A 144179-nucleotide genomic window follows, 5' to 3' on the forward strand; every position below is an offset into this window, starting at 1 on the left:
ACCAATCGATCTGCTTTCTGCCAGCTCAGATCCGTTGGCCCCAATAAACACACCTACGCACAACTTACGCTAGGAGCATCTACAATATGATGCCAAGTGCTCCATGTGCAATAATCTTTCTTGTCGTATTTGTGATGCAAGCTCCTCCATACATGCATTCATGCAGTGTCTACTTTTGTCTGCAAAGTGCACATGCTTTGTAGAAGGCTTCTCATCATGTAAAGGTTTGGTTCTGTGTAAAGCTCTCGCCAGGTCTTCGAAGCGTTCATCGAACATGCTAACAAACCTAGTAAGTAGTTGCTTAATCATTGTGACAATCTCGCCAGGTCTTGAGGATAAAAGAAGAGAGATTGGGAAGCTAATTGACTTCCTTATCGGTCAAAAAGTTTACTTTTTGAGGAGATTGAAGGGCTTCACTCGCAACTTGAGGGGTATGATTTGATGAAGGTTAGAGTTGTTGACTTGGAAAAAATCATGTCCGCTTCGCAAAAACAACCGTGGAACAATTGCAAAAGCTTTGAAGGAGTGCAAGTTGAAAGATGAGCATTTGACTTCCTTCACCACTTTTAAAATTTCAATTGAAGGAGAGAGAGCTGCTTCTTGCAGGAAGAAAATGCGAAGTGTTTTCATGAACTTTGGAGCACACTTAACTGATGTTGAAATCAACAGTAGCATTGTTAGGAATTTTTCAATTGGCTGGAGAGCTCTTTTGTTGACTTCTGTAATGTTTGGAATTTGTGTAGTCATTTTTCTGTACTTATTAGAGTAAGGAGCTCCGCACATAGCTTCTAAAGCCAGGGCTGTTGTGACTTCAGATCAGATAAAGTCTGTTTTGGCAGGCAGGTTTTGTGTACCTAAATAACATGAGGCTTGACGGGGTAGGGAGGAGAACTGCAAAGATTGCCAATGGTTCTGTTCAGAACTTTTTCTGCCTTCCAATAGGCCACAGACTTACTCTGAAAGAGGCAAAGTGCAGTTGAGAAGATGTTTCTATTAGCTTTGATCCCCGTTATAATGTGTCTAAGGGCGCTTTAATTACCTTTACTTGAATTTCTAGGAGTGCAGTCCTGTTGAGCGAGATCATGAGAAATCTAGCGTTAGGGATCTCTCAGTAGGTTGGTGATTTATTTATGTTTAGATACAGGTTCATTTGTCTGACCTCTTTTTTGTTTGTTTCGGTGCAGGTGTCAGCAGGTGATGCTTTCATCCAGAGAGCATCTCACATTACGACTAGCTGGGGTCCCGATGAAAATTTTAGTCTTGCCACACAGCATTATTATAAACGACTAGCTAAGTCCATATGAAAATTAGTAGTCTTGCCGGCCTAGCTCTAACATTTAAATTACTAAGAAGCTTATCTATTTGTAAAATCATCTAGACGGCGATACTTGGTGGATGACTGATTAGAGGCTGATCTATTAGAGCATAATATAATTACTTGACTGGACAACCAAATTCTTAAACAACGCTATCACGAATGTCACAGTCCAAGCCTGATTTCTACGTGTAGTATAATGCTGTCAGCACTGACATAATCAAAACTGTTGCATGGTCATAGCTATACTCTGCTACATAGAGATTAACTGCGCAATGTATTATGATCTGGATTTCATATATTAGGAGTAAAATGAATATACTGCAAAGTTGTGAGTTAGGGGCCGGCAACATGGATATTTTACGTGTCTTCCTGCTCAGAATTCTGAGGGGTCTTTTGCTTGTAGCAGCAAAGTTGGGTGTGCCACGGTCAGCAATAATCTTTCTTGTCGTATTTGTGATGCTAGCTCCTCCATACATGCATTCAGTGGCTACTTTGTGTGCAAAGTGAACATGATTTGTGGAAGGCTTCTCATCATGGAAAGGTTTGTTTCGGTGTGAAGCTCTCGCCAGGTCTTCGAAGCGCTCGTCAAACATGCTAACTAACTAGCCTAGTCAGCAGTTGCTTAATCATTGTGTGGATCTCGCAAGGTCTTGAGGATAAAAGAAGGGAGATTGGGAAGCTTGACATTATTATCGGTGAGAAAGTTTACTTTTTGAGGAGGTTGAAGGTCTTACACTCGCAACTTGAGGGGTATGATTTTGGTGAATGCTCAAGTTGGTTGACTTGGAAAAAATCCTGTGTACTTCACAAAAACATCCGTGGAACAATTGCAAAAGCTTTTAAGGATAGGAGTGCAAGTTGAAAGATGAGCATTTGCCTTCCTTCACGGCTTTTAAAATTTCAATTGAAGGAGAGAGAGCTGCTTCTTGCAGGAAGAAAATGCGAAGTGTTTTCATGAATTTTGTCCGTGGAACAATTGCAAAAGCTTTTAAGGATATGAGTGCAAGTTGAAAGATGAGCATTTGACTTCCTTCACGGCTTTTAAAATTTCAATTGAAGGAGAGAGAGCTGCTTCTTGCAGGAAGAAAATGCGAAGTGTTTTCATGAATTTTGGGGCAGACTTAGCTGATGTTGAAATCAACAGTAGCATTGTTAGGATTTTTTCAATTGGCTGGAGAGCTCTTTTGTTGACTTCTGTAATGTTTGGAATATGTGTAGTCATTTTTCTGTACTTATTAGAGTAAGGAGCTCCGCACATAGGTTTGAAAGCCAGGGTTGTTGTGACTTCTGATCAGATAAAGTCTGTTTTGGCATTCAGGTTTTGTGTACCTGAATAACATGAGGCTTGACGGGGTAGGGAAGAGAACTGCAAAGATTGCCAATAGTTCTGTTCAGAACTTTTTCTACCTTCCAATAGGCCACAGACTTACTCTGAAAGAGGCAAAGTGCAGTTGAGAAGATGTTTCTATTAGCTTTGATCCCTGTTATAATGTGTCTAAGGGCGGGCTTTAATTACCTTTACTTGAATTTGCAGGAGTGCAAAGCGAGACAAATGAGGTTGGTGATTGATTTATAGTTAGATATTGATTGGTGATTCATTATTCTAGGGTTCATTTTTCTCTGACCTGTTTTTTGTTTGTTGCAGTGCAGGTCTTAGCAGGTGATGTTGTTGACACCATTTTTTAACACGGTGTCTGGCCGATGCTATAAAGAAAGGCATGGTCGATGAAGCATAAAGCAAAAGATAGCCAGTAGAAGCGTCGCGGCCAATGGAGTGGAATTGAAAGCTGGCATCTTACGTCAGCAAGGTCGATTAGGAGAGTCTGACTCGTGCTCGAGTCATTTTATGTTTAGAATTATTTTCCTTTTTTAGGTAGGTTTGAATAAGGTCGAAATTGACTAGGAGTCTGTAGTCTAGAATATAAATATTAGCCCTAGGGCTTGTAATGAAAATCACACAACAATCAAACACAAGTACTTAACAATTTCGGCGACTTCGCCACAAGTTTTCTTTTATTTTCCTTTTTTGGGCATTCTTCCGATCTCGACGGGCTACATCGCTTGACCTCCGGCTAGTTCGTAAACTCTTGTCTCCCCTCGAATAATGTTGGCAGGCTCGAGGTTGATGGCGCATCGCTTCTTCCTCTATCTATTTTGTTCACGAGTTATCGAGCATATTAGATCTAGATTTACGGCGCATCGCCTCTATCTTGATCTAATTTTATTCACTAGTTATCAGCTGAGATTAGATCTGGCTAGGCTGTCGCTGTAAGCTTTCTAGCTTTGCTTCTTGTCTCATCCACCAGTTATCGATATAGGTTATGCTTTGCAAGTTTATTTATTTAGTCTTGTTGAATTTAGTCTTTATCGTAATTTACCCAGACTGAGGCATCTGATTGGCTTAGCACGATTCCCCCCCGCTTCGCATCTGTACGGCTGATCAAACTTAGCCTAGGCGCTGCTCTCCCATCGGCTGACGCGGCTGATACCCATCTTGGCCCCACCCGCCATCAGCTCAAGCAGCCGATAGCCAATCAGGATCCGGTCTCTGACCGATCTGCTCCTGAGAGAACGATTCGGAATCCTCAGCCGATTCGTTCGGTATTCAATACGCCTGTCCCTTATCTATTGCAGATCAAATTGACTAGCACATCCGCGCACGCTCATGACGCGAGCTGATTGACAGGACGTGCGCTGAGTGAGGCAGATCTCCCAGGACCTTCCGCGTGTGCACGGCGCTGGGACCACCCTCATGACGGTTTTTTGCGCCAACGGATGCTTTCATGGAGAGATCAGCATCTCACATCCAACTGAAGACGTAAATTTTGGACACAAGTATACAAGACCCTTCTGTGTAGTGAACAATTTTCCTAAAGAAATTTTAGCCGTCAAAGGCCGTAAATTAACGAATCATTTAGCGGATGATGTATCGAAGCAGAGACAGATAGAATTGGTTGGCTAGACAACGACCCAAACCGAAAATTACTATTATTATATCCAATTATTAGAGAACCTAATCTGTACCTTAACAAAGTACTAAAGACGCAAAAATCATGCTTGAGCGTTTTTACGTTGAATTAATCTGCTATCAGCCAGCTCAGACCGTGACGCTGAACACCCAACCGTAGAATTATTGAAGTATGCAAGCTGAGTAGTTGACATTGAAACTTTTCTCTAATGTAAGGAATATTCCATAAATATAATGGTCGAGTAAGGATCATTTAGGTGGAAGGAAAGGCCCTTCGCCTCCATATAAAAAGGGATTCATCCCCATTGTACAAAGATCACATTTTGGTGAATACATATGTTTTTTTTCACTCCGGTGACATCTGTTCTCTATTAATTCTCAGTGTTTGGTGGAGATTAGGCAGGGTCAAAGGTCAGCCTGCTGCAAGTTTGAGCAGGAATCTTCCCTAAAATCAAGTGTGAGGCATTTCCTTCTGAGTCTTCATGCTGGAACCGTTATTGCTCAAAACAAATTTTCGATTTTGTGTTGAACGTTTTCCTGCTTGATACTACATCATTCATTCGGTCATACTTAATTGAAATCAACTCTCTGCATACAGGCCTCCTTGTTGGGCCATGTGTAATGCATCAGTAAATTATAAATAACATATCGCATAAGAGTACCAAGCCACATGCACATACACAATCAGGACTATTTTTGTTACTAGAAAAGCATACAAACAGGCCCGGTTCTGGACCTACACGCACGGGAGGGGGCGACTGCCTGGGGGTCCATGTCAAAGGGGGCCCAACATCCTTATATATCCAAGTGCACACATGTTACATCGGCGCCAACAATCACTACTACACAATCAATCTTAACCGCCGCCTATATCACTGCCGGTTTTGTATGAATCGGCGGTGATGAATTATCACTGCCGGTTGTTTAAATGAGCCGGCGGGGAAAAGTGTAGCAGGCGGTGAGAATATATCATCACCGCCGACTCAAATTATAAGCCGGCAGTGATAACCATCACCACTGGCTCAAAATAGGAGCCGTCACTGAAACCTAGGTCATGGACCTGAAATTTTGGAGTTCACTCGATTTAATTCTCCATGAGTCTAGCCTCCCACCCCCACCCCCACCCCACCCGCAGCCTTATCTGCTCGCTCCCTCCCGCAGCGCCCACCTCTCCTCCCTCGCTCCCTCCCCTCTCCCCACCGTCAGCCCCTTGCCTTTCTCTCCCCGGGCCCTCTCCTCCCCCGTCCCTTCTCTTCCATTCCAGGCAACCCTCCCCTCCCCTCACGGCTGCCCCTCCCCTTTTCGCTCCACGCGCCCCTCATTGCGCCGCTGGTGAGGAGCGGCAGCGGGGCGAGGTGAGGTGACGGCATGATAGTGGGGGAGCGTAGAGGCGGAGTGACGGTTGACGGCGTGGATCTGTAGGCCAGCATGGTGGGAGAGCATGGAGGCATGGTGGGGCAGCCGGATCTGCACGTGGTGGCATAGCCACAGCTGGTTGTGGTGGCGCGGCTTCCACTCCTTGCCAGGTACGCCCCCCTCTCTCTCCCTCCCTCCCTCCCTCCCTCCCTCCGAGCAACTTCAGGGGGCTCCTGCACTGTGGCCAGCCGGATCTAGTGCTGTGGCGGGGTGCAGGGCTCCGCCGAGGAAGTGGCGCGGTGGCCATGGTGGCGGTGGTGGCGGTGTAGTGGCGGCAGGGCAGAGGGGTGGCGGCAGGGCAGCGTGGGCCCATTTTTTTAGAAAAAAAGTTTCACCCCTCGTTCCAGAACCGGCAGTGATGGGGAACCCACCACTGCCGCCTTTCGTCGACGAATTCGAAACAGGTGATGATGGGGGTTTGGAGGCCAACGGTGATATGCATATCTTTAGTAGTGAATGTGTGCCAAAAGTGATGTTTATAGCCTACGTAGCTTTGCTATGAACCGCCCATACCATTGCCCAAGCAGTCCTTACGAAAAATTTCTTAGGTGTGTTAGACTATTTGCAATGGTACCCTCTATATATCACCGTCAAAAGGAATATTCCAACACTTCTCTAGAAGATTTCATCCTCTAAATAATATTATACTGCAACAGTTACCTGTATTTTCATCCTCTATATGCTCCCCGCTCTCTCCTGCAACCCCGGACTCGACGCCGCGCTCCCCGTCCCCGCGCTCGACGCCTCTGCACAGACTGCCCGCGGTCTCCGTCCCCGCGCCAATTTGGAACGGAGGGAGTACCTCCTAAACGAGCTAAGGAAACACAACAAAGCTAGCTAACGCCAAGCGGCCCATGACAGCCTGGCAGTTGGAGCTAAGCCAGCCCAACAAGCCAGCTCGCGCGAGTCCACCCGACCATCACTCTCGTTCGACCAAAGCCTTATCTGCTCACCGTACCCTGTCGCTGCTCCGTATTCGCTCCCTCTCATAGGTCGAGGCGAAGCTTTTAATTTGGGCAGTCGATCCTGCCGATGGCGCGGGGGAGCAGTGTACGTACAAGATACTACACGAGGAGGTGCATCAGCTCTTCGTGCCTTATCGTCACGCAGTGCGGCCTCACAGACGTCAACAGCTTCTAACTCCAATAGTTCAATCGATGTTTCTCTGTTCCAATATGCTTTCCGGAAGATAAGAGGGCTCCTATATGCTTTCCGGAAGATAAGCAAGTCATCTATTAAGCTAATCAACTGTTCAGCCCTGCAATGCCGTGGCCGAAATCGGTTGTAGCAGTAACAATTACATCATCAACTGTCTCTAAGTGGACGAGAGATGTGAAAGATTGTTGCTGAGCGTGGACAATACAAGATTGAAGCTTAGTCTTTGTTTTCTCGCTTAGTCTTTACCTTTCTTTCTTGTTGTTTCAGTTTCTCTATGTTGAGGGTTGGAATCTAAGTACTCATTGTATTTTGTATGGCTGCATGTATCCATCCATGGATATAGAGGCTAGGTTACCATTATCTAAAAGAATCTATTAAGCTCATGTACGACATTTGTTGACATTCATGCATCAATAATTTTTTAATAAAAATGTAGGGCTTAATTGTTACAAATATTTCTTAACGTTAGCCAACATTTTTTTTATATGTACCAATATTTTTCTTTAATTTTTTTTACATTCATCAACATTATTGCTCAACAATTTTTTACATGCACCAATATTCTTTATTAGCATTTACTAACATTTTTTTGACATGCACCATTTTTTTATAAAAAATGTTAAGATAGTTCATCTAAAATGTACATATGAAAATAAGTTCACATGCATAAGTTGATCTAAAAAGTGGACAATGCCGTATCTACGATGAGGCTGCACCATTGATCGTGATGTTTGCATGACCTCATCGTCGCCCTGCTCTGTGGAGAGCGCCGTGTCTATGAGACCAGGGCCGGACCGCGATGCCTCAACAGCCCCATCGTCCCTGTCCTGTCGACCACATCGCCAAATCGACCCAAGCTTCATTGCAATCAGGCTGCCGTTGCTCAACTAAACTAACCCATAGTGTGTTTTGCCGATCGGTTTACCATTGCCCCGCTGTCAACCGCTCGCCACAGCTCCGGGGCCGGAGATGCGCTGCCACAAGGGACGAAATTGTTCGGGCTCGAAATGGGCAGCAAGCCAATCACGCTGGACCAGCCGATCGATCCTTCCGGGCGGTCTGAACCAGTCTGGGGCCTATAGTCAGTCTGACGAGGCCAACCGATTTAACCTGTTTGACCGGTCAATTCTCAATCGGGTTAAAACTGAAGAGTCATAGTATATTAAGTTATGTAAATAGAATTTTCTTGCAGGGCAAGATCTCCCCACCTATTTATAGGGGCTGCCGCCAGTTGAGGCTATCACCCAATTGAACAAAACATTTACCTTACTTTTATCTCCAAACTTTAATCTTTTCCAACCCCTTGCTTTCCTCATTCGTCTCTACAGTGGCTGAGGACGTTCTAAGTGACCTACCGATTTCAGAGCAACCTTAGACACCCCATCCCTTATGGGTCTCACCCGGGGTGGTGATCTTAGGATTTCGTAGCGCTCTATTTGTGACCGGTTTGACCGGCTGCTCCAACCACTCTTACCAACCACTCTTACCAGCTTGGAGGCAGGAGCTCCGGTGAGAAGATTTCGACGACCGCGCGATCTATCGCACTCTTGTGTTGACCTTCCTCCGTCAACAGGTCTGTTAGTAGTTCTATGTCAAAGTAATGGCTTAGCCTAACTAGGCTACTGTTTGTTGTTCTAAGTATGTCGAGGTTTCAATTTTTTAGTTAGTCTAACTCTCCTCTCTATATTATGTTTTTTAACAACCTAGCCTAGGAGTTTAGCCTAGGAGTTTGACACTCTACACGTTGAATGGGTTGCTCTGAGAAAGCGGCCTAGGAATCTTCGCGCAAAGAAGGTTATCGCAGATTACCAGCCTTCCTCAGGCTTATTATTTAAGCTGGCTCAACTCCATCGCCGCTTGTTTGGGACTATCCCGCAGGTGCTACAGTGTCTTTCGCGGTGCTACAGTACCCGCCAGCTACAGTTTTGTCCATTGGGCTGTCACAGTTTTGTCCAGGTGCTGCAGCCCATTGGGCTTTGGGCTGTCACACTTTTGTCCAGATGCCTGAAAGTTTCAGTGAAAAAGAAAGTTCATACTTATTGTTGGATGGAGTACAGTGCATGCCTAGTTTGATTCAGTCTATCAAGGTTTCAACTGCCTCACTAATTTTCATATGTGTAATGATCTGATGGTTAGAGGAACTGAAACCTGTACTGCTAAAAATAATAAACATTGCATATTTTTTGAATAATTTAAACAATGCTACTAAATTGGAGGATCCTGCTTCTTATTACTGGAAGGAACATTCAAAAGGCGGATCCTTAAATATGATACAGCAAGAGAAATACCAAAGCCATGTTCAATAATCAGCGCCATTTCTGCTTCTCAGATCCCGATAGATGAGCTAATCGTTATTAGCAGCAAAGCACATAATGGATGCTGAAATCTATCAACTGGACCAGACGAAGGTACGAAAGATTCGTCTCCTGGTGATACAAGTATATTTTGGGATAAAACTCAAAGGACATGTTTTCCTGTTGGGTACTGAACTACGGATGCAGCTAGACCTATTTGATTGGCACGACTAAACAGAGTAGTTGAGAGAAAGGAAATGAACATCATCAGCTGCGCCCGCACAATTACCACTCTTATTCCAAATACGTACGCCTGGGATGGTGGAGGCTTGCTTGGGCTCAGCACCCATCAGGAAGATCGAGGTTCCACCTTCAAAAATGGCTTCATTTCCCTTGGATGCGCAGCAAGTTGGCTCCGCAACTGTTGCTTCATTGCCTCATCGTAGGATCCGCTAAGCGAGATTTCCTTGAGCTTGCGCAGTTTCTCTAGGCCATAAAACCGCAAGGACGATGGCACGTTATGGCAGGGGAGATTCATGACCTCAAGTTCGTGCATTGCCCCGGCGTGGAAGGTAACGGCCTGTGACCTGGAATTGCACGCAACCTGGAGGAGCTGGAGTGCAGGGAAACCTGTGCAGAAGTCAAGCTTACCACATTGAAATTCCTTGAAATGAAGGCATAGAGTTCTTAGCTTTGGCAGATTCCCAAGCGCCTCAACCTCATCTTGCGGTATCGTGGTCATCTGTAAATTCAGTTTGCCAAGATTCGTCAGCAGATTGATCCATGTTGGCAAATTGGAATCTACAAGCCCGTACAGCTTCAGGCTCTGTAATTTCACAGGATGTTGGGAGATGGTATCCAAACAGCCAGCTCGATTCACGCCCTTGTCAAACCACACTGAAAAGGATTCCAAATTGGCGTGACAAGAGATTGCAGAACACAGCTCCTGACAGTTCTCGCTGTTCACGCCAGACACTCCAAGCTTGCGCAATTGGGTAAGGTTCTTGAGCTCTTTCAGAGTCGCCCGCCCGCTTGCAACGCTGACGTCGATCACACCCAGAGTATGTAAGGCCGTCATTTGCCCAATCCTTCCAGGCACCACAACTCCACCATTACGAGAGTCAGGAAGCTGCTGGTAACGGAGGATCCACGATTTCGGCACATGGAATAGGGACTTCAGGGTAAGAGCACATGGCCCGCTCGTGGATAATGATGGATCAGCTGTTGCTGATGTTGCTTCTGGTGACGGATTGCTGGTGTGATCACCCAGTGGTACAGACGTGGTACCGGCACCAAGATACTGCAGTTTCTCGAGCTTGGTGATGCTTACTGGAAGCGTGGCAACCAAGGTCTGCCTGATATCCAGAGTCTGGAGCTGCCTCAGGCCACCCAAGGAATCTGGCACACGAGTGATGTTTTTGCATCCTCTTAGGGAGAGAAACTTGAGGCGAAGTAGCACCTTCCCAATTTTCTCAACATCATCATTAGTTACGCCGTCGCCTGCATCTTCCAGATCCAGCACCCGAAGCACTTTCATCTTGTCGGACACGAGGAATGCTTCCCACCAGCCAAACACCGTCAAGGACCGTAGCCGCGACAAGTCCAGGTTGTCGAACACAACTCTATTCCCCACCCACGAGCTCCAAATTGATAGGTGTTGTCCTACGCCTTGGGTAGTTAGTCTGCGATACCCCTCCTGCAGTACTGAGACTTCCAATGGGAAGAGGATTTTCTCTTCCACTGGACGCGAGATCATGTACTCATGGAAGAAACCATTGACCTCGTACCTTGTCCCCATATTTGTAGGTGTTACCTGCTGCATCACACTCTGGGAGGTAAGCTTGTCGAATAATTCACCCGCGAACTCGTCCAAGCTATCGCTTTCAGTGCCCTTGGCGTAGCCCTCCGCGATCCATCGCCTCACCAAGCGCCCCCGCCGAAAGGTTTGCTCTCGAGGAAAAACTAAAAGATACAACATGCATCGCATGAGTGATGGAGAAGACCTAAAGTAGAAATGGATCCAGGCGAGTAGGCTCCGTAGGCAGTAGAAATCTGGATTGGTCTGTAACTCTTGCATAAAGTTGCCTATCAGATGCTGACACTGCCATTCCCTTGTCGCTGCATTAGAAAGATTTTGCTTCGCCAAGTATCTGCCTAAAGCAACTATTACTTGGGGAAATCCTCCACTCCTGGACAAGATGGCTTTTACATTTGGGTCATCCGGAGACAGACTGACACACCTGTTTTTATTATTCTCAGATTGATCAACTTCCTGTAACAAGTTCCTGTTATTTTCAAATGGTAGTTCATCAGATATGTCTTCGCTATTCTGAAATGTCTCTTCTTCAACTAAGTTTTCACTATTCTTAAATGCCTGCCCTTCAAACAAGTTTTCACTATTCTGAAATGCCTGTTCTTCAGACGTGGTTCCTTTATTCTCAAATGCATGTTCTTCTTGTTTTTTGGTTTCGAACAAAGACCAAAATGCATGTTCAAGTGATAAGTTTCCATTATTCCACAATGTCTGTTCTTCGAACAAGTCTCTATCATTATGAAATGCCTGATCTCTGACCGAGTTTCCATTATTCTGAAATGGCTGTTCTTTGACCGTGTTTCCAGTAGTGCATGAGCTGCTTCCATTATTACTCTGTAATTCCTGTTCTTCAAAGGTATTTCCATTCTGAAATGCCTGTTTTCCAGACGAGTTTCCATTATTCTGAAACGCCTGTTCTTCAATTGTGTTTTCTTGATTCTGAAACGCCTGTTCTTCCAATGCGTTTCCATTATTCTGAAATGTATGATCTTCATTATTCTGAAATGTGTGTTCATCCTCTCTGTCCGGTCCAAAAAAATAATTGAATGATGCTTCATCCTCTCTGTCCAGTTCAAACAAATAATTGTATGCGAATTCTTCAAATGAGTTTCTTTTACTCGGAAATGGTTGTTCAGACGAGTTTCCATCATTTTGAGATGCTTGTGTCCTAAATTCCTGTTCTCCAATATATTGAAACAGAGAATGTGTAATTAGGTGCAGAATAGATTCCATGGAACTACTGCAGTAGTGTAGAGAAATGTGGAGACACAACACACCTGTTGAAGGAGATCGAAGGCTGCCATAGGTTGGAGACATCTGATGCTGCACACTAGACCGGCTGCACCTGCGCAGTGTATGGCGATGCTTTCTTCTGTAGTGATGACAACGATGCAGCTTTTACTTTTCGAAGATATCAAGTTCTCAGCATCTATCAAGTCCCAAAATTCCTTGGACTGCATCTCGTCAATAACAACAAGGCACCGATACTTATGCAGAAGCTCCCGGCATCGTTCAATCAGATCGTCGACTTCCAATGATTCTGAAAAACCTGATAGTAAACACCGGCAAAAGCCCATGAGATTGTACTTGTAGGGCTGTGACATAATGATCATCCTGTACCAGTAAAAGCCCGGCTCAGCATAGCAGCGATAGCAGGCATTGGTAACGACTGCTGTTCTCCCAGAACCAGGAATTCCCCACACGGAGACCACATGAGGTTTGTCGGTGTAGGGTCTATCCTTTATCATTATCAAACTGGAAAGTTTATCGACTTCCGAATCGCGCCCAACGAGGCGATTGTCGCTCAACCAAAGCTCGGCAGTTAGCGGTTCTTGGACAATTGTCACCCCGGCGCCTCCTTCAGCATCTTTAAAGCCCTGTAAATAAATAAAAGGAGATCAGAGAACATATCAGCACAATTAACTAAGCAACAACGGTATGATTGATGTGTAAATGGAAGCATATTAACGACGTGCACCCGAGCGAGGCATCGCCCTGCGCTACATGAGCCAAGAAGTCAGGTGCAATAAGCTGGATGTAGAAATTTATATCTGAGTCATCGATACTACACCTCTCAGGCGCCGCTAGCTGGACATTTGAAGTGAAATGGCGAGCGGTGTGGAATTATGCTACAAGAAGGTGGGTGCAGTGCCAGGGTTCAAACCCTGACCACCCAAACTCCCATCGGAGGGTTTTTCACAAACTCCGCTAGCTAGCTAGTTTGTGTTGGTGCTAACATTTGTAGCCTTATAGGATAGTTTCCTCATGCATCACTGTAATGTAATATCAAATGAACAATCATGTAATCCCTCCGTTCCAAATTATAATTCGTTTGACTTTTTTGACCCCAAGTTTGACCGCTCATCTTATTCAAAAAATTTGTACAAATATAGTCAAATTTAAGTCATTCTTGAAGAACTTTTATTAATAAAGCAAGCCGCAACAAAGGATGTGATATTTTGCATAATTTTTTGAATAAGACGAGCGGTCAAACTTGGGATCAAAAAGTCAAACAAATTATTATCTGGAACGGAAGGAGTATATTTATGGTACCATGAACATAAATTTATGAGTTAAAAAGGATTATGTTTAACGCATTTCCAAATCACCTTAGAATTTTAAATTTTAATTTCAAAATCCTGTTACAGTTGCTAATTTAGTCTATATATAATAACCAAAAATATAAGAACATATCAACTCGATTATAGGATCTAGCTCTGAGCTTGGCATTATATCCTGCTATTACTAATTGGATTAACGGGATTTTGAAACTTGAAATCACATAGGATCCTAGATGAATACTTTAGAAAAAGAGAGATATCTCTCAAAAACAAAATATCGGGCCATCAATTCATAAACTCAAATCATCGTACCCATTGGATCAATTATGTTTTCTTAAAAATTACCCACATTTGCCAATATGAAAATAGCCTAAAATAACCCCCTAATTCTATACCTAAATTACCCACCTTTTCCATCATATAAAATAAATTAAAGTAACCACTTCATAGCTTAAAACATATTGTTATAAAACATAACTTAAAATACCATTCTAGATTTGTCTCTAAGTTACCACATATATCATCATTAAAAATAATTTAAAGTAAACACCTACACCTTAATCTAATTATCCTTATGTTCATCATATTGAAATGTCCAAAAGTAAACTAATATATGATTCTAAATTACCTATTTATATTATTGTTAATATAAAAATACTAATTTAAGGCATATACACATGATGGGTGTTACCATGTAGACCATTTTTTCATGTATGTGAGGAGGCGATAAAATTTTTTAATTTTGTGGATATAGTAATTACTAATAAAATAAAAATCCATCACAACTGGACAAAGATAAGTACATATTTATATGAGTATTGTGTTAGAGTATTAAATAAATAAGATAGTAGTATGACAAATAATTGTTATTATTAGTTAGAAGTCTACACTACGGGAACCAGAAGCTTTGCCGAGTGCCACAGGCACTCGGCGAAAGCCCAAAAACACTCGGCAAAGAGCACACGGCAAATTTCCTGTCGGCAAAGCCTAGTTTGCCGAGTGTCAAAACGCGAGCACTCGGCAAACATTTTGCCGACGGCAAAAACACTCGGCGAAAAGATGTACTCGGCAAAATACGCGATGACGACGTCGGGTTTAACGGCAGGTTTGCCGAGTGCCAGACGGGAGGCACTCGGCAAACACCCTAGCTTTGCCGAGTGCCAACACTCGCCAAAGTGCCCATCTTTGCCGAGTGCCAGCACACGGCAAAGTGCCCATGTTTGCCGAGTGCCGTGTCCCTGACACTCGACAAACGTGGCCCCTTTGCCGAGTGCCGTGTCCATGACACTCGGCAAACAAGCCGCGGCTCGACGGCGGCTCTGCACGGGGAGGTTTTCCAAAACCTGCAACATAATAACCGGCACGATAGCCGACAACCACAATCTCACCAACGAGTTGGCACAATGGCCAACAACCACAACCACAACCAACCACACCTCTATTCTTTTCAACATTTTCTAATTTCCACTCTTCCTTCTTCTCTAATTTTCTAAATCCATGCCTCTAATTTCTAAAATAAATTCTACCACATCCTACCACCTCTCTAGTCTTTTCAACATTTTCTAATTTCTAATTTCATGCCTACTCTAATTTATGATGTGTAGCGGCATAGAAACTTACCGGAGGGGTGACGGAGGGGCGACGGCCACGAACAGAGGAGCGGGGGCGGCCGGGGGCCGGTGCGGCGGCCGGACGGGGGCGGCCGCGGCCAACCGGAGCGGACGCGGGGGGCCGGCGCGGGCGGCCGGCCGGCCGGGGGCGGCCGGGGCAGGCCGGAGTGGGCGCGGCCGCCCGCAGCGCGGGGCGGCCGGCGGCGGCGCGGGGGAGGCCGGGGGGCCGGCGGCCGGCGCCCGGGTCCCGGCGCAGGGCGCGGGCGGGCGACGACGGCACGGGCCGGGCGGCGGAGCGGGCGCGGGGTGGCGGAGCGGGCGTGGGGGGCCGGGCGGGCGCGGGCGTGTGCGTGGTGTGACTGCTGTGCCTGTCCGCGTGAGGCTTGTGAGGCGCTAAGTCAGGTAGGGGCGCCCGCTTTGCCGAGTGCACCTGATCTAGCACTGAGCAAACAATTTTTTTTTGTTTGAATTTTTTTTTCGTATTTCAAGTTGCGACTGACAGGTGGACCGCGGCAACGTTTGCCGAGTGCTAGATCAGGAGCACTCGGCAAACAATTTTTTTTTGTTTGGAATTTTTTTTTCGGATTTCAAAGTGCGGTTGACAGGTGGACCGCGGCGATGTTTGCTGAGTGTCCCAGGGTTGACACTTAGCAAACAGGCTCTTTGCCGAGTGCCATCCCGTGACACTCGGCAAATATGTACTATTATTTCATGTCCAATTAATGAATAAAAAATTACCAAACAGATCCGAAAAATTCCCAAAAATTGACATGAACCAATCTATGTTCTCTATGGTCTATAAAAATAAATTTGAACTCAATCACAAATTTAAGTATCGATTCGACTCAAAATCTTACCGGATCCTTCCAACTTCTACGAATCCTCTCCGGAGATGCTTCGAATTCTAAGCATCATATGTCAAAACTTTTGCGAAACCTTGTCAATTTTTTACCACAGCCTCTGCATATGAAACCATAGCATCTTGCAAAATCTCGTGATTTTCAAACTTCGTTTGTATTTTTGAGAATTAAACAATCATTTGGCCACACATTCGTAGTCGTGTTTCCTTAACAAAATGTTCGAAATTTCTTTTCATTTTCTGGGTAAGACCTCAATTTGGACTCACTAACATGAATATGATTTTTCCACTCATATTATTCTATTATTCCAAACACCTGCAGTTCAAATTTGACTTAAATCAACAAATTACTCTAAATGAAATTAATTGATTAAATATAGCAAACAGGTCAATAAGAAGTCCACCTTGTACCATGCAGTGCCAAATCTCATACATGTGGAGTATAAAAAGTTTGGAGGGCGGAGGAGGTTTTTTTTTCTTTTTTGCCGAGTGTGCCAAAAAACACTCGGCAACACCCCCAGGTTTGCCGAGTGCCACAAGGGACACTCGGCAAACTAGCATCTTTGCCGAGTGCCCCATCGAGACACTCGGCAAACATGGAGTTTGCCGAGTGCCCCCCGTCGACACTCGGCAAAGCCTAACGTCCGTCACGGCGACAGCACCGCGCGGCACGTGGAAGTTACGTGCTCAAGACTTTGCCGAGTGCCCCATCTTTGCCGAGTGCCCCGTGGGTGTTTGCCGAGTGTTTTTTTGGTAGCACTCGGCAAATCGTGTTTTCGCCGAGTGTATTGTTTTTGCCGAGTGTTTCTACTATTGCACTCGGCAAACGGGGCCTTCGCCGAGTGCCCGCAATAATACACTCGGCGAAGCAATTACACTCGGTGACTTTGAGGTTTCCCGCAGTGCTAGTTTCTAAATAGTTTTCATACACAATGGTTTTTAAAAAAGATTAGCACGTGTCGGAGAACAGGTTGATAGACTAGTTTGATCTACTTTTCAAGAATGGTTGGGAGTCAAAATGCATTAGTGACATCAATTAAAAGTTTTGGAGAAGTAATTGGTGATGTCTTGTATTACCGCGTTGAAGAAGACGCGGATAGCCTGATTCGCTGAGAACCGCTGGAGCTCTGAAAGCAGGTATGGCTTCCCCGTGCATAGGCTTGCGATTTCATGATGACGCGTTGACACGACGATACAGCTGCCGTTCTTCCTGTCACGCAGGTAGGGCCTGATGGCGTCCCACTGCACCACGGTGGATAGGTCTTCCAGTATGATGAGGTACCGATTTGTGTTGACCTGCCTCACAAACTCTTCGACAAGGTCTCCAGCGGACGTTTCCGTCCATGACAGGGCATCCCTCTTTTTCTTTAGGTTTAGACGACAAAGCCAAGGCTGGGAATCTATGCTCACAGTCGATCCTTGTTCTTCGCAAGAGTTTGCGTAGAACTGAACCACCAAGCTCCTGATGAGCTCAGGGGGATTGACAGGATGGATCACCTTCACCCAGGCACGGCATCTGAAGTTGCGATATATTGTTGGATCATCATACATGTTCCTGATGATGGACATTGTCCCAAGATCATCTCCTGTTCCCCACAACGAGATCACTCGAAGATCATTGCTTCCCTCGGTGACCAACTTGGTGAGGTCAACTGCTCCTCTACAACTTGCTGCGGTGTCCTTTGCTTCAATATGTATGTCGTCAAATCCTGGTGCGCCAATGGCGGAGGCGGAAACGAACTGTTGCTGCGTGAGGGAATCGGAGCAAGAGTCACCGAACCTGTAGCGCAGGTTCCTCTGGCTCACGTCCTGTACGCGGATCTTGAGCTGTTCTATTTGGGTAACTGCTAAATCAAGGGGCAGCTCTGATCCCTCCGTGCTGCTGCAGGAGCAGGATGGCAGCAATCGGAGCCACCACGACCGCTTTGTGTCCAGGTGGAGGACGAACTCAATACAGTCCTCCACATCGTTGGACAGGTCGCGGACTTGCCGCACCCAGGTCCTCACCACATGGTTCTTGACACGATCGCCATCCGCGGAGTTGAGGAAGGATTGCATCATCTCGAATTCGCCCGTGATAAACACCAGATTTTGCTGCAAGATCTGCCACTGCTTTGCCTCTTCCTTGATGGCAGACTTTACCTTGTCGGCCAGCAACTGAACCGCCGTCTTGGAGATCCCAATAGCAAGTTCCGCCATTTCCCACTTTCAGTTTCTTCGCTGTGTTTGCTTGTGTAGGTGGAAGCTACGAAGTTGTACTGCTGCCGCTGAGATATTCCTTCAAGATTGGATCATAAAGGGGAGACCATGAATAATGAAACATCTAGCAGAGAAATCATGAAACAAGACTCGGATATGATTGCCACTTACCAGTTACCACTACCAGCAGTGAGATGGCTTCGAGATGCTGTTTGAAGCACGGCGGTGCCAACTTGCTTTGGAGACTATTCGCAGACTTTGGGCGCCGGACCAAGGAAGAGGATTTTTTTTAGATAATGGATAACCAAAGGAAGAGGATTTATACTTATATAATGCTGTTGCCCAGCTGTTTCACCATTGACAATGTGGGTGGGTTCTGGAGCGGCCAATGGGGACTGGGGAGCAGAGGTAGCTAGAGGGAGCACATCACCACTATGAGCGGACAGGGACCAATGAGACGACGGGCGTTTGGCAGTGTGGCGGATCTATGTCCTCGCGGACAGCTTCAAGTCATTACCGGAATTCAATGCATCGATGTCTACGTGTGCGGTGGGTGAGGCAGGAGCAGAAGACCACCAGAACGGGGGCTCAAGTCAAGGACTCAAGGTCGTCGCCGCCGGGTGCATCCGTGTGCTCGGTGCACTGGCACAATGTGATCCATGGAACCGATGGAAGTGCCTTCCTGCGGCGCAACACATGTAGGCCTCTACAGCTGGTACGTACGGGAGTATTATGACTGCAGTTGCTTTAACACACCTGTGCCGCCAATAATTGGATGCCAACCAGCAGGCACCCAGCGTGACTAATAGCTCCACATGAACAAACGGCAATTTTTTTTAAAAAAATCACACAATAAAGATGCAGACACTCACATACACGTACGCACATTCATCCCTACAAACTCACGCACACAACCCTACCCCTATGAGCACCTTCGAAGACTGTGCTAGCAAATCCTCGAGTTTGATAAAATCACCACTGGCGTCTCGCTGTCGACGGGGTCGCCTACCACTGAAACAGTCCGACTGCTCGCTCACTACTAGAAACAGTAACTTTGCCGAGTGCCCCAGGCACTCGGCGAAGGTCCAAATACACTCGGCAAAGGGTTTGCCGAGTGTAACACTCGACGAACCCTACTCGGCAAACTTTCCCTTGACAAACAGTGTGTTTGCCGAGTGTCGACCGTCGGGCACTCGGCAAAGGCTTTGCCGAGTGCCAGAAAACACTCGGCAAAATATAACACTCGGCACAAAGGCGATAACGGTCTGTGACGGTAACGGCTTCTTTGCCGAGTGCCAGACGGTCGATACTATAAGAATTGTATATATATACTAAGAATTGTACATGTAGTAATTAATTGTATATATACTAAGAACTGTACATATACTAATTGTGTAAATACTAGTTTGATTCGTTTAAATACTAGTTTGATTTCATTATAAAAAAACTCTCAACTACTAAAGGTTAACTAAAGTGGTACGTGGTGCATGAAATTACAGGCGCCATGTAGGCGCCTGCACGGTGCGCGCCTAAAATTTCAAGCAGGACTTTAGTCCTGTTTAGAAAAACCAACCGGGACTAAAGGGTGCTCCTTTGGTCCCGGTTTGTAACACCAACAGGACTAAAGGGGCCTTTCCCGTGCCTGGCGTGGCAGCCCTTAGTTTAGGGTTAACCGGGACTAGAAGGGGGTCTAAATCCCGGTTGAGAGATCCGGGACAAAAGACCCCCCTTTTATCTTGAGTTATTAATTCTGGATTTTTTTTAGAAGATTTGCACCCTACCAATCGGGACTAATACCGAGTTTTCTACCGGTGAATACGAATATGGATATCCATATTAATGTTTTTAGCGGATACGAATCTTACTATTACTAATTGGAGGCTCCTTTTAAAGCTTTCAGGTGAAGCCACATAGGATTCCTAGGTGGACACTTTAGAAAAAGAGAGAAATCCTAGAAATTCTCACAAAAAAGCAAAACATCCGACCATCAATGGATAGATTCAAATCATCATAGCCATTGGATCTCTTATGTTTTCTAAAAAATTACCCACCTATGCCATTATGAAAATAGCCTAAAGTAACCTCTAAATCTATATATAAATTACCCACCTCTACCATTATGTAAAATAAACTAAAGTAATCCCCTAATCTTCATCAAAATTACCCACTTATACCATTATAAACAATATTTAAAATAACCCCCTAATTTGCAATCGAATTGTCCACCACTATTACTTAAAAACTTAAAGTAACCCGTTAAATTTGCATCTATATTACCCACACATGCCATTATTAAAAATAACATGATAACCCTATGTTTGAATCAAATAATCTTAATTAAAAATATACAGCAATATATGATTCTAAATCGTCTATATCTTACACTATTGGTATACGATATAATAATTAAGGTCTATACGCATGATGTGTGATGTGTGTCACCATTTATAAGGATATAAAGTTATGGGAATATACATTTGTACGCTAAAATTATATTTAGCATTATGGATAGTTCTATTAAATTTATGAGCACTCAAACTTAGGGTTCATTAAACAAATTCAAGCCCATACATGCGGTCCAAAGTGGAAAGTTAAAGATTATAAATGTGAATGAAAATATTATATAGTAATTACTAACTGAAATCTATCACAATTGGATGAAGATATTAAGTATAATATCTACATAAGTATTGTGTTCGAATATTTAACAAACGAGAGGTAGCTTATGGTAATAGTTTTGTAGCAATGTAATCTCATGTTTTTTTCCATTGGACACAAAAATTAAAAACATCAAACACCAATCCTGTAAACTCTAATAATCATAGCCATTGATTTATTATATTTTCTAAAAAGTTATCCACCACTATCATTGTGGAAATATTCAAAAATGAGCTCTAAACCTATATCTAAATTACCGAGCTCAGCTATTATAAAACATAATCTAAAGTAACCCTGTAATCTTCATCCAATTTACTAATGCACATCATTATAAAGCATAACTTAAAATGTCATTCTAAAATTTTATCTATGTTACCCACGTATGTCGTTATTAAAAGTAACCTAAAGTAAATACCTAAATCTTAATCTAATTATCTTCATGTGCATCATATAGAAATGTCAAAAAGTAAACTAATATATGATTCTAAATTACATATTTATGTCATTGTTAATATAAAAATACTACATTAAAGTATATACACATGATGAGTGCCACCATTAGACCATGTATACATGTATGTCCGGAATCGATGAAAAATATTGATTTGTATGCTAAACATAATGTATAGAGGATTGGAGGTGCGATACAAAATGGAAAAAGTATGAATATGAATGAAAAAGTGCATAGAATAATTATTAATTAAAAATCAATCACAACTGGACAAAGATAGATACATATCTATATAAGTATTATGTTGAAGTATTGGAAAAATAATAGTAGTAGGTAAACAATTTTGATTATTAGCTAAGAGTTTAATTTCTAAATAATTTTCAAATCCAATAGCTTATAAAAACATTAGCCCGTGCGGGAGCACGGGTTGATGGACTAGTTATTGATAATTATTACTTTGTTTTCTGCTATAGACTAGATCTTGAACAAGTGCAAATTGTGCTTTCTGTCTCATTAACTCGAGTCTAAGTACATAAAAAAGTTGACGAGTACCACTTCATAGCTAGCTGATATGTTTTCATTATACACCTTAAGAAAGTTGTGTCTTTACAACTAATGCTCAATATCCAAGACCAGGAAACAACATTCAATTTTTATATCCTCTCTATTGGACACAATCATGAAACATATAGAATAGTTATCTTAGAGATCTAATAGAGCTTTGTTATAATGATTGTTAAGTACTAATGGGTACTTCTAAGTCCTTTTTTCCTTTAGTACTGATCCCACTAATTTTTGTACTTGGTCCCACCTATTTAACTCTTTTTGTTACTTTTCTCTAGGTACTTCTAGGTAGTTCCTATCTTTCCACCGCATGATTTCTCTAAATGGAAGACTCTTATTTTTTGCAAACTTCTTGGAATGCTGCAGCAGCTGCTTTACTGCTACAATCATGATAGTTGGAGTGGTAGCTAAGGAACATCAATGCGACGTACTGCTAGCCTAAAACTTCCACCTTAGGGGAACTAAAGATTGTCTTTAGTCCCGGGTTAGGCCCGGGAGGTTCTTTTATCTCGAAAGATTAGTTCCGGTTGGTCTTTAGAGACTTATGCGTCTCTCCAACCAGGACTAATGCTAAGTTTTCTACCAGTATCACTCTCCTCCATCAGCTATCAGAACCTTATCCACAGCAGTTGACTTTGGTCAAAACTGGTGTCAACACTAATAAGGGTGGAAAGTATTGATTGCCATATATTGGTACGAAACAAAGTGAGTATCTAAATTTCTTACCCTAATTTTGGAATGCCTTAGATTTTGGCATGCCATGGTTTTGGCTGGGCAATAATTGGCACTAAACCAAGCATGTCCTTGTTAATTTACCAATAATCAACCGCCTTTTTTTAGTAGCATATAGGTGATATTGATACTAACAACCTTTCGAGATAGGTACGAACCGAGGCCACCACGTTAGGAGGTGGAAGACCAACTGGTGGAAGCATTCATCATAGCTTATGGACAATCTTCAGTAAAATGCTCTCATAACTCATTTTGGGAAGTACAAATAATGCTCCATTTATTGTGTTGGAAAAATAGACTTGACAAGCTTTCCATTCATGTGTATCATGGACCCGTCTCTTCTCAGGTTTGTACAGACTTGCACCAGAAGTTAAAACATATGTCACGTAACCCGAGTCTTAATTATGCTAGCAGGAGCCTTGGGTTCTCCAAATCTTCTGTGTCTTCCATGTAACCAATCGGAGTCGCTTCATGTGCAATCTTTAAAAAGAATAGAGTATACGACTTAGCTATATAATTCTCGCCAATATTACAATGTGACCAAGAGAGGAAAGCATGCACTTTTAGTTGAGGTTTCATAAAATGCTCTTAAACGATTCTTCAAAAGTTTGTGTGCATTATATCCGATTCTTGGTTATAGATAGTGTAGGATTTAATGGATCTATGCGGTCTACTCTATATTCATCTCCCTTATCCGTGGTGCCGCTTGAGGCTTCTAGGTGTTACAAATATTCTACCCGTGTTCCGAAAAATCCATGGGATTCCTGCACCATGTCACCAACCAGGACTAGATAGACCAGTTTGGTGAGTCCAAAATATATATTAGTCTCTAGCACCCATGTGTGAGTCATGTGCTATGATCAATTGTGTACATAAGACTAATTCCAATTGATTATGTGGGTTAACATCCTGCAAAGCCAATCCTACAAAACATAGCCAACTCTTCCATCACATTGTACCCGGGTCAAATATATACGTATATAAAGGTTATTCCAGTAGAGTCGGTCTTAATAAATTCCTCTACTATTCCATCACAAACATCCTCGGCACCTCGAGTACCACTTTCTCGAGTTTAACTCTGCATCAATAATTCCCTATCACATGTATCCAAATAATTCCACATTAAGTTGAACAATAACCATGGTATATAAATAATGTTGAAAGCCACATAAAAACTCAACATATAGGCAGTCGATCTTGAACATTTCCTTTAGGTGTAACCATAGTTGAACTTGATATAACCGATGGTGCAACAGATGCGTAACCAATACATCCGGTTAACATATGGAGAGGATGTAATTGTGACAAGTACATAGCACACCGCTCCCTCTGGCTATGAGTGCATTATTGGTAACGCCAAGGGCCAAGCAGCTGGCTATGAGCACACCTCATTCCGTCGTCGTTCACGTGCGTGCGTCACGCCAAGGGCCATGGGTCCAACCACGTCGAGCATCTGGAGCAGTCTAGTAACAGGTGCTGCAGCTCCAGTGCGCAGCCGTAGCAAGGTGGCACTATCGGATGACATGCCGTATCTGTGCGTCCCGAACACAAAGATCGAACGGCTGAGGAGATGGGAGCCGGGAACATGAGTTCTTTAGAGCGTCTCCAACAAACTCTCCATTTTTTACTATCTATTTGACATTACAGCGCATCTGTTGATGTAGAGACAATTTTTTAACCTTCTAGAGGAACTATTTGTTGTCTCTAGATAGTTTTTGAAGCATTTTTCAAAATATCACATTCCCGCCACTACAGCTTGTGTCGCTATGACTGTAATGTCACTTGGTAAGATGCCTTTAGAAACTACACAGTCGTTCTGTAGAGGCACGGCATTGTGTATCAACAAGCATTGTGACATTTTAGGAGGACATAAAGAATGTGCCTTTACGTGTATACCGACCTTTTTTAGTGACATCATAACTTGTCTCAAGTAATGTACGGGCACCTTTTAGAGGCATACCATTGTGTATCAACAAGTATTGAGGCATTCCATAAGTACACAAATAATATGTATGTATGAGTTTATTGGCATTTTATAGTGACACCATACCGTGTCTCCATATCTGTACCAGCTAGCACAGACGTAGAATTGTGTACACACAAGCATTGAGACATTATGAAAGGACACAAAGAATGTGTCTATGTGTATGCGGACATTTTATAGTGGCAGCATTTGTTGTCTCAAGAAATGTATTGACACTTTGTAGATGCATTTATTTTGTGTCTAAAATAATAGAGGCACTTCACTGGAACATTTTGTCGCCTCTCCGGGACATGAACACATTATTTGTGGCATCCAAGAATGTCTTTACAGATATAGAGGCATTATTAGAAGTCAATGTTGCTTCCAGTAGATCATTATGGGGTGCCTATATTCAATTATATTGGCATTCTGGTAAGCTTTTTTTAGATACAGAGGCATCCTTTGAATGGTAACAAAAGCACATAAGATATGTTTGCACTAAAATGATTGACTAGAGAACACACAATAAGGGCCAACATTCTTTCATAATAAGAAATATATTACAGAGTTCACGGACCACTGATTACTGATGCAGACCAGAAATTAAAAATAACATACTCTAAGACACCTTCTAATATGCCCCTACAAATGTCTCAACCTCTTAACACGTTTGGGGCTAAAGAGGCATATAGAGGAATGACTCTAGCGACGTGTCTCTATTGGAAGGTTTTGTTGTAGTGTGACTCTGTATTTGCCTCCCTATAAAGATTCCTCTTCATACTGAGTTGCTCACTCCAACAGACTCCCCCACTCTGCAAATCCCAACAGCTACCTTCAACTCTCCCTTTTCACACACACTGACGCATAGATCCCACGCATCATCCCCTTCCTTCCCCTTCTTATCCTTCAAGCCCCTCCTCCGCCTGGCCTCACCGTCTCCTCTCCTCTCCGCCCCCTCCTTCCCCAGCGGTGCCTGCCCCTGCCCCCGGCACCTCCCCCGCTGCCGCAGCTCCTCTCCCGACTGGCGCCTTCACCCCTCCTCCTCCATCCCCGGAGGCGAGCTCCTCCCCACCCTCTGCCACAGCCAGCTGCTCCCCACCACAGCCAGCTCCTCCCCGCCGGTGGCTTTGCCCCACCTCCTCCATCCCCGTCAGGGAGCTCCTCCAACTCGGCGCGAGGGAGGGGGTGGCGGCATGGGCGCAGAGGAGGAGGCGGAGGAGGAGGTTGTGGAGCCGGGTGGGGGGCAACGCTTTGGTGATCCCCGCTGCCTCGCTAGGTTTGGCCCGCGGGAGGGGACGGATGGAGAGCGAGATAGGATAGCGAGTGATATAGCAAGTCTGTTGGAGTGCAATTTTTGGGATGGCTTGCTAAAATTTGGCTTGGCAAGCTAGATAGCAAGTCTCTTGGAGATGGTCTTAGTTGATTGGCAAGCTACATAATGAGTTTGTTAGGGTAAATCTTGGCTGGTTCTCCTGATGTTTATCCATTGTATCTCCTTCCTATGTAAAGGCCACGTGAGGGGCTCTTTCTCACCAATTAACATGCAGCCATTGCGACCACCAGAAGGGCCGACGTTCTCTCCAGCACCTCTAACATTTTACATGGTAATCAGAGCCTAGATTGGAAGAAGCCTCAGTCATGTCGAGTTCCTCATCAGTGGTGATGGCGATGAACCCGCTGATCGCACATCCTGTTGCTGAGAAGCTCTCCAAGATGAACCACGCAATGTGGAAGGCTCAAGTTCGTGCAGCCATACGTGGTGCACGGCTGACGGGCCATCTCACCGGTGCTGCCTAGGCACCAGACGCTGAGATCACTGTCAAGGTGGCAGAGAAGGAGGAGAAACGCCCAAACCCAGAGTTTGTGGGAGGCATCGGACCAACAGGTTCTCAGTTATCTTCTGTCATCTATTTCCAAAGATATACTTGCCCAAGTCTCCAACTATGAAACAACAGCCAAGGTATGGAAGGCTATCGAGTCGATGTTTGCGTCGCAGTCTCGAGCGAAGGTTGTGAACTTGCGCATCGCTCTCTCCACCACCAAGAAGGGCAACTCATTTGTTGCTGAATACTTCGCCAAGATGAAGAATCTAGGCGATAAGATGGTGGCAGCAGGAAGACCGCTGGATGATGAAGAGCTCATTGAGTACATCCTCACCGGGCTAGATGAAGATTTTACTCCTCTAGTTTCTGCTATTGTTGCCAGGGTAGGACCCATCTTAGTTGGGGAGCTGTATTCTCAGCTTCTGAACTTTGAGACCCGGATTGATCTCGTCTATGGTGGCAAGCAAGGTGTGACGGCCAACTATTCCAACCGTGGCCGTGGGGGATCTCGTGGCTGCTCCTTTTGAGGATCTGGTCGTGGAAGCGGTCGGGGTTTTAACCCTGGTCGTGGACGCGGCAACCACAACAACAATGGTGGAAAGCACGGCGGGCAAGGAGGCTACAACAACAACTACTCCAACCCACGTGCCGGCACCACCAGCACTGATGAAAGATTATTCTACCAGGTCCCTTACAAGAAGGGACACACCATAGAGGTGTGTTGGCATCGCTTTGAGGAGGATTTTGTACCTGACAAGAGACTGGTGGCAGCTGCAAATTGGTCATACTCCGTAGATACCAATTTCGTAGACATCGATGCATTGAATTCCGGTAATGACTTGAAGCTGTCCGCGAGGACATAGATCTGCCACACTGCCAAACGCCCGTCGTCTCATTGGTCCCTGTCCGCTCATAGTGGTGATGTGCTCCCTCTAGCTACCTCTGCTCCCCAGTCCCCATTGGCCGCTCCAGAACCCACCGACACGTGATTCAGGAAGCAATACCACGGGGTGGCCCAACCAGTACGGCGAGCAGTCGGACCGTTATTTATTTCTCGTCTGTTTGCACTAGGAATGGATTGGATATCTGGAAATCCAAATTATCCATACTAGTCCATCAACCCGTGCTCCCGCACGGACTAATATTTTTAGAGCTATTATATTTAAAAATTATTTATAAATTAAACTCCTAGCTAATAATCAAAATTGATTACCTACTACTCTCTTATTTTTTTTCAATATGTCAACATAATACTTATATAGATATGTACCTATCTTTGTTCAGTTGTGATTGATTTTTAATTAATAATTACTCTATGCACTTTTTCATCCATATTCATACTTTTTCCATTTTGTATCGTACCTCCAATCCTCCATACATTATGTTTAGCATACAAATCAATATTTTTCATCGCATACATGTATAAATGGTCTAAATGGTGACACTCATCATGTGTATATACTTTAACTTAGTATTTTTTTATTAATAATAATATAAATAGGTAATTTAGAATCATATATTATTTTACTTTTTGACATTTCTGTATGATACGCATGAAGATAATTATATTAAGATTTAGATGTTTAATTTAGGTTATTTTAATAACAACTTACATGGGTAATATAGATAAAATTTTAGAATAACATTTTAAATTATGCTTTATAATGATATGTATTAGTAAATTGGATGAAGATTATGGGGTTACTTTAGATTATTTTTATAATAGCTGAGCTCAGTAATTTAGATATAGGTTTAGAGCTCATTTTTGAATATTTTCACAATGATAGTGGTGGGTAAATTTTTAGAAAATATAATAGATCAATGGCTATGATTATTAGAGTTTACAGGATTGGTATTTGATATTTTTATTTTTATGAGAATTTGCGGAGCCTCCAATGGAAAAAAAATAGGACTACATTGCTAAAAAAATATTACCATAAGCTACCTCTCGTTTGTTAAATATTCAAACACAATACTTATATAGATATATACATATTATCTTCATCCAATTGTGATAGATTTTAGTTAGTAATTACTCTATAATATTTTCATCCACATTTATAATCTCTAACTTTTCACTTTGCATCGCAGGTATGCGCTTCAATTTGTTTAATGAACCCTAAGTTTGTGATACAATTTTAATATAGAAATCTATATTCTCATCACTTCTTCTATATCTTTATAAATGGTGACACATCATGTGTATAGACCTTAATTATTATATCATATGTCAATAGTGCAAGATATAGACGATTTAGAATCATATATTGCTGTATATTTTTAATTAAGATTATTTGATTCAAACATAGGGTTATCATGTTATTTTTAATAATGGCATGTGTGGGTAATATAGATGCAAATTTAACGGGTTACTTTAAGTTTTTAAGTAATAGTGGTGGACAATTCGATTGCAAATTAGGGGGTTATTTTAAATATTGTTTATAATGGTATAAGTGGGTAATTTTGATGAAGATTAGGGGATTACTTTAGTTTATTTTACATAATGGTAGAGGTGGGTAATTTATATATAGATTTAGAGGTTACTTTAGGCTATTTTCATAATGGCATAGGTGGGTAATTTTTTAGAAAACATAATAGATCCAATGGCTATGATGATTTGAATCTATCAATTGATGGTCGGATGTTTTGCTTTTTTGTGAGAATTTCTAGGATTTCTCTCTTTTTCTAAAGTGTCCACCTAGGAATCCTATGTGGCTTTACCTGGAAGCTTTAAAAGGAGCCTCCAATTAGTAATAGTAAGATTCGTATCCGCTAAAAACATTAATATGGATATCCATATTCGTATTCACCGGTAGAAAACTCGGTATTAGTCCCGATTGGTAGGGTGCAAATCTTCTAAAAAAAATCCAGAATTAATAACTCAAGATAAAAGGGGGGTCTTTTGTCCCGGATCTCTCAACCGGGATTTAGACCCCCTTCTAGTCCCGGTTAACCCTAAACTAAGGGCTGCCACGCCAGGCACGGGAAAGGCCCCTTTAGTCCTGTTGGTGTTACAAACCGGGACCAAAGGAGCACCCTTTAGTCCCGGTTGGTTTTTCTAAACAGGACTAAAGTCCTGCTTGAAATTTTAGGCGCGCACCGTGCAGGCGCCTACATGGCGCCTGTAATTTCATGCACCACGTACCACTTTAGTTAACCTTTAGTAGTTGAGAGTTTTTTTATAATGAAATCAAACTAGTATTTAAACGAATCAAACTAGTATTTACACAATTAGTATATGTACAGTTCTTAGTATATATACAATTAATTACTACATGTACAATTCTTAGTATATATATACAATTCTTATAGTATCGACCGTCTGGCACTCGGCAAAGAAGCCGTTACCGTCACAGACCGTTATCGCCTTTGTGCCGAGTGTTATATTTTGCCGAGTGTTTTCTGGCACTCGGCAAAGCCTTTGCCGAGTGCCCGACGGTCGACACTCGGCAAACACACTGTTTGTCAAGGGAAAGTTTGCCGAGTAGGGTTCGTCGAGTGTTACACTCGGCAAACCCTTTGCCGAGTGTATTTGGACCTTCGCCGAGTGCCTGGGGCACTCGGTAAAGTTACTGTTTCTAGTAGTGAGCGAGCAGTCGGACTGTTTCAGTGGTAGGCGACCCCGTCAACAGCGAGACGCCAGTGGTGATTTTATCAAACTCGAGGATTTGCTAGCACAGTCTTCGAAGGTGCTCATAGGGGTAGGGTTGTGTGCGTGAGTTTGTAGGGATGAATGTGCGTACGTGTATGTGAGTGTCTGCATCTTTATTGTGTGATTTTTTAAAAAAAAATTGCCGTTTGTTCATGTGGAGCTATTAGTCACGCTGGGTGCCTGCTGGTTGGCATCCAATTATTGGCGGCACAGGTGTGTTAAAGCAACTGCAGTCATAATACTCCCGTACGTACCAGCTGTAGAGGCCTACATGTGTTGCGCCGCAGGAAGGCACTTCCATCGGTTCCATGGATCACATTGTGCCAGTGCACCGAGCACACGGATGCACCCGGCGGCGACGACCTTGAGTCCTTGACTTGAGCCCCCGTTCTGGTGGTCTTCTGCTCCTGCCTCACCCACCGCACACGTAGACATCGATGCATTGAATTCCGGTAATGACTTGAAGCTGTCCGCGAGGACATAGATCCGCCACACTGCCAAACGCCCGTCGTCTCATTGGTCCCTGTCCGCTCATAGTGGTGATGTGCTCCCTCTAGCTACCTCTGCTCCCCAGTCCCCATTGGCCGCTCCAGAACCCACCGACACGTGATTCAGGAAGCAATACCACGGGGTGGCCCAACATGTACGGCGAGCAGTCGGACTGTTATTTATTTCTCGTCTGTTTGCACTAGGGATTGATATTGATATCTGGAAATCCAATTATCCATATTCGTATCCGCTAAAAACATTAATATGGATATCCATATTCGTATTCACTAGTAGAAAACTCGGTATTAGTCCCGATTGGTAGGGTGCAAATCTTCAAAACAAACATCTAGAATTAATCAATCGAGACAAAGGGGGGGTCTTTTGTCCCGGATCTTTCAACTGGGATTTAAGACCCCTTCTAATCCCGATTAACCCTAAAACCAACCGGGACTAAGGGCTGCCACACCAGGCACGGGACAGGCCCTTTAGTCCCGTTGGTAAAGGAGCACCCTTTAGTCCCGGTTGGTTTTTCTAACCGGGACTAAAGTCCTGCTTGAAATTTCAGGTGCGCGCCGTGCAAGCGCCTACTGGTGCCTGTAATTTCATGCACCACGTACCACTTTAGTTAATCTTTAGTAGTTGAGAGTTTTTTTTATAATGAAATCAAACTAGTATTTATACAATTAGTATATGTACAGTTCTTAGTATATATACAATTAATTAATATATGTACAATTCTTAGTATATATATACAATTCTTATAGTATATATACAATTCCTAGCTAGGATCTTCCCATTGAGGTGTTGCTTGGTGCTTCTTAATTTCATCCTTCGTAATGAAATTCTCCTTGTGGATTTATCACCTCACTCATCAGGAATCATATGAGACTTTCACATATTGTGTCTATTCTTTTCTTCTTTAAGATCTTGTCTTGAATATTATGCATATGTAATTTGAAAATATGTGAATAATGTTATACGAACAATTAAATATAAGGAGCTAGAAAACAATTAACTATTAATAGTTTTATTTTACGTACTTCATGTTTTTCCTGCGGCGTCAACCTGGCCTTGTGAGATAGAAAACTGTGCATGTTCTCACAGACGTAGTACCCACAAACTTCATACGTACTGGGAAGTTTGTGTCCCATGTAAATTTTTCTTTGAATGCACCTTGGTGTCGTTTCTTGAGGAATTATCTCCATACCCTACGGATTAAAATAATAAATGATACAGTGTTGGGCAAAAATTTAGGAAATAAACTTTTGCATTGAGATAAAGGTCTAGAATTATTACAAGTGTAGCATGTCTTGAATCTCTTGGTATTCTGCCAGTGGTTTCCTCAAGGAATCGAGGATAGTAACTCGGCTTCTATCAGGCTCAATTATTATTAGGATCCAGTGGTAATTGCGTATGTAAATGTTCATTAATCAGGTAAGGAAAAGGAAATTGAAATAGACAGTATATATACAAACACTTACTTGAAGTTCTATAGAAGTAGTATGTAATTCTTGTTAGCTTGAAGGTCCAGCATATTGAATACTTCCACCAACATTTTATCTATAAAATCTTGTACTTGTTTTTGTTAACTACGGATGGATCCATGAAGCTAACATGGAAGTATCCTTCTAGTTGGCACTTCTGAAATGGGTAGGGAGAGGGAGCAGCTTGCGGTGGAAGGAGAAATAACAGAGCAACTGCTCTAGTTGCTTCAGGTGGATGAAAGAAAGGAGAAACCTGGAGGGTGCGGCGGCGGCAGGAAGGAAGAGAGAGGGAAGAGAGAGAATGGGGGTTACTTGTGGAAGAAGGTTAGGGTTAGGGTTAGGTTAGTCAATGGGCTCTTAGATGGGCTTTAAGGTTTGGGCCAAAATAATTTAGACTAATTTTCCGGGAACGAATTAAATAGCGAAGAGCTAATTCGGGAAGCCGGAAAATATTGTCATAATTCAAATTGAGCTTTGGGAATTTAAGCCAAATGAATTAGTCTATTTTCCAAAATCAAATTAATTAGCAAGGAATTAATTTAATTAATTTGAAGAGTCGGAAAATAATATCATAATCCATTTAAGATACTTCCGTAGCACTTTGGAAAGAACGGCTAAGATGGTTAGCTGGTTGACTGAGTTAGCATGTTAAAAAGGCGTTAGGTGGTTTAGAGGGGTCCAAAGGTTAGATAGGTAGTTAGTTCGATTAGCTTTTGATTTATATTTGAATTTAGAATTCAAATATAAACCACACTCAAAAGAAGCAATAAACCAGTTAGGAACCAAATCACACTAATATGGAGTTTGTCCTTAGCAATTAAGGCAATTTAATTAATTTAATTACTAGGAGTTTATAGAGAGCACAAGAAGACATCTTATGATTCTGAGCAAACACATCCAGCACCAAATTTTTTTGAAATTCCACATTTTTGCAAATATTAACATTCTGTAAAAATTTTACACGGGATGTTACACACACCTTGCTCTCCCTTTCTCTAGGCCTATCCTAGCACTAATCACTCTTCTAAGCATATGCACTCCAATGGATGAATCACTTTTGCACTTTTATGGCTTGGATGTGTTCTTGATGTGTCATGCACTCAAATCGATCCCTGGATACTCCAGCAACTCCAAATGGGCAAGTAGAGGGGGCATAAATATCCCAAAGGGTCAATATAGCTGTTGCTCTAATGGCTGGAAAATTTCGGTACTGTTGGATGTTACGAGATCTATTTTTGCCTCCATCGAAACATCTGGTGCCCCTGCTCACATCATATGACTGTTGGATCCCGCTGATGCATTTGCTTCGACGCTTCATCCGATGTAGCCATCGGATCATTCGATGCTGATACGTTTTTGTGAAAACCTCTTTGGAACCTCTCTGAAGAAAATATGCTTTGCCCGCTTGTGTGACAGCCCTAGAAATTACGCAACTAAATTAGGAAATCATCAAAGTGATTAAGAAACTAAATCAAAGAATCAACAAAGGAATAAGGAATAAGTGAGAACTAACTCTAAGTTGCTGAGAGTTAAGGTCCAAAAATACCTCAGATTTTGAACCAAGTGTTAAAACTCCCTCTTGTTGAGAATCACTAGTGAGGCCAATAAAAACAAAATTTTATATAAGAACTTAATTCTTGACAATATACTAGTGGTAGAACTTTTCAAGTTAAACACCTTCCACTCACAGTGCTTCTTCTGATTTTGAGCAGAGGATGTTCCAAAATCGAGTAGACGATCGGTCAAATTTCAAATCCGATTCCAAAATAGCTTTGACCAACATTCCACGAAAGGTCCTACCATCCTATCTCCAACTTCATCGAGCTTCTCCTTGTTGATCTTTATAAAAGTCATAGCACATACCTTGTTCCTGAACTTTCACTTTTGGAAGTTAAACAGCATAGTTCGAACTTGCTGTGAGAATACGCGTTAAACCTGACACCTTCGCGACGACACGCATCACGAGCATCATCATGCATATTTAAGCATCTTGAACATCTTTGTGTGCATCGTTGGCCTTTATAAGCATCATTTGTGCATACATGAGTGTTTTGGCCATGCATTGTTAAGTGCTCCGAATTTTATTATTTATCGGTGAAAAATCAAATTTGTGAAGGAAACCAAATTTCTTCCATATAAATGTGCCCCCAAATATTTTATTCAAATATTAGACATCATTTAGTGATTTTAAAATATTTTTACCAAATTTTTCAGAAATGTTTTATGGTGATAAAAATTTATTTAAAATTCAATTTTAGCTGTTTTGTTCTATCAATTGTGCGCAAACCATAACAGATTCGGAGTTTATTCTTATGGCATTGTGTTCTTGGTGATTTTATCTTTCCAACGAGTATTTTAGGAGAATTTTTTGACACCGATAGCTAGGTCGTTTAAGGGGTCAAAGTTGGCGCATTTTATTCCTTCGCGGGCCCACTCGTCATCTCCTTACTCCAGCACCTCACGCCACCTGCACGCCTCCCCTTGGCCAGCACAGACACCGAGGATAGCCATTGGCCAGTTCTGGCCGCGCCAGCAAGGCCCCCATCGCCCGGTTGGTTGCCTGGGCATCTCCCACGTGCTCCCCCTCCCTCCCACACCACTCCTCGGCGCCTGGTTGGGTAGAGCTCCGCCCGCACGGCATGGGCGCCACACGGACATAAGTGCCGCCACCAGGCCGCCATGCATAGCAGCTCGCCATCGCCGCCAATGGGCAAGCAACAACGCCGTGGCAACCTTATCACCTCGCCCGTGCTTATCCTCTCCGCTCCCCTCCTATATAAAGCCCTCAACCGTCCCCTTCCACCATTGCCAGTAACCAAGCTCCTTTGTTCCCCAATCTTGTCCAGCCAAATTCATCGCCATGGTGCACTCTCGGCCCGATTCCTCGCAGCCACGGCGCCTACTCATCATCCCGCATCCATTTTGCTACTTCCTGAGCTCCCTCCCTCACCAGACGACGCCCTCCACGGGAGCTCCTCCGCCGCCCCCTTCCTGTGTCGTTCCTCCCTGTGTGCCGCCCATCTCCACGTCCCTGACTCCCTTCCGGTGAGCCTTCTGGCCCCGTACACCGCCCCTCTCCCTCCCCAAGCCGCCCCTTCTCTTTCCCCCACCTTCGGCTCCAAGTCCATGGCCGGCCGTGCCTGTTCCCGTGCGTGCGTGCCTGTGTTGTGTACTGTTGGTGCGTGGGGGGCTTCATTGGAGAAGAAGAAGGAAGTGTAGGGGGTTAAGGGGAAGTTTCAGGGACATTTGCGCATTTAACCCGTAGACCCAGGGGTAGATCGTAAGATCGTCTCGGTTTTGTTTGTTTTCTGGATCTAAAAAGGCTGAAACTTTAAAAATTTATAGTAAATTGTAGAAAAAACGTAAAATATCAAATGAGGACTTTTTGGAATCCTTGAGAGAATAATTACACAGTAGAGTTATAATATGATATATTTTAGTAGAAAGTTTCCGATGTTTTTATTTATTCTTTCAAAGTACTTTTAGAAATCCTTTTAAGTTGTTAGATGCACATCTTGAGTTATAGAAGTCCAAAACTTGTGATTCCAGTTGTGTTGGTCTTGTGATGACACCCTCTAGCTAAGAAAAATATTAAACATGCTAGTTGTGTACTATTTTTAACATGTTTTGATTTAATCTTGATAAATAGGCAAATTCTAACTTGCCGTGCTTATAATTTTCATATCTAAAGTTGTGGTGCTCCAATTGCTGTGAAATTTTTATGGTAGGCTATAAATGATGCTCTTGAGCTGTGGTTAAAATGTCATATTGATTGGTGCATGTATGACTGAGTTATTGTTTTAACTTGTTTATTGCTTCATAAATAGTTTTAAATAGGTTATAACTTTCATGTAGGTGTAAAAATGGGAAATGTGGTTCCAATACCTTTGTATGATGTTCTTCTACCATAATAACATTTTATATGGCTATGTGTTTATAGAAATGATGATCTTTAGATTTATCTTGCTTTTACATGCGTTCTTGCAAGAGCAATTTATCTTTTTCATAGCAACTAAATTATACCACTTGAGCATGTGAGATTTATACAGTAGCCATGTTTTGATAACATCTATCATCCATAAAAATCTCAGCTCCCAATGAGATGTTTGCCACATCACCTATAATTAATATATATGCTTACTATATAATTGGATGATGAAAGTTTGCTAGTAGATGCATATACTTAGGTCATGTGAAGCTTTTAATCATTGTTTTTGAGGGGTACATATGATGCTAAGTTATGATAAGTAGTGGTTAAGCTTTGAATATGACTCATATGCATGCTCTGATGTTAAGATAACAACTACTTATATAAGTTCTTCACCTTTGCTTTGATTCTTGCTTAAGGTATTTAGGGTGTTCCATGTTACCTAAAGCTAATGCTAATTAACTATGTTCATAGTATTTGTGAGTTATGTGTTTAACTTATGCATATGTTACCTTGTTAAAGAACTAAATGAAGAACCTTGTTGCATATGTACTGAAATGGCTGCTAGAGCAGTTCTGTTGTGGAAATATTTTCATGATGCAAATGATGTTTTCTGTAAATATGGTGAACACAAAAGTTGTAGGTAACTTCATAATATAGCTTGTGTTAAATTTTTATGACCATAAGCCTGATGGTTTAGGAGCTATAGATTTTACAAGTTCATTGTCACGTTTTGCATGCTCTATGTATAGGTCTGAATGATTGCATTGTTTGGCTTAACTAAGCTTTGAACCATATCTTGGAGATAATATAAGAAGTGTACTGGTTTTCATGAGCTTTCTAAATTGTTATAGATCACCACTTTTGGTGGTCTAAATCTCCGGTTATGAGCTTGTGAAGTGGAATGACAGAATCTGTCCTAATCTGGACAGAGATGTCTTCTTTGTGACGTTTGACCTAGTTAACTTTAGTTTTAGCTTGTGGTGTTTACAAAAAAGTTGTGCATGGTTTGTTAAGATTTCTAAAAAGTCTAGAAACACCTTGTTGTGAAAACTAGAACTCAACTGATGGCTGTCTAAAGTTTAATGTCACCATCTGTCCAAGTTTGGACAGGTTTGCTTCTTTGTGTTGTGTAATCTTGTTAACTGTTGAGTCACTAAAAGATGATCAGATGAACGTTATAGATAACTTAATAAGCTTTCTATAAAGTTAAGGATCATGGTTGTTGGAGGTCTAGAACTCCATTTATGCATCTCTGAAGTTCATGTCGGTTTTCTGTCCTTGTTTGTACAGATCTGCTCTTTGGTGTGTTTTCACCTTGTTAGTTGTTGAATCAGTTTTTGGTGTGAATAATAAAGTTTTAGATAATTTCATTAATTACAGAAAGTCTAGGATTACCCTTTTTGGATGCTTATATCTCTAGTTGTAGCTAAAACAAGTGACTACTGTGCTGCTGTCCAGATTCGGTGTATGTGCTTAAGTTATTAGCTTTAACTTGGCATTGCCTTGTATGTTTGTTAGTTAGCTCATATGACTATTAGAGTTAAATTGATCTACCTGAGAATATTATAAATGTGTTATATAATGTTGGTCAAGCACTTAACTAATAAATGGTCATGTATACATGTTGCTACGAAATAACCTTGCTGCATAGCTTGCTAGAACCTTAGTGATGTTGGTGTGTGACTTGCTTATGTATGAGTGGTTTAAAAACAAATGTAATATACTTTGATCACCTTCAACTTGCTGGTTGTGTGATGCACTTATATATGCCATGTTGATAAGCACCATTACCCTAGTTCTTGTATGATGCTAGGCTTAATTAGCTCTTGATTGTTAAATGCTTGCAATAGCTTGACTTGAGTTAACTAGTGTGCCGTGCTTGTTAGGCTTGCTATCTATATGAAGACTTGAGTGATAGTTAGTTAAAGAACTTGCTCTCTAAGTGCTTATATCTTGTGGTATAACCTTGTGCGTGTCCTGAATACTTTTGTGTGATGCATCTCTTTTTACCGTTCTTCGTATTCATGCTGTTGCATCTTGCATCTCATCTAGATATGCTAGATAAACCACGTGAAGGACGTGATGATGGAACCGAACCCGAAGATGGTGTATGGTGGAGCTATCCCGAAGATGGAAGGACTAAGCATGTGCCGAGATGGGAGATGCTCACCAAGCGAGTGTCGTCTAACAAATACTAACCTAGTGTGGATTCCAGGCAAGCCCCAATGCATGAATTCCCTATTTTAAATTTATGTCAATTGTTGATGCTTATGATTGTGCATTTACGTGTGTAGGATTTGATTGAGACCGTAGATGCATGAACTTAGTACCTTGATCTGAATACTAGTTGCTAAGGTCGAGTAGTTGCAATGCTTAATAGGTCTCGGTAAAAGTCGAGTGATTTTCTGTCACTCGCGAGTTATAGGAGTTGAATGTTTTATTTATGTTGCAACTATAAGGACGACGGATGGGGTCGGGCTTATGTTCGATACTTGGTGGATTGCCCCGTCTGTCTAAAAAAAATTGGACTATGGTCGAAACGTGTCGGCGCTCGTGATCAAGTGTTTGAAAGTACTAATCTCATACCTAGTATGGGATGGGGAAGCCTAGTACCTGATTGAACTAGGGCGTGTCATAATCCCCCGGCTGTCCTTGGAACATCGTTCCCATGGTGCATCATGTGGGTGCAAGTACGGTCATAGTACGGCAGAGGCTGGGATTATGGAGCATTGCATGCCAAAAGCAGTTGGTCCTGACACGTGCCTAAGGGCTCAATGGGGACGGCTAACAAATGAAGCGACCCTTTGTGGTGCACGGATGTCGTGAGATTAGGTTCGCCATGCATGGTTAATAAATTCGAATCGATTCATCTACCTCTGACAGTATAGGACTACTTGATTACTATTCTGTACTGAGTAAAGATGAAACATGATGATGATATTAAACTTGATGCTTGTTCTTTAATTGCTTGGAAACTATGCTTGCTTAGTATAAGTTGCTAATCTAGACTAGTTAACAAACTTAGAACTTGAGCTAAAATATTGAAAGTAAGGAACAACTTTAGTCATTTTTGGCAAAAACAAACCCACCGCCAAAAAGCCTTGCATGTCTAGGAGTCGGTGGAGTAGTTACCACCTGACGGGTAAGCCTTGTTGAGTATTAGTATACTCAGCCTTGCTCGTGGCTTCTTTTTCAGGTGTGGTTGCTGGTGTTGTCTTGTTCGGGACCCATCCTCAGTCGGTGAGGACAGGGGTCATTGATGTCATGATCAGGCTTCGTCATGATATCGTGTATCGACGTTTAACTTCCGCTTGTTTTACTTCTTCGTTGTTTGAAACCTTGCAAATTCTGTTTGAATTTCGAAAACTCTGATGTAATAAAATGTTGAACTATGTTTTTGTGATGGGAATGTTGTAATCTTTGTGCCCACTCACTTTCGTGTGAGCAATGCTACTCGATCCTGAGTAAGTGGTTTATCGAATGAAATCCGACGAACGACCAAGTTGACCTGCTTAAAGTGCATGATCGCTTGTCAGGCGACTTAAGTGCATTTTAGTCAGGTTAATTTGGGCGGCTCCGCTATAGCTTTTCACCTCCATAGGATATCAGAACATCCGGTGCTATAATGTTTCCTCTGCCTCCTCTGAGAATTGCTCTGACGCTTGTAGAAATGTGACCATCGAAACATCCGATGGTTGACTTTCACTTGACTTCAACGCACCATACTAATTGCTCCGGTGGATACTCCAACGCTCATCTTGGGTACCATCGGAACATCCGATTTGCACACCGAAGATACCGTCATTTGGATGCTCTAGAATTTTCTCTATCATTTAGATGCTTCAATACCATAAAATAATTCTAGATACCATAACTTGGTCACTTGAATATCATAACTTGGATATCAAGAATACCATGATTTGGACCTTGCCATGGTTTGGTTTGCATACTTGGGACCTAAAAAAATCTACAAGGCACATGCTTAACAAACCATTAGTCTCAATAACTATGTTGTCACTCAATCATCAAATTCACAAACTGTAGCCTAATAGGTCACGTTCGCTACACCTTTCCACCATACTGACAGCGGAAGCTTAGGTATAGCGATTCTCATTGCATGTTGTTGTTTTTGGCTGCTCCTCGTACATAGGATGTATTGTCCACGAAGAGCGTAAATCTTCTGTACGGACTAGGTAGAGTAGAATGATTGATGCTAAATTGCGGAATGTACCTTGATCATCAAGGAGGCACTACTGTTACCTTGTGTTGGCGTGTAGTTGAACTTTCTAAATTTGTGTTTTGCGTTTTTTTCGTGAGCTTGTATATCTCGACATGGTTCATAATTTTGTTATTCAATCCGTGCTGAATTAATCCTGTCATAATTTTTTCAACTACCTATCGTCAAGGGTGGATCTGGGGCCCGGGGTGGGGGCAGCAGCCCAGGTCTGCTCCCTAGCAACACTCAATACCCCGTGTAGTTGCCAATAGCCCATGGAAGATGGCTCAGCCTTTGCTGAACACAACACGAGCAACGCACAGCCGCACACACCTTACACCCAACACAAGCAACGCACAGCTGCACACAAGCAGCGCATAAGAGCATCTCCAAGAGACACGGTACTTGGCTCGGTAAGTCTAAATTTGGCACAGCAGCTAAAATTTCGTGGTCCAACAGACTCGGTACTGGTCTGGCTATCCCATCTGGCTCGCTATCGAATTTTCACCGCTGTCCAAACCTGGCGATGGTCTTTGGCTCGGCAAAGCGTGGGCCCCATGTGAACACTCCATCTATCCCCCAATCCACTCGCGCACCGGCTCCCCGTCATCGTCGCAATGGCATTGCCGCGCCGCCATCGATCTCATGCCGCCACGTAGCAAGCCCCGTCCCTCCGGTGACGGAGGCGGCCTAGCCCCGGCCCCCTCCAGCGCCACCGCTGGCCCGGTCTCCCTCCACTGATTGTGTTCCTCTTGCTTCAACTACATGTTCTTGGTGCTTTACATGTTCTGAACTCTGGTAGTCTAGTGGTAGTCCTTTCCGAACTCGTTAGGTAGCATGGTAATTTGCTAATTTTCCAACTGATTAGTATGACTGCTGTACTGATTTCTATTTGGTTTAGAGAGGGAACATTGACAATTCCTGTGATTGGTCTGTGCATGGATGATGGACAACACCTGAATTGAGAGCCAAAAATAGAGAGGTTGTTGGAGATGCTCTAAGATGGCTAGACTAGGAAGATATGTATGATCTTTTGGTTATCCAATTTTGTTTATTTCGTATTTTTCTACCCACAAAGCTGATGTTAATGCTGCTTGAGCATTTTAATTGTGGAATACTCGTTACATCAATTAGACCGTTTAGATTGATATCTTAGTAAGATTTGTAGCCTTTTATAATCCCCCCCCCCCCCCGGCGCGCTCCATTTCAAAATTCCAACTGGTGTGATAGAAGCTGAAAAAATCTATGCCTGGGCATGCTGCGTATAGTATCGACTCATTAAAATGACTTTTTTACAAGAATTGATTTACCTCTCTTTGTAATAATAGTATTTCAGTATCTCCTTATGGCAGCCTCTGTGCATGCACGTGGAAATTCTCACGCTGTCAACGCATCTTGTTCCCCGACCCCTAGGTATTTCTAGACAGGGATGATTCCTGTTTCCAAATTCCGGCTTCCAAACCGTTAGCTTTTAAATGCCGATTCAACATCCAATCCATATTGAATAAAGTCCACCCCCCCTACTCTTATTTTTGAGTTTGAAAACCCACCTAAACTTGAACACTAGAAATCAGGTGTACCCTAACTTTTAAAACTGTTCAAATTACCCCCTCTATTATTTCAAAGTGGTTATCAAGGTGGTTTACTGATTTTTGTTGATATGACACACGTGTGGCATGAGGGTCCCAAACATCGGAGTCGACACCACTATTTAGCTCCGTCACCTACACTGGACCCACTGGAAGTCTAATCTCTCCTCCTCCACGTAGCGTGGGCCCACCACCCCTCCTCCTCCTTTCTTGCTTCCCCTCTCTCTTTCCTCTCTTCCCGTCCTCCGAGGCAGCGACAGACGCAGCGATGTCGGCAGCAGGGGATGCCACCACCTGATGAGCCGCTTCAGGGCCTCTCTGCATTGTCCTTCGTTGGGTAATCCGCGGAATCAATCAATCGAGAAGCAATAGCGAACGGAATCAATCAATTGAGAAAGAACAAGGGACGTATTCAATCAACTGAGAAACACCAAGCAACGAGATTCAGCAATTGTCCAGCCTCAAATGAACTGTGATGATGCCTCTAAAGAATCAAGGAAGCAGGTTGACTTGCTCTAGGATATGCACCACACGGAATCCATGGCCGCCTACCATATAGCCGCGGCTGCCGCCGCATGAGTTGTGGGTGCTCCTCCTCGAGGGGCACCACCTCTGCCAGCCGTGAGGATCGGGCAGTGCGCGGCGTCAATTTGGCACCTTGGGTTCGACGAACCGCCATCTTCCTGCAGGAGGGATGGGACGACCGGAGGGGAGGCTGGGTGTGACATCGATTTGGCGGAGAGGGAGCGACAGGTCCATGAGGGAATCGAGGTCCTCCGTGGCGGGCACTGCAGCTATGGCGCAGGATCTATGCCAATTGCAGACTGGATAATGGAAGCACCATCGAACTTTTGGTTTGAATGACACTGCACGGAACTAATGTGGAGTAGTGAGTCAATAGAAGACACGGATGCGTCGGTGTGAAAAATAAGGGGAGAAGCGATCTGCTATAGGCTTTACAGTCAGATCCTAGATGTACCGACCATGTCGTTAAAACTTGCAGTAAATACAATGGACTGAAGTCTACCCTTCCCTGAAAAAAAAGTAAAGTACACGCCGCACACTTCCATATTCAGAGATATATAATACTGTCCTGAATAAACTTCATCACAGTGATCCTTGTTTAGTGTTCTTGACAGCGCAAACAAAGCAAGGGCTGACCCACTAACCAAAAGATGCCGCTTGTCGGCCCACGTTCTCAGAGCAGCTGCAGCAGCAGTGGACACTTTGCCCATCGGCCACACAGGCATCACCACCAGAGCGTCAGCGTGGTGCCGTCAGCGATGTGACGCTACGCCTGACAGGTAATGTGATTTTTTTTTAATAATGCGCGATGGCATCGCACTCGATGGCGTGGGTCGGCAATGCGCGATCGCATGGCACTTTCTGGTTTTATACGCTAGCTAGCAGCTGCCTATTACGCTGCAAACTTTCAGCTCTCTTTACTATCTCTGGCACGTACAACGAACGAATCCTCTCAAATTTGAACGAAAGATATTATCCAATTCGTCTTTCAATTTTTGTGAAACAAAGCTAATAGTTCGGGTTTACAGCTCATGAATTCGTCTTTTAATTTGTCTCCATCTAGCTTGTTAGCCCTAATTTGTTTAGTGGTGCTCAGTGATGCTACCGCAAGAGAGTTGCACAAACGCAAATATATTTGGTTGCGTTTTCTTTTTTGCTCTCAAGAAAGCTCTCGTTATTTACAAGCAATATGTGAGAGCAATTAGACTTGGTGATCAGATCACGCGGGCGGCAAGACTTGCAAATTGCAATTGTTAACAGATACAGTATGCGATTGGCGAGAGGCGCAGGGATAAGGCCACGGCATAACCACTTGCCAGGTCAACTTTCCCGAAATCAACGCCCTGATTGTTTTTCAGATCATCATCAGATGGCGACACAACACCCAATCAAAAAATCCCTATGCACGTTAGCCGAACATGTGATGCAAGCTTATGACTGACAAGGAAACCATGTTTGTACTACACAAGATCTTCATCATAACACTTGTACAGAAATTCTGCAGGAAATAGCAATATGGTAGGATTACCATGTGAGCCAAGTGACTAATCAATGCTCATATATATGCCTCACTGGTTCCCTCATATAACGGGATCGTTTTTATCTAGGTCTGAAAACGTTCATAGATGGCTCACTGGTTCCTCACCTCCACTTAAATTACATGATTTTGCTTGGAGAGTGTTGAGTAGCATTATTTGTACAGCGAATTAAAGAGCTAGCTAAACTATGGCTCCAATCAGACCTTCACCTATTTTCACTAGTCTTGTTTCTTCCTTTTAGTTGAAACAACTAAGTAATTTATTTGTACACTATATGGAGGTTATTATTTTTGGATGTTAGCCATCTCATATAAAAACATCAAAATGATCAAATACATACTAGGGTTTAAAATAAAGGGACTTGATAAAAAGAGCGTGGATGGATTTGCATCATGTCATTATAGATTCTTCCCTTTCCTGGTACTTGCGATATGGCACAAAAGATGCCGTACTAATTCTGTATGCAATACATCATGTTCACATGTTTCTTGGTTTATATTGACACCACAGCGAAGCATTCGGTCTACATGTATAAACCCACAAAAGGATTCCCAGATTCCTTCATGATCTCTTTAGTATTCAAAGTATTGCAGGATTTATAACTGAATATAAAATATAGGGAAAAGTAGATAAATTAGAGAAATAAAAAAATAACATGTAGATGTATTTGGACAAGGCAAGTTTGTAAACAATAGTTCCTTGTGCATCTCTTTAACAAACCGTAAATTCAATTGTGAACCTTTCATATCTTTTTACCTAATAATGGCACCTAATTGGTTATAGTTTTTTAGGTACTCCATTTGAACGCCTGTGGAAGTATATCCTCTGGAGACAATATTATGACTTTTGGGACATAAAAGGAAGAGGCCGATAGGTATATGCTTAAACGCATGCCCTATTTTGTAGGGTCACCCCTACTGGCATGACAAATGATCTTGAACTGCCGAGTCCTTGCCCCATATGGAGGTGGAATATGAACCGCCTCTCCTACGACTACGAGAGCAAACAAGCAGTGAATGTTGTCAATCAATCCACTGGCGCGACTAGCCCTGATTTTTGAGCTGTGCATACCTAAGGTAGGCAAAATAAGTGACGAACTGGTCTAGAAACAACAAAAGAGTGTCGAATTACATTTGAACTGTGGTATAAAATAATAGTGTTAGTAGTCATACTTCATGCTGTCGTCATACAAGATCTCGAGAATCTACAGATATTTTTGGACAAAAAGCTAGGCTATACCGAATAGTACATCAATTAGTTCATACACAACAAATTATCTGCGACATCAACTTTTAATAAATATTCATAGCTTTGCTTGGACTTCATTGGTAGAATCAGGCATACTGGACGCCATCTTATTCCATCTTTCACTTCAAAATAGGCCCCTCTTTAGTTTAAGAAGCCTTATGTCAGACAACGCAACAGATTTTTGCAACCACCACGGGTTCTATTTACTGAAGTAGACTGTCGATGTCAATGGATTCGCCAATATAAAATAAGTTTTCGCAATGGCCAACCTCCCACTCTAGGCACCCGCCTGCTAGAGGCTGCCACCATGGCGAGCTCATACCCAGCTCTTCCAGCACCGGGGTTGACTGCTCGAGAAGCTCAGCAGCCTCATGGTCCATGGCTGCTTGCAGCTCCTCTGGTGAATTACACAAATCCGGTTTCTCACACACCACCAGGCCGTCATCGTCGCAAGTCGACGAGGGTGAACCATTTAGTTCCCCATCCATGATGCCTGCAGAACCAAAGTTGATGACGAACTTCTCTACCTTTTCGTCATGGTCCATGGCTCCTTGCAGCTCCTCTGGTGAATTACACAAATCCGGTTTCTCACACACCACCAGGCCGTCATCGTCGCAAGTCGACGAGGGTGAACCATTTAGTTCCCCATCCATGATGCCTGCAGAACCAAAGTTGATGACGAACTTCTCTACCTTTTCGTCGTTGCCCACGAGTGAGGTGCCCATGCAGCAGCTGTGTTCATCAAAGTAGGTTATGATATAGACGGAAGGGTCGGCCTCCGACTGCTGCACCTGCCGCCTGGCCCTGCAGCCGTTGTCATCGTTGTAGCTGCAGCGGAAGTAGAGCCTGCCCGACAACATGTTGACACGATCAAACTTGGATGCTTGGTTAATTACTTGAACAATTGCTTCCAAGGGGATGCGATTTATCTGATGAATCTTGTGATTGAACAACAGATCCCCACCTCGGGTGCTTGCTGCCGTGGATGTTCTTTTGCCCGTACTTCCTCCAGGCGAAGCCGTCCTCCATTGTCCATTTCTTCTCCACTCGTATTCCTCTCTCGCCACCGCTGACCCTGCACATTAGTATTTAGTACTCAACTGTTTTTGTATTGAATTCGAAGATGCAGTGATGACCAACCACGAGATTGATTGTTAAGTACCTCAGCCTTTTGGACCTCGTTGTAGAAGGCAGATCAGCTGGGCCACCGCGCTCTGGCTTGCGCTTCTTGCCCATGCTCCCACTCAGCGCGGCGAGGGCTCGGTCGCAGCAATGTAGGATCTGCTCGACAAGGTCCTGAAGCTCATGGGGCATCGTGCTGATCTCCGGCAGCTGCTGCTGGTCTAGCATAGCGTGCAGACGGGCAGCTGACTCCCTTCCCTTGGCAAGAATCTCTGACACTGCAAAACCAGGAGCGCTCACCCTTTCCATATGTTTCCCCTCCCCTTACTCTCTGGAAGGACTATATGATTGGATCTGAGTGATCTCTTTGTGCCTTTGCCAATTTCGGATGCGGTGTCCTGGGAAAAGGAGCCAGCTGCTAGACTAGCATATATAGAGAGAAGCAGAGCTGGCCTGGCAGCGATTAATCTGGTAACGCGCAGTTTCTAATTGTTTTGCTTAGTAGCTCAGATCTAGTCTCCATGTCGTATAGCTTAATAGATCGATTACTCCTCCCCTTCCCTTGACAAAAATATTAGTTGTTTGAGACACGACACAAGCATAAAAAATAGATCAAATGGCAATGTTGCCCTTCATTGATTTTGTATTTGTAAGGAAAAGTAATGACAATGTTTATTGATTTGTCGTATAGCAAATACGGGTCAAATAAAAATGTTGACATTTTTTTATTAGAGTGCGTTATAAAATGGGATTTACTTTAAATTTAACCAAGATCTTGCTTATATTTTATGTATTTTAAATTTTCTTCATTATACTCTTTACACTAGGGTGTGATATTTTCCATTAATTAATATCCACAATAACGAATACACAATGGAATGTGATCCCAGCGGTAAATTGAACACAAATCCAATAAGAAAATTATTTAAGCTTCAGCACAAAAATATTACAACTGCACATGCCATTCTGGCCAGCAAACTTTGACTTAGATGAAAGTCATAGGCAAAATCTAAGTTGCCTTACATGGTAAAGGTTTCAATGAACATTTTGATCTGTAAGCTTTTCCTCCAAATCAAACTGCTCAAAATTGGAACCAAGATCAACTTAATTGACATAGGTCTTCCGTATGCATGTGAAATCATTTGTTGTGGTGCTTGCATGTCCTTGACATTTGAGACGAAATTTTTTCACTGTAACATGAAAAGGATTTTCAAGACTAATCAGCACATATAATTTCGCTATATATTCAAAGCCAAATACTCCAAAAACATTATATTGACAGTCAAAGTTTCAGAAGCTTTGCTGGATCGAGTTGGCGCAAAGCATCACATTTTCATGACCAATCGTTTGACATAGCGATAAACAATCATGGAGATGGGTAGAGTAGACGACAAATTACGCACATAGCAGGCTTGTGTCCTTTTCGCCTGTTCTTGTGCCACGGGTTGCGGTGTTTTCTTTTTTTCGCTCCCAAGAAACCTGGCATTGTTTACAAGCAAGAGGGGCTAAGTGTGGGTTAGAGAAACTAGCCTCGGTGATCACGCGGCGGACAAGGCTTGCAATGATTAACAAATACATTATGATATGGGTGACAGATGCAGGGATAAGACCTTGAGATTGAGACGCAGGTGCTCATACTGTACTGCCACTTGCAGGTCAACTTTCCAAAAATCAAGACCCTGCAGCTTGTGTTCTATCATCAGCAGATGGTGACGCTCAAAGCCTCAAACAATACCTCTATATAACATACACGCAGACTTACCCGGAATTTTTAAAGCCGTTACACACCAGCTTGCAGGTATGAACGATCAGTCGATGCCAACAAATGGTGTGTGGAAAGGGGAAACGTGCCATCACCTTTGCAACGTAAGCCATGCTGCTTAGCCAAGGTCGCCCTGATGTCAGCTCCATTTTTATTTATATATGAACGTCGTTTGAAGAAATCGCTAATGCAAGCTTATTGCTGGAAGTCTGTTTTGTGGATGAGTAATAGCCTATAGTCTGCTGCCCTCTTTTTCTCTTTTGGCTTCAAGCCTGTGTAATCCCATTGTACATATTCCCTATATTTATATATATAAAAATAGGTAGGAGCCTCCCCTACTGATTCCCTCAAAAAAAAAATGAGTGGACTACATGAATTTCTTAGCTCTTTTACAAAATTATGCAGGAAATAGTTCAGTCAAAAGTATGGTAGAAACCAAGGTGGTGGCAGATAATTACCACAATATAGTAGGATTATAATTAAATATAAATAAGAGATAAATAATTTGAAGCAAAATAAATAAATTACAGAAAATTGAAATAACACGGGGATGTATTTTGGATGAAGGAAACTATTTAAATGATAGGGGGGGAGGAAATGACATAATAGGGTAGCGACTGTTTTGCACAACCAGCCACTTTTCCAAATAAGTATATTAACAAAACAAAAAACATCGGTACAAATTCAAAGTACGGTACTTGGGAGACACATCCTTGTACCCCTCTTGCGGGGATCCCAGCCGCAGCATTTTAGAGAGGCACTTGCTTGTACCATCAGTCCATCACCGTGAACTTTCAAGCTACTAAGTGTGATATCGTGCAATATGAGAGCTGAAAAGAAACATTTATTGACTTTATGGGGTCCTATCTATATATATAAGATATAGGAGTACAGATTTGTGCGTTCTTAACTTCAATCTTATGTGCCACCATGTGTCATCTGCTTACTAATAACAGTTATTCTCGAGCTCATTAATACGGCTTGTCAAAAAACTTATTGTGAAAAGAAACGATGGTAAAAATATGAAGAGAAACCGGTTTAAGAAACAACAGAGAAAAACATATAGAATGGCAGCTGCAACGCTATTTGGGCAACAGAAATGTGTAATATTCACCTGTTGGAAGGTGCTAAGGGATGCCAGGATAGACCCTCCGATCCATACGCTATATTTCCGGTCACCCGGTGCCACCACATTGATCTTGCTGCTTGGTGCAAGGGCAGTGATCTCCTTTATCAAGCGATCAGCAAGGCCACGAACCTGGTTGAGCCCCCACTGAGCACAATGGTACCATAGAGGTGCTTTCTAATATCTATGTCACAATTCATGATACAATTGTAGGTTGCCTTGTGGATTCCAGGATCTTCGATGGCAAACAAATTAGGCTGGAAGAGGACTTCAGGGCAGCTGAACCTCTCTACCCCGATTGATCACCTGTTCATCAGGCAGCCCATAGCACTCCTCCATGGAAGATCTAGCTGATCTTGGAAGTCTCCAGGTCATGCTTGTAGTCTAGTGCCACATATGCGCACTTCTCCTTAATGTCCCGCACAGTTTCCCCATCAGCATTTGTGGTAAAGGAGTAACCTCTTTCATTGAGAACACCCTGCAATATTTCAGTGAGTTTGCGTCCAGCAAGTTTGCTATGAGAAAATACATTTGGAACAGGATACCCCTCTAAGATTGGCACAATCTGGGTCAAACCGTAACCGGAGTCTACCGCAATACCTACAGCAAACAACAAATTTCTCATAGACTGTCATGTCACCAGAGACCACAATTGTTACCTGTTGTGCGACCACTGGAATAGAGGGAAAGCGGGGTGAAGGACCAAAAGGGCGACCAGAGGGGGGGTGAATGGGAGCCTATAAAAATTCTTAACGAGAATAAGGCCTATGTCCCAAATGCAACCCCAAAGCACACTGCACGTTGTATCATCAAGATGACGCAAGTCAACTCGTGACAGGCTCACCCTAGGAACGATTTGACACGCTCAAGACATAACGGAAGCAAGACATAAAATTACTCTAACAAGTTTGCTCAAAACACGATTAACCAAGATCACTACTAGCTAATCCCTCAACTAAGCATGCAAGAGAAAAAGATTAATCTAAAGTGCTAGGCGTGATTAGCAAATGAGAGAGTAAAATAATTAACAGCTAGACTTGATTAGCAAAAGAGACAACTAATTAAAAGCTTAAGCAAATGACGCAAGATGACTCACTAATTTCAAGAATTAAAAACAGAGAAAACTTGAGCTCACAGTGGTGTCACTAATGAGGCAGGACCTGTTCACGTGAATCAGCCTGGGAGCTTGTTCCGCCTGTGCACCTCGCGTGGGTCACCTTGTGTGCTGCTACTTCACATGGGCTTGGCCTGCTAGTGCTGCCTTGAAGCTTGGGCCAGCGTATGTGCAAGCTGGGCTGCTGCTCTACCTTGCTGCCTGGGCCACGAGCACCTGCTTGGGCCGTGCGTGAACTGCTAGGCCGCAAGCTCCTGCGCTAGCTGCACTTGCTCCGGCCCGTGCTGGACTGGACCGCTAGGAGTAGCGTGCTGGGCTGGTCCGCCTAGCAGCTGACGGCCCGCTCGCTGCTGCAGCTTGCACGTGCGCCCCGCGTGCCTGTGCGATCGATTGCTGCTGCGCTTCTTCCTGCGCACGAACAGACTGAGAGAAACAAGAACACCACTTAAACTTCAAACTAAAAATACTCTCTCAAATCTCCATGAATCGAGACGAACCTTGAGACAAGGATGCAATACCCCAAGGGCAAATAGATCCATGAAAAAGATCTCAAAACGCTCAAGTATTCATCGCGGATTTGGAGAAAAACCGAAACCCTACGCAAAGAACACGATTTGGGAAAAACTCAAAATCCGGCCGAATCCATGTAGGATTTGGAGGGAGATCATATCAAAGATGCTCCCTAAGGTCGTAGCAACATTTCTCTTCAACCAAAACCACGAGATTCGGGCGTAAATATGATGAACGAAAATTCCCCAAAAATAGCTCCGAAAATAGGGAAAAAGAAAAACGCTCGGGAAATAAAGATTTAGCACGATTTGAGACAACAAACAAAGCTAAATCACGAGAATATCTTCTATACAAGATGAGGACTAGCCTCCTCCCTTCATCCACCCACTAAAGATGAAGAAAATCAAGAGAAAAGAGTAATCACTCTCTAATCTCCCTCTCTCCTCTCACTTTAAGCACATGACTAGCCTCTAAGCAAATAGATAATGAGTTGCTAAGCAAAGAGGTACAGAAATAACCAGCCCCCCATCCCTATTTATAGTCCAGGACGAAAGACTATACTACCCCTACAGCTACAACTAAGATAACTACCCACGCAGGGGTATTTTGGTCCAAGTTTTTATCCACGCATCGGACGGACACGCCGCCTTCACGACTTTGTTTCGCCTTGACGCAAGCTTCGCGATGACGCCACGTGCCCTCCTTCTCGAAGCTCCGGCCGCACCGGGCTCGCCCCCGGTTTGTATGAGTCCAGTCTTGATCAAGTGATTAAACATGCAAAGACTTTTTCTTGCTAAACTTGTGGTGTGCCTATCATCTGGCACTTTCATACAACCGTTACTTTGCGGCACCGGCAACTCTGTGTCATGTTGAGATAGGCATTCTAGATAAGTTAACAACAGTACAAGTGCTGTGACACCCGCATGTGCAACAGAAGATGACATGAAACCACGTTTGCAGTCAAGGGCTACACATTGACATGCTAATTCAATTGAGAAGATTAAAGAGCAATAGTGTATGGGTAGCAAATAATGTTTTGCATGATAACTCAAATCTTACTTGGACTATATCTCTAGAGAGGTGTGCTATAAGAACTTCTAATTCTTCTACAATTTGAGCCTTGGATCCTATTAGGAACATGACTCCTACTCCCTCCATCCAATCACATTTGGATATAATTGCTCCTTTTTAATATAAGGTATTCAAGCATTCAAAATCTATCCTCAAATATAAGGCATCGTAGGCACCACGAGAAAGGATGCATTTATTACACCACAAGTGTCCTTGACACTTTCCCTGTGTCATGTGTTGTTTGTATGAGTCCAATCTTCACCAAGTGACTGAACATACAAGACTTTTTCTTTCTAAACTTGTGGTGTGCCTATCATCTTGACTTTCGTGCAACCGTTACTTTGCAGCACTGGCAACTATGTGTCATGTCGAGATAAGTATCTTAGATAAGTTAACAACAGTACAAGTGCTGTGACACTCGCATGTGCAAAAGAAGTTGACATAATACCACGTTTGCAATCAAGGTCTGTAAATTGACATGCTATTTGGAGTGAAAAAATTAAAGAGCAATAGTTTATGCGTATCAAATAATGTTGTGTATGGTAACTCAAATATTACTTGGTCTGACTCTATAGAGGTGTTAACGGTCTTTTTGTTAATTGCTTAGATTGTTTCTTAATTATTCCTTTTTGTTCATGGATTAGTTCAAGAAGATCATCAATGGAAGGAGAGTCGAATTCATCATCACTTAGATAGCTTTCCATACCTTGTGCCATAAGGCAAATATGTGATAATGATGAGGGAGCTTCCATGAAGCCAGTGGTGAAGTACTTGCTTGACTCATCACTTGATGTGACACCCAGCCCAATTTGGTTGGCCCAGCGTGGCCCATAACGTAGGTGCGCATGTTTAGTACCACCTTGCTAGTTGAGAAAGGGTGGAACCAACTTATAAGCTAAGCTTTTGTCAACCAACCATAGCACCTTCGGTTTAACCCTTTTACACAAAGCGAGGATGAAAGTATAAGCAGGGTGCTATGTGTACGCTGCTCGCCCCTCGGAAGGGCTGGGCGGTGCGGCTTTGGAGGACGGGGTGTTACAAATGGTATCCGAGCCGACCATCGCGGTTGTGCGTACGGGTCAGTGTGCGGGTATCACTGGACTTACGGCCGTGCGCTAAGAGAGAACGTTCCTGGACAGTTTCCCATATGTGGGTGAGTTGGACTGACTGCGAGTGTGCAGGCATATGGCATATGGCTTGTCAGGTTCTTTAGGGGGTGAATGTGACACCCAACCCAATTTGGTTGGCCCAGTGTGGCTCATGAGCGCAGGCACGCATGTTTAGTACCACCTTGCTAGTTGAGTAAGGGTGGATCCAACTTATAAGCCTTTGTCAACCAGCCATAGCACCTTCGTGTTAACCCTTTTACACAAAGAGAGGACGAAAGTGTAAGCAGGATGCTATGTGTACATGTGCCCACCTCTCAAAAGGGCTGGGCGGTGCGGCTTTGGAGGATGGGGTGTTACACTTGAGCTACAAGAGCTTGATTCTCCACCATTTATCCATTCACCAACAACGGCGAACGCTTCTTGCTTGGGCTTCCTCTCCTTCTTCTTCTTGTATTAGATCTTTATAATCTTCACTTGTTGATGATGACGTCCTTCTCTCAAGTGGACATTGTAGCCATGTGCATTGATCTTCTTGATGTACTTGAAGACCTTCTCGGCATACATGTCCACCAAGGACTTGGTTTCTTCATCACTTGAGGATCATTTATCATCACCATCATCTTCTTCACTTGACCTTCCATGAATTGCCATCTTCCTCAACCTCTTCTCTTGTTGACTTGACAGAGCAAGGCTTGGAGTTGGAGAAGAAGGGTCTTTGGGCTTGTTGTCAAGTTCCAACTTGGGCATGTCCATTAGTCGGAGCTCAAATGCCATGATCTTTTTGAGAATTTTATTTGGAGTCCATTCATCGAGCTTCTTCTAAAATAGAATGGCCTTTACCAAATCATAACCAGCTTCCAGAGGCTATGGAGGATCTTGCGATTGAGTTTCACATCCTCGATGTCCTTCACACCTAACACATTGATGTCATTCATAAGAATATTTAGGCGTGAGTACATGGCTTCTACGTTCTCATTATCATGTTGCTTAAAGCTATTGAGCTTATCAATGAGAACATCGTGTCCCTCATTGGATACATCCTTTGAGCCCTCGTTGTTATCTTTGATAGTCATCCATAGATTGTTAGCATTTTCACATGTAAAAACCCTATTGAAAACACTTTCTCTTTAATAGACACCAGTAAGCTGATCTCACTCGTAAGAATAAGTAAATCAAACGCATCTCATAGGAGAGCATCACACGCAGAAGGGAAATCATGCAGGAGTGACAAGTCTTGAGAGGAAGATGAACGGACCCATCCAAGGAGCCGCTAGGCAAGCGATCTTACCGGACCAAAGAAGCTTTCAACCTTGCTATGGGAGGAGGAAGACGAACGGGAGGAGGCGACGGTGAGATGAGAGGGGATGAGCGCAGGACCCTAGCGGGAGGAACGAGAGGAGGCGACGGCACAAATGGGAGGGCCTGCGCTAACCCTAGCGGGGTTGGCAGGGAGGTTAGGCCACCCGCAACACAACTCGGGCCAGCGACCTGCTCAGCTCAAGCCTGGCCGGCTGGAAACGGTCGAATTGGCCATATTAGCTAGGCCTGGCTATCCCCCCTCCGGTGGCTTGGGCTGGCAAAGTCCCCTAGCCAGGCAACCAAACTAGTGTATCTTATATTGGGCTGGCTTGGTTGGGGGATAGCCACCCAACCAAACACACCCTACATGACGTATATATATACGATAGCAACCAAGTGACGTATACGCTGGCTCCTCAATTTAAAGTTGTTTGAAGAAATACGAACAGAAAGTGCGTGCATGAATGGATTTCCATCTTGTTATTTGTAGGCTCTTCCTCCTCATGGTAATGGCATCAGAAAAATGAAAGGTATCATACCCAATCAGAGCACCAGCTGAGAGGAAGAAAGGGATCAGAGAGAAGAAATAGTTTAGAAGTAGCTTGGCAGAGAAGCAGAATGCTCGACTTGAAAGCTGTAGAGATGAAGACTGTAGGAGACAAGTGAGACATTGGGAGAGAAATAAGGAAAAAGAGGAGATTTCGGCAGGGCACAAAAGGCCCGCCAAGGCTAATAGGGCTGAAAAGGCCTAAGGTTTATATGTCATAATTTTTGCAATATGCTTCTTAGACAAGTAGTAATCTAGTAACAATACATGCAAGCGTCGTATTGGAGAGGCTTGATCCAGTATCTTGTCCAGAAATTGATTCCTCCGCTAATAAATGTTTTATTATGTTGTAATGCACGACTCTAGGTTTTGACTTAAATTATCGTGGATAGGATTTTATGTTAGATCTCCAACACGACTGGAATCATGGCTGCCTTAGGGCCTGTTTGGGAGCACTCCACTCCAGAATAATCAGCACCACTCCACCAGCTCCACACTTTCCTAACTCCACTCCACCAACTCCAAAAAAACATGGAGCTGCTGCACGTGTTTGGCTAATGGCAGTGCTCCAGCTCCAAAAACATTAGCACTTGTTGTGAATGGTCTATTATACCCATGTGAATGGGTCCCACTTGTCAGTCTCCTTTTCTTCTCCTTTCTTCTCCTTTCTTCTCCCGAGGCGCAGGGGCGGCGGGCGGGCGGCGCGACGTGTGGCGAGCCGGGGCGGCGCGGCGAGCGGTGGGCGTAGGGGCGGCGCGGCGAGCCGAGGCGGCGGGCGGCAGGCAGGCAGGGGCAGCACGGCGAGCCGGGGCGAGGGGCAGCGACGGGGCATTTTCTTTTCCTTGAATCAAACCGGTATGTGTGTAACGAGTGGTAATGGTGGGTAAATACCTACCAACTCCACGAGGAGGTCTGTAAAGGGGGTTTTTGGAGCACCCCTTGAGGTACTCCACAAAAAACGTGGATCTACCCCCCGCTCCACCTTTTTCCTGGAGCCGGAGGTGCTGAAGCTAGACGCGTTTGGCTGCGAAATTTTCGGAGTTGGTGGAGTGGAGCAATTTTTCGTGGAGTGGAGTGCTCCCAAACACCCTCTTAGATTACTTGGGCAAGGTTTTTCGAAGGGTCCCAAAGGTTACGCAACATGTGCACAAGCTATGTGATTCAAAGATTTGAGATGCCGAGCACTACAACAACTTGACCATTGTGTTCTTTTGTGGAATGAACCAGTGTATGGATTTGTGAAAGAATATGGTCAACTAGCCATTCAACTAGCCATGCCACAAGTTAAGTGTTGTGAAGTTGTGTGACAACATACGTGTAGCCACATGCAGCACTTCTGGCTATGAGTACCCGTAGGTAAAGTGAGGAAAAAAGTCAAATTTACTATATCCTCACCAATACATTTTGTCATCTTAACTCCCTAAGAAAAATTTAAGCTCAATTTGCTGCTCTCAAAAATTTCGATTGGTCCAATTGACCAATTAATGATATGTTTTTCTTTTTTGTTTCTTCATTTACAAATTGAGTTCTAGGTTCAAGTTTTATGAGTGGATAGAGGAAATGATGCCTTATATAAAAAAGGTACATTAAGATTTTTTCATGGTTGTTTTCATACGTTAGGAACATTTAATACAAAATCTTAGAGATACAAACAGCATGAAAAGTAATCATGAAAAATTCATAGTGTATTTGTATGGGGATAAACAATAAAGAGAAATCTCATTAGTTAGTAGATTGGATCAACTGAAATAGTTTCTAGCAGTAAACTGAGCCGAAATTTTGTTCGCGGGGATTAACGGATAAAGTAGATCGGTGAAGACAGTAAAATAGACTTTTTCCATAGAGTAACGTACCCCTGCCAAGTACAATTTAAATATCCACTCTCCTCACTTCAGGTTAGAAACTATGACCATGGCAAGAAAGACATTGAGCCTATAGGAGGCTCTAGCATGTAATGTTTTCTTTACCGTAGGTTTTTATAAAGTAAACTAGACCTTGCTTAGAATTACGATAAACATTCTTGCATTATGGAGACATGTCATGTCTTTCTATTGGGACTTCCATTGCTGAGTATACTTGTGCGCTCTTCTGCTATTCCCTCGACCCCCACGCTTAGACTATGCGTTGGTGGAAATACGAGGAGAATACAGAAAGGAGCTCATTACTAGTGACAAGTAACTATGCCAGGTTAGAGAATGACAATGCTGCCACGGTGAAGTATAGTGAATGAAATATGTTGTTTTTGGGTAGTAGGAATCCCCAGTCTATCTTGGGAAGTTATGGTGAAATATTGGGCTGAACAAAAAAACTGCAGAAATAGATATGTGTTTGGCGACTACTTGAGCACTCCCATCCCCAATAGTTGCACATAGTATTATGGATTGAGGGACTGCTAGAGATACTCTTGGTGCCGTTCCCTGTCAGTAATGCATCAGTACGTGCGATGATGTTCACAACATCACTACCACTGATGAGATTGATACGGTGATTTGGAGATATAAAATTTGTAAGGTGATGTGGAAACTGCAATGGCAGATATGTAATTAACTGCAGACGTACTAGCCAGATATGTAATTAACTGAATCTCACGATCTCATTGCCATGGCGCTTTCAAAATGATGTGACAAGAGAAGGTGCTGCGAAAACAGTAAGAAAATGCACAAAGCAACTCCAGCACTTTGTCGACGCGCCATTGGCTCCTGGGACGACTATGTGTCCTCACTCCCGTGCCAAGACTCTAGAGAGTGGAAGGAGGAGTCATGCGGGGTCCTCCCAAAAACAACGGTGGTCATCAATCACCACCAGGCCGGTAGCGTTAAATTAAGGAGACTCGAACAGTACGTAGTCAAGGTGGTTGTCCCGTCGATCTCCGCGCCATCCCTACAAAAGCTGCCCACATACACGGCATCAATGCCTCTTCCACAGCGAGATGGAGAGGAACCAGAAGGAGAAGAGCGAGGAGCCTTGGGTCGGCCGCCGCATCCTCGGGGTGGCCTTCGCGGGCGTCGTGGCCGTCGCCGCCGGCGCCTTCGTCATGCTGTCGAGAAACGGGGACGGTGCAGAGCAGGAGCAGACGGCCGGGAGGACGATGAAAGGGCCGGACACTAGCGGCGAGAGGATCTCCCGCGACAAGTTCGAGGAGGACCCCAAGACATACTTCAAGACCTGTCGCCAGAAGGGGCCCAAGGCCGCCGTTGACGATTTCAAGTAACTGGCTGACGTCGACGGCTGCTAACAAAGTACAGCTCATTCCCGCGTAATATAGTAGTTTCCATTCCCTGCATGATGGCACGTATGGTAGTACGGGACTATGGGTGTTGTAGCACGGTTGATCAAGGCGAGTGACTATGACTACCGTCTACGTACCGGACTTTACAAGGCTAGTGTGTAATAATCTGTATTGTAATATTGGGTCAATTGTTCTGCCCATGGCTGTTGCCAGAGCCTGCCAGGCTCCAACTGAATGGTGGGACTCTTGGATTGTTTTGCTTCGTTGGCCAAACAAAACAGCCTCAATTGTTTTCCTTTGTTGGCTTTGCACGTGCTCGATTTCAACACACTTAATCTTGATCAATTCTCAACAATTTAGACCAAAGATTAAAATTAGAGATAAGATCGTATTCTATGATAGATCCTAAATAGTATTTAATATTTACCCATAGCAATGCACGGATCTACTTGCTAGTAAACAAATATGGCCCACATGAGAAAAATAACAAAATTGATGCAAAGCTCTTCTTCTAATTAAGGTATTTTTTTATGTGTTATTTGTGGGAGCTGTTGGGGGCTCTTTTTTTCCTTTTTGTCCCCAATTAAGGTTTTAGGGCTAATAAAAGGGAACTTTGGAGTTGCTCTTAGTAGTCTAATCCCTCATGTTTAATCTGAATTATTTATAATCACCAAGCACAATGCACATGCAGCTCCTCGCCCCGGTAAATCTGGGGTACGGGGGCAATGGAGGTTCGATTTAGGTTGTCATATTTTGTGACGTGTTTGGGAGAGCCGTTGGGCTCCTTTTTTTGCCCTTTCTATCCCTAACTATTTCTATCCCTAACTAAGGGAGCTTTGGAGTTGTCCTTAGAGCAATTCCAACAGATCCCATTTCCCCTTTCCCTCTTTTACGGGATTTAGTGAAAAAAAATCTCCTCCAACAGATCCCCTTTCAATTTCTCTTTTTCCTTTATTTTTTCTCAATTCCCTTTATCTTCCTCCTCCCTTTACAAATGGGATTTGCCTCACCCCTCTCCCTTTCCTCCCCTTCTTCTCCAACCAAAGGATCTGCTCGCCATATCCACTTTGGATCATTCGATGCATCCTCCATCCGCGCCACCGTTGGCCGCTTGCCATCCGCGCCGCCCCTCTGCCATGGCCAGACCGCTGTGTGGCCTATGGCCCGGCCGCACCAGGCGCCACCCGCAAGCAAGCTCGCAGGCCGCCGCCCGTAGGCTTGCTCGGCCGTGGCCAAGCCGTTGCCCGCTCGCTAGCTTCGCACGAGGCCGCGTGCGTGCTAGCTCGCTCATGGCCCTACTCCGATCACCGTTGCTGCCGTCCTCCGACGAGCCCAGCCCTGGCTACCATTGTTGCCATCCACCGGCACGCCGGCGAGCCCGGCCCTAGCCGCTGCCGCCCGCAAGCCCTGCCTCGGCCAACGCTACCGCTGCTTGTGCTACGGGAGGAGAGGAGAGAGGGGAAGAGAAGGGAGAAGGAAGAAGATTGATTTTCTCACTGACAAGTGGGCCCTACATGTCGGGTGGACAGAAAGGGGAAAGAGGATCTGCTGCAGCACCTCTCCCTAATATGCTGAAATTGGGAAAGGGGATTCCCCTGTAAGGGACAAAGGGGAAAAGGAAAGTTGAATCCGTTGGAATTGCTCTTAGCAGTGTAATCCCTCATATTTAATCTGAATTATTATTTTTAATAATGGAACAAGAGTATTCGTGCCTCGAACAGTCTCGTAGCTCTTAGGCTACTACCGGTGAACCAAACTAACAGACTCGAGAACAAACACAAGAACAACTGCAAACATAACAGAAAGAAAGGATTCCCAAGACAGCAACGTCAAGCTTCTATCCTTAATCTGTTTCTCCATCCAAACTTGCTGAAAAGCTCCAGCACTGAGGTTTCTAACAACCGCTTCTTTTTTCTTCAGCGCGTCACCCTCTTCCTTTTTAGATAGTTGCGCCCAGTGCTTGATCCAATAAATTCCTCTGAAAATCACCTGAAAAAATGAGTGAGGTGCATTTTGTTTGAAAACAACATCATTTCTACTCAACCACATAGCCCAACGTACACTATGGGACACAAGAAAATTGCCGAGTGCCAGGGGCACTCGGCGAAGGGCAAAATACACTCGGCATCCAGAAAACTGTCGGCATCCAATTTTTGAAAAAAATAAAAAAAAACCTGTTCCGCCGCTGCCGCCACCACCGGCCAGCCACCACTGCCAGCACCACCATCGGCCGCCACCACCGCCAGCACCACGAGCCACCACCGGCCACCACCGCCAGCACCACCAGCCACCACCGGCCACCACCGCCAGCCACCACCGCCAGCACCACCACCGGCCGCAACCACTACCAGCACCACTAGCCACCACCGGCCACCACCGCCAGCACCCCCAGCCACCACCGGCCACCACCGCCAGCCACCACCGCCAGCACCACCACCGGCCGCAACCACTGCCAGCACCACTAGCCACCACCGGCCACCACCGCCAGCACCCCCAGCCACCACCGGCCACCACCGCCAGCCACCACTGCCAGCACTACCACCGGCCGCCACCACCGGCCGCCACCACCGCCAGCTCCACCACCACCGGCCGCCACCACCGCCAGCTCCGCCAGCACCACCTCCCATGCCGCCATCACCACCGACCACCACCAGCACACCCCCACGCCGCCGCTTTGCCAAGAGGGCCCCGGCGCTGCCGGATCCGACGAGGGAAGGGCCGGCGCCACCGGATCCGCCGGAGAGGGTGGGAGAGGGGCAGGGGTGCGCCGCCGCCAGGCCCCCTCCCCTCGATCCGCGGCCGCCGCCCGGATCTGACCGGTGGCGGAGGGAGGAGGCCGCCCCGGCCGCCAGATCTCACTGGTGGGGAGCGGGGCCGGGAGGGGAAGGGCCGGAGGAGGGGCGCCGCCTGTCGGAGGAGAGGGAGGGAAGGGGCGCCGCCCGCGCCGGAGAGCCGCCAGCTGGGAGAGGGAGGGGCGGTGCATGGGTGAGTGCGGGTGGGTGGGAGTGGGGGGGCGCACGTGGGTGAAGGGGGCCGGGGGGGCACGCGCGTGGGTGGTCTTAATGTGGAGCTGGCGAGTTTGCCGAGTGTCCCAGATTTGGGACACTCGGCAAACTCCTTCTTTGCCAAGTGTCCCACTCGGCAAAGATTTTTTTTCCATTTTCCACCTTTTCCACAACAGTTTCTACTGATATTATTTGATTATATTATGGGATGATAGTTAAAATTCACTCAACAATATATATTTGATTATTCTACTCATATTATTCCATTATTTTATGCAGTTATAATTCAAATTAAATTTATATCAATTAAATTTCTATAATTGCACTTAATACATTAAAATTATCTAACGGTTTCAAAAAATTATAAAAATTTCACATGAAACAATATATGTTCTCTATTGCCTATACAAAAAGTTTTGTAGTCAAAACAAAACTAGACTGTCACTCTAACTCTAATTCTTATCGAATCCTTCTCAACGCTACTATTCTTCTTCTGAGATGTTTCAGTTTGTAAACATCGTATGTGATGACATGTGCGAAATCTTCTCAAGTTTTTACCGCAGCCTCCACATATGATATCATCACATCATGACAAATCTCATGATTTTTAGACTTCGCATGCTTTTTTTACAATTAAAAAATCATTTGGCCACACATTCATGGTTGTGTTTCCTGAACAAAATGTTCAAAATTTCTTTTCATTTCATGGGTAAGGCCTCAAACTTGGCTAAATAACATGAATATAATTTTTCTACTCATTTTATTCTATAGTTTGAATCACTTGCAGTTCAAATTTGGCATATACAAAAAATTCCTTGAAATGCAATTAATTAATTAATTATAGAAAACAAATCAAAAAATGTACCAAATTTTAACATGGAGTACCAAATGTTGTATGTGGGGAGTAGAAAAATTTTCAAGGTGAAAAGAGAAAAAAAACTTATTATTTTGCCGAGTGTCAAAAAAAACACTAGGCAAACCCCCTTCTTTGCCGAGTGTTTTTTTTGACACTCGGCAAAGAGGCGGGTTTCCCGAGTGTTTTTTTTGACACTCGGCAAAGACCCGATTTGCCGAGTGTTTTTTCTTTGCCGAGTGTTTTTAGCTTGGCACTCAGCAAAGAGCTTGTTTGCCGAGTGTTCGAAAAAAAATACTCGGCAAAGAAAAAACACTCGGCAATTTTTAGCTTTCCCGCAGTGGTAGTGCCGCTACACCAATCATAATCTGATTTTTAAGCTTTCGAGACAAACTTTCAAGCCAAGAACCAAATAAGTTGTCTATACTAGAGGGTGGTTGAATGCCGAAAACGATGAACACCGTGTTCCAAATGGACCGTGCCAAAAGACAGTCTAGAAACATGTGTTGAATAGTTTCATCTGAATTATTTATAATCACCAAGCGCACGCACATGCGGCTCCAAAGTACACGAGGCAGCTCCTTCCAAGTCTTCATCCCAAAATCACTCTTCCTCAAAACAAATTTTCAACTTTGCCGCAAGAGAAATACATATACAATCAGGGCCATTTTTGTTTCACTAATGCCCAATACATGAGCTGATTGTTATTAGGAAAGAATACAATAGGATATCCAAACTGGACCGGATGCAGGTATAAAAGCGAATTTGGCTCCAGGCAATAGGGATTCATACACATACTGGGTGTACTTTGAAATGGAACTCAAAAAAAATGTTTTCCTTGGCTCGAGGCAATAGGGATTCATACACATACAGAGCAGCGCTGCTTGAGGTGGCATCGCCGACGACGCCGGCGAGCGGGTGGCCGGAGAGGTCGAGCGAGTAGGCGGAGGCGTCGCGGCGGCTGCAGAAGCCGGTGAGGAAGGAGATGAGTACAGCGTTCCAGGCGCCTCGCCGCTCCACAACACGGCGTCACTCGTCGGCGCTCACCGTCAAGAACCGCCGGCGACCCCGCCGGTCGCCGCCGCGCACGCGCAGCGCCCATGATCCCTGCCACGACGAAGAGGCTTGCAGAAACGCAAACACGAGAAAGAGTGCCGGAGGCAAGGGTGTCGACGGGTCGTGCCTCGTGCGCGGAACAGAGGAGCACGCCACGCCGGCGCCGGCCGCCGGGCCGTCGTCCCCGACCGACCCAGGGGGCGGACGGTATCTCGTTCACCGTCCAGGGCGGACGGTATTTTTGAACCGTAGGATGGCGTCTTTGCGGCTGGGATCGGACCTTGCGGGCTGGAGTGGGAGCGTTCGTTTGGGCCGCGCCAAGGGAAGGCCCAGTTCCCTGAGACCGTAACCTCGCTTAGGCCCGTACGTAGTAGCCCGGCCCCCTGGCGTGCCGGGTTGCCTCAGCAGCCGCCCTGGCTGGTTGCTCCGGCGCTCGGCGCCGGCGTCCGGCGGCACCGCGGCAGGGATGGCTAGTCACGGCGGAGACCGAGATCGAGCGTGACCAGCGCCAGCAAGGCCGGCGCACAACTGCTGCTCGATCGTCCTTCGTGTTCCACACAGTGACGGATCGGATGACGGCGGCGATCGATCGAGCTCGCTGCAAGGAAAGCGGCAGCCGGCGAGGAGGCCGGGACGACTAGCTCAGGCGTGTAAACGCTATTCTCATCTCCCAGATTCTCCAACGCTAGACACTAGCACGTCCTCTACTCCTTCAGCTTGAGGGTCATCCTTCACTTTCAGTCCAGTCCTATGAACTTTGGCAGGAATGATAGCCATTCATCACTTAATCAATGAACATTCATCTGTATCGAAACGACTTTGCTGATATTCAGATTGAAACTAGCTGAAAATTCAGATTTGAGTGTGAAAATTTTGTATGTGCAACACTGACAATAACAGTGCTGCCTGCCATCACTGACGCGCTTGTATACAAACGGAACTGATGGACGTCATTTCCCTGTTGGGTTATCCATTTTCCTTGTCGGTTTCCCACCCTGGGAAAATGTTCTCCATCATGTTTGAAATTATTTCCTCATCACAAAAATCCGACAGGGAATAACCTTTCTACCCAAAAAAAACATTTCCCTTTCAACTTGCAACTTACAGAATAATTCCTATTTATCTGTCGATTATATCTACCGACAAGGAACAATTATGATCAGCAAAAAAATCAATTAATTAAAAAAAGCCACAATTAAATTAGGCACTGTAGCTGACGTGTATTTAGGCAACACATTTTGGCAAGGTAGATACAAGATCTCATTTTCCTAAGCTACGAGGTCATAGTGCATCACATCGCTCCTACAAAACTCACCTTTAATCCTGGTTGGTATAGGACAAATCTTCCAAAAATCCATCCAGGATAAAGTAATCGAGACGGGGGTCGTTACGAGCCGGGACTAAAGGGGTCACCACGCTAGGCACAGCCCCCCACCCCACGTGGGATTCGAACCCACGACCTCAAGCCTCACGCGTAATTTTCTTACCATCCCACCTACACAACACATTTGACTATATAGGGGATGCAATCCTTTTGTATTAACTCGTGGGGAACCTTTTAGTCCTGATTGGTAATACAAACTGAGACTAAAGGTCCGAGGGCTTTAGCCCCTTTTCAGCTACTCGTGGGGGACCCGGACCCTTTAGTCCCGGGTGGTAGGACCAATCAGGACCAAAGGGTCCTCCATGGGTGGTTGATTTTTTCACCCGGGACTAAAGGGTCTCCCACGGGTGGCTGATTTTTAATTGGGACTAAAGAGGGGCCTTTAGTCCTGATTGGTATTTGACCCGGGGTTAAAGCCCCTTTAGTCACGAGCCAACTTTAAACCGGGACAAAACAGGACGCATGAAAGGTGAGTTCTCTACCAGTATCAGTACACAATCCACTATCAGTTAAACACTAGGAATCATATTGTGTAAAAAAAATAGGGGAAATAATTAGTATATGAGCTAACTAATAGCATGGCACAAAGTAATACAATGTTTTACCAATGTGTAAACCGGAATGAAGAAAAATGCATACCCACGTGTCTGAGAAGCATGTGCTGCTCTTGCCATTTGGCCTCCTGGCAGCTCAGCTCACTCCCAGCCTTAAATCTTAGTTATTTTGAGTTCCAGCTTTCTAGAAGCTTCCCCAGAAGTTTACCGTTTATTTGAACTTTTGACTTTTCATGTCATGAAGCTACCCAAAGAAAACAGATCCATACACAGTTAACACAAATAGCGAATGGTACAGCACCAACATCTGGAGTTAGTACATGCAGAAAAATACATACAAAAGGCACAAGAAAGTAAAAGCATGACAGTGAAGAATGAAAATGCAGACTTAGTTGGTGAATAGGAATTTTTGTTACGAGTGTGCTGGAACGACAATATATGATTTGAAATGTTTCCATGCAAACCTATTCTTCATCTCATCAAACGTTTCAAAACTATTGCATTTGCTGTCAAGGTTTTCATCGTTGGTACTAGTGTACTACTTCTAGATGACGAGGAACACCTCCTCTGCTCCGTTCCTTCGTTGCGTTGTTATCTAGTTCCAGCATGGCTAGGGCCGGCTCTATAATTTTAAAGGTCTTTGGGTAAGAAAAAGATAAGGGCCATTGAACTAATTTTTAATAATAAGGGTTCCTGATCTTGACTGACTTCAGCATTATTTAAAACTGAAAAAACTTATGTAGAGCACCTCTCTACGATTCTATGAACTAATTCTTATTTTCTTTTTTCTTTTCTGAGCATCAACAAATGCTTCTTAGGTGACATCTATCATATTCAAATAAATATATTGAATTAGAAATTTTAACCCTAGCATAATCGTTATAAACATAGCATATGCAAAAAAAAATAAGAAAAAATTCAAATACTAATCGGTGTGTTGCTTACTGTGACGAGTGAATCAGATCGGTGTCCTTGCCATTGCCGGTCGCTGCCTCGCCATGTGAGGAGCCAATCAGATCAGCACGGGTGTCTCTTCTCCTCAGCCAGAGCACGTCGATGGGCAGGCAGGGTCGTGACGGCAGTAAACGATCAAACGAAACGTCGTCTGCGGCCTTCCCTCCGCCCAATTGATCAGGTTACGTAGAATAGGACTGGAAGGGAGAGTTACCTACAGCATAGGCTGCTTTGTGATGGGCCTTCAAATGGTTACTGTACCAAATAGAAAATTATATGTACTAATTACCTATGTGGTTTGGGCCCCTAGCTCCATAAGCCCCCGGCGGTCGTACTGCCTGCCCCTCGCCTAGAGCCAGGCCTGGGCATGGCACGAAGCATCATGAGGGTGCCCAGGTACGCCGCCACCACTTGTTCCACTGACCCCACTCGCACCGCGCCGCAGATCGCCGTCGAACATCCTGACATGGTGGACGCGGGCGAAAAGCCCTGCTGCGACGCGCTGGTCCTGGTACATGCAGCACACCGCCGTCAGCATCGCACCGTCGTGGATCCTGTTGCGGCCGTGCAGCCGCCTAGCCAGCTCTTCGTAGAGGTCGACATAGAAGGCGACCAGAAAAACTTTGGGCTGGCGGCTATGTGAGGATTGTGATGGCGGGTACCGCACCCGTCAGCAAACTTGAGCTAGCAGAAATGGCTATTTGCGCTGGCGGGCGCCTGCCCGCCAACGCAGACAGTTTTGTGCTGGCGGGCCTCTTAAGCGGGGATAATTAACTATTTGCCATCCTTACGGATGACACCTCTCCATTTGCCATCCTTACAGATGCGCTTACATATTTACCATCCCTCTACAAACGAACAAACATATTTGCATTTTCACTGACGTGGCGCGCCAACTCGCTCGTGCCAGCGTGGATCATGATGGAAAAAGACCAAAACGCCCCTGCTAGTGTGTTGCCTGAAAATTTTGAATGGAAACATGTTTTCCCCAAACTTTGACTGCCCCGATCTACTTTTCCGTGCATCAAATCAAAATAGTTGGTACACAAGAAGTGTAATCCTATGAATCATCTACAAGCTGTAGTTCAAAAGTTTTTGAAGTTACTTTTGAAATCGCGAGAAAAGTTTGTTCAAACATCCTTACCAGAGCTGTCTTCGAAAACTGAAGGAACCCAAGGTCTCGGTCGTTCAGAACACGCTCACCACACGGTCGGCGATGCCTGGCCACTGCAGAGCTCGTGAAACCGGCGTTCGGCCCACCGGCGACCAATGGCTGACGCCTCGCCGATGCACCAAGCTGCTTTCCGGTCCAGGTTCAGGCGCCCCAACGTTTTAACTAGACCCAGCCTCCATCTCCCTACCCTCCTCCACCGTCCACTCTCTTTCCCGCCTGAACCAGAGCACCAAGCCGAGCCGCTCCGCCGACCAAATGCACCGTCCAACGGTCGCCATCCACAAATCGCCCGCGCCTAGAACTCCTCCACTTCGCCAACTCCCTCCTCGACCCCTCTACACCGTCCACCATCCCCTCTTCGGGCGGGAATCATATGATTCCCGGCCACCATTGTTGCCGGCCGCCAAGCCTCATCGCCGTCCAAATCCTCCCCACCTCCTCCACCAGAACTCAAATCAGCCGCACCAGTGTCGAGCCAACCTACCCAGCTCCACCCTCGAGCCCTTAGCGCTGCTCACCATTCAACCTACGGCCGGAAATCGAAGGTTCTCCGACCGCCGGTGTTGTCCCCGAGTCGAGCTGCCCCTACACGAAGATGACTACCTTCCAGCCATCCTCGTCATCAAACGACTACTCAAATAGAACGCCGGGCATGAGTCCCATGTGTCAGTGGCACGAGAAACGGAACAGGATGGGTAACAGGAGAAAGACATGGGCGTTTTGATCTTTTCCTATCCCGATCCTCGCTGGCACGGGTGAGTTGGCGCACCACATCAGCGAAAATGGCAAATATGTTGGTTCGTTTGTACAGGGATAGCAAATATGTAAGCGTATCTGTAAGGATGGCAAATGGAGAGATGCCATTTGTAAGAATAGCAAATAGTTAAATATCCCTCTTAAGCCACCCGCCAACATAGATGGTTTTTGTGCTGGCGGGCGGCTTATGCTGCCCGCCAGCAAAGATATTTTTAGGAAATAGAAAAAAGCAGCTGTGCTCCTCCGCCGGTTGTCCACTGCTTGCCGTCCGCACCGGCGTCGAAGCTGCAGAGCCGCGAGATGGACTCCAAAATCCCGCACCAAATTTCTCCAATCAAGCAAGTAAAGCAAAAACAAGAATCTCTCAATTTTTTCCCAAACCAGCAACCACCAAATCCCCTGCGTGGAGATGTCGGGCACCTGCTCAGAGATGACGGTGCCCCTACGCAGGTCACCCCTCGCCTGAGCCGCTTGCCACTCTTCTACTCCCGCTGCTCCCTCACCCACGGGCCCCGCCACCCTGCTCGCTCAACCATGGCCCAGCAGGGGTAGGGAGGCGCCGACACAGATATCCGGCAAGAAGTGAAGGGGCAGAGGAGCAGATAGGCCTACGGTGAGAGGTGAGGCGACACAGACTCCTGTCGTGGCATGCGGACCGCCGCTCGTCGTCATCGTGGCGCGCGCGCCTGCACCAGCCGCCACTCGCTGGCTCGCCGTCGCTCTAGCCGCCCGGGCGCCACAGGAGGAAGGAGGATAAGGAGGAGAGAGAGAGGAGAAATGCATCTGTGCTGGTGAACTTTAACGTGCCGATCCTGAGACCTTTTGTGCTGTCGGGTAGAAATTAGGCCCGTCAGCAATCAAAAATTTCAAAATCCACCAATCATTTTTAGCGTAGTGGACGCTGTCGACCTTTTCGTCATCGAACGGGAGCCGCCGAGGTAGGCGTCCCAGAGGTACTGCGGGTGAAGGGATGGAGTAGTTGGCATTGCCCGCGCCTCCATGTTGGCCCGGCCTACGATGGATAGAAGCACGGGGACGCTGCCGGCAAGGAACCGGCCGGCGACAGCGGCCCAGCTGGCCGCGCACGCGCAGCACCGCCAATGGTCCCTGCCACAACAAAGCGCCTTGCTGAAACGCGAATACGAGAACGAATTCCGGAAGCCACGACGCCATCGAGCTCGCAGCATGAAGGCGGCGGCCGGCAGAGGAGGGGCCAAGACGACTAGCTCGAGCGCACGCGCTTCTCATCTCTCAGGTTCTCCTCCGCTACACAAACACGTCCTCTTTCTCCATCTTCATGCTCGCGGCTCATCCATCTATCGGTATGTATCCATGCTTTTGTTTCAGTCACAGTACTCTCAACTTTGGCAGGCATGAGATAGATCGCCATTCTCAATTTTCAGTCACTTGAATCAATGGATGTTCATCTGTACCGAAAGATGGCCATCCTATAGGCGCCAAGGCTACTTCAAGGCGACTCTGCTCTGCTGACGTAGGAAGTCACACTCCATGTGAATGTTCAGATTGAAAATCACCTGAATATTCGTATTTGAGTGTGAAAACTTTGTGTATGCAACACTGACAATTTCGTCGCTGCTTGCCATCCCCGGAGAGTTTGTATAGAAACAGTACAATTATTCAGATAGAAACACATCCAAATTCTGACCTTTTTGGCTCCAGCTCCTTCTAAAATGGGGATGGGCCACTTTTATTTGGCTCCAGCTTCTCTATAAAAATTAGCTTAGGCTCCTTAGTGCACCACGCGTGAAGCCATTTTTTGCCGTGGTAAGGCTCCAGCCGGAGCTGCAGGAGAAGCCGGAGTTGGAGCAAGGGGCGCTATGTCTATCATGGGTTAAGCATGTAAGTTAGTGGAAGAAAGAAAAGTAATGGTAGGAAAACTATAATTTGAAGAAAAACTATGTCTATCATGGGTTAAGCATGTAAGTTAGTGGAAGAAAGAAAAGTAATGGTAGGAAAACTATAATTTGAAGAAAAACTTAGGATGTTAATTACATCGATACATGCAGATACAAAGGCACATTGCAAATACTGCTAGTTGGACTGATAGCTTTTCTGATGGGTGAAGCTCTAGCTTTATGATGTTTAGTCTTGTTTTGACTCTGACGGTTATTAGAGGAAGACATAGAGTGTATTTAGTCTAGCTTACAAGCTTGTTTCAACTCCTTTTGAGCTTGGATTTGTAATCTGACCATATGCCTGTATGAGCAGGTAACCTAGCATAACATTATGCTTTCTAATAAATCAAGGCCAGAGATGGTCTTTGGTCTAAATAAGTACAACCCAATTCATCATGACAGTTATTTTCATAGTACTCCCTCTATTCTCTTTTGTCTTTTGATAGGCATATTTCCAAAATTCATATTTAACTAGAACGAAGGTAAAATTGCTTTCTTTTTTGAAAAGAGGTAGTAGTAGCTATCAGCTCATGGAGCCAGTACACCTACTACCGTTTCTTGCATGCGTTGGCACTTAACAGTAGGTGAACAAGAATTAGACGATAAGGCAGATCTATACTAAACTATACATCAAGTATTTACTATATTTGATGACGACAATGACCTACTCCTGTACTATCAGCTCCGATCCAGTAGCTTCTTATAATGACTCAAATCTTTCTCTGCCAAGTGATAACAACTGAACTACGTGCACTAGTCTTCTAAGCCTCTGCACAGGTCGCCAACCAAGTGTACGAGAAGTCAAAAGCGATATCTTGTTCTGGATCCAGATATGATCTCGATAACATCGTCTCCAAGTTTTCGACGACCATTATCTTTCAAAGCACAACGTGTACGTGTTTGTAAGCCATGTCAGAATGGCTTACCCGAAAAGGGATGTTACGTCCTCGAGCAGCTGAGTCCCATCCGATCCATTTCGCCGCGCGCCACCAAACCTTCAACGACCACCTACGCATCATCCAGCATATAACCAGTAGAAAGCGAGTTCGTCTGCTCTAGGTTTTTGGTTCGTTCCCATCATCACATCACATTGTCACGTTAATTTTCTCGACTGGCCGCCGGTCAGGATGAAGATCACCGTGCACTCCTCCAAGTCCGTCAAGCCGGCCAGCAGCTCCGGCAGCGGCAGCGGCACTCCGGCCGGCTCCTCCAAATCCAAGCTCATCCCCCTCACCGTGTTCGATGAGGCCAACCACGACGAGTACGTCCCGGGCATATTCGTCTTCCACCCGCCGGCGCCGCCCGTCGACGCGCTCGAGGCCGGGCTCGCCAAGATGCTAGCCGAGTACCGCCACTGGGCCGGCCGGATCGTCACCGTGGAAGCCACCTCCGGCAAGCGCGCGATCCTGCTCAACGACGCCGGCGCGCGGCTCGTGGAGGCGACGGCCGACGTCGCGCTCACCGACGTGACGCCGCTGGAGCCGACGCCGGAGGCGCTGCGCCTGCACCCGAGCTCCGACGACGACGGCGCCGAGGGGGAGCTGATGCTGCTCCAGATCACGCGGTTCCGGTGCGATTCCTTCGCCGTCGGGTACAGCATGCACCACTCCGTCGCCGACGGCTACGCCACCTGCACGTCGCTGCTGGCGTGGGGCCAGGCCGTCCGCGGCGCGGCGGCGTTCGACCCCGCGCCCGTGCACGACCGGGCGTCCCTGTTCGTGCCGCGGGACCCGCCGCTCGTCGAGTTCGAGCACCGCGGCGCCGAGTTCAAGCCACGTGCGGAGAAGAAGAAGGCCCTCGACGTCGTCGGCGACGGCAACGAGGTAGTGATGCAGACGGTGCGCTTCAGCCGGGAGTTCGTCTCCCGGCTGAAGTCGGAGGCGTCGGCGGGGAGGCGCCGGCCGTACAGCGCGGCGCAGTGCGTGGCGGCGCACCTGTGGCGGTGCGTCACGGCGGCGCGTGGGCTCGACGCGCACGAGGTCACCAAGCTGCACATCGCCGTGAACGGCCGTTTCCGGATGACCGACCCGCCGGTGCCCAAGGGTTACACCGGCAACGCCGTTCTGTGGGCGCGGCCGGCAACCACCGCGCGGGACCTGCTGCACTCGCCGCTGCGGCGCGCGGCACAGCTCATATCCAAGGCGGTGTCCGGCGTCGACGGCCGCTACTTCCATTCCTTCGTCGACTTCGCGAGCTCCGGCGCTGTGGAGCGCGAGGGGCTGGTGCGGACGGCGGTGTCGTCGGAGCTGGTGGCGAGGACCAACATCGAGGTGGACAGCGTGCTGGGGATCCCGTTCTACGACCTGGACTTCGGCACCGGGAAGCCGTTCCTCTTCATGCCCACGTACAGCACCCCGCAGCCGGTGGAGGGCGCCGCGTTCCTCGTGCCGGAAGCCGACGGCGGCGGCGGCGTGGTCGCGTACGTGCCGCTCTACCGCCGCGCCGTCGACGCCTTCGCCAGCTGCTGCTACTCGCTGCCGCCGCCGGTGGTGGTGGATGCACGGCTGTGATTCTTGAGTACTACGAATTGAAGGGATTGGTTTGTAATATTTTTGTTTTCTTTTCATCTCTTTTTCGGTGTGTCTTTTGTTGGAATATACTCATAATGCGCACTAGCTCGACCTGCCGCGTCGCCCCGTGTCAGCCTGTACAACTGATGCTGATGTTTTGAATTGGTTTTGAAATTATTGGACGGGACATGTTATTCGTACAACCAGAACTGTACGACTGGATATAGTAGTTCAAAACATTGACAATGAAGCACGTTCTCAAAAGAAGAATTAAACAAATAGCACTAGTTCTACAACTCGTGTTGTACTTGTACAGTCCGGTTGTATGGATGCCTCGCTTGATCAAGGCAAACTTTGACACGTTTATCTCCGTGGAATATTCTTCTTCCTCCCACTGCCTCTCACAAAATGCCGGTGACCATCAATTCGGTGACCAACGTCCAGATCCATGGATTGTTCGGAGGTGGATAGCCGAACCTGCAGTTTGATGGTAACGCAGGGACACGTACAAGACACATAAACTTTTATATAGGTTTGATCCGGAAGGATAGAGTAATACTCTACCACCTGTTCTAGAGTATATTGCGCCATGCGCTCAGTTGTTATGTTGAGATACAAACATAAGTTGAGACTCTCATGGGTACCCTGTCCCTCCTTGTATACTCAACTCCTCAAGGAGATGGTTCTCTTGGAGTGATGCTCGCTGGTGGAGCTGAACAGTTTCACTCCTGGCAGCAATGGCAACTAGGAGAGAATGCAGCCCATAACTGTTGTTGAAAAGGTCACTCATTTGCTGTTTTGTGGCTGGCCTAAGAATAGATGTATCATGACTAATGATCATGTGGTCATTATATCTGAAATATGATAATTATGGTTGAGGTAGGAGATTTAGTTCGGGAGAGAGCATGTGACGCGGGCATTGGACAACCATTGCATGCAAATGTAAGAAATGCAACATGAGGACAAATGGACTATCCATCATGACAAGTTATTAGGTGACGACAAGCCAAGTGACACCTACATCTCCTCAGTTTTTAGCCTAATTGCTCAACATTTCATTGCACGGGGGCATTTTTCTTAAAGACTGCTGGATTAGTGAATGACCTTTAATTTCCTGACGACAAAGAGGCAATTTTTTGTGGACGTTTTTCGTGGTTACCTTTCAATGTTACCGCGATAGAGCTGGTAATATATGACTTTTAATGAATAGAGACGATAGTAATAAGTTCAGGTTCCATCTCAACAACCAAACTGTCATAGCACCATGTGTTTCAATTTGCAAATCCTTCCTTTGGCAGTCCACATTGCAGCTGAATAAAGATGCCGTACCCGAAAAATGAAGTTACGTCCACGACCAGGTCGGTGCCACCCATTTCGAAACAGCCAGCTAACCTAACAATGACAATGTACATTCAGCATCCTATATATAGTTTGCATTAGGTTCTCCATCATCACTGCACATTTCTCAACCAGAATGAAGATCACCGTGCACACTTCCAAGTCCATCAAGCTGGCGTACGGCTCCGGCAGTGCCAATCATGCTCCTGCAGCCACCACCTCCGATGTCGTCCCGCTCACCGTCTTCGACGAGGTGAACCATGACATGTACATCCCCGGCATACTCGCCTTCCACCCACCGGCACCATCGGTCGCCGTGCTCGAGGCCGGGCTAGCCAAGGTACTAGCCAAGAACCGCGAGTGGGCTGGCCGGCTAGTCATGGACACTGGTAGCAAGCGTGTGATCCTCCTGAACGATGCTGGTGCGCGGCTCGCGGAGGTGTCGGCCGACGCTCGACGTCGTCTTGCCGCTGCGGGTCGGGCCCGAGGCACTGCAGCTGCACCCGAGCTGTGACGGTGCTGAGGATCTGTTGCTAGTCCAGGTGACGCGGTTCCCATGCGGCCCCCCTTCACCGTGGGATACAACATTCACCACTACGTCTCCGACAGCTACGCCACCGACAGCTACGCCACCTGCACCTGCCTGATGGCATGGGGCATGGCTGTTCGTGGCGTGGCCTTGGACCCTGCCATGGTGCACGACCGATCGTCCTTGTTCGTTCCTCGGGACCCGCCGCTAGTCGAGTTCGAGCATCGTGGTATTGAGTTCAAGGCACGTGTGGAAAAGAAGGCATTCGACAACAACGACGGTGCCGATGATGATGTGGTGGTAAAAACGGTGCACTTCAGCCAGGAGTTCATTTCCCAGCTGAAGTCACGGGCATCGGCAGGGGAGCGCCGGCCATACAGCACGGTGCAGCGTGTGGTGGCGCACCTGTGGCGGTGCTGTTAGAGTCGTGCCTAGGATCTCTAGATGCACATCTAGTCGGGATCATAAACGACATGAGGGTCATGGTGTTCCTGGTGGGTGCCGAGTGAGAGTGAGAGAGATAGGGGTACCTTCACCCCTAGGGGTGGGAGCAGCAGAGCTGCTGGCCATCGCTGGTTCGTTTGGGGAAGTCTGCGCAAGGCAGCGACGCGCAGTGCCGAGTCCGGTCGCCGGTGAGGTGGCGGTGGTGCTTCCCGCCGCTACTGCGCAAACCTAGATCGGTAGGTGTGTCGGTGGGGCGGCTGGCTGCGGCGAACCTCGTGAGTCGAGCCGGGTCCCCCACCCTGTTTATATAGCGCAGCGCGACAGGGGCCCACCACCCAATTCTAGGGTGAGCGCCCCCGATCAGGGCGCGGATGAGGGTCCCAATGGGCCTTTGGGCCCATTGGGGAGGAGATCAATCTAACATTCTCCCCCTTGATCTCATCATTACTTTTAACTTTACACTTTTCGCTTTTATTCGTTTCATCGTAGATTAATATGTAGAGCATGCCTCATCGTCACAGCTTAATCGCCGATAGAATCAACAGCTACAACACACCTCTCTATTTTGAAACAATTCCATTTCTTTTGGGCCTTTTCCAATCCAGGAATCATAGGCTTTCCCTTAAACCCATGCCGGCTAAGTGTTCTCTGAACACATTGTGTGGTAAGCCTTTCGTGAGCAGATCCGCAAGCATATCTTTTGTTCTTATATGCTCGAGACTTATAGTGCGATCCTGGATTCTGTCTTTCACAACATAAAACTTTATCTCAATGGTTTTGGAAGCATTGCTTGATTTGTTGTTGTGAGCATAGAATACTGCTGGTTCATTGTCGCATTACATCTTTAGTGGTCTGTGAATACAGTCAACCACTCTCAATCCGGGTATAAATTTCTTTAGCCACATTGCCTGCCCCGTGGCCTCCTGACATGCTATGAATTCTGCATGCATCGTTGATGACGCAGTTACTTTTTGTTTTGAGCTTCTCCATGAGATAGCTCCTCCTGCGAGAGTGAATACGTATCCAGACGTGAATTTTCTATCATCTTTGTCTCCCGCAAAGTCTGCATCTGAATACCCTTTTATCTCTAGGGAATTAGATCTCTTATATGTAAGCATGAGTTCTTTTGTGCCTTGCGCGTAGCGCAATGCTTTCTTTACCATCTTCCAGTGTTCTATACCTGGATTACTTTGATATCTACCAAGAACCCCGGTGACAAAAGCTAAGTCAGGGCGAGTGCACACTTGAGCATACTGTAAGCTTCCGATAGCTGAAGCATATGGAACCGCTTTCATTTGATCGATCTCGTACTGGTTCCTGGGACATTGAAAATTCCCAAAACTGTCACCCTTGACTATGGGAGCAGGTGTGGCCTTACTCGCATGCATATTATACTTCTTTAGAACCTTTTCTAAATATGCCCTTTGCGATAATCCAAGGACCCCATTCAGTCTATCTCGGTAAATTTCTATGCCCAAAACATATGATGCTTCACCAAGATCCTTCATATCAAAGTTTGAGGACAAAAACTTCTTTGTCTCTTGCAGTAGATTGATATCACTTCTTGCAAGTAAGATATCATCCACATACAGAATTAGAAAAATGTATTTCCCATTTTTGAACTTTGCATAGACACAATTGTCCTCTATATTCTCTTGAAACCCAAATTTCTTGATTATATCATTAAACTTTAGATACCACTGTCTAGAGGCTTGCTTTAATCCGTAAATGGATTTCTTTAGACGACATCCCATATTCTCTTCGTCTTCCATGATAAAACCCTTTGGTTGTTTCATGTAGACATTTTCGTCTAAATCTCCATTTAGAAATGTCGTCTTTACATCCATCTGATGTAACTCTAAGTCAAAATGTGCAACCAGTGCCATTATGATTCTGAAGGAGTCTTTACATGAGACAGGAGAAAATGTTTCATTGTAATCTATTCCTTCTCTTTGTGTAAAGCCTTTTGCCACAAGTCTCGCCTTATACCTTTCTATATTCCCTTTGGAGTCACATTTAGTCTTGTAGACCCATTTACAGCCTACTGTTTTGGCTCCTTTAGGAATCTCTTCAAGTTCCCAAACATTGTTGGAACTCATCGATTTCATCTCATCTTCCATGGCCTCTAGCCACTTCGATGAGTAAACACTTTTCATGGCTTCCTCATATGAAGTGGGATCACCTTCTATATGAACTTCTTCTGTATTATAAACTTTATAGTAATCAGGGATAGCTGATTTTCTGACCCTTTGAGACCTTCTAGGCCCCTCACTTTCGGGCACATTCTGTGCCTCTGCTTGTGGCACATTATTCAGAGGTGGCTGCTGCAACTCTTCCTCGTGTGTAATGATGGGTTCAGTTGGCTCCTGAAGGACAGGTTCCAGAACTTCACTCATCGTTTTCACGGGTGGAATCACAGTAGGTGCCTGCACCACAATATCAGGGACTATAGCGGGTGCTTGCACCACGACCTCAGGAACTATTGGTGCGGGAATAATAGGTAGTGAGAAGAATGGTTCCTGAATCATCGGATTAGGTGCACACACCCGCTTCTCCTCAAGATCAATCTCTCGAGCTACCATGCTCCCCCTCACCATCTCATCCTCTAAGAAAATCGCTTGTCTCGTTTCTACAAACTTTGTATATCTGTCTGGACAGTAGAAACGAAAACCTTTTGATTTTTCCGGATAGCCAATGAAGTGGCAACTTACTGTTTTGGGATCTAGCTTCCCGATGTTTGGGTTAAATACTTTGGCCTCAGCTGGGCTCCCCCACACACGTAGGTGGTTTAGTGAGGGTACTCTTCTTGTCCATAGTTCATACGGTGTTTTGGGCACCGACTTACTTGGCACTCTATTTAGAATGTGAATGGCGGTCTTCAACGCCTCCATGCACAGTCCCAATGATAAGGTGGAATAACTCATCATGCTGCGCACCATATCCATCAGTGTACGGTTACGCCTTTCAGCTACTCCATTTTGCTGAGGCTCGCCCGGCATCGAATACTGGGCTACTATGCCATTTTCCTGCAAAAACCTTGCAAAAGGTCCAGAAACTTGGCCAAATGGGGTATGTCGACCATAGTACTCCCCCCCACGGTCGGATCTTACTATTTTGATTCTTTTGTTATGCTGATTTTCAACTTCAGCTTTAAATATCTTAAATTTATCCAGCGCTTCTGATCTTTCTTTAATTGGATAAATGTAACCATAACGGGAGTAATCATCTGTGAATGTTATGAACAAGTCATAGCCATCCACGCTTTTCACAGGAAATGGTCCACAAATATCAGTGTGGATTATCTCTAAAACTCCTGTGCTACGTTTAGCGCCTTTTTTAATTTGCTTTACAAACTTTCCTTTAATGCAATCAACGCATTGTTCTAAGTCTGAGAACTCTAATTGAGGAAGAATTTCATTCTTAACTAGTCTTTCTATTCTCCCCCTTGAAATATGGCCTAAACGACAGTGCCATAATTTCGACGATATTTCATGAGTTCTCTTTCTTTTCTTCGTTTCTTTCTCTGACGAGGATACATTCATGTTCACATCACACACAGAATTTACTTTTTCACGCAGTGATAATAAATACAACTCATTGTGAAGTATGGCAACACCAACACATGCATTATCGAACCAAATGGCACAGTTTCCATTTCCAAAATGACATTCATATCCATCATGGTCCATACGTGAAATGCTAATCAAGTTTCTGTGTAATGAAGGAACATAAAGCACATCTCTAAGTACAAGCATGAAACCATCAACTAGCTCTAGAGAGACATCGCCAACAGCTTCAACCTCTGCTTGGACTCCATTTGCGACTTCAACGCATCTTTCGCTTCTTTGTGTAGTCCTCGTCGAACGGAATCCCTGTAAAGAATTTGCAACATGAACAGTTGCACCTGAGTCAATCCACCAAGTAGATTTCGAATACTGTGTATACAAGGATTCATTTACAAAAGAAATAGTATTCTCACCTCTTTTTGCCATTATTGACTTTAACCAGTCGGGACAGTCTTTCTTGTAGTGCCCCTTTTTCTTGCAGTGTAGACATTGATCTTTGTCTACTGTGAGATGCTTTTGGTGATTCTGCTGCATAGGAGCCTTTCCTCGTGCCTTGAAAGAGGAGTTAGCAATCTTTTTCCTGTTGTCCTTCACATAGTGCAATGAACCACCATATGAGGATCTAAGTCTGTCCTCTTCCTGCACGCACATGGCTATCATTTTTTCCATGTCCCACTGTTCTGGCTACATGTTATAATTGACAACAAAAGTGTCAAACTCTTTTGGCAGAGAAGCGAAAACCAAATGAATAATGTGCCCAGACTTGAGCTCAAGATCCATTGGCTTCAACTGTGTTGCCAAGTTATACATCCTCATGATATGATCTCTTATGCCAGTCCCTCCTCCATTGTACCTCTCTGTGGCCAGCTGCTTGAACAGCTGGGTAGTGTATATCTTTGAGGAACCAGTGAACTGATTCCTTATCTTCTTGAGGTACTCTGTGACGGAGTCACACTCTGTGATCGAGCCCAAAATAGCAGGCTCAATCGTATTCTTTACCAAAGCCATACATTTCTTGTTGGCAGTGGTCCACTGTTTGTTGTCAAGGGTGTATGCCAACTCCAGTGGAGCATAGTCCCTTTCCTTTTGCTGCCATGCAGCATCATCATCACCTTCAGCCCTCACTGGCTTCTGTGGAGCTTGTGGCCGCGGTGTAGTCAGCACCCAGTCAACTTTTCCACAAACGAAGGAGAACTCAATCTTCTTCCTCCATTCTGTATAGTTGTTGCCTTTCAGAATGGGTATCTCTTTGAGACAAGCCATTAAGCTGAATGATCCTGAAATTTGCAATCCAAAACAAGATCATAACAACAATTGCATGATTTATTTCCAACATTGGTCAAAAAATAAAACATACAACTATTTATGCAATTTAAAAATATATCACCGTTGGGCATAAATAGAAATAAAAGCATCAAAAAAAACTTTTTAAATCATGATACAGTTATTAACAACGTTGGTCGGAAAATAACAGCACCATAATCTAATTAACTTTATCATGCTCTCACAAATTTAATTGCTCGTTGGTTCAAATTAAATTTAAATAGAGCAATAAATATGACTTTCGCAGCGGAAACTGTGAAATAAATCTATTTTCAGAAGCAAAACCTCTGTACAAACTTTATTAATCTCTAATACAAATTATCCCGTTGGTTCAAATTAGATTAGAGACTAAAACTATGCAAAAAACATCAATTAAAAGCTTCTGGAAATAGAAAGAACTAATTATTAGGCGTTACTGTGCAAAACTTCTTTTTCGGCCCAGCAGCGAAAACGGCCCATAGCCCGTTCCCGCGCTCGGCCCGCTTGCGCGACGCCATCGGCCCGCTAAGGTGGCCCACTAAGGCGCTGGCCCTCCCACGCGGCTGCGTTCACAGGCCGCAGCGTGGGCCTAGGCCGCGAATGCGGCCTGCTGCCGCCTCCCGCCTGGGCCGTTTCTGGCCCGATCGATCTCGACCGCCCGTCCAAATCCGACGGTCCAGCGGCATTTTCGGCGAATCAAAACTGCCGGATGGCCGGCTCCGCGGAAACCCTAGCGCATTCTTCTCCTCTTTCCCCTGTGAGCTCCCGCCGTGGCGGCGGCGGCGGGGCTGTCTCTCCCGCGCCCGGCGATGGCCGGCGGCGGCGGTGGAGAGATGGCCCCGCCAGCGCACGGCGCGGCAGCCCCCTCCCCTTTCTCTTTCTTGCCTCCCCCCATTCTCCCTCCGAGCCTCCCGAAAAATCGAGATCTAGAGGGCCATGGTGACCACGGAGGAGGGCCGGCGCCACCGCGGGTCCCCTCGCCGGCGCGCGCGTCCACTGCGAGGTTGGGCGCGCCGCCGTCGAGCGGTCCTTTGGTGGTGCTGTTGCGCCCCCCGAGCCCCGAGCGGATGCGCCGGCGGTTCGGGTGGACCGTTTCCCCGGCGAGCCCGAGGCTCGGCCGGCCTTTGCCGCTCGCCGTCGGTGGACGTGCGGCGGTGAAGTCGGCGACAGGTAAGTCGCCGCTTTCATTCTTTAGATCTAGGGTTAGGGTTAGGGTTTTACTTTTTCTGTTTCTTTTCGATCTACTTCTTTTTCCCGATCTAGAAGAGCTTCTAGTGAGGTGTCTGATACCATTGTTAGAGTCGTGCCTAGGATCTCTAGATGCACATCTAGTCGGGATCATAAACGACATGAGGGTCATGGTGTTCCTGGTGGGTGCCAAGTGAGAGTGAGAGAGATAGGGGTACCTTCACCCCTAGGGGTGGGAGCAGCAGAGCTGCTGGCCATCGCTGGTTCGCTTGGGGAAGTCTGCGCAAGGCAGCAACGCACAGTGCCGAGTCCGGTCGCCGGTGAGGTGGCGGTGGTGCTTCCCGCCGCTACTGCGCAAACCTAGATCGGTAGGTGTGTCGGTGGGGCGGCTGGCTGCGGCGAACCTCGTGAGTCGAGCCGGGTCCCCCACCCTGTTTATATAGCGCAGCGCGACAGGGGCCCACCGCCCAATGCTAGGGTGAGCGCCCCCGATCAGGGCGCGGATCAGGGTCCCAATGGGCCTTTGAGCCCATTGGGGAGGAGATCAATCTAACAGGTGCGTCACATTTGCGCGTGACCTAGACATGCATGAGGTCACCAGGCTACACATCGCTGTGAACGGGAGGCGCCGCATGGTGAATCCAACGGTGCCGAAGGGGTATACACCGGCAACGTCGTGCTCTGGGCTCGGCCGAGCACCACCGTGCGGGAGCTGATGGGCATAGGCATCCCGTTCTACGACCTGGACTTGGGCTCCGGCAAGCCGTTCCTCTACGTGCCCAGCATTCCCCAGCCGGTGGAGGGCGCCATCTACCTCATGCCATCGTTCTCCGGCGACGGTGGCGTGGTTGCGTGCGTGTCTCTGTTCCGCCACGCCGTGGACAGGTTCACGAGCTGCTGCTGCTCCCTCCCGACGGTGGCGAACACACCGCTTTAATTTTGGCAAACGCACAAGCAATAAGTGGGGATTGGTTTGTTGTACGAGTCCATCATCCTGTGATGGTGATATGGATATGTAACTTTGTGGTACATCTACGATTTATTTACACTATATTTGTGATTCATGAATATTTGTTGCCTATAAATTAAGTTTTGCTATATTCCTCTACCGATTCAAAGACTTGCACCAAGTTATTTTTCAGGCTTTTCAATTCGGGAGAGATACCTAGTTTAATGTTTAGATGAAAAATATAACAGTACAGGATACATTTATTTATTGCTGGGGAGCCTGCAATATAATGCAGAAGAACCCCACGCATACGCTAATGCTCAGTGCTGGTTTCCGTTGATGCCGCCGCCATCGCCATCGCCATCGCGTTCCGTCGCTGAATGCGGGACTGCAGGGATAACGGGACTGCAGGGATAAGCGTCAAAATTACTGTAACTAACCGACATACTCAACGGAATTTACCATGCATAATGTGAACTTACGTTCACGCCCCCAACCGGCCCAACATCAGTCACCGATGAGCTACCACTACTGTCCATAGCTGAACTCTTGAGATCAAGCAATCCTTTCCGTCTCTAAATAATGTTTATCATTTCTTGCTTCTATGTTTATCCTTTCTTGCTTCTTCTAACTCAAGTTCGCTCGTTCATTTCCTGTTCCCATTTATAAAAAGTTTGTCATATCAGATGTTTAATACTAATTAGGAGTATTAAATATAGACTAATTATAAAACTAATTGCACAGATGGATAATTCGCGAGACGAATCTATTAAACCTAATTAATCTATGATTTGACAATGTGGTGCTACAGTAACCATTTGCTAATGATGGATTAATTAGACTTAATAGATTCATCTCCCGAATCAGCCTAGAACTTCTGCAATTAGTTTTATAATTAATTTATGTTTAATTCTTTTAATTAGCATCGAATATTCGATATGATAAGAGCTAAACTTTAGTTAAGAATCCGAACACTCCGTAGTCTACTGCTACTGCTAGTATGAATCAAAGTCTGAGGATGGAGCCAACAAACGACATGACGTTGCATTGGCGCATCAAAAACTCGACCAGCCGACCAACTTCACTACCGTGAAATGTGAAAAGCAGTGCGACAAGCACAGACGGCCAAAACGCACATGGTCCATCCATCACGTTTCACTTGAGACAGGACCAGGACCGCGACGACGTTTCGGCCTTGTTTAGTTGCCAAAGTTTGGAGGTGCCAAATTATGTAGCACACTAAAGCGTTTCGTTTGTATTTGTGAATTATTATCCAAACATTGACTAATTAGGCTTAAAAGATTCGTCTCGCAAAGTACAACAAAACTGTGCAATTAATTTTTAATTTCGTCTACATTTAGTACTCCATGCATGTACCGCAAGTTTGATGTGATGGGGAATCTTTTTTTTGCATAGTGTCAAAGTTAGGAGTTGGGGGTGAACTAAATAAGGGCTTCATTACGTGCATATCCCATGACTGATAGAGACATGCATGACATGACAGTTCATATCTTTTTGTAAGGCCGTGTCCAATGGTAAGAGAAGCAACAGGGATAGCAGACCTAACACAGTGAGAGAGATGCGTGGGAGAACGTGCGAGATCATCTCTTTCTCAGGGGTGTTTGAATACAAACTTTTAAATTTTAGTACTTATCACATCGGATATTTGATACTAATTAGGAGTATTAAATATAGTCTAATTATAAAACTAACTAGTCCATCAACCCGTGCATCCGCATGAGCTAGCACTTTATTTTTATTTTATTAGAAGTTGTTGTTTAATTTTGTTAGTAGCATTATTATAATGAGCATTTGGTCAGCATAATTGGGGAGAGAGATCAATATAACTTTAAGATTGTATTGCATAATATGCTCGAAAAATGATAAGTACAATTAACTTTGTTTGTTTTTGAAAGATCCACCACAATAGGAAGCAAATGTCGGTGTTTGTTGTCTTTTTGTTGTTGTAGTTTGTGTCCCAATGTAGCCATTATCAAGATAATTTGAGTATATGGGTGCGCTGGAGGCCTGCCTTTTGGAAGTGAACTATGGTGATCATCGAATCTGCTGATTCATTAATTATCATGTCTGCTTCCTTGTCAAAAAGTACACAAGTTCCACTTGTTGTTGGATCACTTAATTATTTGAAGCTTAATTTTGAATCTGCAAACATTATTCTCCTATTAGAAATAGAAGTATTATAATAAGATTGTAAACTACTAAATAATTTACCATGCTTTAGGTTCGGCTCTCTTGTCACATTTATTGCAATAGTAGTGATCAAACTTCTTTTCAAGTTGATTCTTACAATCGCCTCTACTACATGAGATGTAGTACCAACCATATGTTGCATTAATTTCATTTATTGTTGCTTCAACAGTAAATACCTTATCCTGAAAGTAGGAACAATACCATCATTATGTGTGTAAGTCTTTAAATAGTATAGTGTATAATGAACATACTAATCCATACCTGATTTGATGTATCAAATAATATCAAATTTAATTCTTCTAAAGTTCTTCTATTGTACTGTATTTGGTCTTCCAATGTCCCTTTTAGATGGCCCTCAATATGAATCTCTTTGACAATATTATCAATTGAACTAACATTTTTTTTACCATACAAAAGAATGTATCATGTTAGAGTGCATGCTACATAGATTAAAATAGAAAAACAATATCTAATTTTTCTCACCTTTTATGTGCATCCTTAATTTCAGGAATAGGTAGATCTACATAAACTTTTGTTGCATTGGTTGATGATAGAGAATACCCTCAGAAAATATCAATTATTTATTTTCCTAGGATGTTAGTTTGTTGAATGACTAATATTGAATAACTCATATTAAATGAAGACTTACTGTCAAATTTCCTCATAGTTGTAGATGTTATTGCGATGACATGGGATTTTATCTTATCATCAACTTCCTCAACTCTGTCTCCCCAAAATCTAACTTTAACTTCATGGTCACTACAAATTTAAAAGTGCATAATAAATATTTTAGATATCTAACTGCGAAATTAATTATTTGTAGGGGCACTATAGAAGATATTTTTTTAGTTCAACAGAAGTTTTATAACATGCATGTAAACATTCAAAGTTTTGTAGTTGTTTTCTATGAAAGAAAAGAGAATTACTCGATCAGGAGCACAATATTATAGATTTTGGTAAATCCGAAGTTTGTCCTTGTTTCTTCTATCGGTCCAATATGTCCTGTGACACCGATAACATCTATGAAACATAAATATGAATTATTATTATTAGATGGCCGTCAAATGAGTGGATGTGTAAAAATTGAAAAGCCAGTAATGTTTTACCTGATAGGTACAAGTCCACATTTATTCTTGCTGAAAGCATATCTGTGTTCATGAAGTTGAAACTATACTTTGGAATTTCTTCAGTATCTTTGACCTTTTTTAGTGTAGTTGTGGGCAAGAAGTTGACAATCCTATCATTTACCTTTTTTAGTGTAGTTGTGGGCAAGAAGTTGACAATCCTATCATTTTCCACTGGTCGATACTTCTGTGCTGCTGGTGTGATTCTGACATTTGCAATTATTTACACATTTCCTTCTTCAATCAATGGTTTGAACTTTTCCGTATAGGCCTTATTGATAACACCGTGCATCATGGTTTCCTAATTTTGCATCATCTTTAATAATTTGAAAACCAAAAATTATACCAAAAATGCAATCAAAGTGAACATCTATCATACCTCTTGATCAATAAGGATCATGTCAAGACTTAATTGTTCACCACTACTGAGTAAGGTTGCATTCCACAATCTTGTTACCCTTGCCTTGATGTTCCACAATTCTTTTCCCGGTCTAATTTCACTTAAAGTTTTGTTCACCATTGCAACTTGTTCAACTACATAAGCAAAAGGTGGTGATGGATGTAATTGAGCTATTTTTCTATACAAAAGACATGATCTACAAACACGGAATTTTTCTATACAGAAGTTATGGTACACAAACAACAATCAAGTAAAATATATTTCGATAGGAATAACAGTTTGAGAACAATGGTCAGAAGCAAGTCATCTATACCATGCACACAGCAGGCTAGACAATAAACAAATGATTTAGTAGTAGTAACATATGCCATGAAAAACTAATCTAATTGTAGAAGGGGAATCAAACAAATTCCAAAAACAATGTCTCGCCGTGCGTTGATCTCTAGTGTAACCAATGGGTCTAAAGGTTCCGTGCAGCCATTCGATCCCTGGCCGTAGCACTTGAACATTCAATAGGAACAATGGTTCTAGAATGCTGAAAGGCAAGTTGATCGTACCTTTCTATTGAATATAGCAGCAGGGCCTCGTTCTGTTGAGAGCTCAAAGGAAAGTAGCAGTACACAAAAGAGAGCTCTCTTTTTGCCTACGCACGTAACAACCCTTTAGGATAGATTTTTTTATGATTTAAATATGGGAGAGAGATTCAAGGCAAGAGATTAACTTCGTTATATCTGATAGGCAGGCATATAGAACGTACATATCTAGTTTGTTAGTTGTATTAGCTAAAGATTCTTTTTGGATAGATTCTTTTTATGATTTAAATATGGGAGAGAGATAACTAAGGGCAAGAGATTAATTACGTTGCTGCATGTGACAGGCACGTCAGGATAGTTAGAAGATTTTTTATTCGAAGCAAAGAGATTTATTATGTAGATCAATGAGCAAGCTTTTAGATGGATTCTATGGAACGTGGATGGGATTGGTTGTGTTCTCTTTATTATAGGTGTGTGAGAATGGAAGAGATTTAGATTTAGATAGATATTTTCTGTTTGTTGGGAGTGTCCACCTACCTAGGTGGTTTTATGTGGAGGCTTCTATAAGTTTTCTCTTTTTTTAAAGCGTCCACCTAGGATTCCTAGGTAGCTTCATGTGGAGGCTTTAAAAGGAGCCTCCAATTAGTAATAGTAAGATTGCACAGATGGAGTCTAATTCACGAGATGAATCTATTAAGCCTAATTAGTCCATGATTTGACAATGTGGTGCTACAGTAACCATTTGCTAATGATGGATTAATTAGGCTTAATAGATTCGTCACGCGAATTAGTATAGGGTTCTGCAGATAGTTTTATAATTAGCTCATGTTTAATCCTCCTAATTAGCGTCCGAACATCCGATGTGATCCTCTAAAGTTTACTACCTCGTGGTGTTTGCTCTTCACTTTTGCTACTGTTCATGAAGTAAAAAGACTAAACCGTTGGAGGAGGTCTAATAAAAAAATTTCGATTGTCATTTTCCTTCTGCCCTGGCAATGGTGATTGAGGCAGCTGCGTGGCTTACTTTGGGGCCTCAGGTGGCCTTAGCTTGGCGCTGCATGAACTGCCGCCGGCGTTGCCAAAGGAACGGATTTCTCCATTCACGTATTGGGGTCGAAGAATTAAGGATACCAAGAATATTATTGGTTTAACAGTTTCATAAAGTCAGGCGCGGTTAATTTATTAGATGTGAAATTATTAGGTGTTATTTTACACTATTTTACATGCATAATGGCAAAGGTACAGTAATCATATGATCATTACATCTAAAGTACCAAAACCAGGGATTGAGATAGGGGATTAAAAAAAGAACACTATCTAGAGTGCTGAGGCGACGGAACATGCACCTTGAGGACTATACATGTGTTTTCTGCTCAGAGTCAGGATGAAACAGTGGAGCATTTTTTTTTCCTCTACTGCCCTTTTGTATAGCAGTGCTGGAACAATCAAGCTAGCTGGACACCTTTGGGAGCTTTTGAACAGCTCAGGCAACAGATAATCAGATATGTGCACCTTTCTTCATTGCAATATGATTTTCAAAGAAACACTGTTCTCCACCAAAGCCACAAAGCTCCTACGGGATTCAGGTCAGTTTGCCGAGGCCTAAAAACACTCGGCAACATTGTTTGCTTCGGCAACCGACACTCGGGGAGTATCTTAAAAAAAATCTTTGCCGAGTGTTTTTGTCATTCGGCAAAACCTTTGCCGAGTGCAAAAAACACTCGGCAATTTTTGGAAAAAAAAAACAAAGACGCCGGCGAGCTCATCGCCACCCCGCCGCCACCGCCTCTCCTGCGCCTGCCGCCACCACGCCACCTCCACCAAGCACGCCACGCCACCGCCGCCCGCACCACGCCACCTCCACCATGCCCGCTGCCGCCGCCGTCCCCTCCGCCCCTGGCCCGCGCCGCCGCCGTCTCCCTCCCCCTTCCTGGATCTCGCCGTTGGGGGAGGGAGGGAGGAAGGGGGCGGCCCCAGCCGCCGGATCTCGCCGGTGGGGAGGGGGCGGCCGGAGAGGGAGGGAGAGGGAGAAGGAGGGGTCTGGCGCCGCCAGGAGCTCGCCGGTGGGAGGGAGAAGGGAGGGGCTGCGCCGGGGAAGAATGGAGGGGAGGGGGCTCCGAGGAGGAAGGAAGGGCCGGATCCGGCACCCACAGGGGAGGGGAGGGGAGGGGCGGCGAAGGCTGGGGCCACCCGCCGGCGGCGGGCGCGGCAGGGAGAGGGGAGGGGGGCCGGGTGCAGGGAAGAAGAAGGGAGGGGGCTGGGGGGGCGCGGAGCAGACGAGGGGGCGGCGGGCGCTGGGTGGGGGGCGCGGGTGTGTGGAGGTAGGGGTGGGGCGCGCGGGCCGCGGTATATATTTTCTTGTTTGCTGAGTGTTCGAGATCGGGACACTCGGCAAAGTATTTTTTTTCATTTTTTTTATTCTTTTTTAGAAAAAAAATTGTTGTCGAGTGTAAAAAAGAAAACACTCAGCAAAGTCTTTGTTTGTCGAGTGTAATTATTTTGCCAAGTGTTTTTTTGAAGCACTCGGCACTTTTTGCCGAGTGCTCAAGGAAATACACTCGGCAAATAAAAAAGCACTCGGCAAATTAGAGGTTTCAATTACAAGTCAAGTTTAATTTCAAGTATGAATTTGCCAGGTTATCCATAGGCAAAGACAAAGTATCTACCACATATAGACATACAGTAGAAGGGCTCAATATCTTGCAATCTTTTGTTTTAACTCTTGTAAACTTTCCTTTTTATTAATATATAAGATATAACCAGTAGGGAAACATACCCCTCCTGTTTCAATTAAAAAAAAGTGAAATTAGAGCAAGACGAGACACCAGAAGGGTTCATCAAGAATCCATGAGAGCGTGTGATACGGGCATTGGGCAACCACGCAAGCTAGGAAATGCAAGGTGAGGATAAATGGCCTAATTGAAGAACAACATTTCATTGGAGGGGGGCAATTTGGTAATTGCCTGCTGAATATAAGTGATTTACCTTTCGTGTTTGGGGGTTAAGTTTCAATATTACACGATGAGTAGGTGATATATAACTTTAAATGATTAGATCTCATAGTAGGTGCATGTTCGATCACAACGACTTTGCAAAAGGAAGGGGTTCAATCACAACGACCAATCTGCCAAAGGACCATGTGTTTTTGCTACGCAATCCATCATTATTTCATAATCGACATTGCAGCTTAGCCAAGATGACGTACTCGAAAAAGGAAGTTACATCCACGCCCAGCGTATTCTTCTCCCACCCACTGGCGCCGCCCATGGCCGTGCTCGAAGCTCGGTTAGCAAAGATGCTGGCTGAGTACCGTGAGTGGGCTGGCCGGCTGGTCATGGACGCTGGCCGCGGTGGCAAGCTAAGCGTGCAATCCTCCTCAACGATGCTGGTGTGCAGCTCGTGGAGGCGTCGGCCGACGTCGCACATGGCATCGTCATGCCGCGCTGCGGGTGGGGACTGAGTTCATGGAGCTGCACCCAAATTGTGACGGTGCTCAGGAGCTGTTGTTGGTCCAGGTCACGCGGTTCCCCTGCGGCTCCTTCACTGTGGGATACAACATTCACCACTCCATCTCCGACGGCTACGCGGCCATGCCAGCACCTGCCTTGTGGGACGGGGCCATGCCGTCCGCGGCGTGTCCTTCGGCCCTACCCCGATGTGTGACCGAACGTCTTTTTTCGTACCACGGGAGAAAACACATAGAGTTTCATCAACACAATTAATACATAACAATACATTTTCTCATTCTTTTTCTTGAAATAAATTAATTTTAAAAAAACACATGGTTAAATCGAAATATAGTACTACAAAGTTCAGACCGAAATGACATGACAAACTACGACAAGCATCCACTAAGTACTACAAAGGAGATCTTTAAGCATCCTTAGCTGGCAAAGAAGAAGGTTTAGATGACACGACCTCATCCTGGTGAGTATTATTTGTGCTTGGAGTTGGAGCTATTTGACCTGGGATTGGCAGTGGAGCATAATTACCACCGAACGGAGGTTCTTAGCTCGCCGCAATAGCATCTTCATGTCATCTTTGTAAATATCGAAGCATTGCTCTTCCGATGCTTCTTTTTTCTTCGGCTTGTCATGAGGGCCAACTGGAGGCTTTCCCTTACCGCGAGTCGAATGAGGATTATCCCCACCATCGCCACTCCCTCCAGCAGCAGTATCCATGTTGATTCGATAGCACATTTTTTTTAAAATTCGACAATAATATATTAGTATCATGGACCAAGTTATAAACAAACATACTCTAGTTTTTTCCTCTACCTAATATTGATAAAGTTCTTTAAATAATATGAAACATAGCATGCAAACTATCCAAAAAATTTAGCTCAAATGTAAGTATAAAGAAAGAAACTCTCCATTCTCCCTCGTTCTAAAGATCTCAAATTTCTCTATCTCTAAAGCATAAAACAAAGCATACTAACCACCAAAGAGAGGAGGATGAAGTTACTACTCTTTAAATTGGATGAGTGAAATCTCCATGAAATCGCGAAAAAATCGGGCAGCACCTCCCCTAAGCTTGCCTGATCGCCATGAAGAAGAATTAGCCTTAGCTCTCGATCATGAGTGGCTAGGGCTCGGGGAGGAAGATGTTGTGTTTTATAGGATGCGCATTTAGTCCTGGTTGGTAACACCAACTGGGTCTAATTGATGAATATTAGACTATTAGTTCCTGGTTGGTGTTACCAACTGGGACTAAATGGGCACCAGATTCCCTCGGACGACGATGACCGTTACAACCAGGACTAAAGAGACCTCGTCGGTTGTGGCCGTTGGACCTAAGACTAATGCCTTTTTAATTCTGGGTCCAATTTTATTCGAAACTTTTGTCCAAAGATCAAAGATCAGTTCTCTAGTAGTATCTGTGGCTGCCCTTAACCTCCAGCCTATGAGCCTCACACAGATAGCCATCATATTAGTAGGAAGGAATATCTGCACAGATAGCCTCCAAGAAAAAAAGCTCAACCTGCGGGGCTAAGATAGCCTCGGATTTTTGTGACGATGCACGTTGGCGTGCTGTGCCCTGTGCGAGCTTCTGCTACTAGTCGGATCCGCCGCCACAGTGCCAATGCACTGCGCCTGGACATCTCGCACCATGGGTGCCACCCAGCAGCGTGCATGAACTGCATCATGTTGCAGAGCCGTCGGTAGCATCATGAGCTGCCCGTCTACCGGTGCGCCGACCAACTACTGCCAGCGCCGCTTTCACTACACGCAGGTCATCTGAGAGAAAAGCTTGGCAATTGAAGGACCGAAAGGGTGACAAGAGGGGGGTGAATAAGAGTCTTTAAAATTCTTCTATGAGAACAAGACCTATATCCCAATTGCCACTAAAAACACACCTCACGTCTTATCATCAAGATGATACAAGTTAACCCGTGACAACCTCACCCTAGGAACGATATGTGACACTCAAGCTTAGCGGAAGCAAAGCACAAGGTGATTCCAAGAACCTTGCATAAAAGAGATAAATCAAAGACACTACTAACCACTAGCAAACCTCACTTTGACTAATCATTCAAAGATTAATTAAAAGAGCTTGTCTAAGCAGGCAAAGATTAGCGAAGGAAAGTACTGATTAAATTGCTAAACAACCTAACAGTGATTAACTAGCAGTTGCATGGAATTAACGGAACAAGAAAAGGCTTACAGTGCTATCTGGTAGAAGAAGTTGGGCCTGCTGCTCCTGTCTCCCTTGACCGGCCTGCTTCCTGCGCGCTTGGGCTAGGTTTGCTGCGCTGTCACCTGCTAGGCTGCCAGCCTGGCCCGCGAAGCGCTGCTGGCCTGAGCCTGCCGTGCACCTGGTGGCCGGCCTGCTAGGCCTTGCTCTGCTCCTGCTTGGCTGCTGCTTGACGGCACATCTGGCCTGGACGGCCTGCTGCGCTGTGCTGGCCAGCGCCTCACGTGCTGTGCGAGTGCTCGTGCTCCCGACGTTCTACACAAGAAGAACAGAAGCAACGCAAGAACACAGAAGAACAAGCAGCAAACTTCAAACCAAAAATACTCTCTCAAAACTCCATGGATCGAGAAGAACAGAAGCAACGCAAGAACACAGAAGAACAAGCAGCAAACTTCAAACCAAAAATACTCTCTCAAAACTCCATGGATCGAGACAAAACTAGCCATAGATGCGCAACCCCAAGTGCTAATAGATCCATGAAAAATATCTCAAAAAGCTCAAGTATGCATCACGAATTTTGGAGAAAATCGAAACCCTAACTCAACACAGTTTTGGAAGAAATTCAAAATTCAAGCCGGATTCATGAGGGATTTGGAGGGAGGATCATATCAAAGATGCTCCCTAAGGCCATAGCAACATTTCCCCTCAACCGTTCTCACGAGATGAGATTCGGGTTCAAGCACCAAGAACAATAAATCCTCAAAATTGACTCCGAAAATAGCGAAATAGAAAAATACCCGGGAGACAAAGATTTAGCATGATTTGAGACAACAAACAACACTAAATCATGAGAACATCTTCTTTACAAGATGAGGACTAGCCTCCTCCCTTCATCCACCCACTAAAGATGAAGAAATTAAGAGAAAAGAGAAATCACCCCTCATCTCCCTCTCTCCTCTCTCTCTAACCACATGACTAGCCTCTAAGCCAAATGATTATGAGTTGCTAAGCAAAGAGGTGCTGAAATAACCAACCCCCCGTCCCTATATATAGTTTGGGACAAATGACCATACTACCCCTAATACTATAACTATGATAACTACCCATGCAGGGGCATTTTGGTCCAAGTTTTTATCCGCGCATCAGACGGTTACGCCGCCTCACAACTTTGCTTCGCCTCGATGCAAGCTTCGCGATGACGCCACGTGCCCTCCTTCTCGAAGCTCCGGCCGCATCGAGCTTGCCCCCGATTTTGAGGCCCAAACCGGGAAACCTACCTGCGCAGTGGTTTTGAGGCCCAAACCGTCCAACTTCGCTTGGCCGCCACGCGACCTCCTCAATGTCGACGTGTGTTTGGCCTCCACCAAGCCTCCCGCTCAACTCGACCGACGTCGTCTCCATCCCGTCATGTCCTCTCACCGTTCCGTGCACCATGTGGACCGCCCATGACTTCGTCCGGACTCCTCGGGTCCATTGGTCCAAGCCTACTCGTGTTCATCCTTCACCGCCCTTGGTCCATCGGCATGAACCTTTCGCTTGACCTTCACCGCACGCCGTCGACCGTCACGTCACATCCTACACCTGCACATCACAAGCCAAGAGCAACATCAAACTAACACAACATTATCAATCACTCATCATCCAAGGGTGACCAAGGGTGACCACCATTGGTCCTCAATTAATCCATCACCAAACACATATTCTGAGGGAAAAGCTTGCCAATTAATCGGCTCGCGTTCCTGCGTCTGGTGCAGTTTAATAAAAAGGATGATGATTCGATAGGATTCTCTCGTAAAATCCTGTCTGATCTGATCTGGTGGTGATGCAGAAAAGAAAAAAATGGTAGCATACTCTTCTTGCTGTCTGACGGATCACGACTTCCGAGGTCTACAAAAACTGCAACGAGCAGGTTCTAACTTGTTGCGCTAGCAAGCCGTGCGTTGTGCACACTAGTTGATCAGCCATGGCGGCTCCAGCGCTAGCGCACCTCTACGAGCACGCATCTCCAGAGTCCTAGCCCTCCTCTTCTTCCTCTTCCTCGTCGCCGTGCACTTGGCAACACCAAGGTCAAGAACAGAGAAGCTGCTCCGGAAGCTACCGTCGCCTCCGTTCGAGCTCCCGGTCATCCCCCACCTCCACCTCATCGGATCCCTTCCCCACCACTCCCTCCGCGACCTCGCCAAGAGGCACGGGCCCGACGTGATGCTCCTCCGCCTCGGCGCCGTGCCAACGCTCGTCGTCTCCTCCCCACGCGCCGCCAAGGTCGTCCTGCGCACGCACGACCACGTCTTCGCCTCCCTACCGCACTCCGCGGTCGCCGACATCCTCTTCTACGGCTCCACTGACGTTAGCTTCACGCCTTACGGCGAGTATTGGCGCCGGGCCAGGAAGGACATCACCACCCACCTCCTCACCGCAGCGAAGGTCCGGTCCAACCGCGCCGCCCGCGAGCAGGAGGTCCGGCTGGTCTTAGCCAGGGTGAGGGCCGCCGCAGCCGCGGGCACGGCGATCGACGTCAGCGAGATCTTTATCTTCTTCGCCAATGACATCGTGCGCCAGGCCATGACGGGCAGGCTCCCAAGGGAACAAGGCCAGAACCAGCTGTTCCGGGAGCTGCTAGAGACGAACACCAAGCTCCTGGGGCCTGGGGGGATTCAACCTGGATGACTACTTCCCGAGCTTGGCAAGGTTTGACTTGGTGTCGGCCAAGGCCGTGAAGCACATTAAGAGATAGGATGACCTTTTGGACAGCCTCATCGACAAGCACAAGAGCAAGACGATGGATTGTGAGGACGAGGGGGACTTCATCGACGTGTTGCTCTCCGTTCAACAAGCGTACGGCCTGACCAGAGATAATATCAAGGCAATACTGATGGTATGTATATGCAGAGTTCCATTTGTACCGACCGCATGTATGCAACTAAACTTCAATTTTTTTATTAAAATCTTACTTTTACTAATTGAAAGCTAAAGCTTACAAGACGTACATAGGACATGTTTGATGGACTAGTTTGCTTAGATTGAAGTTTTATCAATACATGCGTGTAGGACATGTTCGAAGCCGGGACAGACACAACGTACATAGCGCTCGACTACACCATGGCTGAGCTGATGCAGAATCCCAATCAATGACCAAGCTGCAAGCCGAGGTGAGGAGGTGCACAGCCAAGGGTAAGGATATGGTCACTGAAGAAGACCTGAGCGGCATGAGCTACCTGAAGGTGGTGATGAAAGAGTCGATGCGGGTGCACGCACCGGCACCTCTTATGTTACCCCACTTCTCCACGGCCGAATGTGATTCAGAGGGCTATACCATACCATCTGGGACACGTGTAATCCTCAACGTGTGGGCTCTAGGAAGGGATCCCACCTCCTGGAAGAGTCCAGAGGAGTTCATGCCCGATCGGTTCATAGAAGAAGCCATGGATGCTGTTTCCGACTTCCAGGGAAACGACTTCCGTTTCTTGCCGTTTGGATCAGGGCGTAGGATGTGCCCAGCTATAAACTTCACCAAGGCCACTTTCGAAATCATTCTGGCTAACCTTGTCTACCACTTCAACTGGGAGCTTCCACCGGGGTCAACAGGCATCGATATGACAGAGTCATATGGGGTTGATGTGCACCGTAAGGAGAAGCTTCTTCTTATCCCACGGGTGGCTCTGGACGTCTAGATTTCTGAATTATTGTATCGTATTTCACACCCGTTTGCAAATAACTATAGCTAAGTCAAGCTCAGCTGCTATGCCCAACAATAAGTGCCTTGTTAGCTTTCAGTTAGATTCAGGTCGCATGGCATTCTTGGAGGCCAAGTAATTAAACGGGTTCGTCCATTTGTTTATGGTTGATGTTCCAACGTAATCTTGTACCGTAGGACCCACCGCTGGGTCGAGTTCGTGCACCGTGGAATCGAGTTCAAGCCACGTGGAGAGAAGAAGGCATTAGACAATGGCGGCGTCGGCGTCTCGGCGATGACGTGGTTGTAGAAATGGTGCAGTTCAGCCGGGAGTTCATTTCCCGGCTGAAGTCACTAGCTTCGGTGGGGGAGCTAGCGCAGGTCGTACAGCACAATGAAGTGCGTTGTGGCGCACCTGTGGACATGCGTCACAGTGGCACGCGGGCTGGATATGGACGAGGTCATCAAGCTGCACATCACTGTGAATGGGCGCGGCTAGATGACCAACCCGGATGTGCCGGAAGGATACACCGGCAACGTCGTGCTTTGGGCACGACCGAGCACATTGTGGAGCTCATCTCCCAGGCGGTGGCCGGTGTCGACAACCGCTGCTTCCGGTCATTCGTCGACTTTGCGAGCTCCGGGGTAGTGGAGCAGGAAGGACTAGTGCGGAAGACCGTCTCATTGGAGCTTGTGATGCGGACCAACATCGAGGTGGATAGCGTGCTAGGGATCCCATTCTACAACCTAGATTTTGGCACTGGCAGGCCGTTCCTCTACGTCCCCACCTACGACACTCCTCAGGCGGTGGAGGGTGCCGTCTACCTCATGTCGACGGCCTCTAGCAATGGCGGCGTGGTCGCGTACGTGCCCCTCTATTGCCACAGTGTTGACTCCTTTTGCCAGCTGCTGCTACTCACTGCCACCGGTGCCTGACGCACGGCTTTTGATTTTGGATTGCAAATTAAGGGGATTGATATACTCCCTCCATTCTAAATTGTAGGTCGTTTTGATTTTTCTAGCACTAGTAGAGAACTCACCTTCCATCCACCCTCTTTTATCCTAGTTTAAAGTTGGCCTGGGATAAAAGATTCACCAACCGGGACTAAACCGGTTGGTGGTTTAGTCCCGGTTGTAAAGACTAGTGGTCTGGAGGGGCCTTTTATCTCGGTTGGAAATACCAACCGGGACTAAAGGGCCCCCTGCTAAGTTCATAGATATTATTATGCATCTACAATTTGGAATGGAGGGAGTATTATTTATGTTCCAGGTACTTAGTATGTCGTGACTCAAAATTATACATTTACTAGTCCATTAAGCCGTGCTCAGATGGGCTAATACATTTTAGAGAGACAAGTATTTGTATTCATGAGAAATTGTGAACTATAGCTAATAATAACAAATTGTGTACCTTGTTGCCTCTTATCTTTTAAATATTCTAACACTATACATGGACTTATCTTTTATCTGATTGTGATAGACCGTATATACACTTCCATCCACATGAATTTGTATTTTTTCTACTTTACATCGCACCTCTATATGTGCTTGATATGTGTTCAATTGAAATATTTGAGCTATGTATTCAAAATGGAAATCGATATCCTCCTCGCTTCTTCTATAAATCTTATACATGGTCTACATTAACAATGGCAGAAAATGATAATTTACAATCATAAATTAGTATTTCGAGATATTATTTTGACGATGAATGTAGGAAATTCTTTTTTGACATTGAAGTACGTTTTTTTGAACTGCCATTTATAAGGGGAATTATTTTTTTTCTTTAGTGTTACTTTAGGTTTTTCTAATAATACAATATTGAGTAATTTCGATGTAAATTTAGGAGCCAATTTATATATTTTGTACTACAATAGGTGGATAATTTAGATGAAGTGCATTTTCTTCATGGAATTTTCTTTAGGTTTTTGCTACTTCATGGAATTTTCTTTTAATTTTTATATGCTCCATTAATGGTAAACATACAGTAGTTTAGTGGTTAGTGGTTTGCATTGTTAGGGGTTCACTAATAAAGTCTCTACGAGGTGGATCTATATTCGAAATTTTAGATCAATCAATAAAAAAGTTAAGGGCTCTTGGGCAAGCAAAAAGATAAGGACCCGTTAAACTAATTTTTAATTAAACTAATTTTTAATAATAAGGGTCCCTGATCTTGACTGACTTCAGCATTATTTGAAACTAAAAAACTTATATAGAGCACCTCTATGTGATTCTATGAACTAATCTTCTTGTTTTCTTTTTTTTTCTTTTCTGAGCACCGACAAATGCTTCTTAGCAACATCTATCATATTCAAATAAATACATTGAATTAGAAATTTTAACCTTAGCACAATCGTTATAAACATAGCATATGCAAAAAAATAAATAAGAAAAAAATTGAAATACTAATCAATCGGTGTGTTGCTTATTGCGACGAGTGAATCAGATCGGTATCCTTGCCGTTGCCGGTCGCTGCCTCGCCGGGTGAGGAGCGAATCAGATCGGCGCGGGCGTCTCTTCTCCTCAACCAGAGCACGTCAATGGGCAGGCAAAGTCGCGACGACAGTAAACGATCAAACGAAACGTCGCCTGCGGCCTTCCCTCCGCTCAATTGATCAGGTTACATAGAATAGGACTGGAAGGGAGAGTTATCTACGACATGGGCTGCTTTGCGATGGGCCTTCAAATGGTTACTGTGCCAAATAAAAATTATATGTACTAATTACCTATATGGTCTTGAACCCCCAGCTTTATGAGCCCCGACGGTCGTATTGCCTGCCCCTCCCCTAGAGCCGGGCTTGGGCATGGTACGAAGCATCACGGGGGTGCCCAGGTACGCCGCCACCACTTGTTCCACTGACCCCACTCGCACCGCAGCCGCAGGTCGCCGCCGAACATCCTGACGTGGTGGATGCGGGCGAAAAGCCCTGCTGCGACGCGCTACTCCTGGTATTTTCTTTTAATTTTTAGTTTTTATATGCTCCATTAATGGTAAACATACAGTAGTTTAGTGGTTAGTGATTTGCATTGTTAGGGGTTCACTAATAAAGTCTCTACGAGGTGGACCTATATTCGAAAGTTTAGATCAATCAATAAAAAAGTTGCCCTCATTGCCAAACCAAAAACCACTGGATCTACATTGCATTCATATTGTTGATTCCTCTCATGTTTCCATATGTCAACTACCTATCCCATGATGCTGGTATGACATGTCTCCTAGATGGACCCAATTGGACCTTAGGACAAGATAAACAAGTTAGTTATAGAAAAAGATAAGAGAAGACAAGAAAGGAGAAAGAAAAAAAGAACAAAAAAAGAAAAGAATAAGAAAATAAATAAGAATAGAAAAGTAAAAAAATTAAAAATAATAGAAAATTAAACGGATAATATATACGAAAAATGAATCACATGCAGATCTTCAGTCGACAACACACAGATTTGTAGCTTAAGCAATGTGTGTGGTCCGGGGCTGCAGGTTTCAGGTAATTGGTTAAACTTTGTGGCTTTAAAGCCCATTAAGCCCAATTTATAGAAGCTTAAACCAACAATGGATACACAATATTCAACCTTTTTAAAATGTTAAACCAACATATAAAAATGTAGATTCAATATTGTCAGTAATATGGATCAACATTTTGTTGAAAAATTCTAAATTTAACATTTTTCATGACATATTTCAACATCTAAAAAGAATATATTTTATATTTTTAAAAAGAAAAATAACATTTCAAAAAGATTAGGTTTTGGTGTTTCTTCTTCTCCGATGACGGTAACTGCGTCGGGGCTGGCACAGTTGACGGCAGCCGGCGTGCGGAGGTAGCGGCCGCTGTAGGTGACAGTGACGTGTGGGCCGCGGTGGGGGCGCAGGGGCGCCGTTAGTGCACACGGGCCCGGGGAGCGTCATGAGAGCCATGGTGGAGAAGAACTAGGTGGCCCGGCATACTGGAGTGGTCCCGGCGGCAACACGCAAGCTGCGGGGAGCGGCAGCTGGCAGGGTGCGGGCAGCGGCCTCCATCGCAATGAACGGCAAAACATGAGCCACGACGACGGGAGTGCTCATGAGCAGATCGTGGTGGTGGTTCGGCGGACGGAGGACCTAAGGTTGAAGATGGGTCGAAAACTTTGAAATTTAATAGGAAAAACTTTGCGGAAGTTATATATGGTTTCCGAGTTCTTCCACATCAACGAGCCAGCATCCTCAATTGGATTCCAACCTCTCTCTCTTCTACTTGGACCTTTTTTTTTTTGTCATGGACGTCAAATAAATAGCCCACAAGCCATGTCGAGCCGGGGCGAGGGGTGGCGCCGGCGGGGCGAGCGGCGCCGTGTCGAGCTGGCTGAGCAGGAAGCCCGCAGCGGCCAGCAGATCTTCAACATAGGATGACCCTCCACCGTATGTTGCTTTGACCGGTCCACCCTGCATATGCTGAACCTCGCAATTCTCCGAGCCTCCAACGGGAACAATCTCTACCTCGCCAAACCAGGAGCAACCTGACGAGATGACGAACGCAACTGACGAGGGAGTTCCAACTGCTCACATGTCAGGCAGAGTGCTCCGGCCCGTGGTGGCGGCGGCGGCGGCCGGCATACGAACCAGCTCCTTCGGAGGCCGAGCGGCACAATCACGTCCCGTAGTGCCGGAGCCACCACCGCGCCACCTTCGGAGCTGGCCCGTGCCCAGCCGGTGCGAGCTCAATCGCGCGGCGAATGGCGAGCCAGGGCCGCAGGCGCCAGGTCTTCAGAAGATGTTGCGTGGGCTTAGTTGATGGGACTTCGAGGCTCTGAATGGCGAGGCCACTGTATCTCTTCAGGCAATGGACTCCTAACGGTCCCAATATAATGATGTGGCGTGTTTTGAAATATTGAGGGTTAGTTATTAGCGATCTGCTATGAGTTGATATGTTTATGGGGAATTTTTTTTTGAAAGAGCCCCGATACATAGTTTCGGGGAAGAATTTTTTGGATACTCTAATAATCCATCAAATACATGAATATCGCTAGAAATATGTAGTTTTATCCCATTTGACCCTTGTCGTCCAAAAACTATATATATTTGCTCACATAATTTAGGGATCCGAATGATTTGAAAAACTACAAAGTTGTAGATTTACTCTTGTAAAAACATATATACAAGTTTCTTATGAACATTGTCTTCATCGTCCAAACGTTTCTATGCCAAATTTTGGCTCTTTTTTTTATCAAGAGTCAGCACGGTTAAGTCTAGAGATATACGTGCCGGCTGTTATATATGCAATCCGTTATGCATGACTTATCTGTGCCGATGACCGGTACTGACAGTTGTTTTTCTAGTAGTGAAGTTACATAGCATGCTTGGTACAAGATATTTTTTTAATGAAAGAGTTGTCAGTTATGTATTGATATAAAAGATAAGTTAAATCTTGACGGGATCGTACTAATCCAACAAAAGCAAAATGGGCCACGTAACTAATGACGCCACCAGCCAGTACCAGCAACACATATATATTGGCCGAAACCACCGAGGCAGAGCTACACAAACACCCCACAAAACAAAGTCTTGAGTCTAGGAAGTTCCATCCATGTAACACCCAAAAATTTCAAAATTTGCAACTTAATAAAATTTGATAAAGTAAGGTTGCTTTTAAATTCTTTAGGCATTTAATAATCTTTCCAAATTAAATTAATGCATCATAGGAGTTTATTGTTGCATTCATGTTGGTGCATATTTTTTGTTTGCTTGAGTTTGAATTTGAGTTTAAATTTCAAATTTGATTTCGTTTCAAAACTTTTCTTCTTTTCTTTCTTTTTTGGGCCGCTTTCTTTTCTTCCTTTCTTTCTTCCGCCGCGGCCCATCTCTCTCGGCCCAGCTCCTTCCGGCCCAAATCGCCAGCTCCGGCCCAGCTCCAGCACCTCCTCCAGCCGGCCCAGCTCACCCCTCCTCCTCTAGCCGCTGACAGGTCGGCCCCACCTGTCATCCCCTACCTCCGCCTCTCCCTCGCTCCTTCCTTCTTCCGCAACCGCCGCTCCGCTTTCCTTGCATGCCGGAGTCCGCCCCGAGCACAAGCTTGAGTCCGAGCAGGACTCTCGCGCCGCGTCCGCCTCGGGCCTGCACGCCAAGGCCCCAATAAAAGACGCTGTCCCCCGGCCTAATAATCAAACCCTAGCATCTCCAACCGCCGCCACTGGAGTTCAAGCACCTGCCACCGTCGCCCGAAGCTTCGCGCGTTGGTGAGGATCCCGGCCGAGCTGCTCCCGTGCGCCCTTGCACCCGTCTCCGCCCGCGCGACTTCGTCGGAGCTCTGGCTCGCCACCGCGCCCCGCACTGCCTCCTCCACTGCGGAAGCCCCGCCGTCGACCGCCTAATTGTGCTTGCCGCATTCCCAGCTCCCTTCCGGTCGTTTTGGCGCGGAAAACCATGCCTGGAGCCCCGTTTTTGGCCAGCGAGGACCAGTCAACCGCGTCGGTTTACTGGTCCACGGCAAGTTGACCCTCCTTCGCGGAAGTCAACTCGCCGTGGACCAGTCAACCGCGTCGTGCCTCCTTCTTTTTTCATTTTAGCCCTCGCATTTTTCGCAAATTGCGCCGCAGTCCACCTCAGTTCAAAAATATTTCAAAACAAGTCCTATTTTCTTTCGTTTTAAACCCTAGTTTTTGCAAAATCAACCCGCAGTCCATAGTTGCGTTTTTGCGCATAAAACCTTCGGTTTACATGCGTAATTGCATTTAGGTCCTCAGTTTCTTGCTGTTTAGCCCCTAAAAGTTTAGTTTTCTCGTAGATAAGCCCCCTATAACTTGTTTTAAGTGTATCTTTTGCATCCTAGCTCCATTTTTAGCATTCTTTATAACGCGTAGAATAGTTTTTCAAGATGGTTTTCTCTATTTATATTTGTTTGGTTTACTATTTTCTTATATTATGCATTTGTTTGCTTGTATGTGCTCGTGTAACGTGTGTAGATGGTCAACAGCTCAAGGGGTTTGAGGATCAAGCTTTCAGGAGTACGAGCAGCAAGAGCAAGGGCAAGAAGACAAGTCGTGTCCTTGGTCACTTCTTTAAGTCCTATTACACCTTACTTTCAAGTTCAATACAACATCGCTATGCACTTGATAGTTTAAACATGAAGGGTCTCAATTAAGGATTTCCTAGATTTCATTACCTATGCCTTGACCAACCGGGTTTACTTTTATGTTTGGTAGCTCATGCTTATTGCTTACTTGGGTTATGGTGGTTCAACTGAAATCAATGATTAATTTTTTTTACTTATGCTATACCTTCCACTAATACAAGATCATAAAATTTAATCGGAACATGGAGCGACCACCCAAGAAAACAGTGCTACCACAAGACTAAATTGCTCTGGTCTTGCCTTAATAATTAGAAACCTTAGTTTGGGGTAATCTTACTCGAAAGAGGCAAGAGGGGGCACTGAGTCGTCGTATAATCGGCCCTTTGGGAGGTTGTGCACGCGAGACACCGAAACCTTAGCGGGTTACCACTTACTAATGAATCTTTGTAAAGGCCTCGTAGCGTCCCTATGCAATCACACCTCGGAGGTGTGGTATGGTGCCTTGCAAACACCGCATGGTTGGGTCCAAAGTTCTTTTGAACTTTTACGCGACTTGTGGGTGAAGATGTGCAACCTCTGCAGAGTGTAAAACTGATCGATCAGCTGTGCTCACGGTTAAGAGCAGCCTAGATGCTCACATGATAATACGACCGAAAGATGGACTCATTCATGGTTATGTTATTTACTTTATTTCTATTCTTGTGTAATTTCGGGTGGTATAAACTTACACTCAGTTAAATGCTATTAAAACTTGACCAACTAAATTAAAAGCTGATGTTGATTAAACCTTAGCCATACCTTGATTTGTCTTACACTACACTATTCCTCACAACTTGTTGAGTACCAATCATAAGTGTACTCACCCTTGCAAAACCGTTGTTCAGACCAAGTAAATTTGGAGGAGTATCTGCACGACTTTGAGGAGTTCTAGGCGTACGGTTCTTCAGTCAGTTGCCTCTGGTGTCGTCGCTACTTTGAAGTCCGTTGTGTAATAAAGTAATCTTGTGGTTTATTTGAGACTGTAAGTCATGTAATAACTGGTTAATACTCTCTTTATTCGTTTTGGCCTGTCTTTGATATTTGCTTATGTCATACATGTGTGTCACTTGATCCTGGCGCACATGTATTCATTGCACTCGGTTTTATCCTTAAATCCGGGTGACAATCCACGATGTTTAGATTCTTCAGTCATGATGCATGCATGATGGATTCATCCACATGGTAAAAATTTGCCACGATGGAAGGCCAGATTTTTTAATTAACCTGAGAACATGGAAATCATGGTCAAGAGAGACTTAATGAGTCAGGAAAGCAAAGCAGATCTTCTATTACAGTGGCCTATCTGCATCTAATGTGGAATAATAGGAAATATTATAATGGAAAAATAAGAACACAAATAATTTGAGAGAAAATATGAGCCGTCCTATTATGGATGGACGGGTAGATTTCTCCGCAAGCATTAGTACAAGGCCTTTGTGCCGGTCAGTACTAATGCTCTGGATGGAAAGTCAGATCTTCAGTAGTGCTGATTAATGTGGAAGCTTCCTCAGTGTCTCTTATTAGCTAGCTAGATAGATAGATAGATAGATAGATTTTATAGCTAAAGTGAACTATGCATGATATAGAAAGGAGGGAGTAGTATATAAACTGTGGTTACATACAATCTAGCTCATGAACATGCTGCTGCACCAACCAGCTGTCTCCACAGTTTAAACACCATCTATCCAAGGCGGACCCACGATCTCCACATGAAGATCACGGTGCAGACGTCGAAGGCCGTCAATCCCGCCTACGGTGGCGGCAGCGGCGGCGCTCCATTAGCAGCCGCCAACGCCACCGCCGTCCCACTCACGGTGTTTGACAAGGTCAACTACGACATGTACATCTCGGGCATAAACTTCTTCCGCCCGCCGGCGCCGCCCAACGCCGTACTCGCGGCAGGGCTCGCCAGGGCGCTCGCCGAGTACCGCGAGTGGGCGGGGCGGCTCGGCGTCGACGCCACCGGCAGCCGCGCGATCCTGCTCAACGACGCCGGTGCGCGGTTCGTCGAGGCGACGGCGGACGTCTCGCTCGGCAGCGTCATGCCGCTGGAGCCGACGCCTGCAGTCCTGAGCCTGCACCCGGACGGCGACGGCGCCGAGGAGCTGATGCTCGTCCAGGTCACGCGGTTCAAGTGCGGCTCCCTCGCCATCGGCCACACCATGCACCACGCCGTCGCCGACGGCCGCGCCGCCTGTAACTTCCTCCTGGCCTGGGGCCAGGCCACTCGCGGCGCCGCGCTCGACCCCGTCCCGGCGCACGACAGGGCGTCCCTCTTCCTGCCCCGGCAGCCGCCGCGGGTCGCGTTCGAGCACCGCGGCGTCGAGTTCAAGCCCCGTGAACAGAAGAAGCCCGGCAGAAGAAGCGATGTCGCCGTCGTCGACAACGACGACGAGGTGGTTGTCCAGAGGGTGCGCTTCAGCCGGGAGTTCGTCGCCGAGCTGAGGTCGCGGGCGTCGGCGGGGGCGCCGCGGCCGCACAGCACCTTGCTGTGCGTGGCGGCGCACCTGTGGCGGTGCATCACGAAGGCGCGCGGGCTGAACGGCGGCGAGGTCACCAGGTTGTGCGTCGCCGTGGACGGGCGCATGCGCATGCGCGACCCGCTGGTGCCGGAGGGATACACTGGCAACGTAGTACTCTGGGCGCGGCCGGCCGCCGCCGCCGGGGAGCTGGTGTCCATGCCTCTCCGGCGCGCCGTGGAGCTCATATCCCGGGAGGTGGCACGCGTCGACGACGGCTACTTCAGGTCGTTCATCGACTTCGCGAGCTCCAGCGCGGTGGAGGAGGAAGGGCTGGTGCCGACGGCCGATGCAGCCAAGACCGCGTATATCCCCGACGTCGAGGTGGACAGCCTGCTGCACGCCCCGTTCTACGATCTGGACTTCGGCGGCGGCCCGCCGTTCTTCTTCATGCCCAGCTACCTCCCGGTTGAGGGATCCGTGTTCATCGTCCGGTCTTTCTCCGGCGACCACAGCGTCGACGCCTACGTGCCTATCTTCAGACGCGCCATGGACACCTTCAACAAGTGCTGCTACTCGCTAGCAATGGCGGACGCACGCCTTTAGAGGAATGAAAACCTCTTGCATCCGAAAATCGATAAAATTTACAATACGTTGTGCACACTACCGAAAACCGAGATAATTCCGAGTGTTTTTATATTTGCCGAGTGCAATCTATCGGGCACTCGGCAAAATACATGTTTGCCGAGTGTATCCACATATACACTTGGCAATCAAGACGTTTGCCGAGTGTCACAAATAAAACACTCGGCAAACAGCGACGACGACACTCGGCAAAAAGGAAGCACTCGGCAAATATCTAACACGTGACAAGCACGCGCGGCCGCCGTTACGTAGCGTGGCCGGCGTTTGAACTTTCCCGAGTGTCGGTCCCAAGGCACTCGGCAAAGTACGCCTGTTGCCGAGTGTTTATCTGCGGCACTCGGCAAAATTCATTTTTGCCGAGTGTTTTCTGTAGACACTCGGCGAAATAATAATTTTTTTCATCCCCTACCCTCCAAACTTTTTCCACTCTCCACACACAACATGTGATACTACATGTTCAAATTTCATATATTTGTGGATCAGTTTGCTATATTTAATAAATTTATAGCACAGATAGGATTTTTTCAGTTACAGGCAAATTTGAACTACAAGTGTTTTAAATAATGGAATAAGTTCAGTGGAAAAATCCTATTCATGTTAGTGAGTCCACTCTGGGGCCTTACCCAGAAAATGAAAAGAAATTTCAAACATCTTGGTCAGAAAATACGATCACAAACGTGTGGTCCAATGATTTATAAATTCTAGAAAAAACAAACAAACTCTGAAAATCATGAGATTTGTTAAGATCTCATGATGTCATACATGGAGACTTTGGAAAAAAATTGAGAAGGTTTCGCACCTTCTGTCACGTACGACGCTAACAAATCGAAGCATCTCGAGAGAATAGTCTAGAAGTTCAGAATGATCTGTTAAGATTTGGAGTCAAAGTGACGGTCGAATTAGAGTTGGACTTCAAAACTTTTTGTATAGGTAATGGACAATATAGATTGGTTCCTTTCAAATTTTGCGAATTTTTCGTATCCGTTTGATAATTTTAATGTATTAACTTCAATTATAGAACTTAAATTGAGATAAATTAAATTTGAGCTATAACTGCCTAAAATAATGGAACAATATTCATAGAAAAATCAAATATGTATTGTTAAGTGAAATTGACCATGTTTTTTGAAGTACATCGAAAAAATTTAGCAAAGCACGTTAGGGAAGGCTTCGAATTCCCAAGCTCAAGATCCAGATTTGATGCAGCCGTTTGCAGGGATGCCACCTCACTGACTTATGCATTATTTGTGAACTACTTGTTTAATCTCGAACATATACTTGTGAAATTGTGGTTTGTTGAAACTAGAACATGTACTCGGTGATTTGTATGCATGTGACCTAAAATATATGCCTGTGATGCTTATTATATTCCTGTGATGTAGTATACATGCCTATGATTTTTGTTTGAGATGGGTCCTTTATACGTAAGAAAGCAGTAAAAATAAGGGTGGATTTGCCACTTTGCCGAGTATTACACTCGGCAAAGGCCAGCTTTGAAAATACACTCGGCAAAGCAGCGATTTTTGTCATTTTTTGGGATCCTTTCGCCGAGTGCCTCATCTTTGTCGAGTGTTTTGGCTTATACACTCGGCAAAGAGGCAATAAAAACAAGCCTGCACGTGCCAGTTTGCCGAGTGTTTAGCCCCCTGGCACTCGGCAAACTCCTAGCTTTGCCGAGTGTTTAGCCCCCCTGCACTCGGCAAACACCTGGGCTTTGCCGAGTGTTTCTCCACCTGGCACTCGGCAAACTCCTAGCCTTTGCCGAGTGCCTTTCTGTGAAGCACTCGGCAAAGCCCCCGTCACCCTGCCGCGCCGTTACTCCATCTTCGCCGACGGTTTTTTTTACCGAGTGCTTACTGACACTCGGCAAAGCTGTTTGCTGAGTGCCCGACATTTGACACTCGGCAAAGTCCTGTTTGCCGTTAAAATTTTTGCCGAGTGTCGGATGCCGAGTGTTACACTCGGCAAAGTCTTTGCCGAGTGTTTTTGGGCCTTCGCTGAGTGCCCCGGGCACTCGGCATATTCCCTGTGCCCGTAGTGGCAGGCAATATCATTGTACCGTGGGTGGGTTTGTGAAATAGGCCTGGGCTTATTTTAGCTTCGGCTTCACCTATTTTACGCAAAATAAGGTAGTGTAGCGTGAAGCCATTTTGTAAGTTGAGGCGAAAATAAGTTAGAAGCCAGGTGAAGCTACTATTTTTTACTTCACCGGTTTTAGCTCCACTGGTGAAGCTATTTTGGGAGAAGCCCTCTCAAACGGGTCGATTTCTCGTCTCTACATTTGTTTCATGACTACTGCGCTGTGATCATCGACTGGAGTAATATTTGTTCTGGCTGCTATTTGGTGGAGTGGTGTGGTCACCGTAAAAACTGTATATGATACTTCTTTTTCATTATATAAAATATTAATTCATTAAAAATGTTGGCTCAATAAATCTAAAATATATGGATCAGTATTTCTTGTAACTTTTTTTAATAAATATTGTTTGTTAATTAAAAAAATTGGATCAACATTTCACACATCGATAAGTTGACTAGTACCATCTCTAAAAGTTAACGTGGCAAGAGGAGTACGACAAGTTCAAGGTCTACGTAGTGGGCCATTTGACGGCAAACAAAATGGAAGAATTACCACGCACTCCTACGATATTGTCTCATCTCATCGTGGAGGACTAGCATCAATGATTTCTTAAGAATTAACACAACAATATTCTTAACAGAACAAGTCAATACCTGTGTATGTGTAAGCAGTGTAGTCTCAGACATAAACAAAAACAACACAAAATTCGTCGGAGTTTGTTGCACCTACCGGCCTACGACTGCTTAACAAAGTGAAATATAGAACACCCCATGGTCAGATGTAAAACACGTCCATCTAGTATTTGCTATGATTAACAGACTATCGGCAAGATGGCTCATTTATTCACCCTATCATATGCTCCATCCATTTTAAATTACTATTCATTTTAACTTTATAAATATATTTCTTTTGATATACTCTAGATATATACTATGTGTGTGTATCGGAACTAAACTAAATAGTAATTTGGAATGGAGAGAGTAGATTTGTATATGCAGCTGATGCCCGAGCAACCCATACATTACAAATGAAAAGGGAATTTAGCTATTAGACAAGTAACTAAATGCATTTTTTATCAGAGCTCCAGCTTCAAGATCCATATGTAAGACTTAGCACTTGTATGATATAATAAATTTGTTTATAATTTATGTTTAGTCTAAAATATTAGCATGCATAAACAAAATAACCCCAAAACGTCCACAGCTTTCGGTTCCAAAAAATTAGGGAATTTGACTCCGTCAATATGATCTGGAGGTACATGATTAGTGAACAATGTAGGGGTCCTACAATGTATCTTCCTAAAGAAAACAAAGAAAGTACACAAGGTATGCAACTATATATAGGATGCGCGTGGATCTTTTCTATAGAACCGTAGTGCCTATATTATCGTTCTACAAAACGGAACAAACCGAAAACCATTTGACAATAAAGATCGATCTATTAAATTGCAGGCAAGGAAGGCGTTATGCATGGCGGGTGCGCATCAAATAAATCACTCGCGCTCGATGTGTTGTTTCAGCTGAAGTATGTGTAGATGCATATGCAGTCTAGTGTACATTGGCGACGGGAAGGGGCACGAGCCCCTCTACTGCCGCCGAGCCCTTGGAGCCCCCCACTAATGGGGAATCCACATTTAGTACCGGTCACAAATCCCCTTTTAGTACCGATCGTGCAGCCGGTATAACTATGTCAGTACTAAGGGAGTCCTTTAGTATCGGACCAAATAATCGGTACTAAGACCTTTTTTTTATTTTCGTTTTCTTTTCTCATTTTCTTTTCTGTGTTGGTTGTTTCTTTATTCTATATTAGTATTTTGTATTTGTTTTATTTACATGTACTAGTTCTAATATGCTAATATATATAAAGTTGTATTTAATATATAATATTACATTTGAGATAATATTATATATAGCTATCTTGTGCACACACATATATCAAATGTTGCATTCAATTCCATCAGCTTTTCAAGTTCAACATTTGGATCAACTATTCTGAACCTGAGTCCTGACGGTGATGCTGATTTGATCCATCATGATGGAACTCTCCCGTTGGATTTATTACTATCTCGTCTAGAAGAAATCCACAGAGTTGTTCTTGAATTGCCCTAATTATTTTCGGTCTCGAGGAGTGCTTCCTTCATGTGCTTCATCTGTGTCATTAGCAAAGGTTATTATATTAGACCAATGGATCTGCACAATTAGAACTAATATATTGTTTAGAATTTTATCTACGTACTTTGAGTGTGGTCTGTCACACGCTTGGGACCTAGAAAGCTATGGATGAACTCACATACATAGTATCCACATAAATTATTCCCCGAGTCCTATCTAAAATACTATATATATGGCAAAAGAAGTTATGAAATATTTGTTGTGTTCAAGGAAGTGACACAAGATGTGCGAAATCAATATATATCACATTACCTTCGCAGGAACTTTATTTTTGCTAGGCTACCCCTCAACATCACCGGGGTCATCTTACTTGATCCTATAACGCATTGCATCGCACACAGGACAAGCCTCCAATTTGTCATATTTCGCACCACGATGGATGATAGAGGATACAGTCATTAGGATATGCATGTATCTTTTGTACCTCCAAACTTAGAGGGCAAACAACCTTTTTAGCTTCGTACGTTGAGGATGACAATTTGTTCCCATCGGGAAGCATGTTCTTCATGATTTTTAATAACTAATCAAAACCTTTGTCAGAAACTCCATTTGTTGCCTTTCATTCCTGCATCTCCAGTGTGGTACCCAACTTTTTGTGCCCCTGTTTGCAATCTGGGTATAACAATTTCTTATGATCATCTAACATGTGCTTGAACTTCTTTGACTCCTTCACATTTTTTCAGTCTTCCTTTGCATCTCGCAACACCTGACCTAGATCATCAGTAGCACCTTCTTATGCAACCATCTCTTCTTCAGCCCCGCCCATTGCGGCATCTGCAAAGGCACCTCCCTGAATCCAGTCCGGAATGCAGTTATCATCTTCTTCTTTATCATCATCTTCCATCATAACTCCTCTTTCCCCATACTTGATCCCAACAAAATAGTTAGGCATGAATCCTGAACTGTATACGTGGGTGTCAATAGTCTTCTTGGATGAGTAATCATTCTCATTTTTGCAATTTCTGCATGGACAACAAATAAAACCAGACAGTGGCTTGTTGGACTCTGCCAGATCGAGAAAACCACACAAGCCAATTAATTCATTTTCTTAATTAATTTTCGCATGGGCCACAAATGGGCCTGGCCCTACCCTTGTCCAGCCCATGCTCTCCGAACTCATGATCCATCCCCATTCACTTTCCCTGCTAGTCTGTTCCTCCGATCCCCTTCTTCCGAATCGTTTCATTTCACGTGCGTGGCAAGTTCTCCACGGTGGCGGCGGCGCCATCGAGCAGCACTCCACGGAGGCAAGGCCATTCATGCCATCCACTCCCGTAGGCATCGTTTCGTTTTGCGTGTTGCAAATAATATTGCTTTGACCTCGTCCAAAGCTGGAGGCGGGAAAAATCCCGCGCATGCGCTAGTGCGCCATGCGGGTCTTGCCTACGACGTGGGCACATCCCTGATTATGGATGAAGTGGAGCTGCCCATCGTGGGGCTTCTTTAGGAGTTTATCTTCTAACCTCTTCTTAATGAGCCTATATATATGTAATCATCATTGATTAATAAAGATAGCTGATTCACTGTTCATCTCCTTCCTCTCTCGAATCTTCCTCTGTTTACATTATCACTCCATGGAGCATTTGTCCGTGTTGTACATCCATTGCGATCCATATAAATTTTTTTTATCGAACCAAAGATACTCTGATCATGCAGAGAATTATGAAGCATAACAAACATGATATAAATTTCATAAAACTCAGATCTTGCTGAAAGTTTAGATAGAAATACACAAATTTAAAATTCAACTCAAACAACATGATACACTACTACAAGCCATCCACTGAGTACTATAGAGGAGGACTTCAAGCATCCTTGGGTGGTGAAGATGAATGTTTAGCTGATCCAGCCTCACCCGGTGGATTATTTGTGACTTCTACGATGGTAGTACTCAGAGGACCTGAAACCCCGGGACTGGCGGTGGAGCATAACGACCACCAAAAGGACGTTCTTGACCCGCTGCAACAGCATCTTCATGACATTTTTTCAAATATTGAAGCATTACTCTCTCCCACGCTCCCATTTTCTTCAGCTTCTCATGAGGGCCAACTATGGTTTTTTTCCTTGCCGCAAGAGGAACAACGATCACCCCACCATCGCCACTCCCTCTAGCAGCACTAGCCATGTTGATTGGACAACACTTTAGTTTTTTAACTTTGACCATAATAAATTAGTATTACGAACATCCAAATTAAATTTTGTTAGCACTAATTACGTATCTCTATATAATCTTATTATCTCTATGTTACCACATTTTATTTAGCTCATATTTGCAAAGGATTAAACTATGAACAAATTATATTTTTCCCCACAATTTATTTAGCTCATATTTGTAAAGGACTAAACTATGAAATTAATTTACTCAGTTGTTATTCTAACCTCATATTGATCAATTTCTTTAACTAATACAAAATATAGCATCCAAAACATGTAGCTCAAATAACATACAAATGGAAAATTTTTCCATTGTAGCTTATTCTAAAAATCACAAATTACTCTAACTCTAAACCATAGAACTTAGTATACTAATCATGTAAGAAGAGAGGATGAAGTTTCTAATCTTTAGAACACTTAAATGAGTGGAATCCCCACGGAATGATCAAAAATCTGACAACACTTCCCCTAGGTTGTCATGGAAAGAATGAAGCTCGAGCTCTCTGGTGGGTGGCTCGAGCACGAGGAAGAAGATGCCGGGCCTTTAGTATTGGGTGGAGGCTTTATCTGGTACTAAAGGTTACTAATTAGTACCGGATGAAGCCTTCAACCGATACTAAAGGCCCTCAGGCACATTAGTCCTCCTGGGGGACTAGCCATTAGGCTCGGTACTAATGCGAGCATTAGTACCGGGTTAAAAAGCAACCGGTACTAAGGTCCCAGATGAATGCCAAGTTTTCCATTAGTGGCCCCCTCCAAGCTGTAATCCTACTAGGATTTCTATATTGTAACCAACTAGTTATCCCACCTCTGGGATATATAAAGGAGGGCAGTGTCCCTCGATCAACATAGACAACACAGACAACCAACACCAACAATAACCAAACCAATGAATGAAACAACTCATACCTCAACATCTAAGCACAGAGCGCAATATACTCTAGTCAAACAGGATGTATGGTATTACACTATTTTGGTGGCCCGAACATGTATAAATTTGTATCTTGTGTCCTAGCGTTTACCATCAGGCTACAGGTCCGACGATCCTCCACCGACCAATCTACTACCTCGGGATACCACTTGATAGGTTGCCGGGTATAAAACTTCGACAAGTAGTTAATTCCATTTTATGTGGATCCTAAACTATTATTAGCTACATCATCTAATTTTCTTATGCAGTTATGTTTCCTTTGTGCTAAGAATCCAAGTGGCCAATTTCAATCATATATTTCTAAGGGGCAAAATTTATCATCTGTATTGTCATTGAATCATTCATATGCATGTACTTTTAAATTTGATTTTAAGAAGAATTTCAGAAATTTCTGCAGCAACGCGAAGTATTTCACCTAGTGACTACTCTTCAGCGGGGCGTTTGGATCATTGTTTAACAGAAAATGGTTGGATTTGCTCGTGTTTATTGTCTAAAATTCGCTTGCCTTCATTACTTCTGCCGCTCCTGCCCACCTTTGTTTGGTGCCATGGGGAATGTGGATTAGCTAAAATTAACTTGGACGATCTAGCTAATGACATACTCCCTCCTCCATCCTATAACAGTGCAATTTTAGTTTTTTAGACAAATTAGTGGTGCCGTGAATGAATTCTCATGCCCTCATTTGTTGCATTGGCCACATGAAGTTAATTTTGACATGCAAATAAAATCAAACCATTTAATTCACTTTGAGCAGGAAAAAGCCCACGCCACCATTGAAAACATAAATGTAAAGAGATTTTACCATGTTTTCTCACCTTCTCCGTCGACAAGTTTCTCTTTGTATCGACTGTGGCAAACTTATTAGCTGGTCTCCGACATGTCTTGTTGCCGGAGCCGTTGATGGTACCAAAGGATCATAATGCTCAGGTACGGCGAAAACAGAGACTATCATTCTCGTGGTTAGCACTAATTACATGTTACGTTTACAGCTTTTTTTATTGCAACGAAATCTATCGAATTTGGGACTATATATATCTGCTACAAACATTCCTGCTAGCTAGCTACACAAGAACATATGCGAGGGCGCCCAAGGCGAACGATGTCCATGCGGCGTGGCCTCCTGGCCATCACCATCGTCGCCGTGGCGACGCAATGCCTAGTGCCATCGACGACGGTCCACCTCGCCGGGGCCAGCGCCCCGCCGCCGGTGGTCCGGTGCGCCGGGTCCAGCGGCTGCACCGTGACCAACGCGTACGGCGCGTTCCCGGACCGGTCCACGTGCCGCGCCGCGGCGGCGGCTTTCCCGGCGTCGGAGCGCGAGCTCCTGGCCGTGGTGGCCAACGCCACAGCGGCTGGGACACGGATGAAGGTGACCACCCGGTTCTCCCACAGCGTGCCCAAGCTGGCCTGCCCCGCGGGCGACCGCGGCCTCATCATCAGCACCGACTCGCTCAGCCGCGTCGTCGCGGTCCACGCCGGCAGGAGGGAGATCACCGTCGAGGCCGGCGTCACGCTGGGCCAGCTCATCGACGCCGCGGCGGAGGCCGGGCTGGCCGTCCCCTACACGCCCTACTGGCTAGGGCTCACTGTCGGGGGGCTCCTCTCCACGGGCGCCCACGGGAGCTCCCTTTGGGGCAAGGGCGCCGCCGTGCACGAGTACGTCGTCGGGATGAGGGTCGTCACGCCGGCCCCGGCGAGCGAGGGGTACGCCAAGGTGCGGGTGCTCGCCGCCGGCGACCCGGAGCTGGACGCAGCGAAGGTGTCCCTCGGGGTGCTCGGGGTCATCTCACAGGTCACGCTGTCACTGCAACCCATGTTCAAGCGCTCCGTGAGGTTCGAGGAGCACGACGACTCCGACCTGGCGGAACGTGTCGTGGCCTTCGCCAGCGAGCACGAGTTCGGCGACATCCTCTGGTACCCAGGCCACGGCAAGGCCGTCTACCGCATCGACGACCGCGTGGCCGTCAACACCTCCGGCGACGGTGTCTGCGACTTCGTCGGATTCCAGCCAACCCCCACGATCGCCATCCAGGCCGTCAGGCTCACCGGTGCGCCGACTTTAAGCGAAAAAATCTTGCAAACATCAAGTATGCGTTATTTGGTAAATGTACTGACACCAGGTATTGTTGATCCTTGAAGAGGAGGGCATGGAAACTGCAAAGAACTCCAGCGGCATGTGTGACATGGCGCTGGTGACAAGCGCCATCATGTCCGCCGGCAACTACGGCGTGACGGAGCACGGCGTGACGGCGCTGCTCCCGGGCAGGCCGGTGGTCGGGTACCAGAACCGCCTCCAGTCGTCCGGCCGCTGCCTCGCCGGGCCCGACGACGCGCTCCGCACCGCCTGCCCCTGGGACCCGCGCGTGTCGCACGGCACCTTCTTCTTCGAGGCCGGCGTGAGCGTGTCGCTGTCCAGGACTGCGGCGTTCATCCACGACGTGCAACGCCTCCGCGGCCTCGTCGGCCCCAGAGCGCTCTGCGGCGTCGAGGTGTACAGCGGCGTCCTCATGCGCTACGTCAGGGCGTCGACGGCGCACCTGGGCAAGGTGGAGGACAGCGTGGAGTTCGACCTGACCTACTACCGGAGCCGCGACCCGGCGGCGCCGCGGCTGTACCAGGGCGTTGTCGAGGAGATCCAGCAGATGGCGCTGCGCAAGTACGGCGCCCTGCCGCACTGGGGCAAGAACCAGAACGCCGCCTTCGAGGGCGCCGTCGGCAAGTACGGCGCGTCGCGCGTGGCGGCGTTCATGGCGGTGAAGGACGCGTACGACCCCGACGGGCTCTTCTCCAGCGAGTGGAGCAATCAGGTGCTGGGAATCGGCGGCGGCGGCGGCGTGAGCGTGGTGCGCGACGGGTGCGCGCTGGAAGGCCTGTGCGTGTGCTCGCAGGACTCGCACTGCGCTCCGAGCAAGGGGTACTTCTGCCGGCCGGGCAGGGTGTATAAGGAGGCCAGGGTGTGCCGGCGTGACGATGGTTCCTAGGCACGCCCGGGTTGACGACGACGACGCGACAAATTTTGACAGAGTTCTCTCCTGGTTTAAGGGTGCCCTTGTGCATCGACCTATGTGTTCTTTACTGGCGCCGGTTAATAATTTATAACAAAATGAATCATTTTAAATATCTAGTGCAAACCACCACTACAATGGAAACCTGAAAACCCATCTAGAAAACATAAGGAGCATAGGAGTTTAAAAAAAAGAATCGGAAATGTTGCGCATACATAGTGGCATAGTGCATTTTTAACCACATGCATGCATGCAGGACTTACGAGAATTAATCCATGAACCATATTCTGTTGTAGTCTACACGTGCATGCAAGTGCACAATATTTACCAGAACAAACTATAGTTTTGTCATCTTGTCTACCACCATTTGCAAAGTGTGCAAATCCGGTTACCGTAATACATTGCCACAATTAGACATCACGCTGTTTCGATGAACCATTTACTATATTGAAAAGAGGGATGTACCATGAATTAGTTACGGAAAATCCAATGGCTCAAGACAGTAATTGAGATGGGACTAACCACAATTGAGCATCAAACGTTTCTGGTAAACGAAATACTATAAGATCGAACAAATTTGCGAAAAGCCGAATGGCATGATATTATATTTTCTAGAATGGCATCAACAATTTTCCACAAGGTACTTACTAGAATATCGTCATCAATTTGCTACAAAGTACCTACCAAAATAGAGACATCAACTTACCAAAAAGGTATTTACCAAAATAGCTTCATCAGTTTACCACAAAGGTACAAGAGTAGCGTCATCAGTTTGCAACAATGGTATTTACCAGACTGTTGTCATCAATTTACCAGTCTTTTGGAAGTTATTTCATTCCGAATCAGAGTCCATTTTTGAGGAAAAAGATTACTTTTACGATATAGAATGTAGTCTCTTATTCACAGTTCAAAGCGAAACAATATATCTTTCTTTGCCAAATTGACTAGACTACAAATGACAGTACATCAACAGTAAATAATATGAGAAATTTACAGAGCTTTCCTAACACCTCGGAATCTGTAAGAACAATTATCTACTCAAAGTAAACCTATCACTAGCTTACTGGCACCAGTAGATAACTAGATAACTCTTTGGTCCCATTGACTATATCAGCACATTTGACCGACAGATCTGGAAAATCAATTGAATTTGGCTCCGCAACATAAACATAGAAAAACAGAGTTGACACCTCATTGGCAGCATCTTTGACACACAAGATCAAGAACCCCCTCCATTGTGAGATCCAATAAGTACTTGTTGCTAATCAGATTTTTGATAAAAAAAATAATTTTCATGGAAGGCTGTCAAAAAAGGGATTCTTGAGCGTATGACACAAGACCAGCTGATCTGCACAAAGAAATGAATGAGCGATGCTCCCAAGAAATGAAGCAGGCTGAAATAAGGAAACTGGGAGAGATTGCCAAATCCATGAAGCAACTGCATGTTACAAGAATCCAAGAGCCTACATTTACCATAATAAATCTACCAATTCTGAACTCCATGAATCTATTTCTAAATGTTTGACTAGAATCTATGCCCCATCATATATCATTTACGGTAAATTTCATACATGATTACTAGAATCTGTGCCATATACATGTGATTTACAATAATTTTGTATTTAAATTAAGATGATCACTGCAATGGTGTTATAATGATAACGAGAAGACAACCATGCTTTTTGTATAGTCCTGCGGTCCTGCCATGGATTTATATGGAACCGAACTTACAAGAATTAAGTAATAAGAATCTACACATTTACTATAACATAATGAGAACAAGAAGCACTGAAGATGACCAGATATTGATTGACATTGTTTCTGCCTACTGAACACAATGATCATACTAGTAGCAGACTAGTAGAAGGAAGCTAGCTTGCAGGCTAAAAAAAATATGGTTACTGCCCTGTGATTGAGTTGACACGAAAAAAGTGATGATGAAATCGATCTGAATAATGTACTTCTTGATACAATCTTCAGAATCTAACTATTGGATAGGGAGATGGGATTCACTTTATAATGTACCGCTTCCTTCTGCTGATAAAATAAGATAAGAAAACATAGGTTAGGCTTACAACTGCAGTAATTCAAGCTTCACAACTATACCCTCTACTAGTTCTTTACATATCAGATATATATGTCTGAATTACTATATGAGAACTAACGATTAAAAGTTACTAGAATATATATTCAATAGATGCCCGTTCTATGGTAAAAATATGATCACATAATTACCATAGTGACAGGACTGATGCATAAAAAAAGAATCCGTGCAAAGAATGCAACAATCATGGCCATACCAGTTTGCTTGTTGTAATGCAGAGACAAGCATGCAGCAGTGATCATCATGAGTGCCACTGGAAATGCACTCAGGCGATTAAAAATTGACAATAATTTGAAACAATTCGCGGAAAGAGCTACAGTTATATTTCCAAATTTTATATGGCAGCTGAGGAGGCAAATTTATGATAAGGCCATGACTGCGGTAACAAGATTACCAGAGAAAGAGAACTCTAGCTTGCCAATGGCAGTATCTTACATATTTACTTGGACACATAATCAGCCATGTCCATAAAGATCAAGGCCTGTGTTCTTATTGTTCATGTTCAGTGGGTAGTAAAGCATATAGAAACACAACTCTAGCCTAACCTGAGTCACCTTTTCCAGCATCTGTGGTAAAATAAATTAGAAGGGGTGGTACTGAACTAACTAGAACAAAAATGCGGCTAACAAAGAAATTGCTTTAGCTTGACAAAACCTAATGGTCAGAGATGTTTTGGTGTACTAGAAGGAGATTAACTCACAGGCACTAACACAGCAAGGTTATCTTCATTCAACATCTGAAAACAAGACTAGTTTAAGGATCTACAAAGCTAACTATAAGCAACTGATATATCAGAAATTTACAATAAGACAACCATAATGTCCATATAGTTTTGAGAAAACAGTAGTAAACTATAGAAGGTATTTACTACTGTGAAGGGACACTGAAGGCCTAGTGATCTGAAGGAACAATTGATTTTCCATGAGAACTAATATATTAAGTGCTGCTGAAAACTATCGCATTACTCATGTATAATCAGTTACACTAAAATACTGGATCACACAATGTATAGGGTGAAATTACAATAAGGCACCAACGGTTATCATCATTTTGATGTATATAATTTACTATATATATAAAATGGGTCAATACAGTATTTAGAATCAGAAGTTACTGGTTACTGTAATTTGGCTCCTTCGTATTCCGTGGAACCAAAAAACTATAATGATGAGATGGACTTACCACGAACTATTTACGATAATTCAAATGCTTTGAGATAGTAATTAGTGTGTAAAGCAGTGTAAGAAATTTGGTTTTGCTCTATAAAAAGGCACGGTAAGACCTCAAAGGCATCTATCGATATCGCGTGATCAGTTACTATAAAATGAGGCCCAATTAACTAGAATCCAACATGCTACAATGCCTTCAGTAAAGTACCAGAACTTATGGGTTACCACAATGGCACCATCAAATTCCCGGATTGGATCATTAATTTACTACAAAGACATTTACCATAAACAAGAAAATTATGCATTCGCATTATGATAATACAATTTGACCACCAATGTTTAAAATGTCAGTCAGCCTGTAGTACTCAAAATGGATTTACCACATAACATGCAAGGCAATGGTAAAAGATAACACAGATTCAAAAGTGGAAATTCTCCCTAAAATTAGCTGTACCAGAATGGTGCTCGTTTTTTAGTACAGTGGCTACACTAATTGAAAATGGAGAAGTATAATAGAAGTTAATAAGGACACAAGCACATATGTACGGCATACTTTATGGGTCAAAATTGCAGTAACACAATGTGGATTGACGTAATTTTTTTACTATGATTTATGAAAAAAAACATTCTGATAAGTTATTAACAGGAAACCATGAATTTGCCATAACATTGACAAAGTTCCAACATAATTCTGAGCTCAGATCTTAGATAAATCAAACACTACTCTAAAACTTGGTGAAATCTGCACCAAGCACGAGCACTAGAAAAATACCACTCTGAGAAGGAACAAATTGGCCTAGGGTTCAAATTACATGCAGCAAGGCATTTAGGGGGGTAATCCTATTTGGCTGTTGGATTATTGCAGGTTCGTCATGGGGATAAAAAAATGAGAAATCATGACGGGCCAGTAGTTGCAAATCAACGGGCGTCGTATGTATCAAGCACATCGGCTGAGCTTATTTTTCCAAAACTAATAACCGGAGAAAAGAACCAGAACCAATGATTTCACCGCAGATGGGATCTCACCGTGAAGCAGGTTGGAAGCAAGGGTGAGCACTCTCAGCCGCGGCGGGAAGACGGCCGGAAGGGCGCCCTGGAGAGAGTTCCCCGCAAGGTTGACCACCTCGAGCTTCTCCAACCCCCAAATCTCACAGGGGATCTCGCCGCGGAGGCCGTGGAACGGAAAAGAGATCTCTTTCAGCTCGGTGAGGAGCCCAACGGTCGCGGGCAGCTCGCCAGCGAGCTCCCGGCCGGGTACGGAGCGCCGTGAAGGGGAGGGCACCTCCAGAGCGACGACCCGGGACCTCGCGTCGCAGGTGACCTCCGGCCAGGTGCAGTGGTCGGCGCCGCCGGAGTCCGGGTACCGCCAAGATCTGCATCTCCGGGCCACAAGCCAGGATGACGAGCTCTCCGGCGGCGCACGGTTGGGGCAAACCGGATCGAGGCGGAATACTATCTGAAGCGTCATAGCTAGGAACTATCTATAAAACACCCCCTGCGGATAAAGGATTACATTCCCTAGCAAGATAGGTCATGGACTTTAGCAATAGTTCATTTCAAACGCAAGTACTGCTCTGTGCTATTTTTACTATTATTTTCGTAGGTGTGATTGAAATGCATTTTGTCCTTTTGTATTAAAAAAGCATGAAAGAATCACACCCTTCGAATTAGTTTTGCCCAAAGCATGGGACCAATTATCAAGAATAGTAGTATAAAGAAAGATAGTACTCAAGTAAATGTATTCCCCTGTGGATCGATGGAAAAGATCAAGGTACGGAGATCACATTGGTAGCTACGACCAATCTACAATCTCTTTTGGATTATTATTTGACTGAATATCAACTACCGACATGGTATATATACCTATCCACTCCCTTCCATCAGGCAATTGTTTGTGAATCTTGTAAAATGTTGGATTCTTCCACTAGTAGGAACTGATCTTCCATGCGATTCCTTTTATCCCAGTTTAAAGTTGGCCTGGGATAAAAGGGAGTGCGTCACGGTAGGCTGGAACAGAGTGGAGATTTACTCCGGTTGGTATTTGCAACCGGGACTAAAGGCTCCCCTTTAGTCCCGATTGTAACGGCTAGTTCTCGGGAGTTGGTAGCGTGCCCCTTTGGTAACACCAACTGGGACAAAAAGTTTAGTCCCGGTTGGTAATTCCAACCGGGACAAAAGGACCACCCTTTTGTCCCGGTTGGAGCCTCCAACCGGGAGTAAACTTTCAACCGATTGGAGTTTTTAACCGAGATAAAAACTCATCCCCCATTATATCCCAAGACAGAGACCTTTCTTCCTCCTCCAGCCCAAGCCAGTCCACCACAAAGACAGAGCTGAGCTTCACCTGCTCTCCGGTGGTGCCGAAGCAAGGGAGGTGCTGCTCGAATTTTTTTCCCTCATTTTCGTTGGAATTTCACTCATCCAAAGTGTTGTGAAGGTTTGCTACTTCATCCTCTTGTTATGCTTTGATTTATTCTTTAGAGAGGGAGAAAAATGAGTTTGTTTGTTAGAAAGAGGGAGAATGAAGATGATTTGTATATATACATGTTTTTGAGCTAGAATGTGATGGATAGTTTGCTTGTTATATACGATTCATATTAGTTAAAACAACTTGATGTGTAGAATGAAAATGGATAGTTTATTTGCTAGAATGTGAAGTAGAAAATGGAGAGGATTTTGAGCTAGAATGTGAGGGAGATTGATGTGTCATATATAGTATGTATCCTTGGTTTGAGAATGATGCTACCCTTGTCTAGACGATTTATCTTGTCAAATTCAATATGATTTTTCAAATCCATACTTGTTGAATTTGCGTATTGTGTTCACCTCGGTGAGCATGTTCTCCGTCGAGCAACAACAGACGTCAAAGAGGAGCTTCGATTCTACGAGAAAGAGCAGATATGGACATCGTGGAAGACCGTGTCCTCTTTTTCGTAGAATCGAAGCTCTTCCGTGACGAAGTACAATGGCGCCCAGTTGAGAACATGCTCGCCGAGATGATCTTCAACAAGTTCTGCAGTGCTAAGGTATGAATTTTTGTACATAGATGGCTTCTGCTACTAGAGGAAGTGGCGATGGTGGGGGCGATCATCGTTCCTCTTGCGGCAAGGGGAAAACCATAGTTGGCCCTCATGATAAGCCGAAGAAAATAAGCACGTTGGAGAAAGCAATGCTTCGTTATTTGCAGAAACGTCATGAAAATATTGTTGCGGCGGGTCAGAAACCTCCTTTTGGTGGTCGTTATGCTCCATCGTCAGTCCCGGGTGTTCCACGTCCACTTAGTACTACCGTTCCTGGAGGCACAAATAAACCATAGGATGAGGTTGGGTCAGCGGAACCTTTGTCTTCACCGCCTAAGGATGCTTAAAGTCCTCCTAGATAATAATCAGTGGATGGCTTGTCGTAGTGTATCATATTATTTGGATCTGTAATTTAAATATGTGTATTTCTATCTATATCTAAACTTTCAGCATTATTTGCACTACAACGTTTGATATGCTTTCAATCGTGAATCCATTTTCATACGTAATCAATTTTCAAATGTAATCCATTTTCACGCGTAATCCATTTTCAAGTGTAATCCATTTTCATGCGTAATACGATGTAGATGGACCGGTAATGGATGTATAATGCAAATAGACGGAGCAAGGTGTTTATTGATGGCTTGCATTATTTTCTCGAAGTGGCCAAAGCGAACAAGCCAGAGAATAGGTTCATATGTTGTCCATGCTTCCAATATAGTAACAAGAAGGACTATTCAAAGGATTCCTGGGGAACTATTCACAGCCACTTGTTTAGATACGATTTCATGCCTAACTATTTAGTTTGGATCAAGCACGGTGAAAGAGGGGTTGTAATGAAAAATGGCAAAGAGGAAGAGGATGATGACAATATTCCGGACTAGGCTACAGGCTAAGCTTTTGCAGATACTACAATGGGCGAGGCTGATGAAGATGATTTTGCAAAAAATGGCCCTATTGATGACCTTGGTCAGGTGCTACGAGATGCACACAGAGATTGTGAAACTGAGAAGGAAGCAGCAAAGTTGCAGCGCATGATAGATGATCATAAAAAAATGTTGTATCCAGATTGCCAGCAGGGCCATAAAAAACTAGGTACGACACTAGAATTTTAGCTCATATCATTATTTTTTTACTTGTGTCACCGTATTAACTTCGTCTTCCATTTTATGTAGGATGCTAATTCAGACGTGCCGACGAGAAGCGTACCTACATATTGGCTTCATGGATCCATCCGTAGTTAAGCAAAATAGATACAGGTATCACCTAAAAAAATCTTGGTGGAAGTATACAATTTCCTAGACAAACAAAAATTTAATGATTTCATACTACTTCCATACAACTTCAAGTAAGTGTGTGTATACCATCTACTTTCATTTTCTTTTTCCTTACCTGATTAATGTTAGTTAGCTCTAATATGTATGAACATTTTACGTACGCAGCTTCTACTGGATCCTCATTATAATTGAGCCTGAAAGAAGCCATGTCACTGTCTTCGATTTGTTGAGAAAAGATCTAGTGGAGTACCGAGACATGCAAGACATGCTAGGCTTGTAATAATTTTGGACCTTTATCTCTATGCAAAAGTTTGTTTCCTAAATTTTATCCCGGTTACATTATATCATTCATTATTATAATCCGCAGCGCATGGAGACAATTCATGAGGACATACAAAGGTCCATTCAAAGAAAAATTTACATGGAACACAGACTTCCTGGTACGTATGAAGTCTGCACATTTTGTACATTGTATAACACGAATATCTCATATTTTATTTTTTTCCCCATTGAAGTGCTTAAGACAGGAACCTGGGAATAATCTATGTGGCTACTACATCTGTGAGCACACGCATAGTTTTATGGGATCCAAGGGACTAAAGATGACGCCGCACAAGTACGCAAAATAAAACTATTAATAGTTAATTATTTTCTAGCTTCTTATATTTAATTGTTCGTGTCACATTCACATATTTCCAAATTATAGATGTTAAATATTCAATAAGGACTCTTGAAGAAGGAAAGAGTAGCGGCAATATGTGAAGGTCTCATTGGATTCCTAATGGACGAGGTGGTAAATCCACAAGGAGAATTTTATTACGATGGACGAAATTTAGAAGCTCCGAGCAACACCGTGACGAGAAGATTGTAGATATATAGTTTGATTTGTATATATATAATACGCGCTAAGATCGATTTGTATACTATGCTAAGAATTGTATATATATACTACGAATTATGTATATATATAGTAATTGTATAATTAATTTCATTCGTTTAAATATTAGTTTAATTTTATTAAAAAAAAGTCTCAACTACTAAAGGTTAACAAAAGGGCCGGGGTACGTATGTGATGCATGAAATTACAGGTGCCATGCAGACGCCTGCATGGCACGCGCCTGAAATTTAAGTAGAACTTAGACCCCCCTTTTATCTTGATTGGTTTATCTTGGACGGATTTTCGGGAGATATGCACCCTACCAACCGGGACTAAAGGCGAGTTCTCTACTAGTGTTCCTGCTAAATTAGCTAAGTATCCTCGTGGATGTGCTATTCTGTTGTTATGTGTTGATGATACCAAACTGACCGGCAGAGAATAATAACTTATAAGCTATTTTTGAAAAGGCAATATCCAGTTGGGGTTTTAGATCAATCCCTTTTATTCTTAATACACCTACCAATCCAGGTCTACATTGAAAGTTCAACCGTATGACAATTTTGAGAGGCCTCTTCCTACATTTGATTCGTTCTCTTTAAGAGCATCCGGATTATATTGTTCACTAATCATGTTGCTGCAGGTCATGTTGGCAGAGTCAAAGTCCTCGAATTTTAGAGCAGAAACTATGGTAATATATTCGAGTTATTTGGTTATGCATGCTAATATTTTAGACTAAACACAAATTATAAAAAAATATCATTTGACACAAGTTCTAAGTCTTGTTGGGAGAGTCAAAGTCCTCGAAGCTGGAGCTCTGACAAAATCACACTAAGTCATTTATCTTGTAGCTAAAATTCCCTTCTTAGTTTATAATGTATGCATGAGTCGCTCACGCGCCATCTACATACATAAAAGTATATGGTAGTGTAAATAATTGAGCCCTCTCGACGATGGTCTGCTAATCGTTTTACTATTGATATGAAGTCACGGCTGGCAAGTAGTATCAAACCATTTGTAGCAAAAATACAGACGGACTTGTTTTATATCTGAATGGTGTTCTATATTTGACTTTGTTAATAAGTCGTAGGCTGGTAGGTGTAACAAACTTCCGACAAATTTTGTATTTTTTATGTGAGACAGCTCTTATGTTCGAGCAATCATTGATGCTATAACCTTGCATGATGAGATGTGAGACACCTGTACCTAATCCGGTTTTTGTTACTCTTGCTTATTTTTAGCACCTATCACATCAAATATATGTTTATGTACTAATTAGGAGTATTAAACGTAGACTATTTACAAAACCCATTACATAAGTGGAGGTTAAACGGTGAGACGAATCTATTAAGCCTAATTAGTCCATGATTTGATAATGTGTTGCTACAGTAAACATTTATTTTGCTAATGATGGATTAATTAGGCTTAATAGATTCGTCTCGCCGTTTAGCCTCCACTTATGTAATGGGTTTTATAAATAGTCTACGTTTAATACTCATAATTAGTATGTAAACATTCGATGTGACATGTACTAAAAATAAGCAGGGAACCAAACGTCCCGAGCACGTGTACTCCCAAGAGAAAATCTACTAAGTACGTGATAATTCTTCCATTTTGTTTGCCGTCATATGGCCCGCTACCTAGTAGACCTTGAACTTGTCGTACTTGCTTGACATCCTCTTGCCACGATAACCTTAGGGGTGGTACTTGTCAACTTAGGGCCTGTTTGGCTATACGGTGTTAAAGTTTAACACCCGTCATATCGGATGTTTGGATGCTAATTAGAAGTATTAAACATACGCTAATTACAAAACTAATTGCACAGATGGAGTGTAATTCACGAGACGAATCTATTAAGCTTAATTAGTCCATGATTTGACAATGTGGTGCTACAGTAACCATTTGCTAATGATGGATTAATTAGGCTTAATAGATTCGTCTCGCGAATTAGCACAGGGTTCTACAATTAGTTTTGTAATTAGTTCATATTTAGTCCTCTGAACATCCGATGTGACACTATTAAAGTTTAGCACTTCGTATCCAAACACCCCCTTATTTACGTGTGAAATGTTGGCTCAATTTTTTTCACAAACTATATTTATTCAAAATCTTTTACAAGAAATGCCGATTCAATATTTTATAGATTTATTGAGCCAGCATTTTTAACGAATTGATATTTTGTAATTGAAAAGGTACAAAATATATACTTTTAGAGTGGCTACACCAACAAATAGCAAGCCCAGTTTTTGAGAAATTGATATTACTGCAGTTGATGACCGCTGCCCAGTAGTCGTGAAACAAATGTATAAACGAGAATTCGACCTCAATAATCTTGCCTCCACGAATTATAGCAAATTCGACAATTTAAAGATTAACACACAACATATGTTTCTTACAACAATTCGATCGATCGGCCATGGATGCAAGAGCAAGCAGACTAGCAAGCACCAGATCAGATGGGTTCCATTTCATTCCCCTAAAGACGTGCGTCCGCCATTGCCAGCGAGTAGCAGCACTTGTTGAAGGTGTCCATGGCGCGTCTGAAGAGAGGCACGTAGGCGTCCATGCTTCTGTCGCCGGAGAAAGACCGGACAATGAACACGGTGCCCTCAACTGACAGGTAGCTGGGCATGAAGAAGAACGGCGGACCGCCGCCGAAGTCCAGGTCGTAGAACGGGGCGTGGAGCAGGCTGTCCACCTCGACGTCCGGGCTCAGCACCGTCTCCGACGAGTCCGCCGACGGCACCAGCCGCTCCTCCTCCACCGCCCCGGAGCTGGCGAAGTCGATGAACGACCTAAAGTAGCTGTCGTCGACGCGCGCCACCTCCCGGGATATGAGCTCCACGGCGAGCCGGAGCGGCATGGACACCAGATCCCCGGCGGCAGCGGCCGGCCGCGCCCAGAGCACCACGTTGCCGGTGTATCCCTCCGGCACCGGCGGATGGCGCATGCGCATGCGCCCGTCCACGGCGACGCAGAGCCTGGTGATCTCGCGCGCGTCAAGGCCGCGTGCCTTCGTGATGCACCGCCACAGGTGCGCCGCCACGCACTGCAAGGTGCTGTACGGCCGCGGCGCCCCCGCCGACGCCCGCGACCTCAGCTCGGCGACGAACTCCCGGCTGAAGCGCACCCTCTGGACAACCACCTCGTCGTCGTTGTCGACGACGGCGACGTCGCTTCTTCTGCAGGGCTTCTTCTCTTCACGGGGCTTGAACTCGACGCCGCGGTGCTCGAACGCGACCCGCGGCGGCTGCCGGGGCAGGAAGAGGGACGCCCTGTCGTGCGCCGGGACGGGGTCGAACGCGGCGCCGCGGGTGGCCTGGCCCCAGGCCAGGAGGAAGTTGCAGGCGGCGCGCCCGTCGGCGACGGCGTGGTGTATGGTGTGGCCGACGGCAAGGGAGCCGCACTTGAACCGCGTGACCTGGACCAGCATCAGCTCCTCGGCGCCGTCGCCGTCCGGGTGCAGGCGCAGCACGTCGGGCGTCGGCTCCAGCGGCATGACGTCGCCGAGCGCGACGTCGGCCGTCGCCTCGACGAACCGCGCGCCAGCATCGTTGAGCAGGATCGCGCGGCTGCCGGCGGCGTCGACGCCGAGCCGCCCAGCCCACTCGCGGTACTCGGCGAGCGCTCTGGCGAGCCCTGCCACGAGTGCGGCGTTGGGCGGCGCCGGCTGGCGAAAGAAGTTTATGCCCGAGATGTGCTGGTCGAAGTTGGCCTTGTCGAACACCGTGAGCGGGACGGCGGTGGCGTCGCCGCCGATGCCACCGCCGTAGGCGGGCTTGACTGCCTTGGACGCTTGCACCGTGATCTTCATGTGGAGACCGTGCGTACGACGCGCCTTGGATAGATGGTGTTTAAACTGTCAACTGTGGATACTGGTTGGTGCAGCACCATGTTCATCAGCTGCTGATTTTGTAGTTTGAACAAGGATGTGACAGGTTTACGTAGATTAGAGAAGTTTGATGCATCCTTATCTCCTGTAACAACTCACGGTCGTACATGTGCAATCAACAACTCGAAGTAAACAAAACGTAGATAGAGTTCATATATACTACTCCCTCTTTTCTATATCATAGTTGTGCACTCTAACTACATAATCAACCAATCAATCAATCAATCAATCTACATTATTTATACTACTGGATATTCGACTTTGCATCTACTCCCTCCATCCCTATAAATAATTGTCGCTTTTGATTTCCGTATCGCAAGTTTGACTCGATTTGTAGAGAATATCTGCAACATTTGTATCTCCAAATAAATTTATTAAAAAACTAGATTTAAATATCTATCTAATGATATTAATTATGCACCATAAATATTAATATTTTTTATATATATTTAGTCAAAGTTGTTTCTTGGTAAGCGAAAATGATAATTATTTAGGGACGAAGGGAGTAGAGCATTAGGCCGGTCTCAGAGAAAGTTTTACAGAGATTTTCATCAGAATTAATTTCAAAGTTGCATCATCAATTTTGATGACTTGACAAGATCTTTATGAGGTGAGAGATGATGGAGTTTCATAAAATAAGAGAGGAGTTTCATCCCCATAAAACCCACCAACTACAATTTCCAAGTTTGCAGTCCTGATTATAGTGCAATGAACATGTGCCTTGAGAGTGACCTTAGTACCGACCCGCACAAAGCCTGGTACTAATGTTTGCAGAGAAATCTAACCGTCCATCCCTAATAGACGGCTCATATTTATGTTTTTATTTTTCATTAAAATATTTCTTTTTATTCCACATTAGATGCAGATAGGCCATTCCAGTATCAGATCCGCTTTGCTTTCCTAACTCACTAAGTCGCTTGCTTGACCATGATTTCCATGTCACCACGTTAATAAAAAAAAATCTGGCCTTCCATCGTCTATAATAGCAAATTTTTACCATGTGGATGAATCCATCATGCATGCATCATGACCGAAGAATCTGAACATTGTGGATGGAACTTAGACTCAAGGCTTTGTTTTGTGGGGTGTTTGTGTAGCTCTGCCTTGGTGGTTTCGGGCAATATATGTGTGTTGTTGGCACTGTAGTTGGCGTCATTTTGTGACTAGTTATGTTGCCCCTTTTGCTTTTGTTGGATTTGTAGGATCACGTCTAGATTTAACTTATCTTTTATCAATACATAACAGACAACTCTTTCATTTAAAAAATATCTTGTACCAAATGTGCTATGTAACTTCACTACTAGAAAAACAAGTATCAGTACCAGTCATCGGCACAGATAAGTCATGCATAACGGATTGCATAACCGTGCCGACTCTTGATTAAAAAAAGAGCCAAAATCTGGCATAGAAACGTTAGGATGAAGACAATGTTCATAAGAAACTTGCAAGTTTTTACAAAATCTACAACTTTGTAGTTGTTCACATCATTTCGGTGCCTAAATTATGTGAGCAAATATAGTTTTTGGACAACAAGGATCAAAAGGGATAAAACTCTATATTTCTAGCGATATTCATGCACTACGGGAAAGCTACAAATTGCCGAGTGCCCCAGGCACTCGGCGAAACCCTAAAAATACTCGGCAACGTGTTTGCCGAGTGTAACACTCGGCGACGAGCACACAGCAAAGTTAACTTTGCCGAGTGTCTTTGGTCGGGCACTCGGCAAAGGGTGTGCCGAGTGGCACAAAACACTTGGCAAACAATATTTCCAGAAAAAAATAAAAAAAGACATACCCCGGCCACCGGGGGCAGCTCCAGCTGGCCGCCGCCGCCACCGCCGCTGCCGTCTCAACCATTGCGACGCCGCCACCACGCCCAGGCCATCCACGGCAGTTCCAGCTGCTCGACCGTCGCCACCACGCCCGGGCCACCAGCTCCGGCTGCTCCGCCGCCGCCACCATCGTCTGCTCCGCCCGCCTTGGAGTGCGCCGCCGCTGCTCCAGCCACCTTGGAGTGCGTTGCCCGCCTTGGAGTGCGCCGCCGCTGCTCCATCCCGCCGCCGCCCGAGCTTCTTCCCGCCAGGCACCCTCCCCGCCGCCACCCGAGCTGCTTCCCGCCGGGCCACCTCCCCGCCGCCACCCGAGCTGCCTCCCGCCACCACGCCACCTCGCCCGCTGCCAGATCCGCGCCAGATCCGGAGGGGAGGGAGCAGGGGGCCGTCGGATCCGCGTCGGAGGGGAAGAAGGGGGCGCGGATCCGGCCGGAGGGGAGGGAGCTAGGGAAGGAGAGGCCGGATCCGGAGGGGAAGAAGGCGTCGAGCGACGAGGCCGGGTGCCGAGCGGCGGCGGGGGGCGGCGGGCGCCGAGCAGCGGTGGCGGGGAGAGAGGAAGAGGTGGGGGAGAGGAAGAGGTAGGGGAGAGGCGGAGGTCGAGCTGAGTGCGGGATCGAGGGGGTCGGGAGATAAGGACGCCTGCGCGGTTTGGAAAAAAAACGTCGCCGAGTGTTCGGTGTGGACACTCGGTAAAAGGTTTCTTTGCCGAGTGTCCACACTAGGACACTCGGCAAAGTTTTTTTAAAAAAAATTAAAAAATATCTCATAGTTTCAAAAAAAAACCAAATTTTCACACGAAACAGTATATGTTCTCTACTGACTATACAAAAAGTTTTGTAGTCAAACCGAACTTGACCGTCACTTCGACTCTAAATTTTATCGAATCCTTCTCAAAGTTACTATTCTTCTTCTGATATGCTTCGGTTTGTAATCATCGTATATGATGAAATGTGCAAAACCTTCTTAATTTTTTTCCACAGCCTTCACGTATTATATCATCACATCATGACAAATCTCATGATTTTCAGACTTTGCTTATTTTTTTTACAATTTAAAAATACTACCGCCACACGTTCATTGTCGTGTTTCCTGAACAAGATGTTCGAAATTTCTTTTTATTTCATGGGTCAAGTCTCAAATTGAGCCAAATAACATGAATATCATTTTTCTACACATTTTGTTCCATAATTTGAATCACTTGCAGTTCAAATTTGATTTATACCAAAAATTTCCTTGAAATGCAATTAATTAAATAAATATAGCAAATAAAAACAAAAATATACCAAATTTTAACATGGAGTACCACGTGTTGTATGTGGGGAGTAGAAAAAATTTCAAGGTGAAAAGAGGAAAAAATTATTTTTTTGCCGAGTGTAAAAAAAACACTCGGCAAACCCCCTCTTTGCCGAGTGTCTTTTTTGACACTCGGCAAACTACCCTCTTTACCGAGTGTATTTTATTTGACGCTCGCCAAAGCCCCGATTTGCCGAGTGTATTTTTTTTGCCGAGTGTTTTTGGCTTGGCACTCGGCGAAGAGCTTGTTTGCCGAGTGCTCGAAAAAAAACACTCGGCAAAAAAAATACACTCGGCAATTTTTAGCTTTCCCGTAGTGATGTATCCGAGGGACTATAAGGAGGACCAACGATGGGAAGGTAGTGCTTTCAAGTTTCGCAGATTGGTGAAAGAAGTCAGAGGCGCAAAGAGCGTGGAGGAACGTCGTCCCTGATCCTGGGGTACGACAGGTTCGTGTTAATTCTAGCATGCACAATTGGCCGCATAACAAATTACATATAGGGGGTGTTTGGAAGCACTCCACTCCATGAAAAATTGATTCACTCCATGCCGCGCCGCCCGCCGCACGGCCACCCCTGCCGCGCGGCCCGCCCCTGCTCGCACGGGAATAATGGAGAAGAAAGGGAGAACTAAAGAGACTGACAAGTGGGACCCATTCACATGGGTATAATGGACTTTACACAGCAAGATCTTCTGTTTTTGGAGCTGGATCTGTGCATTTTGCCAAACATGTGGACAACTCTGATATTTTTTTGGAGTTGGTGGAGTGGAGCTGCAATGTGGTGGAGTTGGTGGAGTGGAGCTCAAAAATTTGGAGTGGAGTGCTCCCAAACACCCCCATAGTCTCTTAGAGATAACGTTTGGCCAAGCTAACTATCAAATCTAATTACAACAGAATAAGACTCTATCTCTAGTTTACAACAGAATCAAACTATGTCCAAACATATCTCTAAACGGACCAGATTCCTCAAATCTAATTACAACAGAATAAGACTCTATCTCTAGTTTACAACAGAATCAAACTATGTCCAAACATATCTCTAAACGGACCAGATTCGTTACAATATGAGAGAGATTTCTTCTGACACTCTCCCTCAATCTGAACTTCCTAGATTAAGATTGTTCTTGAAAATCTCCAAATATTGAACAGTAAGCGGTTTTGTAAACCCATCAGCAATTTAATCCTTTGTAAATATCTATATAACCTATATAGATACACCCCACTAAAGGTCATTAACTAACTCTATTTCTCTCAACATGCAAGCTATCCACGTTATATAGGAACCCACTATATCAGACGCCACGTCACCATCCACTAGGACCATCCATTTATGTTTTCCACCGATTTTCTGTGACTAATAGCATCCACGCATGCAATTCATTAGTCTTCGCGAGTACCACGCTACAAAATTTCCACAGTAGAAATACATGGAGGATCAATCATTTAAGAGCCGTTCTCTCTCAACAAAATGAACATATTTTCATGTTAATGTCGTTTGCAAAAGAATGTTGCCATGAAATTACCTTAGTGTTTATACTTTCAAATTTCAACTTAAAATTTTGTTTAAGAAATTTCTGCAGCAATGCGGGGGTATCATCTAGAATATTCTATGTCAAGTAACTTCCATGCTACCCTTTCTCGCACAAAATGATAGTCCACTTCTATATGGTTAGTTCTTGCTTGAAAAATCGAATTAGCAGAAAGATACTTAACTCCAACATTGTCACACCATAATTTTGCAGCTCTCAGCACTTGAATCCCCAATTCATAGAGTAAAGTTTGAATTCACATCACTTCAGCAGTTGCATTACCTACTGCTTTATACTCAGCTTTAGTGCTTGATCTTGAAACTGTAGCTTGTTTTTGTGCACTCCATGACACAAGGTTAGTTCCTAAGAACAACCAGCAAAGCCACCTATCGACCGTCTGTCATCTATACAACCAGCCCAGTCTCCATCTGAAAAAACACTTTACAAGCAAATAATTGGTTCTGCAAATCTTCAACCCAATATTAGTTGTGTGTTTCAAGTACCTCAAAATTCTTTTGACCGCCATCCAATTTATAGTAGTTGATGCATGAAGAAATTGACACACCTTATTAACTGAATAGGAAATATCTGGTCTGGTCAAGGTCAAATATTGGAGAGCACCAACAACACTTCTATAGTTTGTAGCATTATTTGGTCCAAGCAATGACCCTTCATGCACCGAAAGCTTCTCAGAGGTGGACAATGGTGTAGTTACAGGCTTGCAATTCATCAAGCTAACTCTATGCAACACATCATTAGCATATTTGAACATCATCCATCTAGATCATTTTTCATCCGCTACAATATTTATTTTATTGCAGGAAGAGGAAGCATATGGAATGAGTCTATTCCTGCCAACTTCATGGTTGTTGTCTTCCCGGCCAACCATTTTGCAACCGTCTGAATGGTTCCACAAGGAAGGCTCCTGTCTTGCTTGTCAACAAGATTGAAGGAGCTGTGTTTCATGCTGTGGCCTAAGAAGAATCTATCTTTTATGGTCTATTTTTATGCTGTATGAACGGATAAGTTATATCAAGTTTATCGTGTGTTGTCAAGAAAGAAGTTTGTCGTGTGTCACTGTGTGGATGAGCCACTTTGGTCCTTGAACTTTTTTATTTCAAAGTTCACAAATTAAGCATAAAAAAATATAATGGTACACAACCAAATAAATATATGATCGACGATTATTATGATCGAACAGGAGAATTTAGGGAAATAATACAGTTATGGGAACGAAAGCATCGTCGCAGTAGTAGGATTCAACAGGTAGCAGTTCCAAATATGGGAAATAAATCAAGATGCGATCGTATCAATAGTACTGCACTACAAGTGTTATCTGGTTGGACTTGGATCGATTATCATTCTCCTCGAGCTGCTGCAGTATGCGTTTCAGCGACCGATTGTCGTTCCGACCACGGAGCTTCACCTCTTTAAGGTTCTTCAAGTTGCCAATGCCCACAATTGTCATCGATCACCTCTTCATAATTAACAAAGAAAGCCATTAGAATCGTCTGGACCTTGACCGTTGACCCTTCCTCAAATTTGACTTGTTGAAATGCTGAGATGGGCAGATGCAGGATCCTCAGCACCCCGGAAACTTGTTACTCTTGACCCCTCCCCTATAGGTAGAATTGTCTTCCAAACCAAATCACCAACCTGAAAGGATTTAGCTTTTACCTTCCGGTTGTATGCTCTAGCAACTTGCCTCTTGTCTTTCTCAATCTCCTCCAAAGCCTCCAATCGCTTGTCGGTCACCTCATCGATATTGTCCATCATCAAAGCATGATAAGCACCAACATCAAGATCATTTTGTCTTGCGAGTCTATATGCGCCTAGATTCATCTCAATGGGCAAAACGGATTCTTGACCATAAACAAGCTCAAAAGGAGTAACCTTAGTCGCACCATGTCTAGAAATACGATGAGCCCACAAAGCTTCAGATAACACTTCATTCCATCTCCTAGAATTCTCCTCTATCTTCTTCTTGATGAGCTTAATTAAAATCTTATTGCTAGACTCAGCTTGACCATTAGCTTGAGCATAATATGGTGATTAATTAAGCAATTTAATACAATATGATTTGAAAAAATCAGCACCTCTTTGGATATGAATGAAGTCCCCTGATCCGTAGTCAAAGTTTGTGGAATACCAAATCCATGTATAATATGTTCTGTAATATACTCAATCACCTCCCGGTGTGTCATATTCTTGAGGAGAATTGCTTCGGTCCACTTGGTGAAATAATCAGTAACCACAATTATAAAACAATGTCCTTTTGATGAAGGAGTGTGAATCTTGCCAATAAAATCCAATCCCCATCCCCGAAAAGGCCATGGCTTAATTATAGGATGCATCAATGCAGAAGGAACCATTTGGACATCCCCAAACTTCTGACACTCTTCACATCCTTTGTAGTAATGAAAAAATCGGCTACCATCCTAGGCCAATAAAAGCAAGCTCGCCTAAGGGGCCACTTCATCATGCGAGCTGATCTGCCATAGCCAATCTGGCCATATTAGAATCCAAACACTTCAAAAGCAAACCTTTAGCGGTCCAACGATACAACTCACCATCTACCAAAGTGAACTTGAAAGCCCTTCGTTGGACTTTTCTATCAACTGAGTGCCCAGGATTCTGCAAATAATCCATCAAAGGTCTTCTCTAGTCGTCCGCTTCGTCCTCAAGAGTTTTTGAGCAAACAATGGCTGAAGTGGAATTTTCATCAGACAGATTGGCAAGACCGGTCACCTAAGCAGTCAGACCCGTGGGATCGGTCAGACCAGTTTGACCGATTCCTTCCGGGCATAACCCTCAGCTTCGTAGAATGTCGGCTTTCGTTCACGAAAATTTCTTTTCTGAACGTTATAGCTAGACGCTTGCTGAGCCAGAGCATTAGCGCTCGATTCTCTTGCCTTGGTACATGGTAAAATGAAAAATTCATCCAAGCAAGATATGATATCCAGGCATTTATCAGTACAAGAATGTAGAAATCCATCTAAACATTGGCATACCTTAGATACATGCTGCACTACTAGTAGGGAATCACCATAAGCTTCTATGTGTTTTACTCCCATGTCATGCAAAATCTCCAACCCAAATAAGAGAGCTTCATATTCGGTTTGGTTATTAGTGCAATCATAATCTAATCGGTTGAGAGCTTCAAAAACAACTCCATTGGGTGATATGAGAACTAAACCAATACCATAGCCACTTTTGCAAACCGATCCATCAAAATGCAATTTCCATGGAGTAAAAGTAATATAACCGATATCTAAATCAAGTTGCTCATCTCAACAATAAAATCACCCATAATTTGACCTTTCATGGATTTCAAAGGTTTACAAGCCGGATCATATTCAATTAAAGCATAGGCCCATTTACCAATTATACCACTTAAAATTGGTCTATGCAACATGTATTTAATTAAATCGGTTTGACATGCTACTATGCAAGTATTTGGTAAAAAATAATGCCTCAACTTGGTACAAGAATAATATAATGAAAAGTGTAACTTTTCAATAAATGTATACCTTGTCTCGGTGTCCAATAATCTTCTACCGATACATGTAACAATATACTCCTTGCCATCGGTTTCTTGAGACAAAACAACTCCAATAACACCATCTTCAGCCGCCACATATAATTTGAAAGTGTTGACGCCAAATTTTGACACGTGTTTTGAATCAGTGTCAAGGGAGGAAAAGATTGGCCGACGCGGCAGGCTAAAAGCTACAGTTGGGAATCGGCTGATTGGCGCTACAGTGTTTCGGCCGATTGGCGAACGGAGTTGATGAAGGTCGGCCGATTGGACGTTGGGGTGCCTTGGCCAGTATGGGCCTAAAGTGGGCCGGAGAAGAAGATTACTTAAAGAGGAAGGTTGGTCCGTGGAATATCATAACCAACTCTAATACGTGTTGTGTTTGTAAATATTTGTTATCATTTAAAATTAGAGATAGCTCCTAGTCGGTTAGGAAATCGGTTGTAACAGGCTATAAATAGCCGTCTCTAGAGATTTGTAAAAAAAATATATCAATCAATACAACAAATCTACTTATTCCTCGTACTTTATTTTCAAGTCGGCAACTTCGCCAAAAATCTTTTCTTTTCACGAGTTCGTACGGATTGGCAGGGCTGCATTGACACGATCTCCGGCCGATTTGTAAGTTTCGTTTATCGAGTAATATCTAAGTTTTAACTTCGGGCGCATCGCTGTCGTTTCGTTTAGATTTATTCACCAGTTATCGATATTTACTAGAATTATAGGTTTTATCTATTGTTCTAGTTTTATCACCATTTATCCAGCTTGAGATTCGAATTGTTGGCTTCATCATCGTTATTCTTATTTATCATCATATAGACGATTAGATCTGTCTCAAGTGTTGCAGTTGTAGCGTTATTTAATTTGGTCTAGTAATTTCTTTGCAATCGCTATGTGAATATCGGCTGTTTTATAGCCGGTCATCTCTACAGTAAATCGGCCGATTCGCTGATACGCTTTTCGAGATAGATCGGAACTTTAGCCGATCGAAGCCCTTGGAATTTAACGCTTTTCTTTCCTTGTCAATCAACAGGTCAGATTGACTAGCACGCCGCGCGAACCGCACCAGGGCAATAACCTGAACAGGAGTTAAGCAGATTCTCCCGGGTCGTGTGTCCGATGCTGAAGATCATCGGCCGATTTTTAGCGCCAACAAAAAGGTACCCCACTCTTAGGTACTTGAAGAACGGGCGGTGAAGACAAATACCGTTTGACTTCAAAAGCCTCTTGTTGTTTTGCCCCCGAAGTAAATTCAGTTTCATTCTTTAACCAAAGTATAGGAGTAAAAGAATTCACCTTCCCACGCAAGTTACAAACAAACCTTCTCAAATAATTTACCTTACTCAAAAACTTTTGCAAGTCTTTCTTGCACATAGGATCTTGTACCTTCCATATGGATTAAATTTTCTTAGGATCTATTTCCACACCATTCTCATGTACATGAAGCCCAAAAACTTCCCAGCCGATACACCAAAAACACATTTGATTGGATTCAGATTTAAACCATATCGATGTATTTTTTCAGAAGTAATCTTAAATCAGCCAAATGGGAATTTAATCTAGCCAATTTAACAACAATATCATTGATATAGATTTCTAAGATTACACCAAGTAATTCATGAAAAATTAAATTTGTAGCTCTCTTTGATAAGTAGCACCAACATTTTTTAAACCAAAAGTCATGACTACCCACTCAAATAGACCAACAAATTCTGGACATAGAAAAGCCATTTTGGAAATAACCTCTTCGGCCATAAAATTTTGATTGTAACTAGCATTACCATCAAGAAAGCTAATAACTCTATGTCCAGAAGCAGCATTAATAAGTATATCAGCTATAATATTCATCTTTAGGAGTAGCTCTATTAAGATCTCTAAAATCAATGCAAACTCTGAGCTTACCCGTACCTTTATTCTCAACAGGCACAATATTATTAATCCAATCAGCATATCGACAACGCCTAATAAACTTAGCATCAAGTAACCGATTGATCTCTTTATTCACTCGGTCATAAATAATAGGATTAAAATGTCTAGTAGGTTGTTTATGAGGCCTAAAACTAGGTTCAATAGGCAGCTGATGCTGAAATCACTCGTGGCTTAAACTAGACATCTCATGATAATTTCATGCAAAACAGTCGACATACTCTTTCGATAACTTTATTAATTCGGCCTTAAAAGCAGGCTCAAGATTCTTGTTTATAGATGTCGGCCTAGGTTTAGTACCATCACCAATATCTATCTCCTCTAAAGGATCGGACAACATAAACCCTTGTTCCAATTTGCTCATATCATCAAAGTCTCCAATGGCCTCACATGTATCGTTCTTATGTGCCCGATAATGCTCAAGTCTCTGCTGCAACCACTCCTGATTCTTATCCATTAAATCACTTGAGATTGTTTAGCAAATTTTCAACCGGATTTAGGACAGCGGGACAAAGCTATCTTTAGTGCAACTGATGAACTCAAAATCAGAAAGATCTAAACCAGATAATCACTTAACATCATCATGCACACCTATGGAGGAACTATCAAGTATAGCTATGCTAGCTGATTTGTCACCATGTACAACCTCTACTTCATTGCCTACCCATTGCATTAAGAGTTGATGCAAAGTAGAAGGAACACATTTATTTGCATGTATCCAATCACGCCCCAAAATCAAACTGAAGTTACCTTGTGTCTCAACAACGAAGACAGCAGTAGCCAACGTCTTGCTCCCAACAATGAGCTCCATAGAGACAATGCCTTTAGCTCCCATAGGCTCACCTCCTCCCACACAGCTAACGGTCATGATGGTCTTGATCAGCTTCTTATCTGAACCTCCCAATTTCTTCAATAAAGAATAGGGCATCAAGTTGACAATTGCCCCTCCATCAACTAGCATCCGAGAAATTAGCGTCCCATTGATGTGACCCTTCATATACAAAGCCTTAAGATGATTTATCGGTAATTTTAGGCTTCCAAAAAATAGCTTCCTTGGGTCCAAAGTCCAAACGAGTGAAATTTCCCTCTGAAAGGGCATAACCATCCATAGACAAATGAAGCACATTAATGTCAAGGTACATGTGCTTAGGTGAAGGACTATAATCAATAAGTTGCTCATCATCTTCTATCTCAGGAACTGATGTCAACTCATTATCACAAGCCATAGGTGTAGAAGAAGCAAAACCGGGCAGCATCTCCGGCTCAACCAGTTGGACCGGTTTCTTGACCGGTCTAACTGGTGTAGCTACCAGCACCTGAGACCAAACTGGTCTGATTGGTTCCTCAGCCGATCTGATCGGTGCTAGCTAGGAGACAGCCTTGACTATCCACTCCTTCTGTGGGACCATGGGTCTATACTAGTTGAAAGTTTCCTCCCTCTATCTCTCCAGCTCTTACTCCTTCTTTTCTTGAAAGCGCAGCATTTGAAGCTTCCTCCTTTGAGTGCTTGTTAACCCAGGAGGACACCACCTTGGAAAGAAATACTTGGAGCTAGAGCCACTACTGCTAGCCTTATAATCAATAGCAGTAGGGGTTGCTTGGATAGGTGTCAAAACCTTATTGTCTAGGACAATCATTTTTTTTTGCCACAATCATTAGCAGGAATGTCCATTGGCCCAATTTGGATTATATCTATGCTCGTAGTTCTTTCCGGGTCAACATCTATTTTCTGCACCTCCCCCTTTATCTTCATAGGATGATATACCTGTTTTGGAGGAGATGGTCTAGCTGCTTGGGTAGGCCAGTCTGACCGGATGAGGTAGATCGACCGGTTCTGACCGATCGAGTTTGGTGGCTCTGACTAGATTGGCAAGGTGCCAATTGGTCGTGCACAGGGCGTGAGATCCTATCTAGAGCTGGTCTCTTGATCCTCCCCACCACGGATGGAAAGGTTGATGTTATACGGATTCAAAGGGCACCCACATCACGCCATTGTCATCCAACATCGGGCATGGTGGATTTGAAGTTGGAGGAGCCCACAATGTGGTAGGGTGCTGCTTTTGTTGAGGATGGTCACCCTTCCATCTTATGGCAAATTTTGGAGGCAAGGATGGTCCCTCTTGATGCGTAGGTGACCTCATTCTCTTTTTTACTGGCCGATCACTTGTAACGGCCTTTTGTTTGGAATACTTGGCTAAGAGCATGTCAAATGTGACTTTTTCTTTGGGACCACTTCCATGACTATTAGCTACATTATGCTTCCAGTTTCCAATTTTTGGGCACTTCGGTTTTAGCATTTTAGGATGGCCCTGCGGCTGATCGGTTTGATTGGTCACCTCCACTGGTCTGACCGGTTTGGCCTGAATATGCTCAAACAGTCGCTGACCAGTTGGTGCGGATGACCCTTGCCCCTCATCTCTAGAAGCTTTCATGGTAATTTTGAATGACTCCCTACCATCAGGAGTCTTTTCATAAGTCACTTCACTTGTCAACTCCTTGCCTCTCAAGTCGGGCTTCTCTTCCCATACTATCACATTTTTGCCTTTGATTCCTTCAGCTTGATGCGGCCGAACCAATACCTTAAGCTGCTGCAAGTCCATAGTGTTGACAGGGAATGGTGTCTTGTCAAATTGCATCTCATGGAATGTCAAACGACCTTCATTTATGGCCGATTGAACCTATTGACAGAACACATTGCAATGATTAGTAGCATGCGAATAAGAATTATGAAACTTGCAATATGCATATTTTTGAACTCTTCAAGTGGAGGTATAACATGAGATATTTTAAGGTATCCAAGTCTAAGCAATTCATCAAAAATGGAATTACACTTGGATACATCAAAAGTAAATTTTAATTCTTCCTGCCGACCCTTATGAGCCGGCTTAAGAGATGAACAAGAATAAGTTTGAGCCTTAGAATGACATACAAATTTAGCAACATAAACTTCATTATCATCATCATTCGAACTATCGGAATCATACTCAATAGCATACATATTAGACCAACGAGATTTAAAGTTTTCTTTCTCCTTATTTATTCGCATCTGTTGAGCTGTAGCTCTCACAAGAACAGTTGCAAGCGAATAAAATTCTTGACCTCCTAGCTTATCTCTAAGAGAGAATCTCAAACCTCTAAAAGCAAGATCAGCTAGATCGGAATTAGAAATAAACAAATTAAAGCAATGGTTCTTTGTCTCTTTGAATCATTTTATGTAATCAAAAATCGATTCTTCTCTACCTTGTTTAAACTGATGCCAATCTGTCAACTTTAACAAATAGCTCCCACTAAAAAAAGTGATCATGAAACTTTTGTTCTAATTGATCCCAAGAGTCAATAGAACTAGGAGCTAAAGAAGAAAACCAAGCAAATGTAGTTCCAGTCGAAGATAAAAGAAAATAAGCGTACTTTCAAAGCATTAAAGGAACCTGCTTCACCTAGTTGAGTAATGTATTGACTAATATATTCCCATGTAGTGCGGTTGTCTTCACCATTGAATTTAATAAAATCAGGTACACGGCAACCAGGAGGATAGGGAACAAAATCAAAATCGGCCTTATAAGGTTTTTGATACAATGTAGAATTACCCATATCAATGCCGAATTTATTTTTCATCATGCCAGCCAATTATTCTTTAAATTTAGAAAATTCATTAGAAGTAGTTGGCTGTGATTGGGTTGTAGTTCCAGTATTCACTCCATTCACATGGGGTATATGAGGATTTTGCATACGATAAAGATCATTAAACACATCGTGAGGCACGCCATTAGATGACACACTAGTATGCGGAATAGGCAGGGATGTGTATGCTACTGTGCTGAACGTAGGAAAAACATTCCCAAGTTTATTAGTACGGCTAGGAGCAACTGAACTAGGCACAACAATGATTGGTTTTGGTTGATCAGGTATGACCAGCAGCTAGCCGGTTTGACCAGTCAGACCGGTTTGACTGCCTGCCTAGATCGGTCTGACCGCTCCAGGCATGATCGGCTTTGGCGGCTGTCCCAGTGATAGGATCTGCCTTGGGAAGAAGTTGGCCGGTATGCCATACATAGGATTTTCAGGAATAGACCTGGTATAGCCCACGAACTTGGATGTACTACCCCTTGTGAATCAATTTGAGGAAGGTTTTTATTAATATCATATTCAACACTTTTACCCTTCTCTATCTATTCTAAACGAGAAAGCAACACCACAACAACTTGATCTTGATTTTTAAGAGCAGAATTAAACTTATTGTTAATTGCGGATTGATTGAGGGGAAATTGGCTTACATTTCTTAATACCTGAACCTTGTCGTTGCTCATCTTGATCGTGGGCATCTCGAAGTCTTGTGTTCTTGAAGTCTTGCCCTGGCGATCCTTCTTGACGCCCGTCAGGAATTGCATCTTGATGTACTCTTGGAGCATTGCATACCTTCGCTGCTCCTCATTGAGATCTTTGATGGAGGCCGGAATAATGTTGTTCTTGTCCAGCTCGGTTGTAGATCCCATCTTATTGGAGTTTGATAGAATAGTTATAAAAACCAGATCTTTCTTCCCCAGCGGAGTCGCCAAAATGTGTTGACGCTTTTTTCAGTCAACACACAAGTGCCCTAGCTCACGCGGTCATCAAAACTCTCCTCGCTGGAGCTCCTGCTCCTAGCCGGTCAGACCGCGGTTAGGTAGACTCGCCAGATCGGTCTACACAGAGGCACTGCAAAAACCTACGTTCACCACCCCAAGAGGGACCCCATTAGGGATGGCGAGCCTAGGGTTGCTCTGAAATCAGCAGGCCACTCAGAACACCCTTAACCGCGGTAGAGACGAAGAAGGGAAGCAAAAGGGGTTGGAAAAGCTAGGGTTTGGAGATAAAAAGTAATGGTAATGTTTGTTCGATTGGGTGATGAGCCTCAATCTGCCGCGGCCCTTATATTTATAGGGTGGGGAGGTCTTGCCCCACAAGGAAATCCTTTTACAAGTCTAAATCTACCAGGACTCTTCAATTCCACTCGGACCTTGGGAGGACCTTCTAACCGGCCAGACCAGTTAGCCTTTGCCAAATTGGCTACAAGATCCTGAAGAAACCGGTCTAACCGACTAGTCTCAGCCTAATTGGCTTGCTACCATTATTGATCGTCAACACCGATGTATCCTGTTGGCATGCCCAGGTTGGTCATCCGGCCACGCCCATTCATGGTGATCTACACCCAGCTGACATCGTCCATGTCCAGCCCACGCACCACCGTGACACATTGCCACAGGTGCGCCACACCACACATTGCATGGTGCTGCATGACCTGCTACACTCCCCCACCAACGCCAATGACTTGAGCCGGGAAATGAACTGCATTGTCATCACCGATGCCGCCATTGTCTAATGCCTTTTTCTCTACACGTGACTTGAACTCGACGCCACGGTGCTCGAACTCGATCAGCGGTGGTCCCGTGGTGCAAAGAAGGATGTCTGGTCATGGGGCAGGGATGAAGGACACGTCACGGACGGCATGGCCACATGCCACAAGGCAGGTGCTGGCCGCGTAGCCGACGAATATGGGAGTAGTGAATGTTGTATCCCGCAGTGAAGGAGCCGCAGGGGAACTGCGTGACCTGGACCAAAATTAGCTCCTGAGCACCGTCACAGCTCGGGTGCAGCTCCAGGACCGCAGGCCCCACCTGTAGCGGCATGACGGCACCAAGCCGCCAAGCGCGATGTTGGTCGACGCCTCCACGAGCCGCATACCAGCGTCGTTGAGGAGAATCGTGCGCTTGCCACCACAGCCAACGTCCGTGTGACCAACCGACCAGCCCACTCTCGGTACACTACTAAAAAAGTTTCCAGCAGCGGTTGAATAAATATTTGCAGGAGCGGGTGCGTCACCAGCTCCTAACTTTCACAGCTACAAATCACTATTTGCAGGAGCGGGTAGAAGGCCCACCCCTGCAAACCATTTCCTGGAGCGGGTGATGTGGTGGCCTGCCTTGCAAACCTCATTTGCAGGTGCGGGTGATGGGTAGCCCGCTCCTGCAAATGGAATTTGCAGGAGTGGGCCACACCGTCAGCTGCCCCGAGTAACAATTTAAGAAAACAAAAAAATTGCAGGCCCCGCTAGGGACCCGTGCCACCCCTACCGCTGCAGGCCGCCACGCGGTGCCGGGCCGTGCCGCCGGAGGTAGCCACCGCGCCCCCAGGGCCCCTGGGCCGCCGCGCACCTTGTC

At 44.8% G+C, this 144179-nt stretch overlaps 6 protein-coding genes, 1 long non-coding RNA gene, 2 other non-coding genes and 5 pseudogenes across 9 annotated transcripts; 8 read left to right on the forward strand and 6 right to left on the reverse strand.

Annotated features, from left to right (window-relative positions):
* Positions 1-9066: 9066 nt before the first annotated feature.
* On the reverse strand, positions 9067-18919 carry LOC117833848 (uncharacterized). The gene is made up of 4 exons (XM_034713442.2): positions 18368-18919; positions 17075-18275; positions 12245-12844; positions 9067-12143 (listed from the first exon to the last, which is right to left on the reverse strand). The coding sequence occupies exons 2-4, from the start codon at positions 18194-18196 to the stop codon at positions 9504-9506; spliced, it is 4362 nt and encodes a 1453-aa protein (XP_034569333.1). The 5' UTR covers positions 18197-18275; positions 18368-18919; the 3' UTR covers positions 9067-9503.
* A 7764-nt stretch (positions 18920-26683) lies between these two features.
* LOC117834897 (small nucleolar RNA Z247) lies at positions 26684-26822 on the forward strand. The gene has a single exon (XR_004635852.1). It is a non-coding gene; the product is annotated as a small nucleolar RNA Z247 (small nucleolar RNA).
* A 7982-nt stretch (positions 26823-34804) lies between these two features.
* Positions 34805-39346, forward strand: LOC117833386 (uncharacterized). The gene is made up of 3 exons (XR_004635435.2): positions 34805-35057; positions 37996-38158; positions 39140-39346. It is a non-coding gene; the product is annotated as an uncharacterized lncRNA (long non-coding RNA).
* Positions 39347-44914: 5568 nt separating this feature from the next.
* LOC117833384 (uncharacterized) lies at positions 44915-46673 on the reverse strand. The gene is made up of 3 exons (XM_034712854.2): positions 46222-46673; positions 46024-46134; positions 44915-45905 (listed from the first exon to the last, which is right to left on the reverse strand). The coding sequence occupies exons 1-3, from the start codon at positions 46488-46490 to the stop codon at positions 45263-45265; spliced, it is 1023 nt and encodes a 340-aa protein (XP_034568745.1). The 5' UTR covers positions 46491-46673; the 3' UTR covers positions 44915-45262.
* Positions 46674-47074: 401 nt separating this feature from the next.
* LOC117833385 (actin-3-like) lies at positions 47075-51415 on the reverse strand (annotated as a pseudogene).
* A 17216-nt stretch (positions 51416-68631) lies between these two features.
* On the forward strand, positions 68632-72360 carry LOC117866879 (agmatine coumaroyltransferase-2). The gene has a single exon (XM_072295795.1). The coding sequence runs from the start codon at positions 70728-70730 to the stop codon at positions 72108-72110; it is 1383 nt and encodes a 460-aa protein (XP_072151896.1). The 5' UTR covers positions 68632-70727; the 3' UTR covers positions 72111-72360.
* Positions 72361-73584: 1224 nt separating this feature from the next.
* Positions 73585-81414, forward strand: LOC117834547 (agmatine hydroxycinnamoyltransferase 1-like; annotated as a pseudogene).
* On the reverse strand, positions 78331-79268 carry LOC140223598 (uncharacterized; annotated as a pseudogene).
* Positions 81415-88890: 7476 nt separating the features above from the next.
* Positions 88891-94999, forward strand: LOC117834548 (indole-2-monooxygenase-like; annotated as a pseudogene).
* Positions 95000-95069: 70 nt separating this feature from the next.
* Positions 95070-95986, forward strand: LOC117834549 (agmatine hydroxycinnamoyltransferase 1-like; annotated as a pseudogene).
* A 7621-nt stretch (positions 95987-103607) lies between these two features.
* Positions 103608-105148, forward strand: LOC117834066 (agmatine coumaroyltransferase-2). Its single transcript, XM_034713686.2, has one exon. The coding sequence runs from the start codon at positions 103793-103795 to the stop codon at positions 105146-105148; it is 1356 nt and encodes a 451-aa protein (XP_034569577.1). The 5' UTR covers positions 103608-103792.
* An 8474-nt stretch (positions 105149-113622) lies between these two features.
* LOC117834550 (probable L-gulonolactone oxidase 6) lies at positions 113623-115504 on the forward strand. Its single transcript, XM_034714100.1, has 2 exons — positions 113623-114571; positions 114663-115504. The coding sequence occupies exons 1-2, from the start codon at positions 113623-113625 to the stop codon at positions 115502-115504; spliced, it is 1791 nt and encodes a 596-aa protein (XP_034569991.1).
* Positions 115505-116434: 930 nt separating this feature from the next.
* Positions 116435-120523, reverse strand: LOC117834552 (uncharacterized). Its single transcript, XR_011898935.1, has 2 exons — positions 119828-120523; positions 116435-117565 (listed from the first exon to the last, which is right to left on the reverse strand). It is a non-coding gene; the product is annotated as an uncharacterized protein (transcript).
* Positions 120524-126274: 5751 nt separating this feature from the next.
* On the reverse strand, positions 126275-127951 carry LOC117833674 (agmatine coumaroyltransferase-2). The gene has a single exon (XM_034713261.2). It carries the CDS (start codon positions 127784-127786, stop codon positions 126449-126451), a length of 1338 nt encoding a protein of 445 aa, XP_034569152.1. The 5' UTR covers positions 127787-127951; the 3' UTR covers positions 126275-126448.
* Positions 127952-144179: the final 16228 nt, after the last annotated feature.

The sequence above is a fragment of the Setaria viridis genome, chromosome 8 (genome assembly GCF_005286985.2).
Source record: "Setaria viridis chromosome 8, Setaria_viridis_v4.0, whole genome shotgun sequence".
In the NCBI taxonomy this organism is placed as follows: domain Eukaryota; kingdom Viridiplantae; phylum Streptophyta; class Magnoliopsida; order Poales; family Poaceae; genus Setaria; species Setaria viridis.

What these genes read in the sequence shown, in the direction of transcription:
- LOC117834066 (XM_034713686.2), top strand. Translation starts at nt 103,793, where the DNA reads ATGAAGATCACGGTGCAGACGTCGAAGGCCGTCAATCCCGCCTACGGT.
- LOC117866879 (XM_072295795.1), top strand. Translation starts at nt 70,728, where the DNA reads ATGAAGATCACCGTGCACTCCTCCAAGTCCGTCAAGCCGGCCAGCAGC.
- LOC117834550 (XM_034714100.1), top strand. Translation starts at nt 113,623, where the DNA reads ATGTCCATGCGGCGTGGCCTCCTGGCCATCACCATCGTCGCCGTGGCG. An exon ending in CCAGGCCGTCAGGCTCACCG is followed by an intron (nt 114,572 to 114,662) that starts GTGCGCCGACTT and finishes TGATCCTTGAAG; the next exon opens with AGGAGGGCATGGAAACTGCA.
- LOC117833674 (XM_034713261.2), bottom strand. Translation starts at nt 127,786, where the DNA reads ATGAAGATCACGGTGCAAGCGTCCAAGGCAGTCAAGCCCGCCTACGGC.
- LOC117833384 (XM_034712854.2), bottom strand. Translation starts at nt 46,490, where the DNA reads ATGGAAAGGGTGAGCGCTCCTGGTTTTGCAGTGTCAGAGATTCTTGCC. An exon ending in ACGAGGTCCAAAAGGCTGAG is followed by an intron (nt 46,135 to 46,221) that starts GTACTTAACAAT and finishes ACTAATGTGCAG; the next exon opens with GGTCAGCGGTGGCGAGAGAG. An exon ending in CACGGCAGCAAGCACCCGAG is followed by an intron (nt 45,906 to 46,023) that starts GTGGGGATCTGT and finishes GTTGTCGGGCAG; the next exon opens with GCTCTACTTCCGCTGCAGCT.
- LOC117833848 (XM_034713442.2), bottom strand. Translation starts at nt 18,196, where the DNA reads ATGGCGGAACTTGCTATTGGGATCTCCAAGACGGCGGTTCAGTTGCTG. An exon ending in TCCGCGTCTTCTTCAACGCG is followed by an intron (nt 12,845 to 17,074) that starts GTAATACAAGAC and finishes ATTTATTTACAG; the next exon opens with GGCTTTAAAGATGCTGAAGG. An exon ending in CCTTCGATCTCCTTCAACAG is followed by an intron (nt 12,144 to 12,244) that starts GTGTGTTGTGTC and finishes ATTGGAGAACAG; the next exon opens with GAATTTAGGACACAAGCATC.